This window comes from Schistocerca gregaria, chromosome 8 (assembly GCF_023897955.1).
Source record: "Schistocerca gregaria isolate iqSchGreg1 chromosome 8, iqSchGreg1.2, whole genome shotgun sequence".
Lineage (NCBI taxonomy): Eukaryota > Metazoa > Arthropoda > Insecta > Orthoptera > Acrididae > Schistocerca > Schistocerca gregaria.
The window spans coordinates 129,404,441-129,548,619 of NC_064927.1; the positions used below are offsets into that span (position 1 = coordinate 129,404,441).

The 144,179-nt window shown below is 42.5% G+C and overlaps 1 protein-coding gene across 1 annotated transcript; it reads right to left on the reverse strand.

Annotated features, from left to right (window-relative positions):
- Positions 1 to 15,800: 15,800 nt before the first annotated feature.
- LOC126284802 (uncharacterized) lies at positions 15,801 to 93,327 on the reverse strand. Its single transcript, XM_049983965.1, has 5 exons — positions 93,289 to 93,327; positions 71,930 to 72,100; positions 40,081 to 40,270; positions 26,769 to 26,907; positions 15,801 to 19,320 (listed from the first exon to the last, which is right to left on the reverse strand). Exons 1-5 carry the CDS (start codon positions 93,325 to 93,327, stop codon positions 19,188 to 19,190), a joined length of 672 nt encoding a protein of 223 aa, XP_049839922.1. The 3' UTR covers positions 15,801 to 19,187.
- Between the last annotated feature and the right edge of the window lie 50,852 nt (positions 93,328 to 144,179).

Below are 144,179 nucleotides of genomic sequence, written 5' to 3' on the forward strand. Positions count from 1 at the left end.
GCCTGCAGGGACCCAGCTTCACTGGGTATAGCGTGGAACATATGTCCAGGTTTACCGACAAATACCTTAACGGCACCTTCGTCAGAGAAGGAGACCTTCAGAATGGCGGAGATTGAGGATGTGGCAGCCCATCCGCCCTGGGTATAATTGGAGGACACCACTGCCTTGTGGAGAACATTGGTCTTCAAGGCTAAGGGAGTATAACCTGACAGAAAACCCTCACGTGCGTTAGTCCTAGTAAGCAGCTAAGCAAATACACTCCTGGAAATGGAAAAAAGAACACATTGACACTGGTGTGTCAGACCCACCATACTCGCTCCGGACACTGCGAGAGGGCTGTACAAGCAATGATCACACGCACGGCACAGCGGACACACCAGGAACCGCGGTGTTGGCCGTCGAATGGCGCTAGCTGCGCAGCATTTGTGCACCGCCGCCGTCAGTGTCAGCCAGTTTGCCGTGGCATACGGAGCTCCATTGCAGTCTTTAACACTGGTAGCACGCCGCGACAGCGTGGACGTGAACCGTATGTGCAGTTGACGGACTTTGAGCGAGGGCGTATAGTGGGCATGCGGGAGGCCAGGTGGACGTACCGCCGAATTGCTCAACACGTGGGGCGTGAGGTCTCCACAGTACATCGATGTTGTCGCCAGTGGTCGGCGGAAGGTGCACGTGCCCGTCGACCTGGGACCGGACCGCAGCGACGCACCGATGCACGCCAAGACCGTAGGATCCTACGCAGTGCCGTAGGGGACCGCACCGCCACTTCCCAGCAAATTAGGGACACTGTTGCTCCTGGGGTATCGGCGAGGACCATTCGCAAACGTCTCCATGAAGCTGGGCTACCGTCCCCCACACCGTTAGGCCGTCTTCCGCTCACGCCCCAACATCGTGCAGCACGCCTCCAGTGGTGTCGCGGCAGGCGTGAATGGAGGGACGAATGGAGACGTGACGTGTTCAGCGATGAGAGTCGTTTCTGCCTTGGTGCCAATGATGGTCGTATGCGTGTTTGGCGCCATGCAGGTGAGCGACACAATCAGGACTGCATACGACCGAGGCACACAGGGCCAACACCCTGCATCATGGTGTGGGGAGCGATCTTCTACACTGGCCGTACACCTCTGGTGATCGTCGAGGGCACACTGAATAGTGCACGGTACATCCAAACCATCATCGAACCCATCGTTCTACCATTCCTAGACCGGCAAGGGAACTTGTTGTTCCAACAGGACAATGGACGTCCGCATGTATCCCGTGTCACCCAACGTGCTCTAGAAGGTGTAAGTCAACTATCCTAGCCAGCAAGATCTCCGGATCTGTCCCCCATTGAGCATGTTTGGGACTGGATGAAGCGTCATCTCACGCGGTCTGCACGTCCAGCACGAACGCTAGTCCAACTGAGGCGCCAGGTGGAAATGGCATGGCAAGCCGTTCCAGAGGACTACATCCAGCATCTCTACGATCGTCTCCATGGGAGAATAGCAGCCTGCATTGCTGCGAAAGGTGGATATACACTGTACTAGTGCCGACATTGTGCGTGCTCTGTTGCCTGTGTCTATGTGCCTGTGGTTCTGTCAGTGTGATCATGTGATGCATCTGACCCCAGGAATGGGTCAATAAAGTTTCCCCTTCCTGGTACAATGAATTCACGGTGTTCTTATTTCAATTTCCAGGAGTGTATATACTGCTTTCAAACCTAAACCAAGCCTCGGATGGAAGAATGAATTAAACACATGAAAATTCTTCTAGTACAGCTCGAAGCAATGACGGACAAATGCCTGATGCTCAGCGAAGATACCAGAAGGCACAAAATCTTCACAAAAAGGAAAGACTAAAAATTGGTACACTCAGTATATTCAATCTCACCAACAATTGTGGAGAACTAATAGATCTTATGGACATGCGAAACCTCAGGAGACAAAGTGGAAAACCTATAGAGACAAATCACTGAGAAATAGATATGTGCTATGCTGGAGTGGTGACAACAGTGAATACAAAAATGCAGTTTGCTTCATCCTCCAATAAGATATAGACATACAGGCAATATGTGAGTGACAGGATCATCCAGGTGAGACTAAGGTTGGTAATACGCAGCATACTGTTTTGCAAGTAATGCTCTACAAACAGGATGCAACATGGCGGTAAAAGAGCATTTCCTTAGTAAACAGAGAATAACACCATCTTCATGGCTCTGAGCACTATGGGACTTAACAGCTATGGTCATCAGTCCCATCGTCATGGGTGACCTGAATCCTAAAGTTGGTAAATAAAAACTAGGATGTGAAAACATCATCCGTCCTCATGGTTATGGGAATAGAAACATGGAAAAAGAGATTTCTCTGAGCGAAACGACTTGATAATGCAGAAAACGTGGTATCAGGAGAGAGACAGTCATAAAATAACGAGTTGCAGCTGGGGTGATTAGCTCAAGACTGTGATACAATTATGAAAGGTTATTTTTTCACAACTAGGAACATAAACAGATGCTGGGAGACAACCGAGGTGACCCAACAACAATAATATATTGTATTTCTTCAGTGTCTGTCACCCGCTTTTAGTATTTGCCCACTGACGGTGATTCACCAACAGCTGTCGAAAGGTTTTTCTCTTTTCCTTTCTTTATTTTACGCAGTAACACCATTCCTCCGGAAAAGCCCAGGAATATACTTTTTAAAATGTAAAAGCGGTACTGTCTTTTGCCAGTGTCCAGCCATTCTGAATACCAATGGAATTCTGCAGAAGAGGAATATAACGTTGCACAACTCAGAACATTTTATCATCAAGAACTTGAAATTCGATGGCGTCACTGTTTAAGTTTAATCAGCAGTTGGTCGTGTTTGGGCACTATACAAAACGAAAAGAACGCCACACAGAGAGCAAGTTAACTAAGCAATATGTTATATTTGTTATTTGTGGGTCGCTAGCCATGAAAAAGTTGAACTGCAACTCAGCTCTGAACGTAACAGATTTTGATTTGATCTTTATGATGCACACAACTCACATAAAACCGATCAGGACCAAAGTTGTCTAAAATCTCAATAGAATTTACACGAAATGACGCTAACGCTTTCGGTGTGGAAGCCACCGAGTTATATGGAAGAGTGAATGCAGAAAGCATAAATATATTTTCTTATTTGTGCAGCTAGTGAATTCAAAGCTTACAGAAAAAGAGACTTCAAAACGTGTAACCAGATAGGCAACACAAGTTGCGTGGTAGAACAACTACTTAGCGATATACTTAAAATAAAAGTAGGTTTCACTATGGTAGTTGTGACATATTTTCCCACTCTTGGCGTACAAAATGCCGATTGACAGACAAGTGATTGGGACTGGTTTGGTGTAATGTGCCACGTATTTGTCAAACTCTTCTCGTCAAGCACTGTTGCGGGACGACTCATTCAAATGGATAAACCAAAAAAGTGGAGCCAAAGTACTCGGCTCTCTCACGTTGGTTTGGTGGCGCCGCAGCATCGAGTTATTTGGTATCCACACAGAAAGGCAAACTGTGGTGCCACCGCCAGACACCGCACTTGCTAGGTGGTAGCGTTTAAATCGGCCGTGGTCCGGTAGTATACGTCGGACCCGCGTGTCGCCACTATCAGTGATTGCAAACCGAGCGCCGCCACACGGCAGGTCTAGAGAGACTTCCTAGCACTCGCCCCATTTGTACAGCCGACTTTGCTAGCGGTGGTTCACTTTCTACGCTCTCATTTGCCGAGACGATAGTTAGCATAGCCTTCAGCTACGTCATTTGCTACGACCTAGCAAGGCGCCACTATCAGTTACTATTGATACTGTGAATCATGTACTGTCAAGAGCGATCTTCACCATTAATGGATTAAAGTTAAGTATTCCACCAGCTACGTCCGTTGTTTCTAAATTCTAATTTCCTTGCCCTGTTCCAGACATCACGCCAGCCTGCGTGAGCTAAATCGCGTGCCTTTCGGCCTTCTCTAGTAACACGGTGTTGGCTCTCCTGCCAACCACAACACAAACATGTAGGCTCAGCTGTTCTCTGGGGATGGCTGTGGCAGCACTCTAGGCTCTGTCCTCAGCGAGGACAGGTGCTGACTCCAGTCCACAAAAGCACGGAGCGAGACGTGGCCTCGCTACCATGAAAGTGATAACTACATGGTTTGTATGATGAACGACAACTAGCTCTAAATGTAGAAAAATGTAAGTTGATGTAGATCACTAGGGAAAACAAACGCGTAGTGATAAAATATATTATGAGTAGTGTGCTGCTTGACACAATAACATCTATTACATATCTAGCCGTATCGTTGCAAAGCGATGCCAAATAGAGCGGGTATGTAAGGATTTTAGTACAAAAGGCGAATGGTCGACTTCAGTTTACTGGTACATAAGAAAGTGTTCTTCATCTGTAAAGCAGACTGCACATAGGACGCTGGTATCACCCATTCTTGAGTACTGCTCGAGTGTTTAGGATCCACAGCAGATCGAATTGAAGAAAGACATGAAGCAATTCAAGGGCGGGCTGCTAGGTACGTTACCGATAGTTCGAACAACATCCAGGTGTGATGGGCCTGCTTCGCGGACTCAAATAGGAATCCATCGAGGAATGACGACGTTCCTTTCGAGGAACCTACTGGGAAAGATTTAGAGGACCAGCATTTGAAGCTGACTGCAGACTTGTTCTTCTGCCGCCAACGTACATTTTGCCTAAGGACAAGGAAGATAAGAAAAGAGAGGCACATACAAGGTGGTCAGAAAAAGTCTGAAGAACTTGTAAGGTTTTTGCAGGGTAAGCTGTGCTGAGAAATAACTGTTGAGAAAAAAAAAACCGATACATTGCGGCATTTACGACTTAATTAGCACTTAAAGTTGGAGGAGCAAGCCACTGAGCGAGCAGATTCAAACGGCCCGCCAGAGACGGTGTCGCTAAACGTGTTCTCTTCGTTTGTTTTCCTAAAACCGAACAAGAGAGCTATACAACAGTTAGACTTGGGACGGTATTAAGGGTCAAATCTACGAGAACAGCTACGCTACGAGAACTGCTACGCTACGAGAACAACTACACTATGAGAACAACTACGCTATGAGAACAACGCTTGAATTTGCGAGTGCAATGGTTGCTTTTACTCACTTCAATGCTGATTAGCTCGCAAATTGCGCAGTGTATCGCATTTATTTATTAACAATTATTTCACTTCGCAACCTACCCGACAATATCCTCACAAGCTTTCCAGATTGTTCCTGACCACCATATAGACAGCTGTTTTCCGTCCGCCCTATTTGTGAGTGGAACATGAAAGGAAATAGCTAGGAGCGTTACATGCTGCTGTCCGCCGCATACCGTACAGTAGCTTGCGATGCGTATAGACGAAGAACGTCGTTCTGAAAGAGATTCTCAAAATTTGTGGACATGTTCTCAAGAAATGCACGGTGCCATTCTTGCATGTTTGCCATCATGTTTTTCAACGTTCACTCTGTGAGTGAAACAAGCTTGTGACCATTCAAACGACCCTTACATGTAAACAGGGAACCTCGTTATGGTAACCTGATGAGTCCCGTAGAGTTGAGTAGTGTCCGCAATCTATTTTGTACCCAGACGCCTTTCCTGTGTCTTACCATTGAAACGTAGCCTGCCATTTACGGTAAATCAGTGTGATATGGTGAAGAAAAAATTTGGGCGTCGTAGAAGACAAGAAATTGTTTATTTAAACAAAATAAAAACACTCTCCTTTCACAAAATACATAAGTAACACATTGACACCACATCCTCTTTAAGGCAATACAAAAGTTAAAGAAACAATTCTTAGTTTTATCAGTTTCACCCTTTCACCTATATGGGTGAAATGGCGAATGCCCTTTGGGTGAAGTGGTGAAGTTATTGCCTCTGCTTTTTGCCACATACTTCACACATAGATTCATATTTTGAACAGTCTTCATGCAGCCAATGTTGGCAACTAATACATTTGATCCAATCCACATCCTTTTTAGTGCAACTGTACAGTTCACCGCACCCTACACAACAACACTCTTCATCATCCGCGTTATCATCATCGTCTTGCAATTGGGTATCCAGCGAGGAGTCGGATTCTGTGTCAGTGGTAGACGCTTTTCGTTTCTTAGGCTGCTTCTTTTTGATAATTCCTTTGGTGGTCTCTTTGGTTACGGTTTTTACTTTGGTTACGGTTTCTCCTTTGGTCCTCTTTTTAACATTTGCTCTACTCTTAACTTGACCGTGCTTGTGAAACTCCTCCCGGTTGAGAGTTCCGGATTTCCTTTTAGAATAAATGTAGCCAGTCCATTCCAGCAATTTCCTTTTCTCGGTTAGATTTGTGATGTTGGTTAAATTTCTCAATTAGTTTATATGCCATGGTACGTACTTTTCTCCTTGTGGGTGCAAATCCGAAGTTTTGTAATTTTATGATATGTTTTAACAACTTTTCCTCGCATTCTTGTGTTAGTACAGGCAGTCCACCCAAAGGTTTTTTCGTAAAGCACCCGTTTGCTAATCGTCTCTTCAGCGTTGACCATGGAACGTGAAACTCCTTTGAGGCTTTATTCAGGCTCATTCCATTTTGCACCGCTTTTACGGCATCGTTAAGTTGCTCCTCTGTCCAATCAGCACGGCAGGATCCTTTTTGTCTTTTGTAAAATGTAGGCATCTTTGCATGGAACAATGGCGGTAGTTAGAACATGTAATTTTTTAATCACTGACAAACCAAACTGTACTCGCAAATATATATATATATATATATATATATATATAGCGAAAGGCTATTTATAATTTGTACAGAAACCAGATGGCAGTAGTAAGAGTCGAGGGGCATGAAAGGGAAGCAGTGGTTGGGAAAGGAGTGAGACAGGGTTGTAGCCTCTCCCCGATGTTATTCAATCTGTATATTGAGCAAGCAGTAAAGGAAACAAAAGAAAAATTTGGAGTAGGTATTAAAATTCATGGAGACGAAGTAAAAACTTTGAGGTTCGCCGATGACATTGTAATTCTGTCAGAGACGGCAAAGGACTTGGAAGAGCAGTTGAACGGAATGGACAGTGTCTTGAAAGGAGGATATAAGATGAACATTAACAAAAGCAAAACGAGGATAATGGAATGTAGTCAAATTAAATCGGGTGATGCTGAGGGAATTAGATTAGGAAATGAGACACTTGAAGTAGTAAAGGAGTTTTGCTATTTAGGAAGTAAAATAACTGATGATGGTCGAAGTAGAGAGGATATAAAATGTAGACTGGCAATGGCAAGGAAAGCGTTTCTGAAGAAGAGAAATTTGTTAACATCGAATATAGATTTATGTATCAGGAAGTCGTTTCTGAAAGTATTTGCTTGGAGTGTAGCCATGTATGGAAGTGAAACATGGACGATAACTAGTTTGGACAAGAAGAGAATAGAAGCTTTCGAAATGTGGTGCTACAGAAGAATACTGAAGATAAGGTGGATAGATCACGTAACTAATGAGGAGGTATTGAATAGGATTGGGGAGAAGAGAAGTTTGTGGCACAATTTGACTAGAAGAAGGGATCGGTTGGTAGGACATGTTTTGAGGCATCAAGGGATCACAAATTTAGCATTGGAGGGCAGCGTGGAGGGTAAAAATCGTAGAGGGAGACCGAGAGATGAGTACACTAAGCAGATTCAGAAGGATGTAGGTTGCAGTAGGTACTGGGAGATGAAGCAGCTTGCACAGGATAGAGTAGCATGAGAGCTGCATCAAACCAGTCTCAGGACTGAAGACAACAACAATATATATATATATATATATATATATATATATATATATATATATATATTATAAACTAATTTTTAAATTAACGATTGTATTGAGACGTCGGATAAAACAGAATATAACTCTCGCATGGGATACGAAACGCTAACATTTCATGACTTGTCAAAAACACTTTAAACTTTACACATCAGAAAAGTACTTCACCGTATCACTCCTGCCCGAGTTCACCATTTATCCCATTTGCTATGGGTGAAACGGTGAATAGCACGGCAAGAAGTTCAAAACGATTTCTAGGTTATGTAGTACATAAGCAATATAAGAAGGCAGAATATATAAAAAAATACCCCGCGGACTACGCTACCTGAAGTAACATCTACAAATGCATGTAGCATATAAAAATTATTTAGCATCGAAAACAGTTTTGTACAAAGTACTTACGGTTTTTAAAACGGAGCTGGTTTTCAACACGTGTGCACTGCACAGATTATCACAGGCTGTTGGCATGCAGACATACAGAGACATCTGTTTAACCAGTAAAGTATTAAAGCAATTCACCATTTCACCCAATTCACCATATCTCCCTGACTTACCCTACTTTACACGCAGCTGCACCTCCAAGGACGTTCCACTTCTTACCTTCACAGGTTGCTGCTCCAAAACATTTGTATCGCTTGAGTATTTGTGACTCATTATCGTTGAGTCGGTTCAGGGGTGGATGCCAAGGAATAGATGTCTGCTGAGACGGAGAGGAAAATATTAGAAGCACACGTATGTGAAGTCGTTTACTTAGCTTTCTTCTGCAAGTCCAAATAGTGCTCCACACTAATCGATTACACACCCACGTTCGTCATAAACATTCACAGTAACAAAGAGGCAAACTAGTCGCTTTGCAAAGGCTTCAAATGAACTACCCGATTACTCTGCCTGGTTTCGGTGGTGGCGCTTCTCGCGTGTGCAGCAGAGGGTGTGTCCATGAGCTGGCTGCCGATTGGCGGGGCAGTCACAAGTGTTAGTGCCAACCTCTAGACACAGAATGCCTGGTGTGGTGTCGATACTGTACGAAGCCACAATTACTCCAGTAGTTGAAGGGTAACACGCATTTACATTTAGTGAAGAGTACAACTTGGCATATCTTGACATTAACATCTTACTCTTTATCTTCTTGTAGCTCAGTGATTAAATCAAACGTACTGTCCTTGATTGTGGCATACACTTTACACCATGTGCTTTCAGCGCGTCACTCGTTATCGGTTTTTCATTTCCCACTAAGTGCCTGGGTCTGAAATAAAGATAGTTAATGTTTGTCTTTAGTAATTTTGAGCTGGAGTGCATTTAGAACACACAATAATGTGCTAATATATCATATGCTAGCCAATAACTGTTTGTTTATTTCTTCACAATATTATAGCGGTATATTTTCTCGATGCCCTACTGAAGCTACTTCCGGAAACGACCTAAACGTGTACGTGTTTAATATTGATTTTTTCGAGAATGACACATGTGGTGTCACCGCCAGACACCACACTTGCTAGGTGGTAGCGTTTAAATCGGCCGCGGTCCGGTAGTATACGTCGGACCCGCGTGTCGCCACTATCAGTGATTGCAGACCGAGCGCCGCCGTCTACTGTAGAGAGAGGCTCCCTAGCACTCGCCCAGTTGTACAGCAAACTTTGCTAGCGATGGTTCACTGTCTACGTACGCTCTCATTTGCAGAGACTACAGTTTAGCATAGGCTTCAGCTACGTCATTTGCTACGACCTAGCAAGGTGCCATGTTCAGTTACTATAATCTGAAGATATAATATTGTGACTCATGTACCGTCAAGAGCGACGTTCATCATTAATGGATTAAAGTTAAGTATCGAACTAACTGCGTCCGCTTTCTGAATTCTAATTCCTTCTTATGTTCCAGACCTCACGTCAGTATAGTCCTTCCATCTTCACGACAGCCTGCGTGAGCTAAAACGCGTGCATTTCGGCCCCCTGTAGTAACACGGTGTTGGCTCTTCTGCCAACACAACAACACATATGTCACGTATTTCCTGATATAAATTGTTCACTTTGAACACACTCTAAAATTTTGGTGAATCATACCAGTTTTTAAGTGTAGTATTTCAATCTTAATTTGTTCCAAAGTCCAAACTTTTCATTCATAAATTCCAAAGTTTATTGGATTCTTATAAATAATGCTTTATCAGTAATTCTCACAAAATTAGTTATCACTTTTGTATTATTAATTATCGGTTCTGTTATTCCGAATTACAATGCACAAAAATTATATGTCATTTAGTGTAATTTTGTCACATTGAAAAATGAAGGTATATTACAGTGACGCTATTTGCTGTTATCTGCGATATGTTTTCTTGTTTAAATACATTTTTATTACATTCTGTATAATCATAAAATACACGGTACAGTTTCCATTTAATGAAACAGTCAAAAAAGCAAATAATCAGTTACTGAAAATTGATGAGCGGTTTCTGCCTTTATGCAGGCCGTCTTGAGATCTACTGCAGCGTGTGGCTGAAGTCGGCGTCGCACACTACAGTTGTGTGAGGCCAGGGTCGTTCGTTGCGGTATATCTGCAGATGGCCACAACCGGCCATAATTTTTAAATAAACGATTATTTGCGATCGTGATGGTTTCGCTCAGTCGTAATTTGCAATAGAGTGCTAGTTTTTCTCTAACCACGTTACCTAAATATGGAACAATTATTCTTCTGCTTCAATTGAGATGTTGCACATATTTTTGCTGTAAGTCCCAGCACGTATCATAAGTCGGTGTTTTTCCAGCATACTACTCTGTTGTTCACTGGTCCTAAATGAGAGAATTAAATTTGTTCGTTACTTGGTGATAAGCGTTTTTCATATCTCGATACTAGCTGATACAATGCTGTTGTACAATGCTTACCATGATCTAATATATTTGAGTAAGAAATACGTGTTTTCAACCTTCGCAATGGTATAATGATACATTTTGATTGTTTGTCTTTTTCGGTGATGCTTATATAAATGTTCATCGTGTTGTACATGTACAAAAGTGTTGGGCTTTGAATACTGTTATGAACAGTTATGTCACTTATTAATGACAGTGTGTCTTCTAGCGGCCAGGTGACAAGACACAGCAGTGTTTGTTTTATTCGATATGGGTTGACTTTGCTTAGCCTTTGTCATAAAGACAAATTGTACCATCCTACAATCCCTCAATGTGTAATTTTCTGTAAAATTTCAGATGTGGTGATGGGTAGCTATTTTAGCCGACACTAGTTTGATTACAAATACTTTATGCGATTTTGACTAATAAAGGATTTTATGTATTCGATAAAGTTTAACACTCATAGATCGATTATCTCCAAAGCGACTATGTCAGTAAACAACATGTTGCCAATCTTTGTTCGAGGATGAATTTTTACCGACATGTAACTGTGTATTACTGAAATAATACCATATATAATTTCTTCATGGATAATGATACAATACGTGAAAAGATAAAAAAAAAATGGCTCTGACCACTATGGGACTCAACATCTGAGGTCATCAGTCCCATAGAACTTAGAACTACTTAAACCTAACTAAGGACATCACACACATCCATGCCCGAGGCAGAATTCTAACCTACATTCGAACCTACATTTTTGTCACCACAAACAATGCTTTGAAAATGGTTGCAGGGACAACAGGATGGGGAAAGAAGTGATTTGGGTTAATTAGTATTGAAACTGTCTCCATTTAATCCGAACTGTTTTATTATTTCAAAGGAATACTAAAGTTGACATGCTACGAGCTTACGTTTACTGAATTATTTTTCAATATACAAACACTTATGATAAAAGTCTTCCCTTAAGGTGAATTTAAACATTCTTACAAGATTTACTTAGTCTTACATAGTGCTGATCGAGATGCGGAAACTATAATTATGCCTGTGTTCAAAAACAAGGAAACATATATTTTCTCAAACATCTAGATGTAGATTGGCACTACGTTACTGAACTTAAGCTTCCACAAGTTTCTGGAGAACAAAAACTGTAGGCGGGAACTGAGACCGTTTGTCCTGATGCATGCTTCATAAGTAAATTTTATCTAGATGTCTAACACTGAAAATAAAACATAAAGAAAGCGGTTCAGACAGAAAAGTAGCTGTACAGGAAGAAAATTTTTCGAAAATACGAAACTTAACACGCCAGTTGCGTATTGTGATGTTAATTATAATACTCGGAATAATTTTGTTTTCGTTCTACATGACCTCCACCAGAGTGTAGAAATTTCGAGGTTGATACTGAAAAAGCTACATAATGGCCACGGTGCTGTGTACGAAAGCTGTAGAGAGCGCTAACCGGAGGAAACCTCCACGCTTGAACTTTCTAGCGGCAAGAAACTGAAAGCTCACGGGGCCTTCTATGTTCTAATATTGCGCCCCAGACTTTGGGTGGCGGTCGCAAGGTACCAAATGACTCTCCACAACACATGCGAAAACATTGGTTCGAAGATGCAATCATGTTATCATGTTACCCTTTTTGTCAAAACTTTGCCTTCCCAGAGGCTTGAGATAGCAGTACTGCGTCAAACCATCCCAGACTACCAAATACTCCTACTGTGATGGGCCGAGTTTTGAATTGCTCTCTTTTTCCCATTTTTTTCTCAAGCATATAGGATACATAAAGGGAAGTTGGGCTGTTCGAGGACAGAACACCAATTTACAAATGTATGAAGCCGCTTTTTCCCTCTCCAGAGGCTCTGCGTCGGACTAGCCGAGTACCGAATGGAGATACACACACGCAGCCAGACTGCTAAGATGAACGTCACGCTTAGAGTTCCAACACACCTCTCTGATGTGTCGCTAGACGACTCTCCGCACAGCACAGCGGGCTTTATCCTATCTGTCTCGAAATCACTGATCCAGTTTCAAACCCAGCCAGGTACCGCATAGTGACGTACGTGCATTGAAAAAAAGCTAATAATTACGAGGAGACATCACGCTCACTGGGCGTAAAATATAGCCTTCCTGTATTCCTGAGATGTCGATTGGTACGTACCACCTGCTGCCCAAAGTACGCCCAGACAAAGAACTTTAATCAAGATTAAAACTGGTTGAATTCAATGGCTAACAAAGGTGGAGTAGAGTGCCTGGTGGACCATCAAACCACGGATGTACACATGCAGCCGTGTGAACAAGGCGGTTGTCCTCTTCTAAAACGGTAGTATCCACAGAAATTTATCATGAAGATGTAGAAGGAAGGGCAAAATTTATCACCGTGAACGTTAATATATATTGCGGGCTGGTTAAGATGAGAGGGTGCCTCGTTGAAAGTCAGAGCACGAATGTACGCATGCTGTTAACGTGGCTGTTGTTACCACAGAAATTCATAATGAAGATATACAAGGAAAGGCAAAATTTATCAACGTGAATGTTAAAATATAGCAGGCCACTGTCTGGTTGATCGTCAAGCCACGAGTGTATGTGTGCAGTCCTGAGAACATGACTATTGTCGTCTTGGGTGACGAAAGTGTCCAAAGCAATTATCTTGATGAAGTAGAAGAAACGGCACCATTTATCACCGTGAATATTAAATTGGGCATCTTGGTTCATGTTCAAGATAATCTGGAAGAATGTGCCCAGGCGATCGTACAAAAAGTAGCCCGAAACCCCACGAAACAAAATTCGATCTGAGCCATAGTTGCACGAACTATGGCAGAAATACCTCATCGGAACGACGGTGCACTCGAGCCCACTGCATCATATAAAAAAGGGAAAAATGCTGATTGGTCAGAATACTCTACGCACCTCCAGTCATCTGTTGTCCAGTTTCTGCGTTCTCTGGTCCATTGAAGATTTGCAGTTTTATGTGCTGATTTTACAGTGGTGCTTCGTGAGGTATCCGATTCCGAAGGCCCACTATATCAAGATCTCTTAGTAATAATCGATAGAAAAGTTGTTGAGTTGGACCTGCAATCACTTTAAACAGTCATTCATTTCGAATTTGTAACAGACTAGCTCCTGACAAAACTTGGCATTCGTCCCCAGCTACTGTCGTTTAGGATCTGTATGATGATCGCTCCTCTTACGCCATTTTACATAGCAACGAGTGGTAGACCATTCCTTGTAGACACCTTGGATAGTCAGTTTTAATAAACGAACAAATCTAACAACATAATTCACGGTGTGGTTGTGGAAACGCCTAAGCGTAATAAAGCATGAAGAGCATTTTTCTGCCACTGTGTCACGTCTCCACGTCGACTCGTCTGGTAATGATTCCATACTCCTTTCTGGCGCATGCACTTTTGTCTTAAAGTTAAGGATAAGAAAACACGATAATGAAAAGAGAACTGATGAGCAATCGCCAAACATCACCGTAAATGTTTACCTACGAATCCATCTTGTTCGGTCTGTATAGAAAAGGAGTACTCTGTGCTGTGAATAGCGGTCTAACCGAAAAGTAAACACAAACAGGGCATAAGATTGCTTATGTCTCTGTCTCTTTTGCCGTTCATTGCGAGCAGTGTAGTCTCCTGTTCGAGTTGACAACCTAATGCCACCAAAGCGCCTACTGGACGCTGCTTTGGAGGGTAGGCTACTCCGCCGGCTGGAAGCAGGCCAGACACGACAAAAATCTCACTATTATTCGATATGCCATTGCCACGAAGTATCATTTCGAGGCTTCGGCGACACAGGAGATGTTCGTCGTAGACAAGCACAAGGTCTATCAAGAATAGTCACCCTACAGCAAGACCGGTATCTGGCCGTAACTGCCGATTAAATCTGAGTATACCTATAACACAACTGGATGCAGAGCTCTCAGCAGTCTCAGAAGTTGCTGCTTGCCGACAAATTGTGTGTCGGATGCTCATAACAGCTTTCTGTTTGCCAAACGTCCGGCCGTGTACATTCCGCTCATTCCACGATTGTAACGGGTCGTTGTGAAGTCGGCCACAACAAAATTGGATCATGAATACATGGGTGAATGTGCTCTTTTCACATTAATTCTGCTTCAATTTGCAAAACGATTCTCGTCGACCATTAGTCTGGAGAAAACCTGGTAGCCGATATAATCCCAGGAACATCGTAGAAAGAGCGATGACATCATACTTCTAACTTTTCGTTGTGAAAGAACGTCGAAGTTGCAACTAAGCATTATTGCATTTTGTTTTTCTAGCTTTTATTTCAATTTTAATTTCGTTTACTTGTTTCTGGACACTAATTTTCATGCCACTGACAAATTTATAGAGTCAACTTTAAAAAAAAATTCTGATGTAGTTTCACAATACAATCACGTTGTAACGATTCAACGTTTCGCACATTGTCCTTATTGTTAACCAAAGAGTTTCAATTAACGTTTGCCTACCACCAGATCTTTGCTCTTTTATGCTTTGTGGACAGTACGGCAGGTACTATTTTAAAATGAAAAATCTTGATATTATCTAAGGTCTTGTTCTACGGGGAACACGTTTTTATAGTGTTTCGTTGAGTATTCGTTTGATCATGAACCCAATTTCTCTGCGTGTTCACCTTCCAAACCTATTATTATAATACATCTGGGAAATTTGGTAACAACCTTATCTGATTTACTAAAGATATACATTTTAATTTCTATTTTTTTTTTCTTTTGCCCTTTGCCGCTCTGTGGTCAATGTTACTGCAATCGGTTAATGTCACTGATTGCTTACTCATACGTGAGGGGTAGGGTCGATTACCAACAAAAAGGTCTAATATACTGCCATCATACATACAATGCCGAAACATCTATTCTAAGCTAATTTTGGAGAAATCCTGTACAGGAGTATTTTAATGAATAATAAAGTATTGTTTTCTACTATTACATTTAAGGGCATTGCCATTTCCTCTGGCCAACAATACGTTTTTACAATACGTTTAAAATGCACTGTGATGCAGCATCTAATACAGCCAACTTCTTAAATTTATACACACACTATTAAGTAATCATATCTTAATTAAACGCACGCTTTTCTAGACTCAAAACTTTGTTCCTCAAACGTGAGCAATCCAAATATGGTAGGACGAAAATTAGCCCAAGAAGGTCGGGAATCAGGCAAGGCCAAGTAAAGACTTTCATTAAGATAGGTTCCTTGTGAAATATTGTTACACTCTTATTATTAAGAACCACACGAAATTTTACAGTACAAATTGAAATCATGACAATTTATGGTACTAAAGCTAAAAACCACGGAGACAAAGGAAACAGATATTATGACAGAGAAAACGCGTGAAAAACACCTGAATATCTGTGCAGTGTTAACGAAGTCTCAACAATACTGGTTAAGGACAAATTATATACATAACTACGGCGCTGCTTTATGATCAATACGGTATCGGCTGTGGTGGTAAACTAATGGTGTTTTCGTGATACAGGAAGAACATCTCGACAGAGTTCACCCTACGCTGTCTTGAAAATCTAACCGTTATTTATGGACGTGGTAGGCCATCAACTCTGATTGTTGTTTATGGTCATAGTTTATCATCATTTCTGATCGGTGCTTGTAGGCGTAGCTAGTTATCAACTTTGATCTTTGTTTATGGATGTAGCTTGCCATCGCGAGACTGAAATATGAAGCCCGTCTCTCACCGAACTTTCAGACTCCTTTGCGGCAGTTTTTACTTTATTCGCTACGCCCGAATGAAATATTTCTCCTTCTTGCGATTTAAACGTAGTGGTTATAACGTTTGTTCAGGTCTAGAATATTCTTGTTGAGTGTGTATCTATTTATTCTGACGGACTGTTTTCAGGTACGGGCCTCCTAGGTAGAGGCCGTTATTTTGGGTGGTTGCGGAAGCATTTTAATACAGCGCAATTATGCTCTAGTGATGTAGTTAGTCCAGTTTCGTGAGATAAATTTCTTCTTTACAAAATTTAGCAGTGTTTACCTTAGTCACTACATGATAACCTGTAACTAGTAAAAGGGATCACATTCTATTATCTGTATTTTTTAATTAAACTCTCGCTTGAATCTCAAAGGTGTCAGATCTTGTTTCTCACTGGTTGAATGTGTCCGTTGGCTTTATATAATCTCCACAGATAATCTACGCAACTGGTAGCGAAAATAATGTTAATTTTTTCTTCCTGAAATGCGACGTAGCAGAACATTGGCTTTCAGTAGAATAAAAGCTAGTCTGACATAAAGATATTTCGAAAACAGATTACTGACGTACTGTATGTCTGAACCGCGACGAACACTATCACAAAATTACTTTCTTCAGCCTATAGTCGCCCTTTCATTTTGTTTAACGAGAAGCGTCTTCAGTAGCGAGTAGCATCACCGGGACATTCTATGCTGCACTGTATTCAAGCTCGCTTATCGAAATGTGTCTTATACTATGGTACACCTCCTTCGATAAGAGATCTTGACGACTGCAAGTCAGGGGTAGGCCAGTTGTTAGTATTTGGAAACGAAATAAAAGGGTGCAATTTTCTTCCCTCTTCATATAAGTTCATACTTTTGCCAGTGTTATTTAACTCCCTTGATTTCAAAGCTGTTCCTGACTTAATGACTTAATTTTTCTTGTTGCCTCTGTCTTCAAACTTTATTGTCACCGCTTGATTTCACAGTGAAATGTACGATGACTTCAAAGCATATACTAAGATGGAAAGAAAGATTCTTTATCATTTAGCTACAATATAGCAGGTCAGCAACTGGAAGCAGTTAATTCCATAAATTATCTGGGAATACGTATTAGGAGTGATTTCAAATGGAATGACCATATAAAATTAATAGTCGGTAAAGCAGATGCCAGACAGATTCATTGGTAGAATCCTTAGGAATGCAATCCGAAAACAAAGGAAGTATGTTACAGTTCACTTGTTCGCTCACTGCTTGAATAATGCTCACCGTTGTGGGATCCGTACCAGATAGAGTTGATAGAAGAGATAGAGAAGATTCAGCGGAGAGCAGCGCGCTTCGTTACAGGATCATTTAGCAATCGCGAAAGCCTTAGGGAGATGACAGATAAACTCGAGTGGAAGACTCTGCAAGAGAGGCGCTCAGTAGCTCGGTACGGGCTTTTGTTGAACTTTCGCGAACATACCTTCACCGAAGAGTCAAGCAGTATATTGCTCTCTCATCTCGCGAAGAGACCATGCGGATAAAATCAGAAAGATTAGAGCCCACACAGAGGCTTACCGACAATCTTTCCTTCCACGAACAATACGAGACTGGAATAGAAGGGAAAACCGATAGAGATACTCAAGGTACCCTCCGCCACACACCGTCATGTGGCTTGCAGAGTATGGATGTGGATGTGGATGTAGAAGAGATAAGACTTTAGTACTATTTTCGACTACACAACTACAAATAGACTTTTGTGTTGTTCTCCATATATTAATGCAGTTAAATTACAGCTTTCTTCTTGTCGTTGCATCGACTTTGAATATTAAAGTCACTTTACCGAAACGTCACACTGCGAAACTATTACACCAGAAAATTTCAGCCGTCACTGTACGGAACGGAGAGTAATAGTGGTGGACGTCAACGACTCGTCACGTCATACCAAGGATTCTATACAATAAAATTTTGACGTTGTAGTTGTGTGACGAGACCTTGTGATCGATTACATTTGCTTTCTCCTTTACGATATGACATTGTCTTGTTTATGAAACCCTTGTTTAGGTTCCTATATTTGGTATTTTTGCTGTTTTTTTAATCTCTCTCTGCATTTATTGATAGAGGTTGATCGTATGAGGAACTAACATCTTTTGTAAGAGTGATTCATGGACAAAGAGATACATTCTATTTACGATGTAAAATAGATCGGAAGGACAAGATGTACGTTTCACCAAAGATTTTTTCACAGATATTGTTCTATGATGGATGCACAGTGGTTTCACCACCACCTACTGACAATGATATAGCAACTTTTTAAATAATATAACATAATTACGAAGAATGTAAAGTAAAAATATAAAGTCAAAGCAGATTTATCTGCCCTCTAAATATTGTTTTTTCCATACTTGCAAATATTTTCTGAATCAAACAAAAATTGATGTAAAAGGAACATTACTTAACTTTTATAATATAAGCGTTCTTGAAAACATCTATTATGAATTTTATTTCAGCTCTTGATAACTCCACCTACTACACTTCCAGTTCCTTAAGGCTCAATCCCGATTTCTTACAAGATGAGTGGCTCTTCCTAGCCTCACTACTTTTGTGATTCACTACTACACAGCAGAACGTGATGTTGATACTCTCTATCTCGTTTGAACCAGCTTCTATTTTAAGTAACGTCACCAATTAATGACATGTTATTCCATTGCGTCAGTTGCGAATCAAATTTCGCTAGTCTCGCCGTACTTGAACGAGGTGATAGGAGAGGCTCAGTCTTTTGCCAAAGAATCCCACTGCTGCTACAGAGAGACCAGTTGTTCAATTCGCAGTCCGCGAACACTTGTTACAGGGAGACTGCAGAGTTGGTCGCCACTGGATGCTGTGTGAGGCTAGACTAGGGTGTGCTGGGTGTGTTTGTTGCGTTACTGCGCCGGCATGGGGGCGCCGGGTCGCGCGCGCTTCGCCACTGCCAGCCGGTAGTGCTGAACGTCGCCGCCAGGGCGCACTCCCTTCGCGTCCCTCACCGGCACCGAGTCACCAGAGGCGCCTTCCTTGCTGCAACAGAAGCGAAAAAACCAAAAGTGTATACAAATTTCAAATTAAAATCCACGTATGTGATAAAAATGTATATGCATATGTATGTATTTATGTATATATCTCTGTGTGTATGTTCCACGTCTCTTAAACTACTGGACCGATTTCAACCAAATTCGGTACACATATCACGAACAGTCTGTAGAGAATAACTGTGGGGGTAAGAACCGAGTATCACATACCTGTCAACGGGACGGCCGTGTGGTTTACAAAAATAGTGCAACTGATTAATTGTAAATTCACAGATTGTATTCACGCAGTATTTGAGAAAGAGAGCATTTAGTGGCTTGCATCAGGTTTTACACATAATTTCAAATCAAACAGAAACTTAATCTCTCTGGCAAGTCCCAAGAACGATGAGAGGAGAAAAGTTTAATGCTTGCTATCCTTTTGCTGTTCATGCATAAAAATTGCCGCATCAGATGTAATGTTTCAAATTATTACTTCTTTACTGCTAACTGTAATCATAACACGTTTCTTAGACAAGATTAACGTATATCACAGAATATACTTGCAAAATAGTGCCACTATACGATACATTGTTCAGGAGTCACGACGTCATATAGGCTGAGATATGTGAAAACGAAAGATGAAATTTGTTAGAGGCACATGTGAAATATGTTTGCAAATATGGGTGACAAATTTTAAACAGATGTAAAATAGATGTTAAAAGCACAGTGAGGAGGATGGGAAATGGACAGGGAGAGGGAAGAGGAGGAAACTACAGATAGAGAAAAGAAAAGGAGATGGACAGGAGAGGGTCAGGAGGAGAAGTGTGAGGAGTAGTGGAAATAGATACAGAGAGGGGGAGGGGGAGAAGGATAGGACAGAAGGATGGGGAAGGAAAGATGAACAGTAATGTCAGCGAAAAGAGAAGGACAAAGGGGGAGGGAAGGAGGAAATAGGCTAATGAAGCAAATACATACAAGGGCTAGTCCAAGAATAAGCTCAGTACACGAGGGGCATTGAATAAGTGATGCAATACTTTTTTCTCTGCCGGTTTCTGTTAGAAATGAGGAATTTGTTGTGGAACATAGTGGAATATTCCCACTTTTGCCGCTAAGTTCCGATTAATGGCTGGGCCGTTCATAGCCTTCAAAACGTCCTCGGTAAAGGAGGTTCGTTACAAGAACAGAGCTGTCACTCAGTAAGAGTTTGTCTACGGAGATATGGCAATGAAGAAAAGCACGGTGAGTTGTTCGGGGAGGCGTTTGTCATGATCGCAACAAGGTCACGCAAACCTGTCCGATCTCCTGCACGCCGGCGGGCGGAACATAGCTGTGACTCCCTCAAAGCTGGAACGTGCGGACACTCTCATTCGAAGTGATGGACGGACCACGCTGAGACACCGCGCTGCACAACTGGACGTTTCTGTTAGTAGTGCTGACACACTTGTCCACCAGTTGGGTATGTCCGCTGGGTTCCCCGCCGCGTAACACAACACCACAAAAAACAGCGAAGGACCATCTGGGCAGAATTGCTTGCGTGTTATGAGGGTGATCGAACATTGTCAAACGTGGTGAAACATAGGTTCATCGCTTCGAACCGGAAATATTCATCCTACAGCTCTTGTCTCACATCTTTCGATTTACATCTCTTTACCACAATGAAGGGTGCACTCCACAGGAACCGTATGTGGACGGCGGGGAGGTTATTGATGCATAAAGACGTTGGCTCCCATCCCAGTAGGGGGCTCAATGCCGTGCATTGAACGGGGATAATGTTGAAAATAAGGTTTTGCTACCAAAAGGGTGAGGGATAATGTGGAGTATTATAAACCTGAATAAAACGAACATACTTTTAGAAAAAAAATTGTTGCATTACTTATTGAACGCTCCTTCTATAACTCTGTTGACTTGTCAACCTATTGCCAGGAACAATTAATTTGCGAAGGCTTTAGGTGACATGAGAGATCTTATGTACTGTTCGCAGTAATTACATATCCTCAATCTTTAGTTCATGCATTATGAAATTGTGTTAGCACTGGGTGTGGCTATATCGTTTGGTGTCTGATAAGCACGATACTCATAAAGTTTCAATGAACATCTTAGAGAAAACAAGCTGTGACCATAGCTGAAATTGTATCCTGTGCAGGACGGGCTGGGGTGCGGTACAGTCGCAGAATCCAACCGGGGGTGACGTCGGTCACGCAGGGTGTTGAATAACTGACCCATGGCAACTTTTTGATGGTACTGTGGACTTCAGTGTGTTCCAGTGTGTTAAATTGAGGAAGCAATAAAGAAAACTATGGGAAGGAATGTGAATGAAAATTCCGGGAATAGATATAAAACCCTTGAGGTTTTCGGAACACGCTATAATTCTCTCAGAAGCAGAAAAGGACTTGGAACATCAGTCCAGCGGAATGGACAACGTCTTTAAAAGAAATAGATAAACATCAGTTAACGATGTAGTTATTTCTGATGGAAAAAGATTAGGAAATGAGGCACTAAAGGTGGTCGATGAGTTTTGTTATTTTGGAAGCAAAATAACTAATGGTGACTGAAGTAATGAGAACATAAAATACAGACTATCTATAGCAAGAAAATAATTTCTGGAAAAAAGAAATTCCTTATCGTTGAACAGAAGTGTTAGGTATACTTTTCTGAACGTAACCGTATGAAGCGGAGCCTTATGCAAAAGTAAAACGTGGACAACAAGCAGTTTACACAATACTAGAATATGAGGTTTTCAAATGTTGTGCTAGAGAGGATTGCCTTTTAAGTCAAGTGTAATAGTAATTTTTTCTGTATAAAGATTTACTCAGCGGTTTTATGTTTACAGCATGTAAATTTCGTAAATAAATATTAGTCTCTGGACAGTACCTACAACCGTTTCTGGGGTGTTACCGCCAGACACCACACTTGCCAGGTGGTAGCATTTAAATCGGCTGCCGTCCGGTAGTATACGTCGGACCCGCGTGTCGCCTCTATCAGTGATTGCAGACCGAGCGCCGCCACACGGCAGGTCTACAGAGACTTCCTAGCACTCGCCCAGTTGTACAACCGACTTTGCTAGCCATGGTTCACTGACTTCTACGCTCTCATTTGCCGAGACGATAGCCTTCAGCTACGTTATTTGCTACGACTTAGCAAGGCGCCATGATCAGTTTCTATTGATATTGTGAATCCTGCACCGTCAAGAGCGACGTTTGTCATTAATGGATTAAAGTTAAGTATTCCACCAGCTAGGCCCGTTTTTCTCAATTCTAATTACCTTGTCATGTTCCAGACCTCACGCCAGCCTGCGTGAGCTAAAACGCGTGCATTTTGGCCTCGTTTAGCAATACGGTTGGCCCTTCTGCCAACCACAACAGTTTCACTTTGTGTTTTATCGTTGTTAATACTGTTTAGTGTTATTGCTGTCATTACTGCTTTTATATGTTACGCTCTATCTAGGATGTCGTCTAAAGGGTTACTTACCTTTCTCGGCTTCAAAGTTACTTCTTCTTTCTCTAAAGTCTTTTTTGATTTATTACCCTTCAGTCTGCTTTGAGGTAATCACTCCATTTTATTATTGGATGTGTCACATTTCTTTTATCAGCTGGCGATTTATTTCTTACGATTTTGGCAACCTCATGTTTATCCACCCTGTCTAAGTTTTCGTTCCATTCATGTATACTCTGATTAACAGAGTCACTAATTAACATAGTCTTTTTTAACGCTTTCACTTCTATTTCTAGCTCCGTGTATTCCCTGCAGTCCTCCGCAGAATTTTCATTTCCATGGTTTTGAAAAGTCTTCTAGTTTCGATGATCCAGGTCTTGCTAAACTGAGTGTGTCATTATTTTTCTCACAGTTGTTAAGCATTTATCATCTTTTACTAGACGTTTATTTTTATTTTTGCGAAATGTATCATTTAAACTCCCTGCCACTTTTTTTGACAGATTCTTGTTTTTAAACTCATTTTCGAATTTTATACTGACGGACAATTCACAACCAAGGTGTTCAAGTGTCAATACCTGTTGAATATTTTTTTCATTTACTTCCAATTTCTAATTGGTTCTGCATGTATAGTCATACACTTGATTTTTTGAGTGGATTTGATCATATTTAGATTTTTGTCTGCCACTTTAAATATATGTAAACTTCTCTGCAAATTATCTACACTGTTTGCAGCATAAAGCATGATTTTGTTTCTGTGTCATCCTTTCTATAACGACTGCCAGCAAATACCTTCTACATCAACTCGTCCAAATTGCACAAAAAGTAGCCGGCGCATCTACTAGCACTAACAACTGATATAGAGCTCTTCGACCTGGTATCATTTTGCGCCTGGATGTGTTTGTTGGAATAAATGTTTTTAATTGTTTTTATTGAGCTAGGAGGAATGCGTCGTCTGTAGATGAGGTTTACCACGTATATTTCCTATCGAAAATCTTCTATAAGCCAATAGTCGGAAGTCAATGTCACCCTGAACGTGTGCACACCAGTAACAGGCAGGTAAATGACTGGAGCTGCAATCCTTTATGACAGGTAGAATGACAGACATTGTGGCCGAGGGGTTCTAGGCGATTCAGTCTGGAACCGCGCGACCGCTACTGTCGCAGGTTCGAACCCTGTCTGGGGCATGGACGTGTGTGATATCGTTAGGTTAGTTAGGTTTAAGTAGTTCTAAGTTCTAGGGGACTGATGACCTAAGATGTTAAGTCCCATAGTCCTCAGAGCCATTTTTGCTCGTCACATTGTGTACCGCGATTCGTCACTCCGCACAAAGTTTTTCCACTGTTCAATCGCCCAATATTTATGCGCCTTACACCAATCGATGCATCGTGTGGCATTTACCGGCGTGATGTGTGGCTTATGAGCAACCGCTCGACCATGGAATTCCAGTTTTTTCACCTCCCGCCTAACTGTCATAGTACTTGCAGTGGGTCCTGATATCGTTTGGAAGTCCTGCTTGATGGTCTGGATGGATATCTGCCTATTACACATTACGACCCTCTTCAACTGTCGGCGGTCTCTGTCAGTCGACAGACGTGGTCGGTCTGTACGCTTTTGTGCTGCACGTGTCCCTTCACGTTTCCACTTCGCTATCACATCGGATACAATGCACCTACAGATGTTTAGGAGTGTGGAAAATTCGCATAGAGACACCCAATCACCTGACCACATTCGAAGCCTGTGAGTTCGCGTAGAGCCCCGTTCTTCTCTCTCGCGATGTCTAATGGCTACTGCGGTCGCTGAGATGGAGTACCTGGCAGTAGGTGGACCACAATGCACCTAATATGAAAAACGTATGTTTTTGGGTGTGTCCGGATACCTTTGATCACATAGTTTATTTCCTCAATCCAAGGGTGCCCAACCTTTTAGCTTACCTGGGCCACAGTAGAAGAAGCGGACCACCAATAATATACTTAACAAACACTAATAAGAAACAAAGGAAAAGGCCCAACAAGAGAACAGCATCGTAAGGTGGGGGTTTCCAGTTACAGATTAAAAATATTTACAGGAACGGAATTCTTGGGACGCACTGACACTTACTTTGGACTGCATCCCGTCTCCGGCCATCCTGATTTAGGTTTTCCGTGATTTCCCTAAATCGCTCCAGGCAAATGCCGGGATGGTTCCTTTGAAAGGGCACGGCCGATTTCCGTCCCCATCCTCCCCTCACCCGAGCTTGCACTCCGTCTCTAATGACCTCGTTGTCGACGGGACGTTCAACTCTGCTCTCCTCCTCCTTTGGGCTGCATGCACGGGATGGACATCTGTTTTAACCTCTTTACGAAACCGTGGTGTTGTTTACTTTCCTCTCATGGTTTTTAACTCCTGTTTCTTGAGCTGCTCATTCAAAATTTTCTTTGATTACTCACTGCTTTCTTTGTTTTTTTCTGTTAATCCTTTCTGATGTGGATTCCTTCTATAGTGACTATTTATTGAAGCCTTGCAAGATCTTAACCTCACTTTGTCAAGAAATGTAACTGACACTGAACACAGTAAAGTTTAGTAGTACTCCTGGTTAAATGTTTCTATTAACCTGTACAGATGTGCAATTTGCAAACAGGAAATAAATTCTACCTGCCTCAGCTCACAGGTGGCAAGTCATATGTACAGGGTTATTACAAATGATTGAAGCGATTTCACAGCTCTACAATAACTTTATTATTTGAGATATTTTCACAAGGCTTTGCACACACATAAAAAACTCAAAAATTTTTTTTGGCATTCACAAATGTTCGATATGTGCCCCTTTAGTGATTCGGCAGACATCAAGCCGATAATCATGTTCCTCCCACACTCGGCGCAGCATGTCCCCATCAATGAGTTCGAAAGCGTCGTTGATGCGAGCGCGCAGTTCTGTCACGTTTCTTGGTTGAGGAGGTTTAAACACTGATTCTTCCACATAACCCCACAGAAAGAAATCGCATGGGGTTCAGTCGGGAGAGCGTGGAGGCCATGACATGAATTGCTGATCATGATCTCCACCACGACCGATCCATCAGTTTTCCAATCTCCTGTTTAAGAAATGCCGAACATCATGATGAAAGTGCGGTGGAGCACCATCCTGTTGAAAGATGAAGTCGGCGCTGTCGATATCCAGTTGTGGCATGAGCCAATTTTCCAGCATGTCCAGATACACGTGTCCTGTATGGTTTATTATTTCGCAGAAGAAAAAGGGGCCGTAAACTTTAAACCGTGAGATTGCACAAAACACTTTAACTTTTGGTGAATTGCGAATTTGCTGCACGAATGCGTGAGGATTCTCTACCGCCCAGATTCGCACATTGTCTGTTCACTTCACCATTAAGAAAAAATGTTGCTTCATCACTGAAAACAAGTTTCGCACTGAACGCATCCTCTTCCATAGCTGTTGCAACCGCGCCGAAAATTCAAAGCGTCTGACTTTGTCATAGGGTGTCAGGGCTTGTAGCAATTGAAAACGGTAAGGCTTCTACTTTAGCCTTTTCCGTAAGATTTTCCAAACCATCGGCTGTGGTACTTTTAGCTCCCTGCTTGCTTTACTCGTCGACTTCCGCGGGCTACGTGTGAAACTTGCCCGCACGCGTTCAACCGTTTCTTCGCTCACTGCAGGCCGACCAGTTGATTTCCCCTTACAGAGGCATCCAGAAGCTTTAAACTGCGCATACCGTCACCGAATGGAATTGGCAGTTGGCGGATCTTTGTTGAACTTCGTCCTGAAGTGTCGTTGCACTGTTGTGACTGACTGATGTGAGTGCATTTCAAGCCCGACATACGCTTTCTCGGCTCCTGTCGCCATTTTGTCTCACTGCGCTCTCGAGCGCTCAGGCGGCAGAAACCTTAAGTGCGGCTTCAGCCGAACGAAACTTTGAGTTTTTCTACGTATCTGTAGTGTGTCGTGACCATATGTCAATGAATGGAGCTACAGTGAATTTATGAAATCGCTTGTAATAGCCCTGTATATAGCAACGAATAAATAAATTGGTGAATTACCTGTCGTCGGTGTCTTGGTGCGCGTCCTTGGTGTCAGTCTCCTCCGCGGTGCCGTTTTCAGACTTGAAGAAGTTGGTGCGGAACGCAAAGGGGAAGCTGAAGCTGCTACCGAAGTAGCTGGGGTTCAGTAGCTCGCCTCCTGCAACAACATATGAGTTAATGAGCATTGCTCTCTCACTTAAATATATGGCCGAAAGAGTCAACAAACCCTGTCGTCCAGGACCGCGTGCCACAAAGGGAGCAGATTCACCACGAGATGAGGAGACTCACAGAAGTCTATTGTCTATTGAGCCGTAAGTGCTGTAGTGTGCGAGTTAGAAACGAGAACCAACGTCATAGGGAAACTCAGTAGAAGCCATGTGTAGCCTATGAGACATAGGAGTGTTAAATATGGCGGGCCTAAGATCGGCCGAAACGTTTATGAAAACTATTCTGTAGTAATGCAGAGAATCAAGCCACAGTAATTTTAATCTGCCTCCCTCCATAGATTTTCATGGTGATCCCAATAAAACTTTGATACTGATCACATCTAAAACAGTTTAGGATTTACTGTCAAAGTGAAATTCACAAGATTTGCAGCAAAGACGTGAGTACTGAAATCTGAACGCCTTAGTCGCGGGAGCGGTGGGCAGCCGCGAGCCAGGTGTGAACTCGTAGATAAGTTTTATTTCGCGATGAGATTGTGAATGATCTAACTGTGTGTAATGTATATGCGCCCAAGTGTAACAGTAACTCTAAATACGACCACTTTCGCTATTAGTTTGTTTTCTGAATAAACATTATTTTAACCAAATCGCAACTTTGTGGCCTACATTATTTATGGGTCGTTAATTTAGTTCCCAATATTATTATTTCTGTTATTATATGTTATGTTAACTTCATATTTCGCAAACCTGCCATCAGCCAGACAATTTAACCAAAGGGTTTCAAGTGTGTAATTTACGGTGTGTAATGTGACAAGTGCGGTTCAACCCCTAGACGAGTTTGAGCCAAGACATTTCGACGAAGAGAAGCCGCGTGTGAGCCCGAACATCTCTGGGATGTTAGGTCGCAAACAGAAGACGAGACTGCCAGGCACGCCTCACATCTGCCGTGTGCAATGCAGGGGGGGGGGGGGGGGGGGACGGTGTTCTTCTCGGGTTTACTGTTGCAGCCTGAAATCTACTTGAGAACATGATTCAGCGGTCTGTCCAGAACAATCTTGTTGGTGATTCTGCAAGAAACGTGCGTTTGCTCGATTTCGTTTTCTTTTTTAAATTTGTGTGTAAGATTTACTAGTCCTGTATCTGACGGCTCTTTAATAGTGCAATGTGTGCGTTAATGTGGACACTCAGTTAAAAGTCGTGATAAGGCAAGGACAGCTGTTGTAATCTCAATGAAATCATTTCACTGGAAATAGACCCACGATCTCTACCTAAGAGTTAGTTCTTGGTACGTTCACGTTAATTATGACTCGAAAATACCAAAGAACATGTACAAGCTGACCATGAATAATCATGTAATGTTAGAGACTCACGACGTAATAACTACTTCATTGGTTCATAGGTAAACTGACGGTGTTGCTGTGGGCAGCTCTTTGTCTCCCGTATTAGCTAACCTTTCTACAGACGACGTCAACGATAATGCACTGTAGTGGGAGGTTTTGACACCTAAAGGTTGCTAGAGATATGTAGACGTCACCTCTTTAGTATGGTCACATGCGACAGGAACGCTTCCTTCGTTTCTGGAACACATCTGAGAATTTGGTTGAGCATGGAAGCGGATAAAAATGAAGGCATCCGGTTATTAGATGTCTTGGTTCTCAGAAAATAAGGGTCACAGTGTGTTCGGTAAACCAACGAGTCGCGAGCTGCAATGGCCCATCCCAACGCAGTGACGTATTGCAGATCCTCGTTCACCAGGCTACAGTTATCTCGGAACCAGGAATCTTATCAGCACAGCTTAGCTATCTTCGCTCTTTGTCGGTACAGAAAGGATGCTTTGATAAGAATATTCCAAATGCATTTAAACCTGCACTCGATAAACCTATGCTGGTAGCCTATGTTGGTAGGCAGGCTGTTCAAGAAACATAAAAGAAGATGTCTTCCGCCTGCCAGTGCGATTGCAAATGATTCTGGGTTCTGTTAAAGACACTGTGGGTTTAAGGAGACCAGGTGTACAAAAAATCCGGTGCCAGCGTAATAAAGCATACATTGCCCAGACGTGTCGCACTGATAAAGATAGATGTGTTGAACACAGAAGTCGCATCGGATTTGGTCAGACAGAAAAGTCTGCTCTTGCTGAACATTGTATTCACACGGAATACAGCATGCGCAACAGAGAGATGGAAAGCCTTTAGTCGGTCTACAGGGTGTCTATCCTTAAAGAAGCAGTCAAAACTTAAACTGGATGCTAACACACTACCTGCACCCGCAAGTGCCGCGATCTGCCGCTCGCTTTCCGGGCCCCTCGCATGCGAAAACCGTGGCCGTTTCTTGGTATGAGGCTCTAGATGACGTCCTCTATGGTTCAGCTACGACGTCGTTATAGCACTACTCTTCGGCGCCTGCGCTTTCATAGCAAGCCAGCGCATGTATTGGCGAGCCAATTCAACTGCACGTTAGCAAGCACCTGAAGATAACGAGCAGCTGTCTCTTCGAAGTATTGTGCAGCTTCCACAACATTATCCGACCGTACGCCCGTGAACCACTGTAGCATAAATAAGCATCTATGTATGTCCATCTACGGGTATGAGTGAACCCAGCTGTCATTACACTGAAGCGTCAAAGCAACTACTGTAGTATAGGCATGCGTATTCAGATACAGAGATATGTAAACAGGCAGAATACGGCACTTCGGTCGGCAACGCCTGTATAATACAACAAATGTGTGGCGTTATTAGATCGGTTACTGGTGCTACAATGGAAGCGAGTTTCAACGTGGTGTTATAGACGGCGCGTGAGCGATGGGGCACAGCATCTACGAGGTAGCGTTGAAGTGGGGATCTTCTCTTACGACCATTTCACGACTGTACCGTGAATATCAGGAAATCTGCGACATCGCTGCGGATGGGAAAAGATCCTTCAAGAACGGGACCAACGACGACTGAAGAGAATGGTTCAACTTGACAGAAATCCAACGCTTCCGCAAAATGCTACAGAATTCAATGCCTGGCCGTCAGCGACTTTCAGCGTGCGAACCATTCAACGAAACATCATCGATATGGGCTTTCAGAGCCGAACGCCCACTTGTGTAACGAGTGCACGACACAAAGGATTACGACTCGCCTGGGCCTCGGCAACACCTACATTGACTCTTGATGACTGAAAACATGTTGCCTGGTTGGTAAATTTTATCGAGCGGATGGACGTTTATGGTATGGACACAACTACATGAATATATCGACCTTACGCGTCAGGGAGACCATTGTTCAAGTTGGTGGAGGCTCTGTAATGGAGTGGGGTATGTGCAGTTGGTGTGATATGGAACCTCTGATACTTCTAGATACGACTCTGACAGGTGACTCGTACGTAAGCATCCTGTTCGATCACCTGCATCCATTCATGTCCATTGTGCATTCCGACGGACTTGGGCATTTCCAGCAGGACAATGGGACACGACACACGTCCAGAATTACTACAGAGTGGATCCAGGAACGCTCTTATGAGTTTAAACACTGCCTCTGGCCACTAAACTCCCCAGACATGAACATTATTGGGCATATCTAGGATGCCTTGCAACGTGCTGTTCAGAAGAGATCTTCATCCCCTCGTACTCTTACGGATTTATAGAGCTCTGCAGGATTCATTGTGTCAGTACCCTCCAGTACAACTTCAGACATTAGTCGAGTCCTTGATACGTCGTGTTGCGCATTTCTGCGTATTTCACAGATAACATTTGCGGTACTCTCTCGCGCCTCACTCAGAGAGTCATCTCTCTCGTCGAGAGATGCTGTGATATGCAAATGATTAGCTCTTCAGAGCATTCACACAAGGCTGGCACCGGTGGCGACACCTACAACGTGCTGACATGAAAGTTTCCAACCGATTTCTCATACGGAAACAACAGCTGACCGGCGTTGCCCGGTGAAACGTTGTTGTGATGCCTCGTGTAAGGAGAAGAAATGCGTACCATCACGTTTCGCGTATCGCGATCGCGGTTTTTCTTATCGGGACGTTGCTACTCGCGTTGGACCAGAACCAATGACTGTTAGCAGAATATGAAATCGGTGGGTTCAGGAGGGTAATACGGAACGGCGTGCTGGATCCCAATGGCCCCGTATCACTAGCAGTCGAGATTACAGGCATCTTATCCGCATGGCTGTAACGGGTCGTGCAGCCACGTCTCGGTCCCTGAGTCAACAGATGGGGACGTTTGCAAGACAACAACCATCTGCACGAACAGTTCGACGACGTTTGCAGCAGCATGGACTATCAGCTCGGAGACCATGGCTGCGGTTACCCTTGACGCTGCATCACAGACAGGAGCGCCTGCAATGGTGTACTCAACGACGAACCTGGGTGAACGAATGGCAAAACGTCATTTTTTCGGATGAATCCAGGTTCTATTTACAGAATCATGATGGTCGCATCCGTGTTTGGCGACATCGCGGTGAACGCACATTGTAAGCGTGTATTCGTCGTCGCCATACTGGCGTATCACCCGGCATCATGGTATGGGGTGCCATTGATTACACGTCTCGTCACCTATTGATCACATTGGCGGCACTTTGAACAATGGACGTTACATTTCAGATGTGTTACGACCCATGGCTCTACCCTTCATTCGATCCCTGTGAAACCCTACACGAGCGCATGCATGTTTGCAGGTTCTGTACGGTCCTTTCTGGATACGGAAAATGTTAGAGTGCTACCCTGGCCAGCAGATTCTCCAGATCCCTCACCAATTGTAATCGTCTGCTCAATGGTGGCAGAGCAACTGGCTCGTCATAATACGCCAGTCACTACTCTTGATGAACTGTGGTATCGTGTTGAAGCTGCATTGGAAGCTGTGCCTGTATACGCTATCAAATGGCTCTGAGCACTATGGGTATTAACATCAATTGTCATTAGTCCTATACGCTACCCAAGCTCTGTTTGACTCAATGCTCAGGCGTATCAAGGCCGTTTTACGACCAGAGGTGATTGTTCTGGGTACTGATTTCTCAGGATTTATGCACCCAAACTGCGTGGAAATGTAATCACATGTCAGCTCTAGTATAATTTATTTGTTCAATGAATACTCGTTTATCATCTGCATTTCTTCTTGGTGTACCAATTTTAGTGGCCAGTAGTGTCTTTGATTACGAAACCATGCAATTTACCAATATTTTATCATAATTAACTTCTGTGTCTCATTTATTCAAACTATTACCTGGTGACATTTCGCTTATGTCTCCCTAATAATCCTCTCAGTAGATGGGTGAAGCAAAATAAGGAAATAAAATCGTCCATCACCCAGAATTGTTTGTTGAAACTAGCGGTAAATTTACCTAACTGAAATACCCACATTTTTGTCGAGATAACTCTCGTGTTTTAAAGACCTCTGTGCCATCATTCGCAATGAAAAACAGAAATTCCGCTCTGTGTATGGCGGAAAATGCTCTCGTTCGCATGTTTCCCAACAGTGTTTCTGTCACGCATGAAATAAATAGCAGAAACGCTGGAGAGAAGCAGAAACGCTGGAGAGGAATACTATCACACAGAGTGAATTTTTTGAAAGTGTAACAACTGTCAGATACGAGCACGAAGTATGAAACGTATAACTGAGAACCGTATAGTCAACACGAACATAAAACGAAATAGCAAAAAGGCGATAATTTGCATTCAGCGAAGAAGTGTCTTGTATATGCATTGACACAGTTTAAATAGTGTATTACTATAGGCAGGAGCTATCATACATAGAAATCTGAACTGTAGAGAGAAAATGGACCCAGCTACCCACGAGGCCGGGATTACGGATTCACGGAGGAATGTGGTCGCTGCGTGCATTCCAAACCAATCTGGTGCTCTGTGTACAGAACTCCTGTTGTATGGACACGAACGGTATTGGCGCGGATTAATATTTACAAAGCAGGCACGGAAGGACCGGCCGGCAAACAGAAAATATTTGATTCACTATCGCAGTACATAAAAGAAATTCCTGAGGTTGAGATTCGGGGAAAGAATTCAAAACAAGAGATCATAGGGTTCAAATTAGAAAATGTCATTCAAATTTTGTTTTGTAATAAATGAAATTTTATTCAGCTACTCACAAAGAAACCGAGTTTCTTGAGAGAAGTCGGAGGTAGTTAAAATATCCACACTCATCAGAGCAATCGATTTCACTTTGGGCGATTGTGGTGACCAAGAAGAATGATAGTTTTTCTTCGTTTTCATGAGATATTTCAAGATCTCGCATGGGGATAGTGCTTGTTCCGTTTTACTGAATCTGGGGATGTAAATTCCTTTCCCACCTCATTCCAGATGCGTCTCCTCCCACTGTTGCCATTGGATTCAGTGCAAAATACGATAAGATCTACCAAACCATAACGCACCCACAAAAATAAAAATTCCTCTTGTTGTAGGAATAATTGAATACCAGATAAGACCCGTCAAATCAGAGTTATTACCAGTTACATATCCTTCTACTATTACCTTGGTCTTTCAAAGAAGACTTTCTGATATCTAAAAGAAGTTTAGTTCTCTGGACTATTTTAGTGAATTGCTTGCGACCGTGTAGACCACCCGACGGTCGACATTTGCGGCGTATCCTCGTTTTACGTAACACACTTTCTTAGACGTACATAGGGGGATTCAGCTGCCACTGCAGATGACGTTTTACGCGATCCATAGTGTTATATCTAGCTTTGAGATACCATTTGCAAAGTTTTCACATTCTCTCGCTAGCTAGACGCGAACTCTTAGTCCTACAAAAAAAAATACATAGTACCTTTTTGTCGGAAATTCAATGTAGTTCAGATTTGTATTTGAATAGGTTTTAATGGAGGTTGTTCAAAAAGAAGGTGCAAAAGTGACCTTCAAACGCTCCACCAGCCTCATACTCACCCTCACCAATCAAGGTATATAATATGTTGTTCCTGGAACTCCCTCCTCCACAGCACAAAAATTTCCAACCAGATGAACAATATTCGACATTTTTTGGTCTCTATTAATTAGGCTATTAAGTCACCAGCATAGTAGGCTACTTCATTGACATTACTGGTTTAAACGAGCCTGTGAAGATAATGAAAGAAAAAAGAGTTTTGTAAAGGTTACGCTAAAAGTAATTACGTTGACACTTAAATTCCAAAATTAACTCCAGTAGTTTGGTAATAGGGAGGTCTGACGAATACAATGATGTAATTGTTTATTTTATGCTGCGCAAATTCACAAGGTAAAATTTATACAATCGTCAAAATTCTTAAGGCGTCGACTAAGCCAGTGGCTTAATAATGCTATTCAACGGAGACCAAAAAGGGTCGACTGTAGGAAATAATTCATACAGTCACAAATATTTGTAAGTTGTAGGAGAAAGCATTATGAACATCACAGTAGAAAAGCTGACCTGTGAGAGCTGAGTGTGGAGGTGAGGGTGAGTTTGAAGATAACTTTTGTAAATACACTCCTGGAAATTGAAATAAGAACACCGTGAATTCATTGTCCCAGGAAGGGGAAACTTGATTGACACATTCCTGGGGTCAGATACATCACATGATCACAATGACAGAACCACAGGCACATCGACACAGGCAACAGAGCATGCACAATGTCGGCACTAGTACAGTGTATATCCACCTTTCGCAGCAATGCAGGCTGCTATTCTCCCATGGAGACGATCGTAGAGATCCTGGATGTAGTCCTGTGGAACGGCTTGCCATGCCATTTCCACCTGGCGCCTCAGTTGGACCAGCGTTCGTGCTGGACGTGCAGACCGCGTGAGACGACGCTTCACCCAGTCCCAAACATGCTCAATGGGGGACAGATCCGGAGATCTTGCTGGCCAGGGTAGTTGACTTACACCTTCTAGAGCACGTTGGGTAGCATGGGATACATGCGGACGTGCATTGTCCTGTTGGAACAGCAAGTTCCCTTGCCGGTCTAGGAATGGTAGAACGATGGGTTCGATGACGGTTTGGATGTACCGTGCACTATTCAGTGTCCCCTCGACGATCACCAGAGGTGTACGGCCAGTGTAGGAGATCGCTCCCCACACCATGATGCCGGGTGTTGGCCCTGTGTGCCTCGGTCGTATGCAGTCCTGATTGTGGCGCTCTCCTGCACGGCGCCAAAGACGCATACGACCATAATTGACACCAAGGCAGAAGCGACTCTCATCGCTGAAGACGACACGTCTCCATTCGTCCCTCCATTCACGCCTGTCGGGACACCACTGGAGGCGGGCTGCACGATGTTGGGGCGTCAGCGGAAGACGGCCTAACGGTGTGCGGGACTGTAGCCCAACTTCATGGAGACGGTTGCGAATGGTCCTCGCCGATACCCCAGGAGCAACAGTGTCCCTAATTTGCTGGGAAGTGGCGGTGCTGTCCCCTACGGCACTGCGTAGGATACTACGGTCTTGGTGTGCATCCGTGCGTCGCTGCGGTCCGGTCCCAGGTCGACGGGCACGTGCACCTTCCGCCGACCACTGGCGACAACATCGATGTACTGTGGAGACCTCACGCCCCACGTGTTGAGCAATTCGGCGGTACGTCCACCCGGCCTCCCGCATGCCCACTATACGCCCTCGCTCAAAGTCCGTCAACTGCACATACGGTTCACGTCCACGCTGTCGCGGCATGCTACCAGTGTTAAAGACTGCGATGGAGCTCCGTATGCCACGGCAAACTGGCTGACACTGACGGCGGCGGTGCACAAATGCTGCGCAGCTAGCGCCATTCGACGGCCAACACCGCGGTTCCCGGTGTGTCCGCTGTGCCGTGCGTGTGATCATTGCTTGTACAGCCCTCTCGCAGTGTCCGGAGCAAGTATGGTGGGTCTGACACACCGGTGTCAATGCGTTCTTTTTTCCATTTCCAGGAGTGTATTTCTTGGATAACTCAGAAACTGTGACATCTATCGAACACTGCATTAATTTCCTACAAAAAATGCCCTGTTTATTTTTCCTGTACAACTAATAATTTGCGAGTAGCGAGGGAGAGAATGTGAAAATCACGCACATGGTTTTTGAAGGCCTGATATAACATTGTGGGTTGGATGAAACGTCATCGATAGAGGCAGCTGAGTCATCCTAAATTTCCTCTGTTGTCGATATAATTGTTACCACTTTCAGGTATACGGTTCATGTAACGATGAAAGAGTATTCAGTTAACACCCTTGCACAACATAATTATGTAACAACTTATCACCATTATACTGTTTGGTACATGTGTCTTAGTATGAAACATAGCCTTAAACTGAGAAGGAAATACATGAGAACTTGTATTGGGAGCTCAACATGTTGTGGTACTGAACCACGGACTGTGGGAAAAGCGAAACAGAAGAGAATCGAAGCCTTTGAGATGTGCTGCTACAAAAGAACGTTGAAAATTAGGTAGACTGATAATGTAAGCAATGAGGAGGTTCTCCAGAGACTCGGAGAAGAAAGGAACATATGGGAAACTCTGACAAGAAGAAGAGACCGGATAGTAGGGCATGTGTTAAGGCATCAGGGAATAACTTTCATGATACGAGAGGGTAATAAATGTAAAGGAGGTCGGAAATTGGAATACATTGAACAAATAATTGAGGACAGAGGTTGCTGGTGCTACTCTGAGATGATGAGATCGGCATAGGAGAGGTACGTTTCTGACGGCACCTTTTCGACATATACTTGTATAAGACTATAATCACATGTAAAGGAATAGGTTAAATACATGAAAAATAAGGTGATCATACCGTTTGTTAAACACAGTAGCTCGTTTTGATTGCAGTAACTGGTATTCCACCCTATTAACTTCTCGCAGGTGAAAATTACTATACCATGACCGTCTAATCTATGTAGCATACAGCAGTATTTTATTATATTTCGGTGCCCTGTTAGAATAAATGTCACACAGTTTTATTACAAGACTTTGTTCTTAACACCATAAATGACTGATAATAAGAGTGTGGTATACACAATCCTACTGTAAATATCTCTTAATTCAATTATAACGACGTTGCCAACATTGTATGACGACAATTAACGTGTATAAATTTAAAAAATATATATTATTGTGTTAGCGTTTTTGCCCATGACTAAGAGCAACTGCAATTTCACGTACAGTTTGACTTGACCATGTGAGAGTTAATCTTATCTCACGACTGTTAGAGCTGTAATAACCAGTGACGCAGAGTACTTCTGTAATGTATTTTGAAATGAAAGAAAAAAACAACATATATATCTAAACCGGAGATCACCCCTGGATCCAAACGCAAATTTATTTAAAATTTCAAATGTTAGTGAATTTCAATGAGAAGATATTTTACTCTGATATGTGCTGCACCGACGACGCGATTTTGGCGAGAGTGAGGAGGGCTAGCGAGGAAGGATGGAGGGCAGCCGGCTAACAGCTGAGGCCGTTCCTTATGATGAGCACGAGATTTGGTTTCGAATCTCAGTATTCAAAAGTTGTTAACGACATATTGTTGCGTTATTGGTTCAGCGTTAGTGAATGGATACGTCATATCATTTTCACATGGATTTCAGTATATGCTGTGACTAATCCTGGCACTGCGCATGACTTACGTGAAACCACTCGGTAAATTACAAATCTTAGTTCCTAGGCAGGAAAATAATTTTAAAAGCATTAAAAAAGGCAGAAGAGTTGTAGTTCGTATTTACTATCGTAATATTCAGTCCTTGGACTGGTTTGATGTACTCTTGTTCATACTGTGCAAATATTTCTATACCAGCATAACTACTGCAACCTATGCACTTTTGTACCTGTTTATTGTAGTCAAGCGTCAGCCCCCCCCCCCCCCCCATACAACTTTTACATCCCACTCGATAACCTACTACATGATTTTATTGTGCCCCTGGAGATGTCCTAAAAACTTACCCCTTCTTAGGTTGCGTCATAATGCTCCATTCTCTCCAATTGCATGCATTCGCCTCCACCCCATTGTTATCAGATGTGCCCACGTAACATTCACTACTCTTCAGTATCATATTTCAAAAGCTTCTAAACTCTTTTTGGACTCACAGCGTTCTCGCCGTCATCAAACTACTCATTGACGTTCAAAGATGTTGTCTTAGCCAATTCCTTCTTTTCCTCAAGTTACGCTGTAATGCTGTTTTCTCTCCAATTGGTTGTAGTACCTCCTCATGGGCTACCAGATCTACCAATCTGATCTTCAGTGTACTTCGGCAACAGAACGCTTAAAAACCTACATTTTCTTTTCGTCTGCACATCCTACAGTCCGCGCTTCACTTCCATACAATGCGGCCTAACATTAAATTGATAAATGATATGAATTGAGCGTTGGCCGAGACGCCCCTACCCGTGTAAGTATGGCCGCCAATTGCAAGTCTTATTTCATTCGACGCCACATGAGGCGACTTGCGCGCCGGTGATGAGGATGAAGTGATGACGTGTACAACGCAACACAGCGGAGAAAATCTCCAACCCAGCCGGGAATCGAACCCGGACCAGCTTGCACGGGAGGCGAGCACATTTCCACCCACCTAAGCAGGCGGACATTAAATTGATATGCATGATCGTAAAACCTAAGAAATGCAAGTGACAGGGAAATATATGTCTCATTAATATAGCTTATAAAGCAAGCTAAAAAAAATAAACAAACGCTTGAATGTAAATCACATCGACTGGGTCACTGGAAACAGACTATAGGCAGTAATGGAGAAGGGAGGATATCCCATACATTTTAGGTAGGTAATCAGAAGTATGTATGAAACATCAAAACAATCGAAAAATAGGCACTTCAAAAACGGATAAGGTACCAAAAAATCATGGTGTCAACACGGATGTAGCAAGTCACAGACACTTTTTAAATGTATACTGAAGACCGCCTAAGAAACTGAGAGACGGAAGTACTAGAAAGTATAAAGCTGAAAAGCAGCTACTTCTAAATGCTATTGCAGTATGCAGATGATGTACTACAAAACATAGGAGTAGATTTACAACACTCTGCATACAATTTATATGATTCTATAAGAACAAAAACTATGGCTCACTAAGGAATGTTTCCAGGTCAGTTCAAGATTGTTACCGAAAACAAGGTACTTGAGCAACTTTACAATTTCAGTTATTTAGGCAGTGACATAAGGCTGGTCACAGAAAAATACACAGGGGAAAAACCAATAAATTTCAACATACATGTTAAACTATAAACAAAACTTTAAAAAGCCACAAAACTGTAACTGTATAAAACAATGGCATCAGTACCAGTACGGCTTTACGGCTGTAAAACCAGGATCGGGAGAAAGAGAGATGACAATAATACAGTATCAGCAGAAATGAGATTTTCTAGAACCACCAGATGTTGCTCAAGGAAGGTCAACGTAAAAATGTTATTTGGGCAAAATTTGGAATTTGTGATTTAAATCAGAAGAATGAGAAACACAGTAAAGAATGTTGAAAACATCTCACTTGGATGCATGAAGACAGATTTCAAGTCGTTGTAAACAATTATGTATTATATCTCAGCCCGAGGCGACGTAGGAAACCGTGAAGGAGATGGAATTAATTATGTGAAGTCAGGCACGACGCTTAATCCTTGAAGCGCAGAAGCAGCAAAAGAAGCGGTAGTAAATTTTTATCCCTTTCGGAAAAAAGTTTTACTTAGTGTTGCCGTGTTACATTTTACTCCTCTTGCTACCATTAATTATTTTTCTACCCAAATTGCGGTACTTTCCAATTACTACAAAGTTTTACATGTGTGAGTTTACAATCTCAACGTAATATCAGAATACTAAAACCATTTCGTCCACCGTAGACTGTCAAATTTTTTTTTAAATATATCAAGCAATCAACATTGTCTGTATAAAAAAGTCTTGACAGCCTGTTGTGGAAATCTAGGATGGTTTTAGCAGTCTTCAGTAACTTTTAGAGTCATATTCTCTAGTCAAGTACTATAACATCATCTGAAATGCTTCGAATACTCTGTGTTTTGCTTTAAAGCAATCCGTGCCATTTAATTGATCTTTTAAGTTCTTTTGACAAGGCAGGCAGAATTACTTTGTCGTCTGGTAACCTGAACTTCTCTTACCAAGCCTTTTCTGTGTTTCCTTTACTTCTATTTTTAAATACATCTAAAACAAAGCTTCTTCACACAGAATAGCAAAACGTGTAAGACATCACCAGAGACTACTCAGACAGCATCATCTTCTTCCCAGTCTGAACGTCACGCACCTGTTCCGTCGACGCCACTGTTGGTGCCGCTGACGAAGTCGACGAGGGGCCGGATGATCTTGGCGATGAGGGGATGCTCCAGCAGCTTCTGGGCCAAGGCCAGCTTAGTGCCCGTCAGTGTGTCGCTAACCCCGGACACTCCGAGACTGGCCTCCGGCAGTGGGGCCGTCTGCACCAGCCGAGGTTCCACCTGCTGACACGTATGTTTGTATTTATTTTCTTGCCATTGCCGAAGGTATAGGTGACAGTGGATGCTTGAAATCTTAGGAAAATATTGTATACGGGAAAACGAGTAAGACACAATATGGTGAAGAATCAAGACGGGTAGATAAAAGCAGAAGATCAAACTTCGTAGGCCAGTGATGAAATCTTTCTTCTACGATATGTTACCCCTACATCGAATAAGCATTTCATATTTGAAGTGAGGACAATCCATCATCATTTCTAACAATTTGAATACCTTGCATAGGGCTATTTACTTTACATTTTGGAAGAGTTACAAATGATAAACTCATCAAAAACAGATCCTGAATCCACCCTCAGTGGACTTCGACTATCCGAATGACAGACAAGTAAATGATTTCTGACTACTACATGCAGTGTAGAATTTTTAGAGGTGTTAATATTCATCGAAACAAGAAAAATAAACCCAACAGACATGGGTCCGGAAATGTATACTTTCTGAGATAAGTCCAATAAAGATGTTACAGGAAGTGTTCAACATGATGTCCATTCTGCTCCCGTGTCAGATGTTCGCACACATTGTAACGAAAGTGTGCTGGTGCGCCATCATGCATGAACCATATTTGTATTCGTTGCTTCAGTGGCACAGCCTCCAGCAACGTAGTCAATACATTAATGAGAGAGTCCAGATAACGTGGCACAGTTAACCCTTTGTGGTAGCACGTAAGCCGCTATTACTCTATAGCCAAGGACGCCTGTTCATACGTTGATAGAGAATCAGTGTTTTTCTCATATTTTCTGAATTGCTTGGGGATTTACATCTGCCCATACGTGCAGGTTATGGAAATTCACGATACCAACTCTTGTGAACCCTGATCGCCGATAAATAACATCTTGATTGTGAACAGTGGATCTGTGGCACACTTCTGCGACAGGTCTTGACAGAACTGCTGTGGATGAAATGCGTATACCAACTGCTCAAGATGTACTACCCCCCCCCCTCCCCCCCAACCTTCCTGTACCACAGATAAGACAGTGAGACACGACTTCTGTTGCTGTTAATCGTGGCACACTGGTCCACAGAATTTTCTTCCACCGAACGTAGCACTTTCTCCTCCACGTCAGGCGTGCAGACTGTTCGGAGCCATCCACTGTCAGTCTTGCGAGGTGCAATGGTATCTGTGTCCCTCAGACGCTGGAAAAATCTTCCGAACAGCTTATTAGGTGGAGCTCTACCCTGTGGATATTTTCCTCGCGAGCTAGGTCCATTCGCTAACAAGTGGTAGAATATAGAAAATGTAAATGTACTACACCGTTTGTACTTACAAACAGCAAAATGACAACAAACACATAAGTGAATCCGCCTTTGGAAGAAAGTAAAACACCCATACGTGCCCATGGCTGACAGTAATGTGCGGTACGGCTCTCAAACACGACGAAATCTAACATAGCCTACAACACGACTCGAACCACACAACTGAGTGCAGACCACCTAACGGTAGACAGTCCTGTGAGTAAGACATTATACCCTGCCGACACATCTGAAGGAATCGCAATGCAACGACTGTGCTGATCTCCGCAACCTAGCGTAGCGCAAGCATTCCTATAAACAGTAGTTTATCTCGGGAAGTATGCGATTCCGGGCTCCTTTATTGATCTTATTTTTCTTCTTTCGATGAGTATTGCCACTTCTCAAAGAAACAGACATCAGACAACATTCTTGATCCAGCAGCCGTGATGAATTAAGACAAAAGGAATTACAGCCATTGGAATATCCGAAACAACAGACACTACATATAAATTAAAGCGAGACAGCGAGTGATTTCTTCAGTGCAGATACACAGCTCTACCTCTTACGGGAATCGGCCAAATATCGCGTGTAATGGGGACAGTGGGCACATGAATAGTTTATAAATTATGTTGAGAATCTGGGTGCTGCAGTTGCATTGACCACTGGGTCAGGACGGCTCAATAGTTTTCGACCAGAGGGTTAGCTGTCCCCAGTAATAACAATTTAGAAAAGGGTGACCTAGGTTCGGATCCCGGTCTGTCACCAATTTCGAACTTTCTCTATTGATTTCAATCAATTCCCATCTGCAATCAATGTCTGTAATTACATTCTGTTTTTGTAATCTTGACTACTTTTGTTTTTGCATATGTGTTAATAATTAGGAATTTCTATAATTTTTGTAGCATTTATTCTTTTTATACCCGTTGTTCATTTATTTGTGACAGCCCAAACTAATAAAGTACATAGTTGATTCCCATATATCTTTTTCTGTGTCAATGTTTTATTGTACCGATGTTCCGTACCTTCCTTGCTGGCAGGTACCTTAACCTTGATTAAATCGGTACTCTACCGTGTGACTGTCGAGGTTACAACATGGCATAGCCAGGCTTATAATTTTCTCGTACATGTGCGATAGGGCGGCATTTCCATGTATTAATCCAGCGCTGTCAACGTGGCCTGTTGTGGGCTGGGCCGCTTCGCCCACGACCTCTCGGTGCTGCTTGCGTAAGCACCATTTACTTTTGGGAGTCCTTAGAAAGGGTTTTCAATTACACTTGGGGATCAATTTATTTCCAGCATTCGTTTATAATTCGTTATATTTCTTTTTTTTTATAGGTTACATCTTGCATGTAGGCACTGTCAATTTTTTCGACGGTTGTTTTTTTACGTATTATCAGCATGAGGACAGGGCACATCTGTGTTCACTGAGGGACGCCTTCCATCTCCAAAAATATTCGTGGCCTTCCTTTTGTTATTTATTGTGTAATAAAAACGTTTTGTCATGTAGTTTACCCTAAACTGATCAGCAAAATGTTTATCTGCGTCCTGTTTAGCTCAACGGCTTGGCGCATGTGGATGTTACTTTACGGTCACGGAACAACTTTTGAACCAACGGCGCATCAACTAATCCTCTCACGCAGGTGATCATTCAAATAAAGTATGCTTCAACAACGGGATAAAAGTTTAGGATAAAAGATTACCAATGACGAAATTCACTGACGACAATGTTATGCTTCGAAATCTGCGGAAGAATTGAAACTTACTGGCAGGTTAAAAATGTGTTCCAGACCGAGACTTAGTCTTTGAACCAGTCGTGAGCAATATTCTTACCAACGTAGCTACCGAATCACAGTCCCCCTTTTCTGGCACTCAGTTGTGATATACCCAAAACGTTTAAAAACATAAGCTCCGCTGCGGAGTGAAAGATTTTGTTTGAGGAACAATTATTGGACGAGTTGAATCACACGAACAATATAATAAGTGTACTGAGCACAAAATATGGACTGAGAGTAAGTCACAGAAAGACAGAAGTAATGAGGAACAGCTGAAATGAGAGTAGAAAGAAACCGAACTTTCACATAGGAGGGTTAGCAGCAGCGACGTTAATGAAATCTACAACTCTGGAAGCAAAATCCTGGATGAATATTTCGTCAAGTGACCGCTTTATGAGGACTGCGAGTTCTGATAAATGCAAATAAAACAATTTCTGTGTCGGTCATTTTTTTATTTTACCTCGTTTTATCTTCAAGTGGAGATTTGTTTATTTACTTGGTAGATGTTGCCTTTGGTCTCCGACTGCTCATCACCAACAACAGCCATCTGACTCTCCACCTGAAGATGATGGTATGAACCATAGAAATGCGTGGTGGCCAAATAGACAAGTGACTGATGCAGAAACTGTTTATTTGAAAATATGGGATGAGACGAAGCAAATTATTGAAATTACGTTGGTTGAAAAAGTTAGTAACAACCTTGACCGGTTTCAGCGGCTATGTAGTCGTCAGTAGCTTTCTACAGAGTAACGTGTCACAATAATCAAGAAACTTTGATTGAATACGTTTGCGAATATTAGATCACGTGTTCCATAGACATTGTTAGTTTCAGGAGGACATAATGAGTAGCACTGACAAAGAGGGCTTTCCTAGCCAGAAGAAGTCTGCTTGTATCATAACAATTTGAAAATATTTTTGAGAATGTACGTTCTGAGTACAGCACTGCAGTGAAGTGAATCACGGACTGCACAGAAACACGATACGAAGAAAATCGAAGTATCTGCAACGTGTTAACAGGGACGCTGAAAATCAAGTGGGCTGATATCTAATGAGGGATCCGCCCGGATAGCCGAGATTCAGGAGACGAGTCTGCTCCTGATCGAATACGCCTCGCGAGTTAACGATGATTGCTTGTCAGCCGGCCAACTTGAGTCGTTGTCCCACATCCAGCTAGGCCAATACCGCCACAGATAAAAGCTACGCAAACTTCCAGCTAGGCGAATACTGCCCCAGATAAAAGCTACGCAAACATCTCGAAAACTTCCTCACACTTGAGCATAGATTTACTCTAGACGCAGGCAGACGGGCACACACATTCTAGGGTGGGGGGGGGGGGGGGGGGGGGGAGCGAGGCGGGTGGGCGGATTGGCGTGGCGTCAGGGAGGGCATCCGACTATAAAGTCACTGTGCCAAAAGTCATGCAACTACGCTGAACCCTTAGATGGAACGGGAAAAGGCAATAGACACGAAGATGTGAAATGAGGAGGTTGTCTGCAGATGGCGAGAAACGGAGTATATAGAAACACTGACCAGGAGAAGGGACAAAATGAGACGACGTTTCAAAGCAGTAGATGGCAATTGGGTGTAGGTACTACTCACATGAAGAGAAACAGGGAAGGAATTCTTGGTTGACCACAAATCTACATTGGGAAGACGTATGATCAAAGTGATATATACAAAAAAGAAGTAATAATTCCTACTGTCTGTGGAGAAGCTACTCAGACATTCTACATACTTTGGAACAATCTCCTTATGAAGTTACACAGCGTTGGAAGAAGGTTCATTTCAAACCATGACATCTCAGCAAGTTCTTCTTGGACGTCAGGTGTGTGGGACGTTTCATATACCTAGTGTTTCTAGCAATACGAGTTGTGCTATATCGACAGGTAGTGGCGTCAACGCTCCTGAAGCGACGGATACAGCGTGGCTGGTAGTACTGTCTGGCGGATCACGAGACTGGTGACGCCAATTTGCAAATATATTTGTATCAGCCGGTGCTCGGATAATTTTTATGTACTGGCGATACCGGTTTCAGTTTTTCACTCAGTATCCCTTAATGTTTATTGACTGATGGTTGCCCCAGCGCATGGTAAGAGTGGAAATTTTCACAAGATTCCCACTGGACGTCTCTCAAAGACGTGGGACGCATCTCTCGCTACCGAGCTCTCTTAACCCCGGTGCGCTGAGCCCTGACGTCCCTTCTACGTCAGACAGTCAACAACCTCCCTACGTCTGCTATTGTCACTATTATGGACATGGCTTCGACTTCGATTCCGTCCTGTATTATAACGAGGCTGCGTTGTGTTTTGTGTATTGTGCTTTTAGAATAAACTGCACCGTGAATAACACACATTGCACTAGCTTTATTGTGAGGGACTACCACCTGTGCACCATTAGCATAAAACCGGAGTCAGAGAGTGAAGTATTGTCGCCAGGTACGTGTGCACGACAGAAGAAAACCTTCAAATGCTTCGAACATACAAGACTGCGCAAACGCAGCCGTACACGAATTAGTTTGTAAGTGTATAACCGAGAGTTGTACCCAAAATCCAGATTATGAAGTTGGCGACAACGATGAAACATCGCTGACACCATGTTTGTTTCCTTTACAATACGTAATTTGGGGCATATACGTATACAGTCTTCCAATAACCACTTTCTATCTCTAATAAATTTACTAATACACGCAATACACAGCCTTACAAAAAAGTATATTGAGTCAAATTTTCCAAGAACTTGGCACTATGAGGCCACTTATCGTATGACGTTGCACCCCCTGTGACCTAGATGAACGCACTGATGAAACTGAGAAGGATGTCAAAAGCCGTCCTATCCCCTTCTCAGGCAAGCTGACACACGGCTATTGTAACACGTCCTGGGTATCCTGGACACTGGAACTGGGAGAGACCTAAAGTCAGAGCTGGTCCCACACATATCATAGCGGGGATGGAACTGGTGATACTGCTGTTCACGCTAGTATCTGAAAATCAAGCATGCAGCTGATAGAGGCACGTATGATGCGCACATGTGTGGACGAGGTAGCATATGAGAACACAGGATGTCCGTGACATATCGATGTGCCGTCAGAGTTCCCTATCAGTGATGATGTAATATCAGGACTAACAACGCTGTGCCTTTCCAAAATAGTGTAGTGTGATACCTGTCCGCAATTCGTCACAATCTCGCCGACGATATTCATCCACTGTAGTGCAGAACCGTTGTCCATGACAGAACACAATGCAACGCCATTCGTCAGCAGCCTTTGATTCCCGGTCATGGCACAACTCCAAAACAACTGAATGTGCTGAGGTTTTAATGACAGTGAAAGGTCTCTATTGGATTCCTTTCATACTAATTTCTTAAATCTGTTGCCTTTTACGGCATAAATTCCTCTTCTGAATTTACTGTGGTGTTTCTATCTGGGAGGAGTCTGAGCAGTGGAACGTGTTACTTTTACACATAAACAAGAACGATCTGTCACACTACTACACTTTAAAGCACAGTTTATAGATAATTCATATATGTAATTCATGTCACACAGTCTCATACGCAACCTACATCTACATCTACATCTACATGACTACTCTGCAATTCACATTTAAGCGCTTGGCAGAGGGTTCATCGAACCACAATCATACTATCTCTCTACTATTCCACTCCCGAACAGCGAGCGGGAAAAACGAACACCTAAACCTTTCTGTTCGAGCTCTGATTTCTCTTATTTTATTTTGATGATCATTCCTACCTATGTAGGTTGGGGTCAACAAAATATTTTCGCATTCGGAAGAGAAAGTTGGTGACTGAAATTTCGTAAAAAGGTCTCGCCGCGACGAAAAACGTCTATGCTGTAATGACTTCCATCCCAACTCGTGTATCATATCTGCCACACTCTCTCCCCTATGACGTGATAATACAAAACGAGCTGCCCTTTTCTGCACCCTTTCGATTTCCTCCGTCAATCCCACCTGGTAAGGATCCCACACCGCGCAGCAATATTCTAACAGAGGCCGAATGAGTGTAGTGTAAGCTGTCTCTTTAGTGGACTTGTTGCATCTTCTAAGTGTCCTGCCAATGAAACGCAACCTTTGGCTCGCCTTCCCGACAATATTATCTATGTGGTCCTTCCAACTGAAGTTGTTCGTAATTTTAACACCCAGGTACTTAGTTGAATTGACAGCCTTGAGAATTGTACTATTTATCGAGTAATCGAATTCCAACGGATTTCTTTTGGAACTCATGTGGATCATCTCACACTTTTCGTTATTTAGGGTCAACTGCTACCTGACACACCATACAGCAATCTTTTCTAAATCGCTTTGCAACTGATACTGGTCTTCGGATGACCTTACTAGACGGTAAATTACAGTATCATCTGCGAACAGTCTAAGAGAACTGCTCAGATTGTCACCCAGGTCATTTATATAGATCAGGAACAGTAGAGTTCCCAGGACGCTTCCCTGGGGAACACCTGATATCACTTCAGTTTTACTCGATGATTTGCCGTCTATTACTACGAACTGCGACCTTCCTGACAGGAAATCACGAATCCAGTCGCACAACTGAGACGATACCCCATAGGCCCGCAGCTTGATTAGAAGTCGCTTATGAGGAACGGTGTCAAAAGCTTTCCGGAAATCTAGAAATACGGAATCAACTTGAGATCCCCTGTCGATAGCGGCCATTACTTCGTGCGAATGAAGAGCTAGCTGCGTTGCACAAGAGCGATGTTTTCTGAAGGCATGCTGATTACGTGTCAATAGATCGTTCCATTCGAGGTGATTCATAATGTTTGAATACAGTATATGCTCCAAAACCCTACTGCAAACCGACGTCAATGATATAGGTCTGTAGTTAAATGGATTACTCCTAGTACCCTTTTTGAACACTGGTGCGACCTGCGCAATTTTCCAATCTGTAGGTACAGATCTATCGGTGAGCGAGCGGTTGTATATGAGTGCTAAGTAGGGAGCTATAGCATCAGCGTAATCTGAAAGGAACCTAATCGGTATACAATCTGGACCTGAAGACTTGCCCGTATCAAGCGATTTGAGTTGCTTCGCAACCCCTAAGGTATCTACTTCTAAGAAACTCATGTTAGCAGATGTTCGTGTTTCAAATTCTGGAATATTCCATTCGTCTTCCCTGGTGAAGGAATTTCGGAAAACTGCGTTCAATAACTCCGCTTTAGCGGCACAGTCGTCGATAACAGTACCATCGGCACTGCGCAGCGAAGGTATTGACTGCGTCTTGCCGCTAGTGTACTTTACATACGACCAGAATTTCTTCGGATTTTCTACCAAATTTCGAGACAATGTTTCGTTGTGGAACCTATTAAAGGCATCTCGCATCGAAGTACGTGTCAAATTTCGCGCGTCTGTAAATTTTAGCCCATCTTCGGGATTTCGCGTTCTTCTGAATTTCGCATGCTTTTTCCGTTGCCTCTGCAACAGCGTTCGGACCTTTTTTGTGTACCACGGGGGATCCGTTCCATCTCTTACCAATTTATGAGGTATGAATATCTCAATTGCTGTTGCTACTATATCTTTGAATTTGAGCCACATCTCGTCTACATTCGCATAGTCAGTTCGGAAGGAATGGAAATTGTCTTTTAGGAAGGCTTCTAGTGGCACTTTATCCGCTTTTTTAAATAAAATTATTTTGCGTTTGTTTCTGATGGATTTGGAAGAAATGGTATTGAGCCTAGCTACAATGACCTTGTGATCACTAATCCGTGTATCAGTCATGATGCTCTCTATCAGCTTTGGATTGTTTGTGGCTAAGAGGTCAAGTGTGTTTTCGCAACCATTTACAATTCGCGTGGGTTCGTGGACTAACTGCTCGAAATAATTTTCGGAGAAAGCATTTAGGACATTCTCGGAAGACGTTTTCTGCCTACCACCGGTCTTGAACAAGTATTTTTGCCAACATACCGAGGGTAGGTTGAAGTCCCCACCAACTATAACCGTATGAGTGGGGTATTTATTTGTTACGAGACTCAAACTTTCTCTGAACAGTTCCGCAACTGTATCATCGGAGTCTGGGGGTCGGTAGCAGGAGCCAATTATTATCTTAATTCGGCTGTTAAGTATAACCTACATCCGCTTTCTTTTATATACAATATATGATAAGATACTGTCATCCCCCTTCCCTTCTGTGTGAAAGAATGAATGAGCAAATATATTTCTACTTGCATGTTGGATGGTAGCAGACAAGCCTGTCTGCTAGAGAACAGTAGGACCAACGTCGGAACAGGTAGCTACGCTTTCTAAAAGCAAAGAGGTTTCTATCCTTAGTATTTTCCTGTCCGTCCCTTGTCATGTTGGTATAGGAAGCTGTCTCTCTGGTCACTTCCGTTTTGTATACGGAAGCACCCTTGGTAGGAGCCCAGGTCAGTCTGTCTGTGGCGAGAGTCTGAAGTGGGAAGATCTCCGGCTAAGTGCGTGTCTGCTAAGTCCGTAGGACAATGGATTTCTGAAATTCAGCCTAACTGAAAATTTAATCGCCTTTATTTCAGGTTCAGCTCTAAAATATCTAATGTTATCTTAAATTGCAACGCAGTGTAATTAGAGTGTGAAGTTCAGAATATATTCCGGTCGTTGCTTTGTCACTACTTTGTGAGTAAAGTGGAACCACGTGTTGATCAGTAACTCTAACTAACATCACCAATCTTAAATGTCTTGACAATATTTTTCAATATAGCAACTTTTCTTTATGTTCAACCCAAGTGGGGTGAACTTTGTGAGACCAGTACCACGTGCTTATACAGTTGTTTGACCCATCAGGTTAATAGTAAGACGATAGTAACCAGTTCAAGGTTTGTCTTTGGAAATTGCTTTTCGATCTAATTTATTTTAATTATCAGAATTATTGTGGAGTTACACTCTTTGTGTAAGCTTAGTTGACCGCGTGAAGCATATGGTGTAATCATCAAAGTAGCCCTCAGCTATTCTTTTCGGGAATATTTCACAGAGAGTTAGTATGAATTTAGTATACCAGTGTGTGGTAATTACATGACGGACAGGATTGCGCTACGAACGTAACTTCTTTGGGTAAAAATTGAATCGGTTGGTTGTGGTTAATTTCCTCTTGCATATGTTTCAACATTCTTCGTGTATTATTTTATGAATTCAGTGTTGTATTCAGTCTCCCAATCTTGGCTCAATATTTGATGTGTTCCGTAAGATTACAATCTCACATTTTCACTATATATATAATCACCGGTTGTCGTATGTCTATTAAAATATTATAATTAATGTTAGTCTGGTTGAGAATTTGGTAAGCTAGACTGGATACCTGGTGAAACAGTTGCGCAGTAATGCTAGGTTAACTAACCCCAGACAGCTCACAGCTTTTAACCCGCTTTTATTGTCTATAAGCACCGCTTTCACATCAAATTAATGCAACAACACGACAACAGTCCACACCTGGGATGATAATTCCCTTGTCCGACTGTTTCTAGTCTCTGAGAAATGATGTGGGACAGCGCAGAATGTTGCTGTGAGTCCATTACTTGTCCTTGGATTGCGATGTGCTGGGCGCACCATATAACGCTCCTCCCTCGTGGTCGTTCAGACATGCTCGACAACTAGTATACCTCCCCACAATGAGGCCCATTACGAGCTCCGGAACGTGCTGATAACGGCGTCTAGCACGAGTACGTGGCATCCACGTGTTCTTCAGAGCCCTCATTCAACATCTGACGCTATTCATGCTCTTTATGTTACATACCTGGCGTGGCAACAGCACTAAACGTGAAAAACAATAATACACTCTACTGGTGGTTCTACGTGTCACAAGGAACTGCATGTTTTACATATCCGCCTATGGTGTGTACATCCGACCATGTCTTCTGGGTGCCTCACTGTTTTTATCCGAAGATTTAATTTCTATAGCCTCTCTGAGTCCCAGGATTCTGACTGTGGCTCAAAATTCGTTTCTGATCAAAGTCTTGTGCTTATCGAAGAGGCTGTGTTCAGGAACAGTAATTTTTTCGTAGATTCCTGTTCATTCCTGTACTTAATGTACTGCTGATCTTAGGTATGGCTCTAGTAAACTATTAGACTGTCCCAGGTAGCCGTTTCCACATTCACATCGACTACTGTGTAAACAGGGACTCTGAGGGTATGACTGTTCCTCACAAGAATAAACATCTCTTTTGGAATGAAATTTCCACTCTGGAGCTGAGTGTGCGCTGATATGAAATTTCCTGGCAAAATAAAACTGTGTATCGGTACTTTTGCCTTACGCGATCAAGCGCTCTACCGACTGAGCTACCCAAGCACGACTCACGACTCTTCCCCATAGCATCAAAGTTTTCATAGCAGAGTGAAAATTTCATTCTGAGAACTTACCGTAGGCTGTGGCTTAGCCATTCTTTCTTCCAGGAATGCTAGTTCTGCAAGATTCACAGAAGAGCTACTGTGAAGTTTGGAAGATAGTAGACGAGGTATTGTCAGAATCTAAGCTGGGAGGACGGGTCGTGAGTCGTACTTGGGTACTTCAGTTGATAGAGCACTTGATCCCTAAAGGCAAAGGTATAGAGCTCGAGTCTCGGTCTGGCAAACAGTTCTAATCTCTAAGGAAGTATCAAACATCCCTTTGATTTTATTAAGCAAGTAAAATGCTGTTTTCACCTTCTGTCCAATTGTGATTCGTCCACTTTTGTTTACGTTGGCCCACGCAGTGGAAGGATGTTTTATGCTGGCAGTGTTGTGTTGGAAAAGTTTAAGTTCAAATGGCTCTGAGCACTATGGGACTTAACTTCTGAGGTCATCAGTCCCCTAGACTTAGAACTACTTAAACCTAACTAACCTAAGGAGATAACACACATCCATGCCCGAGGCAGGATTCGAATCTGCGACCGTAGCAGCCTCGCCGTTCCGGACTAATGTGACTAGAACCGCTCGGCCACAGCATGGATTAAGTTTACACTATCAAGAGAAGGCCGACGTAACTTCAGTTGCCCGACAGCTATTTTGACTGAACAAATAGACTGTATGGCTTATTTCGGTACCGAGTTCGTCCTTTTTGTATGTTATTTGCTCTGTGTATAAGAATGGGATGATGGAAACAAGGTTGAGATACAGATCTGGGTGAGACGGTTTTCGATACACGGAGTAGCGAAACCGACCTCCTACTTCCCACACAAATATCTAAGAAAGTTACCTATCCTTCCTTCACCATTTCCGTAGTAAATTTTATATTACGTTGTATACTGTTCATATGCTCACTACAGTGCTTCAATATTTATTGTGCTATGCGGATGAATCAAAAAGGTAAAATTAATATAACGATAAAAACAGGACGGGGGCAGAGGAACACCGTTTATGGCACAATTCAAAATTCTCCAGAAATAAATTGGCCACCGCCGATGAAAACAGGTTATCTCATGCCTATTCGATATGTGATTTCATAATATTTAACACGAATCAAAAGGTTAGAGGTGGTGGAAATAATCTGACATCTGAAGAGAAATGGCTGGTGAGCAAATGAAACGTATCTTTTAAATCAGCCGGCCGGGGTGGCCGAGCGGTTATAGACTCTACAGTCTGGAACCACGTTACCACTACGATCGCAGGTTCGAGTCCTGCCTCGGGCATGGACGTGTGTGATGTCCTTAAGTTAATTAGGTTTAAGTATTTCTAAGTTCTAGGGGACTGATGACCTCAGAAGTCCCATAGGGCTCAGACCCACTTGAACCATTTCTACATCAATCTCGGAATAAATTACCGTAGTTAATAGACAAGAAGGTGACCTACTGTTAATAGAAAATTCCTAGCAATTGCTTACTTTTACATCGGTGAAGTGCTGTGCACCATTTTCTGAATCTTCAGGCATGACTAGCAGCTTTGCCTAAGGGATGGCAGCTGGATTTTATGCAGTGGTATGCTGTAGCACAGGTTAGCGCAGGAGAAGAATTCGTGGCGGGTCGCATCAAACCAGTCAAAGAGTGAAGGCAATAAATAAATAAATAAATAAATAAATAAAAATATGCTGTAGTTGTGTCAGTATATGGAGAGAATTTGGGTGTACCTGCAACCTGAATGAGTGCTACAGGAAGGAATTACATCGACTGAAATCAGGTGATCTCAGAACCCAGGAGATTTTCCTGCCTTTGTTGATGTATAGTGACGTCACAGGTTAGCATGTTCCACATCTTAGTACACACTCTACAACGCACAGCACGGTGCATGGTGGAGGGTATTTTGTAGGACTACTAGTCATTTCCTCTCTTATTCCACTGGCAAATACGGTGAGGGAAAATGATTGACAAAAAGTCTCTATTCATCGTATGTTATCATTACGGTCTCCACTCGAAATACGTATTGGTTGCAGTAGAATTGTTCTGCAATAGGCCTCAAATATCTATTTTCTAAATTAGAGCAATAGCGCATTGCGAAAAGAGCGTCGTCTTCCCTCCAGGGATACACATGTTAGTTCACGAAGCATCTCCTTGATACTGATCGAACCCACCGGTTAAAAATCTAGCAGCCCGTCTCTGAACTGTTTTGATGTCTTCCATTAATCCCATCTGATGAACCTTCATACTCGAAATCAAGAACTGATCTCACTAGAGTCCTATACGGTGTCTCCTTGATGGATGGCTACGCTTTCCGAAAATTGTCTCAATAAAACGAGGTCGAGCGCTTGCCTTCACTAGTTACAACATGACTTGTTCATTCCATTTTTTATGTCTCTGTAAAGTTATTCCCAGATATTTACTCGAAGTGACTGTGTCAGCTACAGTCGAATGTTACAAGACTGTTTGTCTTACTCCATTAACTTACAGTTTTGTACGTTTAGAACTAGCTGCCATTCATGACATCAATTAGAAATTTTCGTGTCATCTTTTATATTCCGACTGTCACACAATACTTTACCGTACACCATAGCCTCGTCAGAAAATAGCCGTAACTTTCTGCTCGCCCTGCCCGTCATGTCATTTGTATATAGAGCGAAGAAGGGTGGTCCTATCACCATTACCTGCAGCACACATGCATTTCCCCTTGCTTCTGATGAACACCCGTCGCCAAGAGAAAAATCCTGTTATTTAAAAGATACTCAAGCCACCCACATATATTCAGTCCTACTCGTTATGCTCGGACCTGCGTCGCAAATCTGCAGTGGGGTACGCTTTTCTGAAATCTGTGAATATGGAATCTGCCTTTTCACCTCCATCCGTAGTTATTAGGGTACCCGGTGAGGAAAGGGTAAGCTGAGTTTCACACGAGGGAAGACTTCTAAATTCGTACTGATTTGTGGGCAGAAGATTTTGTGTCTCAAGGAGATTTATTACATTCGAAATCAGAATTTTTTCAAGAAGTATGCAGCAAACCGATGTTTAGGATATTGTTCTGTGACTATGCGGGTCAGTTTTTTACCGTCCTTATATGCAGTCGATTGGGACTTCACGCTGGGCGAGGGATGAGTGATAATTGCAGGCAAACTAAGGTGCCAGCTCCGCAGGGTACTCTGTGTAAGGCTGAAGTGGGATTCCAGCTGATGCTAGTGACGGGGTCTACTGCCGGTGGCTCACGCTCGGCTGCACTAGTTATGCTACCAGCAACACAATATCGTATGATGTGTTACCTACCAGTCAGGCGCAACAAACACCTGTGAATACAATTTTGTGTGACAATTCAACAAGAGAGCTTTCTCAGCAAATGGGATACGACACAATTTGAGGTTAATTTAGTGTAAAATTATTCTATGTGATGTCTCTTTGTTCTCAAAGAACGGACTTACGCAAATTTCAAAATAATAGGCCAACATATTAAAACAGTAGGCTAGGCCATTTCAATGCAACTACCGCCCCATGGCGATTAAGAGGAAAAATAGCGCCGCCACATGACGGGATAAATGAATGTGCGTGCATTCCCATGTCGAGAAACAATTTGTAGCGTCTGGATCAGTGTTAAGTCAGCTCTACTTGTTGACACTTGTTCTCACTGCTAGTCTTTATTACAACTCTCTTTCATTTCGGGATGAGCCACATCAATGACACGTAATTTGTAAAATGATCAAGTTCTAGTCCGCTTTTACCCCTTTGACGAAATTTAAAACTTAATTGTCTAGTTTTAGTTCCGTAATTACTTCTGCTTGTGTGCCTGTCTTTATAAAAATATTACTTCCCATAATTCATCAATTATTTCTATTACCACTAACGTTAAGTGCTAAAATTAGTAAGAAAAGAGTCCTGCAGGATATGTTGCGAGAAACCAAAACTGAATACGAAGACAAAAAAGACGTTAATTTTTGCATGAAGAGGGAAAATAATTATGTGACAAACATACCTGATAATTTCGTATGTTATGTAATAAACAAACCAGCTTGAATGGAAACTAACAGACGAAAATATTAACAAGGAAGTCTTCAGCATCTATATCATTAACAACCTTTTATCAATTTAGATCAGACCGTGCCGTGTAATTACATGCTATACCTATACGCACCGAATCCTTAGCAACAGAACAATATTTTTGTGGAGCCACCATCGGAAAAGATTTCAGGCTACAGAAAAAGAGCCATAAGAATAATATAAAAATTTGTCATCAGCTTTATTGTAAAGATTTGCTTAAACAGCTGAGGACTGTAACCACAGCATATCAGTACGTCTACAACTTGGTTACGAACATTCGGACTAACATCAATAATTATTACCCAATAACAACCATGAAACAGAAGCCAGATAAAGAAAAACATATGTTAACTTTTAAAGCACGGCTATGTACGAATGAAATAGCTCTTTAAGCACGTCTGCAATAAGGCTACACGTTAACTATCATTATTTTAATTATACCTCTTTGAAGATTAAAACTGTGGCCAAAAGCGATTCGAAACCAGAAGTTTTACCTTTTACGGGAAAATGATTTACCGACTGAGGTATTCTGTGGTGATGGGCTAGTTTCATTCACGTTTTTATTTCCGACAGTTCATCTCCCCTACTGTCCAAACTGCACACAAATTCTTCTGCGTATATGGAAATGAGATCAGCTATAAAAGCAACATAAAAATTGGTTACTAAGATATAGACGACGATAAGTAATTCTTCTAACACTGAAGCAAAATAACACATCGAGGCTACCAAAATCAGATTACCAATGGCAAGGAGGCACCTCTGGGTAAGAAAAGTCTGCTAGTGCTGTAAGCGGGCTGTTCAGGTTTTTACGTTGGTAACGCCATCGCACTATATGGAAATCATTGACTGTGCTGCCTGCAGTCTGAGGCTTGTCGGCATTGTTGCAATATTTGCTATTGTAGAGTTGCGCAGTTGGATGTGAACAGCGCGTAGCGTTGCGCAGTTGGAGGTGAGCCGCCAGCAGCGGTGGATGTGGGGAGAGAAATGGCAGAATTTTGAGAACGGATGATCTGGACGTGTGTCTATCAGAGACAGTAAATTTGTAAGCCTGAATTTCATGAAGTGATACATATATTATGACTTTTGAACACTATTAAGGTAAATACATTGTCTGTCCTCTATCAAAATCCCTCATTTGCCAACTATGCCTATCAGTAGTTAGTGCTTTAAGTAGTTAGAATGTTTTATTTAGCTGCGAGTAGTGGCGCTCGCTGTATTGCAGTAGTTTGCGTAACGAGGATTTTTGTGAGGTAAGTGATTTGTAAAAGGTATAGGTTGTCAGTCAGGGCCATTCTTTTGTAGGGATTGTTTAAAGTCAGATTGCGTTGCGCTAAAAATATTGTGTGTCAGTTTAGTGTTGATTAGAATAAGTAAAGAGAGAAATGTCTGAGTACGTTCAATTCTGCTCAGCTGTTTGAAAATGAAATAATGTAAGAGGTTTATCAGCACAGTCATTCATAAATTTTTCTAAGCGGACATCTCAGTAACTGAGGAAGAAAGTTCTGGGAACGTAGGTTAGCAGGACAGCGTTTTATGATAATGAATCACGGACTACGGGAAACCCCGGAAAGAAAAGAATCGAAGGGTTTGAGATGTGGTGCTGCAGAAAAATGTTGAAAAGTAGGTGGACTGAGAAGGATGGACTGAAAAGGAACGAGGTAGTTTTCCGCAGAATCGGTGAAGTAAAATATGGACAACACTGACGAGAAGAGGGGCCTAGGTAATAGTATGTATGTTAAGAGGTCAGGGAATAACTTCCATGACACTAGAGGGAGCCATTGAGGGCGAAGCTGTGTGAAAAGACGGAGTTTAGAATGGAGCCAACAGATGATTGGCGACGTAGAGCGTAAGTGATACTCTGAGGTGAAGAGGACGGCACAAGAGAGGAATTCGTGGCGGACAGCATCTAACAATCAGAAGACTGATGACTCCCCTTCCTTCACAAAAAGAAAGAAAAAAATGACCCAGTATTTGTAGAAGAAATTTGTTGTAGAGTTGGTGAATAATTTGTGGATGAACTTATAAATCCCAAAGGCAAGTTCGAAGCGTTGAGTTGTATAAGCACTAAAGTGACCTGGTGTAACAACACAGAAGACCGACTGCAGGCAAACAACTTTATCACTTTTTTATAATGCCTTGTTGATTCTTTCGTGTGTTATTTTTTGGAAGAAACGGCAGATGTCCAGCCATCTTGTTTAAAGTTTCACGTGCCAGGGTTGACCAGTGAACCACAGCCGTCGGGTCGGCTTTTACTGAAACGCCGGAACCAGCGCACGCTGCGCGCGTTCCGCTGTTCTGCTCAATAATGCAGGGACCTCCGCTCTGGCGGCGCATGGCGCCCGCCGAGAGTCGTTAGTGGGGAGCGAGCGGCTCTCTGCTGCAGCTGGCGGTCTGCCTGTAGCGAGGGGAGCTGACTGAAATTCCCTACTTACTCATTAGCTCGTTTGCGTGAGTCACGTGAGAGATTACCGTCCTTCACTCATCTCACCTGATTCGTACTACTACTACTTCTTCTTCCTCCTCTTCTTCAATATATTTCAGTCCTCTACTGGATATAGGCCACTTCCATATTTTTCCATTGTCTTCGATTTTTAGCTACCTCATACCACTGTGTTCTAGCGCCCAGCGTCATACCATCAAACCATCTCTCGTTTTCAATGCCTCTCTTGTGAACATATGATCTGTAAAACAATTAGAGAGATCCACCTGCTTAGATCTTTTCGAGCTACTGTCCGACTCACCGCCTCTTCAGGCTTTCAGTTCTCTCAAGAATGTTTTTTACCTTGTTATTTTTCTTCTGTCCTCTATTAAATCCTGAGGCTGACTCCTATCATATACAGCTCCAAATCTCTTTGTGTGCGCTTTAGTTTACGAGCACTTAGAATCATCGTTACCAGGTCGTAGGTTTTGACTGGTAGTATGCACGTATTACAGACTTCAGCCTTCCGGTCACTTGGGACATCATTGTTGCTCGGTATAAATCTTTTTGGTAAGCTACCCACGTCACTCCTTTTCTGCGATGAATTTCTGCATTCTAATTGTTTTTCCCTAGCTTGTGGTCTAGCTTGTTTAGTTTGGTTACCAAATATCATTGGTTGGTTGTCTGGGTTTAGTATTAATGTTCTATTGATCTTCATTTCCAAACCCATATTTTCAGAGGAAAGTTTTAGGCCTTGGAAAATACTCTATCTTCCTTAGAAATCTTCACTTATGACCACAATATTGCCAGCAAAGAGCAGGTGGTCCAGTTATGAGTCACTGATTTTTATTCCTTTCTTATTCAAGTCTAGTGATTTGAATACATCTTGTAATGCAAGGGAGCACGGTTCCAGAGAGATTGTGTCACCTCAAGAGCTTTATATAGGTTGGAACAGATACAGCAAAGTGCAACACGATTAAAGGAAAGCTCCTAATTATCATGCACTGCGACGTGTAAGTTTGAAATTTGTCTTCAATGTGACTACAGCCTTCCTTTATAATGGTGCAGGAGTGTAGTGGCCTACAACGTCACCCTCGAGTTCGGCGACGCTTGAAAGAGCAAGGCGCCGAGAAGTGCGAAAACAAAGGCCAGAGTTCAGAAATCCACATGAGTTTTATGGTTGGATAATGACTTCACATTCGCACCAAATTTGGCCAAAATCTTGCCCTACGTCACCACACGATTAAAAAGTCTTTACACATGCTCTTATTCACATTTCAGCCTTTCTATTGACGCTTCTGCGATGAAGGTAAGGACTGTAACGCACAGTGTATACGAACAGGCAATGCTGATATAATGGATGGAGGAGACCTTTCCACCAACAAGATCCCTTAGGAAAATCAGGGAAACTAAGGCGAAATGGCTGCAGGAAAAATGTGAAGACATAGAAACAGAAATGATTGTCGGAAGGACAGACAAAGCATACAGGAAAGCCAAATGCAAGGGTGATAACATTAAGAGTGCAATAGGAATGCGACTGTTAATTGCAGACGAGAGAGTGGATAGGTGGAAAGAATACATTGAAAGCCTCTATGATCTGGAAGATTTGTTTGATGTGATGGAAGAAGGAATAGGATTCATTTTAGAAAAGATAGCAAATACGGTATTAGAATAAAAATATAAGAGAGCTTTGGAGATCAAATAAGACAGAAGGAATAGATAACATCTATCAGAATTTTTGCATCTGTGGGGGAAGTACTATTCACATTGATGTGTAGAGTGTATGAGTCAGGTGACATACCATCTGAATTTCGGAAAAATATCATCCACACTATTTTGAAGACTTCAAGAGCTGACAAGTGCGAGAACTATCGCAAAATCAGCTAAACGGCTCATGAATGGAAGTTGCTAACAAGAATAATATACAGAAGGATAGAAAAGAAAATAGACGATATGCTAAATAATGATCAGTTTGGCGTTAGTAAATGTAAAGGCACGAGAGAGGCAATTCTGACTTTGCGCTTTAAGGTGTCCGGATTTTACAGACCTTACATGATCTTGATCCATAACAACAGTATGAGATCCTAAAAAAATAATTATTATATTCGATCTCATTTACCGAAAACTAAGAAAGCAATACCTACCAATATATGGACAGGAGAATGAAAAAACAAGTTAAAGTGAAACACATTTTGGAAACGAACCGAGAAGTTGGTTAATGGCATCGGAAAACCCCACTTAGCAAGTGAACGGCGAGCTTGAGGGCAGAAAGGGATATGGCCAGAACACTACATTATTCATTTTAACGTAAATACAACAGGGACTGAGGGTAAGTGGTTGGACGGCTTTAACAGGGCTAGGCTGCAATGAAAATCACCTCTAGTGAGGCGGTGATTGGCTGAAGCCATACTGGATGACGTAAACACAAGGTGCGGAGATCCCCATCATATAAAACCATTTTGACAACGAATATTTCTAGATATCTCTCATCTCACAGCAGATCGCACAAGTGTGTAGAAAATAGCAAGAGTGTTGAGAGCTTTGCTTTCTGCAGGGACGACATAGTCCAGTGAAACTGTCAGAAAAAAATGGCCTGTACCTTTCAAAAGGTGGGGTGGAAGATTAAATTTTTTTAATTCGTTTATATTGTTGGAAAGGTTAGGAATTAAGTTTTACCAACAAAATTTCTCTTGGGAAAACTTTCTGCAGTCAAAAAACTTGGAAAATTTCGGACTTTTTCAGTTTTTTTCAAAATATCTGTTTCATTTGCTCCTATCACTTTGACGTCTATTTTCGTTTTTAAAGAGCACAAAATTCTCTACAAATTTGATTCTTACCATTTTTTTCTACTCCCAGTATCTAAGGCGCTAGAGGGTGTAAAAAAATACCAATTTTTCAAATTTCGAGCAAAGTGGCAAATTACCTAATTTTTGAACACTGTTATTTCAGTTTCTATTTGTGCGTTATAAACATATTACTCATCATGTTATTCATTGGAATTTACCATCTCACTCTGCTGCAGGGCCAGGACAAACTACATCATATTCAGTAACTACGAACACATTCACGTCGGATTGCGTGAAGTTTATTTGTGTTACAATATGTAATACGATTGCATGAAGGTGTCGTACATTTTCTATAGTTGATTGACGTTAATGGTCAGTTATAAGAAAAAGTATGTAGGAATTGTTCATTAGCGGGCATAAGGGTATTTATCCTTTGGCTGGCGGAAGGCGATTATCTCTGGTGATTGTTCACAGCGCGCTGATAGCTATTAGCACACAACAATAAGGGTCCTACAGTATGGACTCACTTCCATTCAGTATATGTTGTGGTGCTGAAAATGAGTATATCTGACATGAACTTGTGTTTCATTTGTGAAAAAATTGTGGTGAGTGATGGACGCAATGTGACTGAGCACACTTTTCGATTATAGTGCTAAACGCAGGGAGTCTGCTCACACTCGTTTTTTGAAAACGCTCAGTGAAGTGATGGTGCATGAAGCACGCTACAAGAAGTAAATTAATGAGAGAATGATAACAGCTAGCCTTCGACATCCTCAGGAACCAACAGGCTTGCTACGTTGGTCGCAGGAAATAGGTCAGTTCAATTTCAAAGAGAAATGCTTCTTATGAGCAAAAGGGAAATCTGATGACTTTTTAACCAAGCAGTTAAGATTGCCATATGCCAAACGAAATTTTCTTTACAAAGTAATGAAATTGGAAGTGCAGTCGACAGTATTAGAACTGGCTAAACGACGTGGTGATGAATTTGGTCAACAAGTGATGGAGCGGATTCAAAATTATTTGGTTGCTGCAGATGGATGGTACCACACATTTTGCTACAGAAAGTTCTTTCACCGTGTTTCAGCTACTGGACAGAAACGAGGTTACCGACCTGCAACACAGGTAGATGAAGACATGGAGGCTATATTTGCGTATCTGGAAGCTAATACGGAAGAATGTCAGTTTTCTATGGACTATCTGTTAGAGCAAATATCCACATCACCTCGTCCAGATCTTCGAACGGTCAAGGCTCGCCTTTTCCAGAATTATGGTGACTATGTGGTGATAGCTGAAACATCTTCAAAGCCAGCTGTCCTATGTTTCAAGAATGTTGGGCACCAACTACTCAGTGAAAATTGGTACACCAAAAGATATTCAGATCCTCAACAAGAAAGACTACGAATCGTCAAAGCAGCTTCAAATACCATATTAGACGATATAAGATCAGTAGTGTACGATGTAAAACAGTACCCTCCCCCTGATAATTTTTTATGTGGTGTAGAGTCTGTCCTACCAGAAGCTGTAAGATTGCTCTTTGAAACTATAGTTTTGAAACACAAGCGGTCTCCCAGAAAATGGGGCAAAATATGTGTTTCTCTTGCTCATGCACTCATAAGAGCTGCGAGGCCACGTTCATTTATTTCATCACTTTGGACTGCTACTAGTGCATACTTTTACAAGAAGTTTGGCTCGAAACATCTCATCTAGGTTTTGTCTTCCCTTGCCTTTGCAGTGTCTTATACGGAAGCTGCCCTATTGGAAGTGTCTTCAGTCCTTCAGCTTGACAACGAAAGACAACGAACTGACGCATTTTGTCAATTTGTGTTTGATAATGCAGTTTTCAATGTAAACACCATAGAGGGAACTGGTACTTTTCATGCAATGGGAGGTATAATGTGTGTTACTCCTCATGATGCATTGCTTCCTCAGAAAAATATTAAAAAGTTGAATCATCGTCCCTCAGCTCAACTTGTTAGTGAAGCCGGAAAAAATTACATACAGACATTACACAGAACACAAGTTGGAGGGCTGAAGTCTATAAAAATTGAAGATTTGGACATAATTGCTCCTGCAAAAGTGAGATCATCATCTCAACTGCGGAAATTACGTGGTTCTATTGTAAATGGTCTCAGAATGCAGTTGTTTCACGATGGAATGGTTACATGGAACGCTTGACGGCAGGCAAAGAATATGAACGTTCTAAAATATGTGTATTCCATGTCTTAATTCATCACCAACCCATTATGACACCATATATACTGCTCTGATGATAGCTAGAAATGGATGTAAAAGACTTAATCAGACTACATTTGATCAGTCTTTGCATCGGGAGGAAAGGGATATTGTGGAGATTGACCTTCCTGAATTTCATAATGTGGAGGTCCGACTTGGGGGTTTCCATTTCCTTATGTCGTTCAAGGGATGTATCGATATGATCATGGGTGGAAGTGGATTAAAGGACTTATTTCTTGTAATATTCGCTGAAAACAGTGTTGAAACGATTTTATCAGGACATACATATTCCAGGGCTGTGCGAGGGCATTTATTGTGTCAGCTTGCTTTGGCCTGTCAAGTGTGGGATCACATTGAGCCAACAGAAGATGAACGTGGGACATTGAATGACTTGTCTTCTCCTTGTGATGTGTCAGAACTGTCAGTTGGACAGTGTAGCAGTACTCTCAGGGAACAAGTCATAAGAAAATTTGTAACTGCCCTGAAAACGATTGAAAGTAAGGGACCCACAGCAAAATAATGGGTTCAGTACTACAAGATGGTCACTCTCATGAAACAATTTATTGAAGCAGATCGATCAGGTAATTGGAAACTTCATCTTGAAAGCGTGCGAAAAATGCTTCCCCACTTCCATTCAGCTGGACATTTTATGTACTCTAAAAGTGGCCACCTCTACTTACAGGATATGTTGAGACTCGAGGTAAAAATGGATTTATCAGAATATGAGAAGTTCACAACGAAAGGACATTTTACAATACGGCGATCAGAAAAGTATTTGTCAGGGGTTTCTTCTGACATGACTATAGAACAAACATTGATGAGGACCATGAAGAGTTCTGGAGGACTTACTTCTGGCCGAGGAATTACGGATAGTGTATTAACCAGGTGGACATTGGGTATGATTCACATGCAAAACATTTGTGAAGAAATTGAGTCGCACTGCGAAGTGAGCGCAGTAACATCAGAAGAGCATGTAGGTGCAAGAAGTTGTCGCATCGAACGAGACGGCATAGACTTGATTAAGCTGCCTGATTGGTTTTCAGTGTACCCTCCCATCCCTGAAAGTGATTATATGATGTCTATCAGAAGTGGTGTTGTCGGAACGGAGGATGTTAATTGTCATATGTGTCACGAAGAGTGGGAAAAGGCATGAAAAGAATAGTTGGTGACAATTTCCATGATGTAAAGTTCCGTAGAAAAGATAAAGTTGTGATTCTCCTTTCTGTGTTCAATTCTGTAAAAGCTGGGAGCACTAAAATTACTCCTGTTAATCCTTTAACTCTTTTCCAAAGGATTTGTTTAATGAAACAAAGTGAAGAAGAATTAAAAGCCTTTCTGATATATGAACTTGCTCCTTAGCCAATGTCCCTATTCTCAGAAAAAGGCATGCGAAAAGGAACAAAATCTTCATTCTAAAATGCCTTCGTTCCAGTGGAAGATGTGAAGTCAGGTGGAAGGAGTAGATTTTTGGTCATTGATGGAGGGTACATTATCCACAAAGTGACTTGGTCTCGAAATGTTTTCTTCAAGTCAACAGCCCAAAGCTATGTTTCTTACCTGCAAATTCATTTTGGATCTCAATTTGCTATTGTATTTGATGGGTATCCATGTGATGGAGACAAATATAGCACAAAGGGTGCTGAGAGGACTCGTAGGTCCAAAAATCATTCTTCAGTTGACGTTGTGGTTGAATCAGAGATGGTGAACCAAGTCCCTTAGGAAAAGTTCTTGTACAACGTAAGGGACAAGATGCGTTTGATCACACTTCTTATAAAGGAATTTCTGGGGTGTAATATTGAAGTGCACCAGGCACAAGAAGATGCTGACGTTAAGATTGTAACATCTGCCATTTCAAGAACCAAAGATTTTGGAAGTGTTGTCATTGTAGGAGATATGTTGACCTGCTTGTGCTCATGACCGGTTTGGGGCAAGGCATTGAAAACTTATTTTTCTTAAAGCCAGGAAGAGGAAATGAAGAAGCCAAGTGGTTTTCCTCTGCATCTTACAAGTTTGACAGTGAATATATTCTGTTCACTCACGGCTTTAGCGGATGTGATACAACATCCGCTTTTTTTTGGCCAAGGAAAAATTAAGTGCTGCAATATTGTTGCGAGAAATGAACACCTAACCTCAGCGCTTTGCACGTTCAATAAACCACATGCTACCCGTGAATAAATAATAACAGCAGGAGAACAGGTTACTATCGCATTGTACAGTGGGGGTGTCAGCAGTTCCCACACACTAGACCATTTGCGGTACCAGCTATTCGCCAAGTCTGCCACAAAAAGCAAACTAAATCTTGCACTGTTGCCACCTACACAAGATGCCGCACATCATCCGTTGCGGACTTACCAACATGTCCAAAGTTGGATGGGAAACTGGAAGCCTCCTGAGAAATGGGGCTGGAATCACAGTGACGATGGTCCAATACCCGTTATAATGAGCCAAGATCCAGCACCTGAAGCACTCCTTCACATTGTTTCATGCTCATGCAAGCTGAACTGTGGCGGAGCATGTTCCTGCAGAAAAGCGGGTTTGAAATGTTTTTCAATTTGCAAGAAATGTATTGGGGTAAACTGTGAAAACGCGGCAAAATTTTTATATGAAGACAGTGAAGAAGATGTTATGGAGGATGTTGAGGAAACCGCTGACGAAATCAACGAACTTGCTGAGGCTGACTCGCTGTTTAAAGGAGAGGTCAATCTGGGATCAACTCTATGTACAGACCCTGAATCCGTAACTCGGATTTCTGGTGACACTGAGGATCCTGACCCATCAAAATGTTGGAAGTGATGCTCATATCTGTCTCAAGTGCGCTAAAGTACGATATTACAAGTATTAAACACCCAGAACTGTCAAAATTTTTTAGTAACTGGCAATGCATTTTAATTGTTATAAAGCTACTTATTTTTAATGTCAACTGTGTAGCTTATATACACAAGAATAATTACCTACCTAATTAGGTTGCCTATTGTAGCTAATAATAGTTCAGTTTCCTGAGACAATATATTTTGTGTGTGTGTGTGTTCCTATGGCTCTTAATGATATATTTTTATATTTATAGTTCTACAAATACCAGGGCTGACGTGGACCATAGTAAATTTCAGGTAGTGATGTCAGAATCACAATAGTTGGGTGCCCAGCAATCCTCATGTTGCATACAAAGAAACTGAATACCTGAAAGTGAGGTGGTAAATTCCAACATATAACATGATGTATAATGTATTTATACTACACAAACAGAATCTGAAGAAATAGTGTTCAAAAATAAGGTATGATGCCACTATGCTCAGAATTTGAAAAATTGGTATTTTTTGAGGCGCTGTAACGCCTTAGATATCGGTAGTAGAAAAAATGGCAAGAATGAAATTTATAGAGAACTTTGTGCTCTTTAAAAAAGAAAATAGACGTTAAAGCGATAGGAGCAAAAAACTGAGATATTTTGAAAAAACTGAAAAAAGGAGGAAATTTTTCTAGTTTTTTGACTGCAGAAAGTTTTCCCAGGCGAAATTTTGTTGGCAAAACTCGGCTTTCTAATCTTTCCAACTATATGAACGAGTTGAAAGAATAAACTCTTCTACCTCACGCTTTGCAAGGTATATCTGCTATTTGACTGGTCTAATACGCTTCGCGTTTCGTGGTGACAAATAGCAAAGGTGCAGTAAATTATTCCTGCGGGAATTTTTGCAGGTAAACAAAATTGTACACATTTCTCCTACCCTTAGCAAGTGTGCAATAGCCATTATTTCACATAGGGAAAAATTAACGTTCTATCGAATGTTGGAAAGTTGAGACTCAGTGAATTCAGTCAAGGCCATAGTAGGGAATTAGCATTTCAGATCCAGCACGGAGACGTTGCAGATGCCGCTTGATAAAGTACCTGTGCACATTAGGTCACAGTAAATGTTGAGCCGAGATTTTGCTGACTCCAACTTAAGTATGCTTCGACCTTTGAAAATCAAAAGCTAGGATACTAACCTACCCTCGTATTGAGTACATAAGAGTTTTTTCATTGGCTCCAAAAGTAAATTTATTCTCTACCAACTCAGTCCATTGACCAGCTACGACACCATAGATGTAAATGAGCTAATGAAGATTTTAATCAATCCTTCAAGTGATAAAAATTTTTTCATGTGTAGAGATAAGGATTTTAATAATCGTCTGCTCGAATGTCCAAGAGTTAAATATTTTATGTCGAGTATCAAAAGTAATTGAACATGATTGTTGTGTATCACTTGACCCCTGAAAACACAGTTGATAAATTATGTGTGAAGAAAGAAGGGAATAACTATGTTGTATAGATAGATTCCAAACATTCATTAATGCAGTCTAGTTACGTGACAGCATCATTTGTAATGAATTTTGTAACTATCCGCACCTGATATTAGCTGCCTTGTCTGTTTAACACCCTGGGCTTGAGAAGCCAGTTCAGATGGTTTGTCAATTTGCATACTATGTTTGCACACATTAGTCCACTTGTTGTGCAGATACAAAGTGTGGACGATCTCACAGTGGTTGATAATGGAAGGAAGACTAAAGAAAAATCAACACCCGTTCATAGAAGTTCTCGCTTAATAAACAGCGTTCGACATTGTAAAATGGTTCAAGATTTTCGAAATTCTGAGAAAAATTGTCAGACAGGTAATATACAACATGTGTAAGAGCCAAGAGGGAATAATTAGAGTGGACGATTAAAAACGAAGTGCTCGGATTAAGAAGGCTGTAAGACAGGGATGTATTCTTTCTCCCCTAATGTTCAATCTGTTCATCGAAGAAGTACTGATGGAAAAAAAGGATGGTTCAAGAGTAGAATTAAAATTCAAGTGAAAGGACATTGTTATCCTGAGTGGAATGAGCAATATAATGAGTACAGAATATGGTTTGAGAGTAAATCGAAGGAAGACGAAAGTAATGAGAAGTAGCAGAAATGAAAACAGCGAGAAACTTAACAACAGGGTTGATGGTAATGAAATACTTGAAATTAAGGAATTCTGCTACCTAGGCAGTAAAATAACAAATGATGGATGGAGCAATGAGCACATCAAAAGCACTCTAGCAAAGATGAAAAAGGCATTCCTGGCCAAGAGAAGTCTACTAGTATCAAACAAAGTCCTTAATGTGAGAAACAAATTTCTGAGAATTTGTAAATAATTGATTTCAGTTATGTCGTCCTTTTGAAATTTTATTGGCAGATCTAGATTTTAGCTAGAAACTAGCCATTCTCAATGCACTGTCATTTTTGATCAATGCATGTATGCGTGTTGGTCGGGCTTCATCCACAGTTCATTAAGTATTCAATGAACTTTTATCTGAAATATATTATTTACAAGTCAATATAACAGTCGATACATGCAACAGCCTTCTGAATGGGAGGTAACCTGATGATTTCTGATTGGATTGGATTGTTTGGGGGAAGAGACCAAGCAGCGAGGTCATCGGGCTCATCGGATTAGGGGAGGATGGGGAAGGAAGTCGGCCGTGCCCTTTCAAAGGAACCATCCCAGCATTTGCCTGTAGCGATTTAGGGAAATCACGGAAAACCTAAATCAGCAAGGCCGGACGCGGGATTGAACCGTCGTCCTCCCGAATGCGAGTCCAGTGATGATTTCTGAGAATGTAGGTCTTTAGTACAGCATTTTATGGTAGTGAAACGTGGGCTGTGGGAAAAGAGGAACAGAAGAGGATCAAAGTATTTGAGATGTTCTGCTACAGGCGAATGTTGAAATTTAGGTTGACTGATAAGGTAAGGAAACAGGAGGTTGTGTGCAGAACAGAGAGGAAAGGAACATGTGGAAAACACTGACAAGCAGAAGGAACAGGTACAGCAATATCGCAAACTTAATTCTCCGATGCTATCCATCGGCTGCCAAGAAAGGATAAAAGCAAGCTGGTCCTGTTTAGAAGCATTTGGTAATAATGTCGCCATAACTCACGTTTCCGCATTTACCGCACGTACGTCCGAAAGACACGATACCACGATAATCTTTTGCCCACATGTCGGTCCTTATATACCCGCATGAAAGTCGCGTTATGTTGCTTGTACGCTGCAGTAATCACCTCAAACACAAACGTTTTGATCACCTATACGTTTTTATGTTATGTATGTGTGTGTGTGTGTGTGTGTGTGTGTGTGTGTGTGTGTGTGTGTGTGTGTGCTCGCGCGCGCGCAGTATCAGTGAAGTAGAGGTAAAGACGAGTATTCAGGCGAATGGATGGTAAATGGACCAAGGAATTACCATGCTTTATCGCAATTAAAAAAATTATATCGATGCTAAGGTTTGAAGAAATATGAAAATTACATTTAAAACATGTAAGACTAACTTCTTTTCTTTTGTCTCCTACACTTCCTGGGTCAGACAAGAAGCTGTTCTCTCATGAAAAATGGTCTGTCCATCTCTTCTTAAGTCTTCCAACATCTGCTGTTCCTGCCGGCTTACAAACTAAGGCTGGTCTGGGAAGTCGTTCACTGTCCAATGTGTTCGTAAGAGGTGTTGCGGTATTTGGTTAATATGCTTTCAACTGGCTATACTTTTGGTTCTTGTTGCACTGTTTTGTTTTTTATGTGATCTGTTATTGAGTAGTCTTCTGTTCTTTCTAGGAATATCATTCCTTCAAAAAAATGGCTCTGAGCACTATGGGATTTAACATCTATGGTCATCAGCCCCTAGAACTCAGAACTACTTAAACCTAACTAACCTAAGAACATCACACAACACCCAGCTATCACGAGGCAGAGAAAATCCCTGACCCCGCCGGGAACCGAACCCGGGAACCCGGGCGTGGGAAGCGAGAACGCTACCGCACGACCACGAGATGCGGGCTCCAAACTTCAGGTGGACCACCCTGTATATTTCCAAATTTACCTTTTTTACGTCAGTATCTTTATTACTGTGCACGACTAATGCGAATGAATATTGCTGGAAGTAGTAACGTATGGAAAATCCAGTAACACACGGAGAATACGGGAGGTGAATTCATTTTAGCATTGGGTGACGAATGACCACTGCTGATGACGGTATGATGGCACCTTTGGATCATGTATGTCAATCGGACACCGTTTATTCGGAGAGTCAAAAGTTCTGCCTCATGGTGATTCTGTCACCAGCCTATGAATTGCAAAATAAAATGCAAATTCACAGAGACAACAAGGAAACCGGCCTCGGTCGTGTTACACCTCCCCTTTTGCCTCTGCTGTATTTTGTGTATGATTTTGATGTGTGAGGGCGCAATTCTACGTAATCATATCATTAGATTCGCTTACGTCCGCAGAAATTAATAAATCTTTGGTAATATTGTCTTTAAAAGGTCGCTATGATCGCCAGTCGTGCGAAATGAAGAAAGAATTCCGTATTTCAACATAAGAGATTCGACATCTTGCTGTCTGGATTTGGTGGCATGTGCAGTGTTTGTGTCTAAACTACGACCAAACAAGCCTATGGAGGCTCAGCGGTACCGACTGACCACCGTCTCATCCTCAGCCGATAGGTGTTACTAGATACGAATGTGGAGGGTCAGCACACCTCTATCTCTGCAGTTTGTCAGTTTTCGTGGCCGCAGCTGCTACTTGCGTCAAGTAGCTTCTTAATTTGACAGTGTTTGCGTACTATTATTAAATGTATGGCACACGTTTCTCTATCTTCACAACAATCTCTGATCTCGCTGTTTAAGTTCAGTGTCCGATGGTGAATTTTTGTAAGCAATTTGAGTTGCAGCTTCCAGAGATCAGTCGCATTATTTCCGGACAGCAGATGGGATCACTGTAAAGCAATTTTTTGAATACGTAAGCTTTTTGCTTTCAAATTAACAGAACGGCTCGGTAAGCAATAGTGACGATTAATTTGAGACAATGGACACATATTCAAGACGGGAATTAAATATCCATCGGGGCCTACAGATTTTTGCTCCTCGTTAGCAATACATCACCACAGGCGAAAGCTGGGAAAGTTTCTACAAAGGAACAGCAGACTTTCCCTGACCCACCCTTCTTCAGTTGGCTAGATTGTTGCTAATAACCTCAACATCGACGGAACTTAAGCCATTATTCCTGATATTCTTGACAACCAGGTCAGCTATGGTCTAGAACCTATTTCAAAGACCTGTAATGTCTTTGCAGAAGTGAGGATACTCCAGCCTGCTGTAAACAAACTTTTCACAACAACACTCGCTTTACAGCTGAAGAATGTGTTTATTTTTTTGCCATGACGGAATAAATATAAATGTGAAGCCTATCATCTGTTTTTATGAAGTCGTTTCTCGCTTGTTTGGCTCGTCGTCTGACTTGGAGAAGTCGGTTCGTTGCTGCAAACTGCAGGGTGAAAATGAAGTTCCGCCAGGACGGGTAGGAGCTATTGCGGGCTGACATAAACGTGGACCCTTACTAGTTTAGTGTGTGTGTATGCACAGTTTTGAAGAAAGTAATATACAGTATTTCACAGTTCGTTTAAGAAGGTCGCTACACTACTGCCGTCGGCTGTGACAGAACGGTTCTAGGCGTTTCAGTCCGGAGCCGCGCTGCTGCTACGGCCGCAGGTTCGAATCCTGCCTCAGGCGTGGATGTGTGTGATGTCCTTAGGTTAGTCAGGTTTAAGTAGTTCGACATCTAGGGTCCCATAGTGCTTAGAGCCATTTCAACCATTTTATTGAGCTAGAGTACTGTCACGCACGGAACCTGTGCTTCCTGGTGTAATTTGGAGCAGTGTGATGTTCAAACGTTACACATGTATTATCTTTAAAAGAATCAAAGGCTTCTTCAGGGGGGGGGGGGGGGGGAATTACGAGACAGCCAAGCTGAGAGAGATGATGACGCACCTTCCCGTCCGTCGGCGATTGGTTGGCCGCGATCCCTGGGGTGAGACGCCACCTGCTTATCGTCAGGCCGCGTGCCGGTGCCGCCGTCGATGTCGGGGTTGTTGATGCCACAGTCGTCGCTGCTGCAGCATCCGCTGTGGTAGAGCCCCTGCTCCCCACGAGCGCCGCTACCTGCGATAAGACGCTGTGTCTGAGTCTCAAGCTTAGAGATCATACGAAGACTTTACACGCTCTCTAACGGAACAGTTACTGTGCAAAGACACCGGAAAATCGTGACGCTACAGAACAGAGAGGCTGTGCTACCGGTTTGTTTCTTTCAGCGTTTTCATTATTTGTTGCAGAAGTGCTTTCATGAGTTTCAAAAGACTGTGAGAGAAGGTTGCGCTAGTCAGGTACATCACGAGTCAAAATTCAAGCTGCGAATGCGTGCTCAGCAGTGATATGTGACCTCATAATATGCTTATCGGCATAATTGCATAAGAATGTCCTGTGTGCTGGGATCTGATGAGCAACTGATTTTAGCTAAATTCGAATATACGTGTATTTTTAACACAATCTGGAACTGAACGAGAAAGGGTAATGAATTTAGCCGAGGTCTATTCAGAATAGCCAAATATAGAACCGTCGCACTCATATACTGTATATTGTTGCATCACTACACTACGAAGAATGTGCTGGGAACCATTTATCAAAATCAAAGGGAAAAAGGAAAAATGCTTCTAATATCATTATTCTCACTAACAAGTAGAAGAACCGATAACCTTCTGATTATGGATGAGTGCTTCCTGTTCTGAGCTATTTAGACACCAGGGGTAATCTCTTCGTTGCGCACAGCGTGCACGCATCACTCCATAGCAGCAAGCTGGAAGTGATGTTCTGCTAGCAGAAAGAGAATAGCATTAAGGGAAACGAACTGATAGATGTTTTGAGTAAGAAAATCACTCGCAAAGGCGAAATTAGGTATTGCTACTGATTTTGTATGGCTTTAGCCAGTGAAGTCTGGAAACAAGAGTGGTAGGATTCATAAACGAGTGGAGGAAGACTTCACGCATAGTTATACCATGTACTACCGGTGCATCACTGGTATGACAACTGCCAATGGGAGAATCAGAACGGATATCACACATATGGACATCAATTACGTTTCCAGAAGCATGTGTATCGCACTGTTTACGGCTCTGGTGCGTCGTGTGATAAAGAACACACCTTTCTGTGGCTGCATCTATTTGCGCGATTCTACGAATTTTCTGTTACAGCTGATGTGTTCGAAGCCGAATTTAATAAACGTACTATCAGAGAACAATTGCAATGTATACAGTCTCTTATGCAGACTTTTAGTCAACAAATAAATTCGTCCAAAATGAAATTTTCACTCTGCAGCTGAGTGTGTACTGACATGAAAGTGTCTGCCTGACCGAGACTCGAACTCGGGACCTTTGCCTTTCGAGGGTAAGTGCTCTACCGACATTTTTTTTATAACAGGAACAGATATCCTGACCACACTTTTTTTTCTTTTTTAAGCATTTACTTGGAATGTCCTGGCAGATTAAAACAGTGCGTGCCGGACTGAAACCCGAAATGGGATCCGACTCAGCTACCAAAGCGTTGCCTCCAGCAGACAGTTTTAATCTGTTAGGAAGCTTAGTATCAGCGCACCCTCCGCTGCAGAGTGAAAATTTCATTCTGGGAACATATTACGGAGATATGGCGTAGCCACAGCCTCATGACTGAGCGATGTCTCCGTAATATCTTCCAGCAGTGCTAGCCTTGCAAGTTTCGCAAGAGAGCGTCAGTGAAGCTTGGAAGGGAGGAAACGAAGTGCTGGTGGAATTACAGTTGTGAGGAAGGGTGTTCGGTCGTGCTTCGGTAACTGAGCCGGTAGAACACTTGTCTGTGAAAGGTAGAGTTCCCGATTTCGAATCTCAGTAAGCCACCCACAGTTTTAATCTGCCAGGAAGTTCCAAGTAAATTATTATTTAATATTAAAAAAAATGTATAATATTCTGTGAAATTGTCAACACGCAAATTGTTTATTTGTTGACATTGTGTTGTTCGTCATCAGTATAATACCGTCGCCTGTGAGAGATGGTCTCTGAGACAGTTGAAACATACAGACGTCAATGAGAATCCCGCTACTGTGGAACACCAGTGCATTGACCATAGTGCCGTGTGGCTTGCTCCGTTTTCATGGATACTGAACAACGATTTCCTGTACGAGTTTCGAAGGGTCTCGATAAAGTTAGTACTCTTAAGCAGGAAGCTGGGATAAGAATCTAGTCCATGCACTTCATAGGCTGATAATTACCGAGTGAAAATTAATGGAGGTGGAATGATGTGTCTCTGAGTATTATAATACAATTATTTCCTATTGTGAACATATGGAATGAATAAAGAATTCGCAGGAGACCTTCTGTGAAGCTTGGAAAGTAGGAGACGAGGTACTGGCGGAAGTAAAGATGTGAGGAAGGGGCATGAGTCGTGTTTGGGTAGCTCAGTTGGTAGAGCAGTTGCCCGCGAAAGGTAAAGGTCCCGAGTTCGAGTCTCGGTGCGGCACACAGTTCTAATCTGCCAGGAAGCTTCAGTTCCAAAATTATTTATTAATATGGACCGGTATGATACCATCTGAGAAAATGTCGTCATCGTGTCCTCCAGTAAGACATTCTGATTGCAATGTATATTTGAATTAAACAATGTGGTCACATCAGAAGAGACAGCGACATACGTTATAACTTGTGACAGTGACTTAATTAAAACTAGTGTCACACCATTGATATTAGCGAACAAGATGATTATCCTTTTGACGTCGTTGTAATTACGTTAATAGATGTCCTATTGGTTCACCAAAAATGTACAGCTGAAAATAATTGTTGTGCCATGTTTCGTTGGATTTATTTGGTTTCCTGTTTCTGTGGAACAAAAATATTATTTATTATATGTGGTCATGATGTTGTTACTTTGTACGACATGTAACGTACTTTTATTTTTGATCATGACGACTTGATCGTTTGAATATCGTATGAGACAGATTTTAGGCGTTGGCACCTGCTGAACTGCTGCAAGACCAAAATGGCTCTACACCTATAACTGCTCAATAGAGGGGTATAGGTAAATTCTGTCATTAGTAATTCTACAGTCTTCCGTCCGACAACATTCTAATGCCAATAGAGAGATATAAATAAACGTTATCAACAGCAACTGTACAGTCTTTGTGGAAAAACAGTGTAATTAAAAGGTTACTGTTGTAATCCGGGCTCCATCTGTTTGGAAAGATACATGACGCCTCCTTATTAGAATATTGAGGCCCAGTGATTCAATGGTCGCCACCCCTTTAGCTTTCTTTTTCTGCAAGAAGGGAATCGCATTTTGTTTGTGCAGAAGAGTAGTAACCCTCAAGAATTTCAAAAGTTACAGTCACCAGATACTAGTGCTGTACAAAAGAAGGAATATGCAAAATTCTCGTTATTTCGAGGCGACTTTTTACTCTGTGAAAGTAACAAGTCGATTATAATCTGGCCCGTCGACACTGGTATTCAACGCCGGTGGTACCAGTGATGGAGGAATTTCTGCAGTTATACTTCAGTAACTGGATGGCATCAGCTTGCTTATGCCGGGTTGCTGCGGAGTATCTGTTAAGCAACATGGCGTGTGCTTATTGCGATAATTGGCACGTGGTGACACAGGCGGTTGATGCGGGCTGTAGTTTCAGAGCGGTCTCGGGTATGCGGGTGCTTCGCAGAGTTGCCTAACTGGCGTGTCGGAGTGGAGATGCCTTTCATTCCACGAACCGAGAGTATTACATTTCTACACTTGCATCTGCACTGCCCGGGTCAACTTCAGAATGTGGCAGAGGATACACCGAACAAGAAACAGTTCCCCCTGATCACTAGTGTACATGGGAAGAAAGAATGTCGGTATTTCTCTGTAAATCTAGATTATTCTCTTTCTTTCTCCGTTTTCATTGACCATATAAGGTGAGGTAGTTAAGGCATGCCAACCAAAATATATACAGAACAAGAAAAAATATTTAGGCGTAGATTTTGTTAAGTCACAGCGGACAAAGTGGCGTATTTTCTGACATACAAAAGTAATTTTTAGCGTGTATGGTACTCACTACTTTTGTAACTTTATATATTAGAAATAGCTTTTTCTGACTAATGTGATAACAACGCCGCCATCTGTACCAAACGTAAGGAAACTACTAAAGAAGGTGTGGTTCGTGTGTTTACCCGTACATTTGAAGCCCGTAAGTTTGCGCTCTGCTAATGTAGCGATCAGACAAATTCCTCGTAAAACTGTTCAGAGCTCTACAATGGTTCAAATGGCTTTGAGCACTATGCGACTTAACTTCTGAGGTCATCAGTCGCTTAGAATTTAGAATTACTTAAACCTAACTAACCTAAGGACATCACACACATCCATGCCCGAGGCACGATTCGAACCTGCGACCGTAGCGGTCGCTCGGTTCCAGACTGTAGCGCCTAGAACCGCACGGCCACTCCGGCCGGCGCTCTACAATGTATTCGATGTTCGAAAAACTGAATAGGGCTTTCTTGCGTTGCGAATATTGCCGGACAATTATATACGAAAGGTATGCTGATGGAGCCAGCCGGAGTGGCCGAGCGGTTCTATAGTCTTTAACCGCGCGATCACTACGGTCGCAGGGTCGAATCCTGCCTCGGGCATGGATGTGTGTGATGTCCTTAGGTTAGTTGGGTTTAAGTAGTTCTAAGTTCTAGGGGACTGACGACCTCAGAAGTTGAGTCCCATAGTGATCAGAGCCATTCGAACCATTCTTATACTGATGGCCACAGGTCCACACGACCCATCTTTGCAAATATTATTAAAAATATTAATAAACTGGCAGTGTAAGGAATAGAATACTCCAGCGAAAAAGAAGAGCAGCTGTAGAAATACATGCAAATAATAGATAAGCAGCAGTAATACATGACACTGAAACAGCATATGGGACCAGCCAAAGTTGTGATCTGCAGTTTCTACATTCCAACAAATTTTTTCTTTTTGAAATTTCACCACATCAACAGCTTTATGGAAATGATTTTCAACTGGGTTACAGTTCCTGAAATTCTGTTTACGAAAACCAAAAATGTGGCGATCCTACGAAAGATTTTGTTTCAGGAATGAACAATCGTTTACAAATCATCGGAGCTTTAATCTTCGCAATCTGCACAACTGTTCATGTAAAAACTCATGCTGTCTGACGTAAGTGGGTGAATAACGACCTTGGTCTCATAACGCGTGGTGTAAGCTTATCAGGTATCGTGGCATTGGCTCCTGTTTTGTTAGCGAGACCCTAAATAACAAGAAACATATGCTGTTATTAACAGACATTCTGCAGCAGTTATGTAAAGATATTACACTTGCAAGAGTTAATTAATGTGGTATGAACATCCTACGCAGACAGAACATTTGAAGATTGGACGTTTAGGAACCACAGAATGGGCACCAATTTTCCCAAACTGCTTTCGACTCACACTATGATCAAATGTATCGTGACACCTATTACTCCGACATTAATGTGCGTATGTTCAACATCAACCCAGTTCGAATTCTGCTGGGGACACCGTCAATGAGGTTTCTAAAGTTCTGTGGAGAATGACAGATCACCGTTTCTCGATAGCCGAAACCAGAGAATGCCGAGGTGTTATACGCTGGGGTCTCGAGTGAAGTGGCTGTTTTCACTCATCCCAAAGATGTTCCTTGGTTTCAAGCTGGGTCCCTCGGCAGACCAGGAATTCTACTGACCAAATTATTCAGGTATATCAATGTCCACAAGCCATTGCCTTACAGATGTTGCTTCATCACAAGGTTAAGCTGATACAGACAATAATAATCTCCGAACTGCACCTCTACTGCACGCAGTACAAAATTTGTTACAGTGTGTTTGTCTCCTCCTGCAATTGGAGTTTTCTTCAGCACAGTAAGGGTCCGTAACCTGAATATGAAAAACACTCACTCTTTGTAACAACTCCAAATCTGTATTTCAGTGTTGACAATATACATGATGGAAGTTAACATTTCCAAGCATTTACCAAATGCAGGCTCTTCCATCGGATTGCTGCGTTATGCATCACTCCAAAACATCGACACTCTTTACACCATTTCAAGCCCCACTATGTGTGACTTACGAGGACTGCTAGACGACTGTACTCGTTTTTTTAACTCCCCGAGCACAGTTATTGTGCTAGCTGGATTTGCTGGTAACATTTTGAAACTCACGAGTGAGTCCTTCCGGCGATTTTTTACAACCATCCTCGTAGTGCTCGACGATCCTTGTCCATAGATAGATGAGGTCTGTCTCATGTTAGTTTAGCTGTGGTAATCATCAAAAATTGACTCGGGCAGTTTTAGAAGTCTCGGAATGTCCCTGATGGACTTTCTTTCCAGATGACATTTAATGCAATAATAAGTCCACGTTCAAAATCACTGAACACTTCTGGCTGGCCCATTCTGTTACTGCTTCTCTGCTGACAACACAATATCTTCGTCTCCTTTGTACAGCGCTGAATTTCGCATAACATAGTGTCCGGATATTTTTGATCGGACGGTGTATATCTGCGCAGGAAAAGAGGTCAAAAAGAAAATAACGAAGGCTCCCGAAGTTACGAAACGCCATATAACACACGTGTGCACAGTAAAATATTCGTACGAAATTCAGCAAGTAGTATAGTCAGTCAGGTGTTATAGCTTGTATCACTGCTCATAGTCACCAATTTGAGCACTTTATACGACATTCACCACGAACCATACATGAGCGACATGCTTGCTTACATTTGATGTAGTACGCAGACATTTGTAGGACCTCTTTTCCAGAGGGAGAGACAGTGTTACACAACAAGATTCTAAGATTCCTTGTTATAATTTAACGAAATCACACATATCGTATGCCGAAGTCCTCCTGAAGTAGCTTTCCAATGTCACAAAAAATATACAGCACCTTAAAATAAAGTATATGTCTTACATCGACGGCTATAAATCTTAAAGATTACTTGCGTACGTCAGACGACAAAGAAAGACAGAGACAAGAAACACAGTATCAGGTAATAGTCCTAAATACCCAATGTTTCTTTAATCTCAGTCCATTAGGGTAGATAAACTGTGTAATCAAAAGTACCCGGACATCTGTCTAGCCGGCCGTTGTGGCCGAGCGGTTCTAGGCGCTTCAGTCCGGAACCGCGCTTATGCTACGGTCGCAGGTTCGAATCCTGCCTCGGGCATGAATGTGTGTGATGTCCTTAGGTTGCTTAGGCTTAAGTGGTTCTAAGTCGAGGGAATGATGACCTCAGATGTTAAGTCCCATAGAGCTTGGAGCCATTTGAACCATTTGAACACCTGGCTGAAAATGACTTGCTAGTTCGTAGCGCCCTCCATCGGTAATGCTGGAAATCAATATGGTATTTGCCCACCCTTAGCCATGACAGCTCCCCCTCTCGCATGAATACGTTCATTCAGGGGCTGGATGGCTTTTGGGGAATGGGGAATGGCAGACCATTCTTAACGTAGTGCTGCACTGAGGAGAGGTATCGAAGCAGGTTACAGTACGCTTGTTCGGCCACTGCTTGAATACTGCTCAACACTGTGGGATCTGTACCAGACAGGGTTGACAGAAGAGATAGAGAAGATCCAACGGAGAGCAGCGCCCTTCGTTACAGGATCATTTAGTAATCGCGAAAGCGTTGCGAAGATGATAGATATACTCCAGTGAAAGACCTTGCGGGAGTGACACTCAGTAGCTCGGTACGGGCTTTTGTTGAAGTTTCGAGAACATACATTCACCGAGTAATCAAGCGGTATATTGCTCCCTCCTACGTATATCTCGCGAAGAGACCATGAGAATAAAATCAGAGAGATTAGAACCCACACGGAAGCATACCGACGATCCTTCTGTCCACGAACAATACGAGCCTGGAATAGAAGGGTACCCTCCGCCACACACCGTCAGGTGGCTTGCGGAGTATGGATGTAGATGTAGATGTAGAAGTCGGTCGGTGAGGTCTGGCACGAAGTCGGTGTTCCAAACCTTCCCAAAGGTGATCTATGGGATTCAGGGCAGGACCCTGTGCAGGCCAGTCCATTACAGGGATGTTATTGTCGTATAACCACTCCCCCACAGGCCGTGCATAATGAACAGGTGCTCTATCGTGTTGAAAGATAAGATCGCCATCTTCGAATTGCTCTTCAACACTAGGAAGCAAGAAGGTGCCTAAAATACCAATGTAGGCCTGTGGTGTGACACTGTCACGCAAAACAACAAGGGGTGCAAGCCCCTCTATGAAAAACACGACCACACCGTAATACCACCGACTCCGAATTTTACTGTTGGCTACACACGCTGGCAGATGACGTTCAGCGAGCATTCGCCATACCCACACCCTGTCATCGGATCGCCACATTGTGTACCATGATTTGTCACTCCACACAAGGTTTTTACACTGTTCAATCGTCCAATTATCTACGCTCGTTAAACCAAGCAAGGCGTCGTTTGGCATTTACCGACATGATGTGTGGCTTATGACCAGCGACCTGACCATGAAATCCAAGTTTACTCACGTCCCACCTAACTGTTATAGTACTTGCAGTCGATCGTGATGCAGTTTAGAATTCCTGTATGACGGTCGGAATAGATGTTTGCCTATTATACATCACGACCCTCTTAAACTTTCGGCGGTCTCTGCCAGTCAACAGAGGAAAATCAATGCAATCTAAACACAAGATGTACCACGAGTCGATACACGGCTCAATGACGTTTCCCGTTATTTTACAGAACACATGGTACAATAATTGACGTGTTGTTGGAAGACCCTCAAGTTGTCTCTGCTTAGAAATATGAGCTTCGATTGAAAGTCAATACGGGGTCTCACTACTCTATTGCAGATATATGCCATCGTATGACGATGGTGGTATTCTCCCGTGTCACTGATCTTTGTTGAAACTCACATTCAGAATATGTGATAGCCTAATATTTTCTTGCGCGTTACAAAAGACCCCCATAATGCTTTTCCCACTTTCTGACGTCAGAAAATTAGCAGACTCCACGTTAACGTTCGATTACACCGTCCGAGTTCCGCCGGCTTCTCGCCTACTTTACACCATGTGGTATCGAGTACGGGGTACAGTGACGCAGTGTGGAATTCAGCGTGGAATCGTCCCTGTGTGGGGTGCATCGCAATGAACAGAAGGCTACTGCAGATCGGGAAACTCTTCGCTGCAAGTTCCTGGGGCATATTTCACAGACGACTTTCTCGAATTTTATCTACGCACCTGGATTATTTGGAATCCGATGTGTCTTAATTTTTTGAAACACGAGTAGTTTCTAATCGTTGAGCATGCATTCTATTTTAATGTTTCTGGCTACGCTTTGGAGAGTGTTAGAAGGCCTCAAAGTGTGTTATATATAACTGTTCATGTGTTGAGGGTGACTTGTACTTGTTTACTTAATTTTAAGGACAGACATCAATTTTTGGGTCTGATATCACATGAAATTCTCTTTGTCTCCAGGACAGTAATACACCCGACTCACCACGAAGAAGCTATGCAAATTGGTCCCAAATTGAGGTTTATACAGGTATCGTCAGAAAACGCAAATTTGTAAACTTCAGCGTCCGACGGATGAATGCGTGGCTCTGAAACACAGCTACCAAGTATAGTAAACAACGGGCAAGTCGATACTAGCACATCAAATTTTTGCGAATTTCATTCCATGTAATATCTACATCTACATTTACATCTACATTTATACTCCGCAAGCCACCCAACGGTGTGTGGCGGAGGGCACTTTACGTGCCACTGTCATTACCTCCCTTTTCTGTTCCAGTCGCGTATGGTTCGCGGGAAAAACGACTGGCTGAAAGCATCCGTGCGCGCTCGAATCTCTCTAATTTTACGCATTCGTGACCTCCTCGGGAGGTATAAGTAGGGGGAAGCAATATATTCGATACCTCATCCAGAAACGTACCCTCTCGAAACCTGGCGAGCAAGCTACACCGCGATACAGAGCGCCTCTCTTGCAGAGTCTGCCACTTGAGTTTGCTAAACATCTCCGTAACGCTATCACGGTTACCAAATAACCCTGTAACGAAACGCTCCGCTCTTCTTTGGATCTTCTCTATCTCCTCTGTCAACCCGATCTGGAACGGATCCCACACTGATGAACAATACTCAAGTATAGGTCGAACGAGTGTTTTGTAAGCCTCCTCCTTTGTTGATGGACTACATTTTCTAAGGACTCTCTCAATGAATCTCAACCTGGAAACCGCCTTACCAACAATTAATTTTATATGATCATTCCACTTCAAATCGTTCCGCACGCATACTCCCAGATATTTTACAGAACTGCTACCAGTGTTTGTTCCGCAATCATATAATCATACAATAAAGGATCCTTCTTTCTATGTATTCGCAATACATTACATTTGTCTATCTGCTGCAGATCTTCCTGCATTTCGCTACAATTTTCTAATGCTGCTACGTCTCTGTATACTGCAGCATCATCCGCGAAAAGCCGCATGGAACTTCCAACGCTACCTACTAGGTCATTTATATATATTGTGAAACGCAAGGATCCCGTAACACTCCCCTGTAGCACGCCAGAGCTTACTTTAACGTCTGTAGACGTCTCTCCATTGATAACAACATGCTGTGTTCTGTTTGCTAAAAACTCTTCAATCCAGCCACACAGCTGGTCTGATATTCCGTAGGCTCTTACTTGGTTTATCAGGCCACAGTGCGGTACTGTATCGAACGCCTTCCGGAAGTCAAGGAAAATAGCATCTATCTGGGAGCCTGTATCTAATATTTTCTGGGTCTCATGAACAAATAAATCGCGTTGGGTCTCACACTATCGCTGTTTCCGGAATCCATGTTGGTTCCTACAGAGTAGATTCTTGGTTTCCAAAAACGACATGATACGTGAGCAAAAAACATGTTCTAAAATTCTACAACAGATCGACGTCAAAGATATAGGTCTATAGTTTTGCGCATCTGCCCGACTACCCTTCTTAAAGACTGGGACTACCTGTGCTCTTTTCCAATCATTTGGAACCTTCCGTTCCTCTAGAGACTTGCAGTACACGGCTGTTAGAAGCGGGGCAAGTTCTTTCGCGTACTCTGTGTAGAATCGAATTGGTATCCCGTCTGGTCCAGTGGACTTGCCTCTGTTGAGTGATTCCAGTCGCAGACTGGCGCGTGAACAGTGTATACGCAGTTGTCACCATTTAGGAGAGGACATGTAGCCGGGCTCAAAGAGGCCGCTTGGAGTAGCGGCGAGTAGTTCGAGATATGAACACGAGCAATGCCAGTATCCAGCGACGTTGGCGGAATGGGTGAACCATGGCCGGTCACAGCGTCAAAACCGAACCCGTCCATGCAGAGAGCCGTCAGGACGAGAGGATCAAGCAGAGTGGCACTCACAGCCCCGGATTCATCAGTATCATCGATCCGACAAGCAACTGGCGTTTCAAAGACAAGAAAGGCCATTAATAGGCGACTCATGAAAATGCAGCTGAGTTCGTGGCTCCCCTTCCGCCGACTACCTTTGGCTACAGTAAACTAAGAGGCCGTTTGCTGCGCTGTCGGGAACATCATTAGGCCTGTACTCTCATACAGTGAAGTAGAATTGTCTTCGGTAAAGAGTCTCAGGGACACCAACGTGACTGTCGCTCGTCAAAAGGCCCGACAACCCGGAGTGATGCTCTGGGCTGCTATTTCCTTCCATAGCAGCACCCCTTGGGTTGTCTTACAGCGCAATGGTACGTGGAAGATACTATACGCCCCGTTTTGTTGCCCTTCTTTGTAAGGCATTCTGGTCCTATATTTCGGCAAGATAGTTCCCGCCTGAGATAGTTCCTATTGCCTTTCTTCGTATTTGCTAAACCCTACCTTCTCCAGTAAAGTCACCTGATCTCTCCCCGGTTAGAACGAATGGAACGTTATGGGCAGGGCCCTCCAACTATCTCGAGGTTTCGACGATCTAATGCGCTAAATGGACAGAATTGTTTGCAAAAGGGGCGTAGGCCTAACGCGCTATTGACTTGCTTAATTTGTGGAGCTGCTCCTCTTTAATCGATAGTGCAGTCGTTATAAAATTCTAATAATTTGTTTGTTTGTATATGTACATCACAAATTCCTCCCAATTTCAAAAATTGATTAGTAGCCCTCGTTCTTTTCTCTTTTTTTGGCTTGGAATGTATTAGTGTATCATGATTTCCATTTCCAGTTTTGTGCAGAATACTGCTTAGCTTGTAATTACTTTCAGCACTAATTTCATTTACATCATTTTCATGGATAGTTTTTATGTAATGTCTCTGCTCTCATGGCGTTGCAGAAAAGTGGGCGATTAGCGCGACTTGCTTGTGTAATTATAAGCCACAAGGTCACCTTCCAGCAGCCGACATCGATTGGCGTGTTGAGTCAGCGGGCTTACTACAGAGAAACAGGTTATAATACTTTTAAACGATTAACATTTTTACTTTATCTGTTAATTTTAGAATTTTTAAAGAAATGTGGTTGTGCCTCTCATTTTTTAACCTCTGTTAAATTTACTAGAAAATTTTATTTGTAAATCATACAAAGTTTCCTTTGTTAAGAGCTCTGGGAATAAAAGATAATTAGTGACACTATCTGGCCTAGCTCTCCTGCTCTCTGCTCCATGAATTACTAGCATTTCACTTTTGTTGTATGAAGGTGACATTAACCCTACTTGGTTTACGCCGGTGCGCTGATATGAAAATCTTTTGCATATCTAAGAATGTAGTTTTCATGCCAATCAGACATTTGTCTCACTCCGTCTTGGAGGTTTTGCAATTTTAACGGCCGTCATGAAAATATTGCCACAGGAGATGGAGTATTACCCCAAACAGTCGAAATCTTGAGTGATTTGACATTACAATGCCTAATTTTGTGACGAACAGTAGTGTTTAGGCACCTGATCAGAAAGGCTATAGAAAGGAATTCTGGCATCTGTGTGCTTGTGCAATGTACAGCCAAGTTCACAGCGTCCAGCGGCGCAGTGGATGGATCTCGGGAGGAGCAAAGTGCAAGGAAGGAGCCAGAGAGGCGATTTACATTTTATTGGCGCAGCGGCGACGCGGGGAAAGGACGGTCTTTGATGCCTCTACCTCAGAGCGGGAGTCCACTCACCAGGTACGGCGTGAAAGCTATCCAAAGCGGCTGCACGCCGTACCACGTGAAGAGAGACAAGTTGTGGATTCTGACTTGCAACCCGCGCAACCGCTAATAACGTCCTAGGCAAAGTCACTGCACTGACTGTCGAGATACTACAAGGGTATTAGTGATTTTACCTTCCAGTAGCGCTGGCAGTAGTAACACTTTCAAACGTTAGGAAAACTTCCGAAAAAATTTACATCTCTATTTTTGGCTCTGAAATATTGTGTAATACACTACGGGCCATTAAAATTGCTACATCAAGAAGATGATAAACGGGTATTCATTGGTCAAATATATTATACTAGAACTGACATGTGATTACATTTTGACGGAATTTGGGTGCATAGACTCCGAGAAATCAGTACCCAGAACAACCACCTCCTCCTCTGCCTCGTGATGACTAGGTGTTGTGTGATGTCCTTAGGTTAGTTAGGTTTAAGTAGTTCTAAGTTCTAGGGGACTGATGACCATAGATGTTCAGTCCCATAGTGCTCAGAGCCATTTGAACCAACCACCTCTGGCCGTAATAATGGCCTTCATACGCCTGGGCATTGAGTAAAACAGAGCTTGGATGGCGTGTACAGTTACAGCTGCTCATGCAGCTTCAACACGATACCATAGTTCATCAAGAGTAGTGACTGGCGTATCGTGACGAGCCAGTTGCTCGGCCACCATTGACCAGAAGTTTTCATTTGGTGAGAGATCCGGGAAATGTGCTGACCAGGGCAGCAGTCGTACATTTTCTGTATCTAGAAATCCCGTATAGGACCTGCAACATGCGGTCGTGCATTATCGTGCTGAAATGTAGGGTTTCGTAGGGATCGAATGAAGGGTAGAGCCACGGGTCGAAACACGTCTAAAATGTAATGTCGACTGTTCAAAGTGCCGTCAATGCGAACAACAGGTGACCGTGACATGTAACCAATGGCAACCCATACCATCGCGTCGGGTGGTACGCCGGTATGGCGATGACGAATACAAGCTTCCAATGTGCGTTGGCCACGATGACGCCAAACACGGATGCGACCAACATGATGCTGTAAACAGAACCTGGATCCATCCGAAAAAATGACGTTTTGCCATTCGTGCACCCAGGTTCGTAGTTGAGTACACAATCGCAGGCGCTCCTCTCTGTGATGCAGTGTCAAGGGTAATCGCAGCCATTGTCTCTGAGCTGACAGTCCATTCTGCTGCAAACGTCGTCGAACTGTTCGTGCAGATGGTTGTTGTCTTGAAAACGTCCCCATCTGTTGACTCTGGGATCGAGACATGGCTGCACGATCTGTTACAGCCATGCGGATAAGATGCCCGTCGACTGGTAGTGATACGAGACGATTGGGATCCAGCACGTCGTTCCATATTACCCTCCTGAACCCACCGATTCAAAATCCTGCTAACAGACATTGGATCTCGACCAACGCTAGCAGGAATGTCGCGATACAATAAACCGCAATCGCGATAGGCTACAATCCAACCATTATCAAATTGGGAAACGTGATTTTTTTCTCCTTACTCGAGGCATCACAACAACGTTTCACCAGGCAACGTCGGGCAACTGCTGTTTGTGTATGAGAAATCGGTTGGAAACGTTCCTCATGTCAGCACGTTGTAGGTGTCGCCAGTGGCGCCAACCTTGTCTGAATGCTCTGAAAAGATAATCATTTGCATATCTCAGCATCTACTTCCTGTCGGTTAAATTTCGCGTCTGTAGCACTTCATCTTCGTGGTGTAGCAATTTTAATGCCTGGTAGTGTACTTCCCGAAAGGAAATTCTTGCAATATTTACAACTAGCATGTGTACCCCCACATGAAGCATGGACCTTGCCGTTGGTGGGGAGGCTTGCGTGCCTCAGCGATACAGAGGGCCGTACCGTAGGTGCAACCACAACGGAGGGGTATCTGTTGAGAGGCCAGACAAACGTGTGGTTCCTGAACAGGGGCAGCAGACTTTTCAGTAGTTGCAGGGGCAACCGTCTCGATGATTGACTGATCTGGCCTTGTAACATTAACCAAAACGGCATTGCTGTGCTGGTACTGCGGACGGCTGCAAGCAAGGGGAAACTACAGCCGTAATTTTTCCCGAGGGTATGCAGCCTTACTGTCTTGGGTCTTGGGTAAAATATTCCGGAGGTAAAATAGTCCCCCATTCGGATCTCCGGGTGGGGACTACTCAAGAGGACGTCGTTATCAGGAGAAAGAAAACTGGCGTTCTACGGATCGGAGCGTGAGATGTCAGATCCCTTAATCGGGCAGGTAGGTTAGAAAATGTAAAAAGAGAATGGATAGGTTAAAGTTAGATATAGTTTGAATTAGTGAAGTTCGGTGGCAGGAGGAACAAGACTTCTGGTCAGGTGACTACAGGGTTATAGACACAAAATCAAATAGGGGTAATGAAGGAGTAGGTTTAATAATGAATAGGAAAATTGGAATGCGGGTAAGCTACTCCCAACAGCATAGTGAATGCATTATTGTGGCTAAGATAGATACGAAGCTCACACTTACTACAGTAGTACAAGTTTATATGCCAACTAGCTCTGCAGATGACGAAGAAATTGAAGAAATGTATGATGAAATAAAAGAAATTATTTAGATAGTGAAGGGAGACGGCAATTTAATAGTCATGGGTGACTGGAATTCATCAGTAGGAAAAGGGAGAGAAGGAAACATAGTAGGTGAGTATGGATTTCGGGGAAGAAATGAAAGAGGAAGCCGTCTGGTAGAATTTTCCACAGAGGATAACTTAATCATAGCTAATACTTGGTTCAAGGATCATGAAAGAAGGTTGTATACATGGAAGAATCCTGGAGATACTAAAAGGTATCAGATAGATTACATAATGGTAAGCCAGAGATTTAGGCGTCAGGTTTTAAATTGTAAGACATTTCCAGGGGCAGATGTGGACTCTGACCACAATCTATTGGTTATGAACTGTAGATTACAACTGAAGAAACTACAAAAAGGTGCTAAATCAAGGTGATGGGACCTGCATAGACTGAAAGAACCAGAGGTTGTAGAGTGTTTCAGGGAGACCATAAAGGAACAATTGACAGGAATGGGGGAAAGAAATACAGTAGAAGAAGAATGGCTAGCTTTGAGGGATGAAGTAGTGAAGGCAGCAGACGATGAAGTAGGTAAAAAGACGAGGGCTGCTAGAAATCCTTGGGTAACAGAAGAAATATTGAATTTAATTGATGAAAGGAGAAAATATAAAAACGTAGTAAACGAAGCAGGCAAAAAGGAATATAAACGACTCAAAAATGAGATCGACAGGAAGTGCAAAATGGCTAAGCAGGAACGGCTAGAGGACAAATTTAAGGATGTAGAGGCTTATCTGACTAGGGGTAAGATAGATACTGCCTACAGGAAAATTAAAGAGACCTTTGGAGAGAAGAGAACCACTTGTATCAATATCAAGAGCTCAGACAGAAACCCAGATCTAAGCAAACAAGGGAAGGCGGAAAGATGGAAGGAGTATATAGAGGGTTTATACATGGGTGATGTACTTGAGAACAATATTATGGAAATGGAAGAGGATGTACATGAAGACGAAATGGGAGATAAGATACTGCGTGAAGAGTTTGACCGGGCACTGAAAGACCTGAGTCGAAACAAGGCCCCGGGAGTACACAACATTCCATTAGAACTACTGGCGGCCTTGGGAGAGCCAGTCATGACTGGTGAGTAAGATGTATGAGACAGGCGAAATACCCTCAGACTTCAGGAAGAATATAATAATTCCAATCCCAAAGGAAGCATGTGTCGAAAGATGTGAAAATTACCTAACTATCAGTTTAATAAGTCACAGCTGCAAAATACTAACGCGAATTCTTTACAAACGAATGGAAAAACTAATAGAAGCTGACCTCGGGGAAGATCAGTTTGGATTCCGTAGAAATGTTGTAACACATGAGGCAATACTAATCTTACGACTTATCTCAGAAGAAAGATTAAGAAAAGGCAAACCTACGTTTCTAGCATTTGTAGACTTAGAGAAAGCTTTTGACAATGTTAACTGGAATACTCTTTCAAATTCTGAAGGTTACAGGGGTAAAATACAGGGAGCGTAAGGCTATTTACAATTTGTACAGAAACCAGATGGCAGTTGTAAGAGTCGAGGGGCATGAAAGGGAAGCAGTGGTTGGGAAGGGAGTGAGACAGGGTTGTAGCCTCTCCCCGGTGTTATTCAATCTGTATGTTGAAAAAGGAGTACCGGAAACAAAAGAAAAAATCGGAGTAGGTATTAAAATTCATGGAGAAGAAATAAAAACTTTGAGGTTCGCCGATGACATTGTAATTGTGTCAGAGACAGCAAAGGGCTTGGAAGAGCAGTTGAACGGAATGGACAGTGTCTTGAAAGGAGGATATAAGATAAACATCAACAAAAGGAAAACGAGGATAATGGAGTGCAGTCAAATTAAATCGGGTGATGCTGAGGGTATTAGATTAGGAAATGAGACACTTAAAGTAGTAAAGTAGTTTTGCTATTTAGGGAGTAAAATAACTGATGATGGTCGAAGTAGAAAGGATATAAAATGTAGACTGGCAATGGTAAGGAAATCTCTTCTGAAGAAGAGAAATTTGTTAACATCGAGTATAGATTTAGGTGTCAAGAAGTCGTTTCTGAAAGTATTTGTATGGAGTGTAGCCTTGTATGGAAGTGAAACATGGGCGATAACTAGTTTGGACAAGAAGAGAATAGAAGCTTTCGAAATGCTGAAGATTAGATGGGTAGATAACATAACTAATGAGGAGGTATTGATTAGAATTGGGGAGAAGAGGAGTTTGTGGCTCAACTTGACAAAAAGAAGGGACCGGTTGGTAGGATATGTTCTGAGGCATCAAGGGATCACAAATTTAGCATTGGAGGGCAGCGTGGAGGGTAAAATCGTAGAGGGAGACCAAGAGATGAATACACTAAGCAGATTCAGAAGGATGTAGGTTGCAGTAAGTACTGCGAGATGAAAAAGCTTGCACAGGATAGAGTAGCATGGAGAGCTGCATGAAACCAGTCTCAGGACTGAAGACCACAACAACAACAACATGTGTACAAGTTTACGTGTATTGTGCTGTTTGTTTCCGTGTACATTTCTTATTTCCTGAAAGGTAACAAGGAGGATGAGCCTGATTATTAGGAAGTCATGATGAAGCTTTTGTTTACTCTACTTGTCCATAGGGTGGCTCTGTTGTAGCCGGCCATGGTGACCGAGCGGTTCTAGGCGCTTCAGCGACAACAGATCCATTCACTGCACAGTGCTATTCAGAGACGTACAGTACAATAAGATGGAGCTGTACTGATATGATTTCGCAGAACTCACTGACATGCACCCTGTGTGTGGGGAAATGCGTTGCAATGCTCTCGGTGCTGAAAAGCTGTACAGGGAACTATTTCCTAATAGGAATCCTGCGTCCCGACGAATGTTTATTTCAGTAGGCACGTCCGCAACCATGTCAGTGCTGTGACCTTAGTCCCCTTCATTATTTCCCTTGTGGATATCCAAAGTCACTTGTTTATAAGATGTCAGTGGATATTTATCAGGGTGCGTCAGGAACGTGTTCGCCGATGTCATGCTTGCACTGAGATTAATGGCCGCCAGTTTCAGCACATTTTGTAAGGTAGAGTACGAACGGTACATATATTGTGCCGTTGATAGTATTTGCAGTTGACTCTAAATAACGTAAATAAAAATGTACAAAGTACTGTGATTATATTCCTATTTTCTCACTAAGCTGACTGCCCCGGCAGCAGGTTCCGTACCTCAAATTGTTCTGTGGCGTATCTTCTATGTCTTCTGAACCTTTTGCACGCTCTTACGGAAACAGCCTGTAGAGCTACAAGAAGAATTACACTCGAATACAGTCTCATTTTTCAGTTCTAGAAACTGCTCCCGTAAACGATGTCTTAATCTCAGTTTCCATTCAATTCTGCTCGCTAAAACGTCTTCTCATGTTTTTGCGAATTTTTACAACATATTATCCCAGAAAGATACTCTTTAAAAGTGAAATCATCTACTCACACAATAAATCGGCTCACATATGCGGACGATGGCAAAGAGAATTTCGAGCTCATGATATGTTCTTTCAGAAATATTGCAAGGAAAGCAGTGTTACAAATTAACGAGGAGAAAATGAGCGCATGGTCGTACGTAGCTATGGCACCCCCCCCCCCCCCCCCTGTCAGTAGATGAATTCACTTTTAAAAGAGTATCTTTCTGGTATAAATCGCAAAAAAACACGAGAAGACATTTTAGCAAGCGGAATGGAATGGAAACTGAGATTGAGACACAGGAAAATGTATATTTCGGTTTACGGGACGTGTTGTGCAATAGAACAGTTTCGAGACTGTACTCGAGTGTAATTCTTCTAGTAGCTATACAGGCTCTGTCCGTAAGACCGTGCAAAAAGTTAAAAAGACATGGAAGATAGATGCTTCAGTGAACAATCTGAGGTAGGGAACCTGTCGCCGGAGAAGCCAGCTTAGTGATATTATAAGAATAATATCATATTAATTTGTACATTTTTAAGTGGTTCATATGGCTCTGAGCACTATGGGACTTAACATCTGTGGTAATTACTCCCCTAGAACTTAGAACGAATTAAACCTAACTGACCTAAGGACATCCCATACATCCATGCCCGAGGCAGGATTCGAACCTGCGACCGTAGCAGTCTCGCGGTTCCGGACTGAGCGCCTGAACCGCTAGACCACCGCGGTCGGCGTACTTTTTTATTTACATTATTTACAGTCAACTGCAAATACCATCAACGACACAATGTACGTACCATTTGTACTCTACCTTACAAAATGTGCTGAAACTGACGGTCATTAACCACAATGCAAGCATGACGTCGGCGAACAAGTTCCTGACGCACTCTGACAAATATCCCTGGTGTGTTTCAAAGCACATCAAAAGCAGTTACAATTCTGGCAATTATTTCTTCTCTGCATCGACTGAAGTCTTATAAACAAGTGACTTTCGAATACCCATAGGAAATAATGAAGGGGACTAAGGTCACAGCACTGAGATGGATGCGAACATGCACGCGGGAATGTGACGGATGATTGCTGTTAGGTAAAATTTCCTGGGCAGCCTTTCAGGAGCGAGAGCGAGAGAATTGCAACGTAATTCTCCACACACAACGTACATGTCAGTGAGTTCTGCGAAATTCTACCAGTACTGCTCCGAACGTCTCTGAATAGCACTGAGTAGTGACTGGGTCTGACGTTGATTCATAGCACGTTTGTCATGCGACAATGTAAATGATACAACAGAGCTACCTTATGGACAAGTAGAGTAACAAAAGGCTCATCCTTCTTGTTTCCTCGAACGCAATAAATATTGTACACCGAAATAAACAGCAGAGTACACGTAAACGTGTACACACATTAGTTGTAATTAATCTGGAAAACTGTAACCTTAGACAAAGCTGTAGATAAGTCTACTCTCATATCTCCTCAAGCTGGCTTCTCTGACCTCAGGTTCTCTATCTCAAATAGTTCTGTCGAGTATTTTCTATGACTGTTAAAATTTTGCACTCCCTTACGCAAACATCCTGTATCTGCGTCTGAAACACTGACATTAAGAAAAAGAGACGAACAAAAACCATAAACCTTTCAGAGAAACATATTAAGGAAAATATTCGTGTCAAAGATGACACACAGTTATCAGAGACGGTATTAAACAACCAAGAACTACTGACCCGTACTCAGATGCTGATATTGGGAGAAGTATGGAGGAGACTGATGTAGGCAGGACACCTAATTACGGTGGACAAGGACAGATTACTGCGAGCAGCATTTTATCTGTGGAGGGAAGAGAGGGCTGAGGAAGGCCACGGACAAAATGAAATTGTAATACCAACAGGGATATGGAGATGTTGGGCCTGAGAGCAGGATAATGGAGCACGAAACCCAGGAACAGAAATGACTGGTCTCCCTGGTCAAAGGAATAATTAAGGAAAAGAGGAAGTATAGTGTACAACGTAGGCAGAAGAACATTCTTTTATGTCACAACTGCAATGTTTAACTAGGAACCTGTAGTAGCTTAAAACGAAAGCTGGTAAGGTATTGTGCGGGGCTGTGTGCAGGCTGAAAACATAGTGATGTAGAGTTTGTGTTGTGTGCTGTGCGGTGCACGACAGGGTTGAGTCGCGATACGGCTGTGGCGCCGTGTACGTACCACTAGTAGAGACAGCGAAGTGAGTGCTCTGGAGTGCATGGTTGGACTGCTGGAGGCGGCGGGTTGGCATCGGCTTTTGTACGGCGCCGCCCCCAGCGTGCTAGTCCTATGGGGGCGGAAGCAGCCGCCCCCGCCTGATTACGTAACGCTTTCACTGGTAACGAGCCGCGAGCAGAGGGTTCCGCCTGTGATAAACGCTGTCTCGTTTGCTTTCTCTGGTCTCCATTATAACAATCCGTGCGTAAGCGGGAGCCACTCTGATAAGGCTTTGCTGCTCACTGAAAATCAGTACCACCAGTGTTGTACAGAGGCTGTGTCCTGTGGCTGAGCAATGCTGCTTTGTAAACTGAACCCACACTGACATTGCTCAATTTCATTTACATCTGTCACATTGAAGTGTCATTCTGTGAGGGTACAAGGAAGCAGACGCGCTCTTCTTATAATAATTTATTACAACGATCGCTCAAATATGGAATAAAAATATTCGCACTACCAGTTTCGGCGAATAACTGCCATCTCCAGATGTACGTAAAGCTAGGAATACCAAGGCATTTTCTATTTTTCTCTAACGCATATTACCAAGGGGGGAGGTTGCTTTATACGCATCCTAAGGAAGTTATTTAAAGATACCAAATTAGTTATTTCTTCTCCAGTTATATTAACAACATATTCTTTAAAAACGGTAATGATGTTGAAATCTTCACGTTTCCTCTATATCTCTGTTGTTACGCAACCTTCCCTTTTACAATAACCTATGAAACTTTCCCTTAGGATTTCTATCTCTTGCTTAATGATAACAAATGAAATCTTCCCTTGAAATTAATTCTCTTTCTCAATCTTCGCATACAAATTTAAGTGCTGCTTATTAAAAGTTATTTTCTGACTAATTCGTTCAAACATAGAATGTGTCGTCGTCGTGGCCCTCAGTCGTTACCTGCAATAACCCAAAAGTGTTCCTTACTTTTTTTAATGTTACTGGATCGCCATCTGACTGCTATATCGAACTGCGATATGAATATACTGTTTTACTATATTAGCTGCTGGTGGTCTGTCATAATAAGTGGCTGCATTTATTACCAAAGCTGACGTTATTCTTTAATAACAAAGCTGACGTTATTCTTTAGTAACAAAGCTGGCGTTATTTTTTAATAGCAAAGCTGACGTTATTTTTTAATAGCAAAGCTGACGTTATTATTTAATTAATTTGACTGAAGTTACGTAATTCATAGTTAAACATTTTCTTGACAAGAACAAAATTTTTACAAAGTTTTACGTTGATGGTTTTTGAGATATATTATAATCAGTAAAGCAATATTGCTGGCAAAAAGTAACTATATTCCGAATGAAATGATTCTACAAACGTTCAAATGGGACTAAGTTTTTACAATAATCTTACAACTAGCAATGCGCAAACATACCTTCAGTAATCTTGAGTTTCTCGAAACATTTATTCAATAATATTAGTTCCTCTTATGATAATAGTTAGCTGATGTCTCTGTACATCCGTTTATAATCTCTTGTAAATCATAGCTAGTGGCTGGGAGGTACACCGCTCCTCTCAACCTCTCGCTTCAGACCTGCCACCGACTCGCTTCACATCTCGCTTACTACTGACTTCCTACGAACGCTAAAGTGCGGTCTCTCCTGCCAACTATGCTTTCTGGTGCAGACAGTCCCTGCTACCATTACAAAAATGTTTCAGTGCGCGGTCTTTCCCACTCTTTTCTTAAAATATATCCATACGGTGTCTCTCCCGCCCTTTTTAAAATTATATCAATATGCGGTCCCTCTTGCCAACAGTACTTCGGTGCAGACATTCCCTGCTACCACAATTATTTGCAACATGACCAATATTAATTATTCCTATTAATAAAATGTTTCATAATTTTTCGTTTGACAATAGACAATAGAAATATACATGTCTTACAATGTTTAAGCAATGTCTAGTACCTGAAAATACCTTTTAGCACACTCTTAGCAGTAACAAGACACTTAATAATGTATACTACCGACTTTATGAAACGAACAAAAATGATTTCAGAAATGCAAATTCTGAACATTGTTGTTTAATTTTACTCTCAATATAATTTTAGAGAGATACTGATGTGCTAAGAATTTGGATATATTCAATTCGAGATTGACTGCGGAAAGTGACACTTTCTACAGAGAGTTTATATTTTTGGTTAAGTTTAACTGAAATATTTAAAATATTTACGAAATCTAGTTCAAAAAAATCATTTAAAAAATAAATACTTTTTTCAAAGCGTAAAGTAACTGATTACATAATAATATTTTCGGAAGATGAGCGTAAAGAACCCTCCCTCTTGCTTGGTATTGCGAAGCTTAAACCACATAAAACTTCATACTGATAAAGAAATATACCTAAGCACTTTGAACATCATAGACATTTAACAGTTGTGTGAATGTACATGACATCGTCACATGACAAAGGCTGTTCTACACGATGCATGATATGTTTCACACTCATTCGAATTTCGAGATAGAAACAGCCTGAATTGCAACATTCGATCTTATTTAATTGATGACTGCTTTCGAGTTATCTGAACCAATTTTCAAATGATCCAGAGAGAAAAAACAGTATTTTCCGAAAGAGCACAGAAACCATGTCAAAGTTTTAGATATAAGTCGGACAAAGTCAAGGTTAATCATGAATAGCGACAAATCAAACCTACATGTCAATTATAAACTTGATCAGTGACGGAACTAACATATATGTTTGTTCTGTCACTGTTCATGTTTAAACTAGTCTTTGGTAAACGTATACGTATTGTCTTGACATGCTTTATATGCTATTTCGGAAAATATTGCTTTATCTCTTTGGATGATCTGAAAATGGGATCAGGTAATGCAAAAGAAGTCATCAGTAAAATAAATGATTAATGAAAATTTGGCTGTTTGTATACCGAACTGATTAACACAAGTTGCTGTTCTGCAATTAATCTGGATATCCTTTCAGTCATACATTAAGTGACTTTATGATGTTCAAATCGCGTCACTTCATTTCTTTATCTGTATGACTCACTTTGTGAATCAAACACACCCGAAGATGGCGAATATTTGCCGAAACCGATAATGTGAATTTTTTTTATATATATTTGAGAGATCATCGACGTAACAAATTATTATACAGAAATTACAAAGGTCTCACATTTCCAGTTGGCAACACGTCAATTAGACGCTTCTTCCTTTCACTCCGTCAAATTCTTATCACATGTTTTTAAACTTGCGAGATTCGATGAGAAATCGTAATTCCCATACGTAATGGAAGCGTTAGCATCAGTTACTGAGCTTCTCGTACCCAGTGGACTCACGAGGGCGCACTTCACTCTGATGTTGTTACCGTAATTACTGTACAAGCAAACTTGATGCTGTTCAGGTCGTAGAAACAGCATATTGTAAGACCATATAGTACCCATTAAACAGTGGTTTACACAAAGATGTGCCATACTGAAATTAGTACGGACATTTTCATTATTTACTTGTTTTTGCATTTATCAGATCCTTTACGTCGTTATTTAAAAAGGGCAATATTTTATACAGTGTTTGTAAAGTTTACATCAAGTAAGCTGTTACATTATTTCAACCAATTTACAGTTCACAACACTTTTAAACATTTGAAATATTGTTATAATACTAGGAAATGACAAAAACAACCAACCAAGAATTAAAAATCAAACTTGATACCAAAAAAAACTACCCTATGAATATAAAAGGAAGTAAGATAAAGCTAGCCTACAGATTCTCGCCACCAGCCCTTTGGTTGCGTACGCATACCGAAAAACACTTCAGGTCTGCCCAGACGACAGCTGGAGCCTACTCCCGCTGCTAGTAGCAGAGAGTACTCCTGTTGTTAGCACAAACCATGTCTAATGCCACTGTTTTCTTCCAGAACATCAGTAATAATGGGAACTACAGTATGAAAATAACTGAGTCAGTTGGCTGTAGGAAAAGAATCGACTCATTCAGTTTTAGTTTACTTACTGGTAGTTTTATTCATTCATGCTTTTGAGTGAAACCAGTCGGTGGGAGAAACTGAACGAAAACAGTCAACGCAGTCTGGCGCATTTACTGCTCGGAAACATTCGATCGTCTTGCAACTGTACGATCATTATCTTGCCTGTAATCTGTTATCGCCTGTCATTGTTAATGCCGTTTTGTTATTTGATTTTTATGGAATTCCAATAAGTTGCTTTTAGTTCAGTTTTTCGTCCATGTTTATGACAGGCGTTTTCCTAATGGTGAACTTTGATTATGTATTGGAATACTGGAATTAGACGAGCGGTCTAAGGCGCTGCAGTCATGGAGTGTGCGGCTGATCCCGGCGGAGGTTCCTCCCTCGGGCTTGGATGTGTGTGTTTGTCCTTGGGATAATTTAGGTTAAGTAGTGTGTAAGCTTAGGGACTGATGACCTCAGCAGTTATGTCCCATGAGATTTCACACACATTTGAACATTTTTTAGAATACTGGAAATAACAGTGGTGTGGCAATGGAAGAAATCAAATGAGTGGATAGAAAGTGGTCCTCGACATAAATTCAATGCAATCTATAATATCTACAAGGATTATTCATATTACGAAGTTATTTTAATTAAAGAAATTCAAAGAAAGATAACGAATGATGACAAATATTTCTCGCAAACAGTTACTTCCGGTAAGTGACAGTATATGCTTAAATAGGAAGTGATAAACCGCAAAACGATTAGAAGCAATTGAATCTTACATGATTTCTGTTCACGTCACCTCAACATCTATGTAAACAGAATCAGAATGGGTACAAACCAGCGGGAAGAGAGAGACAGGGGTCCAATAAATTTAAATAAGAAAGCAAGTGTTTCTTTATTCAGATATAAATTTATAATCTAGAAACAATTATTAACCTTTTAAAACCAACCAAAAATTCATATTTAATGCCAAAAGTGCGAAAAATTTCTATTTAAGTAAATAATTACATTTTTAGTGCTTCAGTTTCAGATATACAATCACCCCTCCTTGAAAGAAGATAGTTTATTTGGTACTAAACATTGTGACAACTCTAATCATGGTTCATGCATAGCTGAAAGGGATGAAAAAACATGTGAATAAAATCACTCAAATCTGAAGACTGAGTCAATCATTAATGCAACTGCCGCTGTTGTCATAGACTTGTCAGTCGGTTGTTTCACATTAAGTGAAATCACTCAAATACGGAGAATACACGAAAACATTAATATACAATACTATTTGGAAAAAAGTGGAACACCAAGACCGAGAGATGTGATCACAGTGAAATTTATTCCAGCGATTAGGGACACGACACTACACAAATGATTGGCATTGCAGTTCTGTATAAGCACTGTGACTGTGCAAATTCAGTATGTTGTAGCGCCTCAGCATACTGCAACCAGAACTGTTAGGCGTCGTGGATGGAATCAAAGAACTGAATATGCTCCTGGGAAATACTCTGTCACTCGGTCTGTTGGGGCGTCCACTCACTCCAGGGAAGCAGAGGTGTCTGTCATTCTTCAAACAATGCTTGCACATTCCTATCCACATGCGGCGGGGCGTTATCCTGCTGAAATATGGCATGTGGAAAGACTCGTAGGAGGGGCAGTGGCTCAGGCATTAAAACCTGGTGTAGCGCTAGTTGTTCAGATTGCTCTCGAAATGTAAGAGATGAGATTGCGTGTTATAGGCAAAGGCGCCCAAAAGCGTTGGTGGATTCTGGTCGATGGAAGGCGACGCAATGGAATGCGTGCCACCAGTTCAGCCTGCATAAGATAGGGTAGAATCGTCGACACAGACGTGGCCACCCGTTGCAGTGCTCCAACATCGCGCGAACACCGTGAATGAAGCTGTTCTGTTCGTTACGGCGAAGCGCAAAAGATGGCCGTCATCTCGCACTGTGGCGAGCAGGACCCAGTCGGCCTTGCGTACGGCCCTTTTCTCTCTATTGCTTCGACATACGCCTCACTGTTGAAGCACCGTGCGCTGCACGAGCCGGTATGGCACGGAACGACAGATCCGCATCCCGGAGACCAATTACTCCGCCCCATTCGAGCGCTCTCACATGCCGATATTCGCACCCTGTGATGTCGTCGAGGCAAAGTAGCACTTGCTCCACTTTTCCACTTCGTAAAACGGCTCCGCATCGACTGGGCGTTGCGTGACGCTGACCTGTCCAGTCCACAAAAGAGGGCGTCGCTGAGCCTATCCACAAACCATCTGTCTTCCATTTAAATCACTTATTATGGTTCCGCTGTTATATAAGTACTTTTGTCGTGGCGTGTTTCAGACCATTGCTTCTGAGTGTTTCACGTTTTATAAACAGCAGTGTAGCCGGCAAAGCTGAACGAAAGAACAATCAACTGGGGAGTGGCTTATTATAATTAGAGCGTGCTTCTGTAGCAAATTATGATTCTAAATTTCGCACTTTCTACATTACATTTAGAGGATTATCTCAGCAAGTAAATTCAGTACAATTTCTTAAAAACAATAAATTTTACATCACTGTCTAGCATTTATGTAAACATTAAGCTACATCCTTTATGCTGCCTGTGGCAGTGGACTACACATCTCCTAGGAGATGTTACTTTTATTTCGGTGACCCAGGCAAAGGCGACATTTTACTGCGATCAGTTGAGTCTTTCGGTGTTGGTGTAGGTAGCGCTTTACCATTTCTCCTGTCAGTCGCGTTGCAAAAACACTTTCACTCTCACTGACATTTATGCTGTGAGTGTTACGCCCTCGAAGCGAACTGTGTGGATTTCTCTACCATCTACAGTTGTATTCAGTTTGTAGAAGGTGACGTCTACTGCGCTACTCACAACTTCATCCAACTCTAGGTCTTTAACCATTAATTATAGTTGGCATTGTAGCACACTCTCTAACACTGGAACACAACACTGGACAAATAATCATTCCACATTCCCATACCCCTTCCATTAGCCTTTTGATTTCGAATGCTCAGTTTCCGAGTGGGTGAAGCATGAAGTAGCCTCAGACTTTATCGAATGTTTGGAAAAATTTTGTTGCAACGTCGACAGTTATCAGATGAGTTAGTCGCTTTTCCAGTCATCTAATCATCAGTTTCTTAGCCCAACTGTATTACGAACTCAGCTTGTTAGTAAGATCTGGATATCGTTAGAAACACTGGACTATTACCTGAATAGGTCAATGCGACAATAAACCCGAAAACGACGTTGTTGTAGGGATGGTTCACATCGACAGGATACAGATGAACTGCCGTAAATTGTCTACCATCTGTAGCAGAGGTGCAACCATACCAAAATGACTCGTTGGCCTCAACTGTTGTACTGATTTATTCTGCGGTCGGCCAGTGTTTAATGCTACAAGGAACGTAAAATCATGTTTTGAAATGGAACTTGAAGCCTTTGTGGAGCTCAGATGGGCATGAGACAAATTTTAAATAAAGTCAGTCGCTATCTGATGTTGAAATAATCCTGAATCAACCGTAGGAGCAATAAATAAACTAAAACTATCAGTTGTATTAAAGACGATGACACAGAAAATGGACTAAAAAGTTATGGTAGGGATATGACACCATTTTAGGGAACACAGACTAGCGATACAGGGTGTTACAAAAAGGTACGGCCAAACTTTCAGGAAACGTTCCTCACACACAAATAAAGAAGAAATGTTATGTGTACATGTGACCGGAAACGCTTAATTTCCATGTCAGAGCTCATTTTAGTTTCGTCAGTATGTACTGTATTTCCTCTATTCACCGCCAGTTGGCCCAATTGACGAGAATCCGCATGCAATTGTGCAGTCACGTCATCAACACAGATTTTCTGTGAAGGTTTGGGCAGGCATTGTTGCTGATGTCTTGATTGGGCCCCATGTTTATCCACCTACGCTCAAAGGAGCACGTTATCATGATTTCATACGGGATACTCTACCTGTGCTGCTAGAACATGTGCCTTTACAAGTTCGACACAACACGTGGTTCACACACGATGGAGCTCGTGCACATTTCAGTCCATGTGTTCGTACGCTTCTCAACAACAGATTCGGTGACCGATGGATTGGTAGAGGCGGACCAATTCCATGGCCTCCACGCTCTCCTCCTCTCAACCCTCTTGACTTTCATTTATGGGGGCATTTGAAAGCTCTTGTCTACGCAATCCCGGTACCAAATGTAGTGACTCTTCACGCTCGTATTGTGGACGGCTGTGATACAATACGACATTCTCCAGGGCTGCATCGGCGCATCAGGGATTCCATGCGACGGAGGGTGGATGCATGTATCCTCGCTAACGGAGAACATTTTGAACATTTCCTGGAACAAAGTCTTTGAAGTCACGCTGGTACGTTCTGTTGCTGTGTGTTTCCATTCCATGATCAGTGTGATTTGATAAGAGAAGTAATAAAATGAGCTCTAACATGGAAAGTAAGCGTTTCCGGACACTTGTCCAGGTAACATATTTTCTTTCTTTGGGTGTGAGGAATGTTTCCTGTAAGTTTGGACGTACGTTTTTGTAACATCCTCTATACACCATGCAGTAACATTATTGTGACCACCGTCAATGTTCCAGGCCAAAGTGCACTAACCACTGACAAAGCGTAGGTAGAAGCAGTAGCAATGGAGGGTATATAAAGCGTGTGTAAGTGGTGGAGGAGGGGGAGGGGGGAGGAGTGGTGGCGGAGGACGCTGAAACCTGTGCAGCCATTGCCGTGCAGTGGAAACGGAACGATTTATCTGACGTCCCGGAGGGTATGATCATTCGTTTTTGGGCTAAAGGTGGAAGGATTTTCGAAGAGTGCAGCCGTGATTAAAATATGACAAACTGGCACTATCCAAAACCGGTTCTACGGCAACTGTGATGCACCACGGGCCATAGATGAACAGTGGTGAACAACGCGTGCGGAGATTTGTGTGGGCGACTACATGTGCATCTGTCGGGCAACTATCCGCCACGATGAATCAATGGGATACCAAGAGAGTTTCTTCAAAGATCATTTAGTAAACATTGCTATTTCTGGGCCTCGCTGAAGGCATCCGCGCTGATTAGTGTTCATGGGCATCTAAGGCTGGAATTTGCACGTAAATACCGCAACTGGGCGTCCACTGAGTGACGACAGGTGGTCTTTTCAGATGAATCACGTTTTACGCTACTTCGGACACATAAGTATCAAAGTAACAATGTGAAACATTCTTGGGAAGGGTCCAGTCAAAAGGAGGAGAGTTATGGTCTGAGGAATACTTTGGTGGCATTCTCTGGATTACCTCGACATTCTGGAACGCACAACAGATCAGTAGAACCACGCATCTATCGTCGGGGACTATCCCTCCCCCCCCCCCCTTGTCTTACCTCGGCGCGATGGCATTTACCACCAGGACAATGAATGCAATGTATCACATAGGTCGCAGCGTACGTGCGTAGCTGGAAGAGCACCAGGATGAGAGTATCGTACTCCTGTGGCCACAAAACTCGCCGAATTTCCACCCAGTCGAGAATCTGTGGTTCACATCCATCTGGCTGTTCTTCGCACCTTGGATGATCAATCGAAATAAGCAGCGCACTGGGAGTGGGCATGGCTCCACATTACTGCCGACATCTTCTAGAACCTCACTGACACCCTTCGTGCACATCCCGCAGCGTTCCGCGCTGCAAAAGGAGGTTATTGGGCTTTCGATAGCTGGCAGGAGAGTGTAGCTCCATTGCCGTTATCTTACAAATTGTTCCACACAAAGTATCCTCCAGGAGCAGGAGTGACAATTAACAAAATTTTAAAATTACTGACGAAACGCGAAAGATAGTATTATCATAAATTGCAGTTATTAAAAATTGACGTGTTTCAGAACCAGCGAAAATATGTGAAAAAGTAACGCTAAAATGTAACGAACAATGCTACTGACAAAATTTAACTGAAATTACAAACCAAGAACTGACGTCATAGCAGCCATACCATAAAGTCACTGGCTGAAGCTGGTGGATAGCGCCACAAATTCCTCTTCATCAGTCGGAGAATCGCCAGCCCTCGGAACCATATGTCTTTATCAATTATATCTTTTCCCGACTAGACGATCGCTGTTCGTTGCATTTTATCTGTTTCTATCTAGTTCAACCAAGTAAGAGTCTAACAGTGATGATCAATACTTAAGAAACAGTCGAAGATGTTATTAGCAAATTCTTTCATTTTGTGATGAAATGTGTTTTCATAGTATTGATAAAATAAACGTCATGCTGTTATAAGCATTTTCTACAGTTTGTGTTACTGTGTCGCTCGTATGGTTTACGGTGGATACTATTTCTAGTAATTTGTCGCCAAGAGTGTAATCGAACAGTAACATATTTTTTGCTCTGCCTTTACGAAATATGCTACATTTCTAACGACTCCTCTAGTACGTCAGTTCGGTATGAAGCTGACGGCTCCATTGCTTTATCCTCGCGACAGCCACCTACAGGGTTTGCATTATAAATCTCGGTTCACACTAGTTTGTTATTGTGTCTGATCTCCTTCACTACTCTCCCCAATGCTCCTCCGGTTATTACTTGTTGACTGCTTCCCTTTTCGTGAGGTTGGATTCTGGAAGTACGAACGCTGGGCGTGTCTCCGTTTGCTGATCTATCTGACGTTACTATAAGTACTTTTCATATGGGTTTATTTTTATTGGCTATCCTTAATTAATTTTCTAATATACAGATTACGAGTATTCTTTCCTTTCTGAGTAGAACTATCTGAAGATACTGCTTGAATGCAGCGAAACTGGTCGTGAGTATATCGACAATTAACAGTCCTATGTCAATTTACTATAAATTTATTTACGTTCAGGGTCAAGTGCCAGCTGCTACATGAATCATTGATTTGATGCAGGTTCCCGTAACTTGCTACAGTCTTGTGGTATCGCTACATTTCTATAGGTATCAGCATCGTCTGCAAAAAAAAAAAAAAAAGCCTCAAGGAACTACCGATGTCATTCACTTGATCATGTACACCATCTTACCAAACGTATTCGGGCACCTATTAGTGTGCATTAAGAAGCAGAGAGTACACACGTCGCCTATATGAGACCTGAGGACACTTTCAAAAAGTGTGATTCTTCAGTGTCCCCGGCGTATTTCTTGGGCGAAGAGTCATGCGTATACAGCTGGTTCATAGTGTCCAACCTACACAATACTTCGGCGATCACACATTTCGCCATCGTCAGGTGCGATGACGAACTGAATTACTGGGGAGGAGCGACCGCCTTATATCCCTCCCCCCACGAGCCGTTCCTTCCATGGACCGCGGAGGGAACGGGCCCATGGAGGGAGGATATATAAGGTGGCCACCCACCCTCACGACTTCAGTTCGACAGCGCGGCTGACAATGGTGAGGTGTCTGACTGCTGAAATATTGAGACCGTTGGACACTAAGAAACCGGCAGTGTACCCATGGACTCTTCCATCACTTTCAAAAAGTTTTCTGTGGAAGAATAGATATCCATTCTTCCTCAAGAACTGAAACCAGAGATGGTAGTGATGTCGGATGGTGGGATATCGGGCGACGTCGACTCTCTAACTCATATCCACCATGTTCCTTTGTGCTCGGGTAGGGACACTGTGCAGATCAGTCCATTTCAGGAATGTTATTCTCCACAAGCTATTGATTCACAGATGATGCTTTATGACACGGTGCAATGTTATGCTGATTCCTAAAATCACTGTCTCCGAATTGTTCACTACTGTACACAATGGTGTAAAATGTGTACATTTACGTATCTAACGGTTTCTTAAGAGCAATAACCACGAAGAACACCCCCACACCGTGACTCCACCTACTCTGTATTGCGGTTGGCACTACACGTGATGGCAGCACTCATCAAATCCAAACCCCTCCATCGGACTACCACAAGGTACAGCGTGGTTCATCACTCCAAATAAATTCTTCTCCGTCATCCAGCGTTCAGTGGCGTAGCACTGTACACCATTCAAAGTGTCGCAGTGTGTGGCTTATGAGGACTTCCTCGGCCACTGTAACCCACTGTGTGTAACTTTCTACGTACAGTACTGTGCTAGCTGGATTGGTGCTAGCACATTGGAACTCAAGAGTGGTTGATTCCGATGATTTCGTGCGATCCTTTGCAACAACCTGCACAATGCTCGACGGTCTTTGTCCATCAGTAAGTGAGAACTACCTGATATGGATTTAATTGTGATTGCTACTTCGCGTTAGTACTTCACAATCATATCGCCACCAGTCGAATTGGGTAGCCTTAGAGGGGTCGAAACTTCCATGATGGATTTGTTCGTCAAGTGGCATCTACGAGGGCGTCCTGAAAAGTAAATTCTCCGTATTTTTTATGTGAAATCTCTTAGCGTTTTTAAAATGAAACGAGTTTACTAGTATTCTACAGGGTGAGTCACTAACTATCGCCACCAAGAATAACTCCGTATGTATGATAGGAGCTGAAAAGTTTGTGGGACAAAAGTTGCATGAGACAACGGGGGGAATAATATGACGTTGGTTTTTTGTTGCTTTGTGGGGTCGCTTCAGAGATATGAAAGTCAACTTTGTTTATTTCTTATCATGGATGCAGTGGTATTCCTTATCACATCGGCACTTACCCAAGTATATACTCTGACAATTCTCTCTCGCATATCTACAGGTGTGGTTGGAACGTCTTCATAAATAATGTCTTTTAAGAATCCCCACAAGAAAAAATCCAGAGGCGTGAAGCCTGCTGAACGTGCCCGCCAAGACCCATCTCCTCCGTGTCCAATCCGACGATTTGGGAATTGCCTCTGCAAATTCATTTCTAGCTACCAGCGAAAAAACTGCCGGACACCCCTCGTGTTGATGCCACATTCTGTTCCTTGTTCCTAAGCAGACCTAATGCTTCTTGTTGGAGTGTGGTGTACTTCCTACCAGTAAGATTTCCTTCGATGAAATAGGGACCCGTAATTCTGTTCTCCAGAATCCCACACCACACACTCACCACCACGGTTTTTTGTTTCTCGCCGTGACTCATCAGCAGAAGCAGCATTCTCCTGAAGATGGCAACCAGTTGAATCGCAGAAATATCTAATCGAGTTGATTTTAGGATCCGGCAGCAAATCCGAGGCTTACTACGCCGGGGAAGCCTACAAAGTGACACCGAATATGGATATTTATAGCCGAAACCAAGAAATGCAAAGTAATGGAACTGTGACTGACTGCTGTGTGTCGCTCCTTCCTGTCGGAGACGTTACTTTGCAGCACGCCCTCGTACTGACTTGTATCACTAAGATGTCGTGGTCAACCCGTTCCGCTGCTGGTGCTTCTCTATTCACAATACTCCCCTTCTCTTTTTATATTGGTGAGTCCGCATTTCGTCTCATTTAGTGCTTGTAAAGATCAATGGGCCTTTTTCAGTTCCTTCGGGTACACCTGAAATTACTTTTAAAACTGTTGATTTTCTCTCATTTATAATTCTATACGGATATAAATCGTGAATCCGGTAAGCTCGTATGTTGTTCTGTAATCGACAGTGCTGGGCGGCACCGAATCACTTCCTGTAATAGAGGAACAACGATCTGACCTCGATATGATAGCGAAAATACATGTTGAATGTCGGTGGTAGGCATAAAACGAAGTGTTTATATTAATCAAAATATACTTTACCTCTCAGCAACAAGTAATCTTGAGCAATTAGGGTCCACCATGTCGGATACAGGGTGAGTGACCACAAGGGCTTTGTAGCAAGATTGAATAGTGTAAATCCAAACACACGAAAAATAACATATGTTTTCTTTAAAAATGGTAGAAATACATTTGACATCCTCCAAAGTGACAGTCTCCATTCCTGAACTGACTATTTAGGATAGTCCAAACGTGGTCTGAATTCAAATGAATAATAACGACAGTATTTGCGAGAATTGGACCTAGAACTAATGGGAGACGGTACTGAATCCACGTAATACACCAAAGAGATCAGAACAGCGCGAAAAGCATGCTAAATAAAAGAAAGCAAAGTCGGCCGGGTTTGCGTAGTTTTACACAAGTTCGATATGCTTTCGAGAATTTCCAGAACGAGACTCTGCCTCTAAACCTGGCCGAAAACGCAGAGGTTCTGATCGTATGTAAAGTACACCAGCGGCACGACGCAGTCAATACCTTCATTGTCCACTAAAAATGGTGGTGTTATTGATGATAGTGCCACTAAAGCAGAGTTACTGAACACGGCTTTCCGAAATTCCATTACAAAAGAAGACGTAGTAGCTATTCCAGAGCTCGAAGAAAGAGCAACTGCGAAGTAGGTATCGTAGGTGTAGCGAGACAGCTTAAATCTCTTTATGAAGCGAAGGCCTCCGGTGCAGATAGTATACCAGTTAGATTCCTTTCAGAATCTGCTGATACAATAGCCCCTGTCTGACCAATCAATCCAAAAGCTCGTTCGTTGGAAGAGCCGTGCCTAAAGACCGGAAAGAGGCACAAGTCACACTAATACTCAAGGAAGTAGCATTTGATTTCCGTAATGTTCCAGTAATAGCTGTTTTCCCATTGGCTGAAGACCATCCCCAACAAAAATACATCGTGCTTAACCTCTACAGACACGATTTGATGCCGAGTGTGGTAGCGGTAATGTCTAAGGCGCCTTGTCACGGTCCGAGCAGCTCCCCCCGTCAGAGGTTTGAGTCATCCTTCATGTATGCGTGTGTGTGGGTTGTCCTTAGAGGAAGTTAGATTAAGTTACATTAAGTAGTACGTAAGCTTATGGACCGATGACCTCAGCAGTTAGGTCCCGTACGATCTTACCACAAACTTCTGAAATTTTCCATAACTTGATTGAAGTTGACCACTTCCCGGACTAAACTAATGTACTACAACAATATTTAAAGATGGAAATGTTATAAATATTCTGTCACTCTCAGATCACTTACGATAAATGTAAGTAATAGTTCATAAATAAACAAGCCAGAATTCATCCGCAAATGTGCTCACGATAAATGGCAACTGATTGTCCCTAATGTTGTTTAAACAATTATTTATGCCCTCTCAACCTAATTGTCGTTTGATTTTATGTTCAATTGTGATTGGCCATTTTTAAATCACCAAATTTCTTTAATAACAGTTGCAGTCAACATTTAAAAGTAGTTACTGGAAAGGTGGCATACTGTTCATTTAGTAATTACACAAGTGTGACAAAATGTGTGGTATTCATGCCGTTTTCATTTTCTGAGTAAATGTGCAGAGTACGATGTTCTAAACAACATTTTTATCAGGAAACGGACAAATCAATCGCTAAATTACAGATAAGTAGCTTTCAGGGATGATGTATATAGGGCAATGCCATCAACTGATATATCGTATGCTGAAATCTCATGAAGCGATTAAAAAAAGGTGATATCTTCGTACATCCATAGTTGAAATGGAGGGCCATGGGACGGACGTCAGCTGGTATAAATTTATACTAAAAATGAAGAAATTCCTCCAGCTGCATTTAAGGTGTCGATTTTATTTTGGCAACTAGTTTCAACGATGTAACAACGTCATCTTCAGGCCCAACACTTGTTGACGTCAACTGCGGGCGGCTCATACTAGAAGTCGGTGGTGAGATATGGACGTTCTCCTTCTGGAAGGGGGGTAGTAACTCCCACCTCCCACACGGAGAACATCCATATCTCACCACTGACTTCTAGTATGAGCCGCACGCAGTTGACGTCAACAAGTGTTGCGTCTGAAGATGACGTTGTTACAACGTTGAAACTAGTTGCCAAAATAAAATCGACTCCTTAAATACAACTGGAGGAATTTCTTCATTTTTAGTATAAAAGTTGATAGTTCAGAATTTATTCGCTGTTCGTCTGTAGTTTTAAATATATTGAAATATTGTTGTGTTATTGGACTTGCCTCATTTTTCTGAGATCGCAGATGTATTCGGATTTGTATTAATATTTGATGTGACCTATCGTCTAAACTCAAAAGTGTAAGTAGCCATCTCTAAAAGCTCGCCGTTGTTGCTAGCACAGCCGGTACTTTCAAGAGACCAACGCGTAGTCTAAATTCCCAGTGATGGGATTTACCTTTTTCTGGTGACGGTGCCAAGCAGTCTTTGTATTTGGACTCTTCTGTAACGGTGACATAGCAGGAAGCTAGAACTGCCGCGCCACACCCTAAGACGTGGTTCCATTAGCGTTGACCGTTACAACAAACTCATCTTACCTCGTACTAATACTGGGTGGACAATTATATCTCCTAAATACGCATAACGTTACATGAGGTGCTGTAGAGCTCGTTGATGAGTAAAGTGAACAAGATTTCTGTTTGCGGAATCAATGACGATTTTTTTAAAGAACCCGTTGTACCAGATCACTGATGTGATGCTTGATTCCGTTGCGCAGAGCAGAGATGCCGAGTGTAGACGACACACATCTACATCCATACTACGCAAGTCACCTGACGGTGTGTGTTGGAGGGTACTTTGAGTACCTCTATCGGTTTTCCATTCTATTCCAGTCTCGTATTGTTCGTGGAAAGAAAGATTGTCGATATGCCTCTGTGTGGGCTCTAATCTCTCTGATTTTATCCTCACGGTCTCTTCGCGAGATATACGTAGGAGGGAGCAATATACCGCTTGATTACTCGGTGAATGTATGTTCTCGAAACTTCAACAAAAGCCCGTATCGAGCTACTTAGTGTCACTCCCGCAAGGTCTTTCACTGGAGTTTATCTATCATCTTCGCAACGCTTTCGCGATTACTAAATGATCCTGTAACGAAGCGCGTTGCTCTCCGTTGGATCTTCTCTATCTCTTCTATCTACCCTATCTGGTACGGATCCCACACTGGCGAGCAAGTGTACTGTAACTTACTTCCTTTGTTTTCGGATTGCATTTCCTTAGGATTCTTTCAATGAATCTGTCTGGTATCTGCTTTACCGACGATCAACTTTATATGATCATTCCATTTTAAATCACTCCTGATGCGTACTGCCAGGTATTTTATGGAATCAACTGCTCCCACTTACTGACCTGCTATACTGTAGCTAAATGACAAAGGATCTTTCTTTCTATGCATTCGCAGCACATTACACTTGTCTACATTCATATACAATTTCCATTCCCTGCACCATTCGTCAATTCGTTGCAGATCCTCCTGCATTTCAGTACAATTTTCTATTGTTACAACTTCTCGATATACCACAGCATCGTCCGAAAAAAGCCTCAGTGAACTTTCAATGTTATCCACCAGGTCATTTATGTAGAGGGTGGCGCACGAAACGTGTTACCATTTTGTTTTTGAATATAAACTTTATTGTCAATACAATCTGAAAGGAACATATACTACAATGAAGAGACGTAAATGGACATTTGTTCTAACTCAGCACATGCTCAATATGTCCACCATTTCGTTTCCTAACTTCCTTCAAATGAACACTGAAGAATAAGACTTCTGAGCTCCATTAAATCACGTGGACGTTTGGGAAAAATTTTTCCCTTTAGGTACCCCCAAAGAAAAAAAGTCAAATGGATTGAGGTGTGGACTATACGGGGCCAATTTTGTCCGTCATTGAAGCGACCTGGAAACCTGAGTGAACTGATCAGCATGTCGAAATGCTCGTGCAAAAACTCCAACACAGTGTTTGCAGTATTTGGCCTTGCTCCATCTTGCATGAACCACAGCGTTTTGAAGGGCAAAGCAGTAGCAAGAAGCCGTGGAATGAAGCTATTGCGAAGCATGCTCAAATAACGCTCGCTGTTCACAGTTTCTTCAAAGAAAAAGGGTCCAGTAAGTCTGTGACTGGAAATTGCTGCCCACGCTGTAATCCTCGGAGCATCATGTTGTCGTTCATGAAGCACTTGTGGGTTTTCAGTGGCGCAAAAGCGTACATTTTGTTTGTTAACCACACCGTCTAAATAAAAATGTTCCTCGTCTGAAAAACAAACGTTGGTGAGAGTGTCTTCCCTATCCTCCACCCACAGAGCAAACAGTAGTCTCTGCTACTTGTGTTCTTCAGTGAGCTTGTGTGCACAGGTCATCCTGTATGGGTACATATGGAAGTTACTTTTAAGAATACGTTGAACGGAGCGTCTGGATATTCCCAGTTGCACTGCTGCCTTTCTACACGATTTTCCGGGACTTCTATGTACAGCAACTCGTACCGCTTCATTATTCTCCGGCGAACAAACAGGCTTAGTCCGAGGTCGCTTCGCTTCCAATACTGTTCCTTCCTGTACAGATTTATCGTACAACCTGTGGGTGGTCGTCATCCAAGGGACCCGTCGTGTGTTAAACTGTTGTCGAAAACGCCTCTGAGTCACAACAAGGCTTTTCGTTTCAAGAAAAAGTAACATAATTGCCGATCGTTGCTGTGTCGTCAGGCTTCCATTGTCAGCCATTGCTGCTTACGAGCCTCCTAGTGGCAGTATCGTGAATTACACGTCATTTCGTAACTCATTTGTTTTTGCAAGCTTTTCTGGTACTGCTGTAGAGATCCCAGCGGGATTGTGAAAGAAACAATTGGTGACACATTTCGTGCGGCACCCTGTATATTGTAAATAGCAACGGTCCTAAGACACTCCCCTGCGGCACACCTGAAATCACTTTTACTTCGGAAGACTTAGACTTCTCTCCATTGAGAATGACATGCTGCGTTCTGTTATCTAGGAACTCTTCAATCCGATCACACAATTGGTCTGATAGTCCATACGCTCTTACTTTGTTCATTAAGCGACTGTGGGGAACTGTATCAAAGCCAAGAAAGACTGCATCTACCTGGGAACCCGTGTCTATGGCCCTCTGAGTCTCGTGGATGAAATAGCGTGAGCTGTGTTTCAAACGATCGTCTTTTTCGAAACGCATGCTGCTTCCTACAGAGTGGATTTCTAGTCTCCAGAGGTGGCGGTCCGTATGTAGAATTTTTTTGTTTCTTAAACATAAGCCGATATTGTTACCTTGGAGAGGACATGGCCGATAAGCTTCTCCAAATCCGAGATTATCGTCTCTAATGACCTTATCGTCGATCGGATGTTAACTGAGATATTCTTTATAAATACGTAGACTTCCGTGACCTGTGCCGTCTCTTTTTGTTTCTCCATTTTGTGGGAGTATATAAATCGGAAACACCACACAGATGACCCTTGCAAAGGAATGTAGGAACTTGACATTATGTTGGAAACGACGTGCTCTTTCCTCAGTTACAACATCGCAACATATTTTGTCACTAAGATGCACTTTAATAGTAGTGGTTCTTGTTCACATAAAACAAAAGAAAATAAATGTAAGAAAGAGTGAAACATATTGACTGAGGGAACTTTTGTGCTGTACCTTGCGTGAAACTGGTAGTTTCAGTTTTAGTATCTTATAGCTCTCTTGTGGCACAGTGAAGTCACTGCAGATGGAATACCATTCTATTCCTTTCCCTTCAGCGCGTATTCACTGTTGTCAGTTTCGCATGCTGGATATCTTTCTCTTCAGATACCTTGCTAGAACATGTAAATCAACAGGGTGGTCCTGAATTTTGTGGATCTCAATTCATAAGTGGAAATCAAATTTTGAAATTGGCGTCGTGTAATATCAATAGCAATCATTACATCTATAGGAAAAGGAAAAGAAAAATATCTTTCTTCAATACTGTGTAGATGATGTTCCTTGTACCACCCGCCAACATGAAAGAAAGTGGATGAAATCATTGCGGTTCTTGCAAGTTGCGTCTTGCTGGGAGGTATTATGCGAGTGCTCCAGAAATCAGGTACAGGGCACATTAAATTTAAGTGAAAGCTAATTTGACAACTTTTCAAATCCTGTATTGATAGACGTTCGCCTTTATAGAACATAGTTGTTTCATTTTAGTTTTTTGCACCGGTTATATTCCATCGCAATTGCCTCATCTTCGGAGAGTGTTTTTTGTTTGAAATTTTTCTCGAGAAATGTTGGTGAAACAAACTTACATAAAACCAATGTTGGCTCTCTAGTCTCTCTCGAACATAATACGTGTTCAATACACGCCGCAACAGACAGCAATACATCGAACAGTTGCGGCCGAAGGAGAAGTGAGCAGGCAGGCGCTGCTGAATACATTCGTCTCCGCAACTGTACCGCCGCCACCTGTGGGTCTTCTCTTGCCGTTCCGTGACGGCGACGACGGCGACGCAGGGTTGGAGCCGCAGTGTGCGGAGAACGGGCACATCGGCCGCCTGCCTGCCTGCCTTCAGTCCGTCCGTCTCAGCTGCCGGGCTCCTCCAAAGGTGCGTGGCTCGCCGCTTCCACATCAGACACAAAGGGCAACGCCTTCTCCGTATTGCCCTTTGTCTCTCGTCATATTCACCAAGTCGTCGTAGTTGTTGCAGTTCATTCCACGGATAACGCTTCGTAATACGGACATTCTGGACCTGCTTTTGTTTTTTCTCCTCAGCATGTTTTCTTCCGAGATTACGCCAGTACTGTAGTTTGGCTTCTGTGTGTCATGTTAAACAATGTGCTTTGCTCCGCAACTTATTTTAGCATACATGCAGACTGAAATGACGAATGAAAATTTTCACCAGGACCGGGATTTGAAACCGGTACAGTGCTCACCAAGCAGATGCACACTGGCACAGTGGCTTTGCACAACTGCACGGACAACCCTAGCACGCCTCCCTTCTCAGTTCAAATTCCCATTGTTGGCCCTTCTCTCAATTTTTCATTGCACTTTATTTCAGCCCAGGATGATTTTCTACATCTACATTTACATCTACATTTATACTCCGCAAGCCATCCAACCGTGTGTGGCGGACACTTTACGAGCAACTGTCATTACCTCCCTTTCCTGTTCCAGTCGCGTATGGTTCGCGGGAAGAACGACTGCCGGAAAGACTCCGTGTGCGCTCGAATCTCTCTAATTTATCATTCTTGATCTCCTCGGAAGGTATAAGTAGGGAGCAGCAAAATATTCGACACCTCATCCAGAAACGCACCCTCTCGAAACCTGGACAGCAAGCTACATTGCGATGCAGAGTCTGCCACTTTAGTTTGCTAAACATCTCCATCACGCTATCACGTTTACGAAATAACCCTGTGACTAAACGCGCCGCTCTTCTTTGGATCTTCCCTATCTCCTCTGTCAACCTGACCTGGTAAGGATCCCACACTGATGAGCAATACTAGCGTATAGGTCGAACCAGTGTTTTGTAAGCCACCTCCTTTGTTGATGGACTACATTTTCTAAAGACTCTCTCAATGAATCTCAACATGAAACCCCCCTTACCAACAATTAATTTCCACTTCAAATCATTCCGCACGCATACTCTGCTACCAGTGTTTGTTCCGCTATCATATAATCATACAACAAAGGATCCTTTTTTCTATGTATTCGCAATACATTACATTTGTCTATGTTAAGTGTCAGTTGCCACTCCCTGCACTAAGTGCTAAGTGGCTCTTCTTCTCATCGACATCCATTCTTCTACTCTATTTCCTCAGAGTCCATCCTTCACAACCATTCCTTACAAGGGACGTTCCGGAGATAAGTTTCGTCATCGTTTTTGAAAGAAAAGATGTTACTCCAATGGACACAAACAAGCGCATTATGAATCCACTCCCGTTGCTGGTGCAGCGACGGAAGGGTCGTCAAAACAAAAAAAAAATGGTTCAAATGGCTCTGAGCACTATGGGACTTAAGTTCTATGGCCATCAGTTCCCTAGAACTTAGACCACAACACCCAGTCATCACGAGGCAGAGAAAATCCCTGACCCCACCGGGAATCGAACCCGGGAACCCGGGCGTGGGAAGCGAGAACGCTACCACACGGCCACGAGCTGGGGACGAAGGATTGCCACCGGAAGACGAATGACGCATGTGCAGAGCGCCGAAGAAGAGAGAATAGCAGCTGACGGGCGTGCCCGACATTATTCGAGTACACATCATGTTGGCAGTCGGCCACCAATGGAAGTGCGTGCTGTTATCCGGTATGAATAACCGTGTGGGGCTAGTGTGTCCGTCACCCATGAACGCCTACAGACCGTGTATAATGAGGAGGTCGTATCTCGTCAAACAGTTGGTCACTGGTGTTGCATGTTAAGAGAAGGAGGGCGGAGTGTGGAGGGTGAAGGCTAAGTGCGCCATCCACATCCAATGCAGAGTGTGGAGCAGGCTGTGCTACAATTCCTTGAATCATAGAGCATCGAGTTTTACTAGAGTGGTATCTTCAAACTGATTGCGCATTACGACAGATGTATCACTATGGTGTTGAAGTGCCTGTATTCTTCGAAATTACGATGCAAAATTCGTCTGGACATGCTACGAGCACAGGTTGTACACTCATGGTTGACAATATACGGAAGTTTTTGTCTGGTAGTGAGTCATGCACGAATAACCAAACGCTAAGTTGACCGCTCGTGATATCCGGCAAATTCGGGTTCGAGTCTCAGCACATCACAAATTTTCATTGTCGTCATTCCATTCTAGAGCTGATGGCTGTCCCTATTTGCAACTGCGAATACATTTTATATAAGTGTCTCATGTTGGTACCGACGATAGTCGTAAAATAGTGCAAGGTTCCAGGGTGTATTTGCTTTTGGCAAATCCCTCCGTGTGAAAAATACTGACCGAAACTTATTCGGAACGTCCCTTGTCAAATGCCCAAATACTTCGATGAAAAGAGTCCGTTTGTACCTCCTGAGGAGAACGGTGACTTGTTCGGGATTAGATTGCAAAAGTCAATTTATTATGTTATTCATGGCTGAAATGTCCAACAAACTGTAGTATATGTTTTTCGGTCATCATTTACAATTTTTTAGCTCGCATAATAAAAATATATCTCTATCTGACGACTGATAATACAATTTTTGATAATACAATGTGCCTAGGTGTCGTCACTGTATTTAAAGATCTGATAACGACTGAGACGCCGAAACTAGTAATCAGTTTAATAAAATATCATGTGACCAGGATATTGACTTCTTTAATGTATCCCCAAATAAAGGCATTTCTTTTCTCTTTAGTAAGATGAATGTTAATAAATCGTTCTTACTTTTGAAAGCTTGTTTTGTCATTACAATTCTTCTTTGAATATACATTAAACTTCTGGTGTACTTCGCAATTAGATAGGTTCTTTTACTTTTATTATTGTTCTATTTCCTGTCTATTCAACATCTGTATCACGGTTATTTTAGTCTTATTGGTGCTTATTTTCAGTTTTTGATTGCCCAATTTATCTGAAATAATTTTTAACATTTCTTAATGACCTTTTGAGAATCGGCTATGACTAATACATGAAATGGAATTCATTGTATTTGTAAGCAGTACAGTATTTACGTTCAGTGCGTGCAAGCTGCGCCTTGTTTTGATGATGAAGGAATGTGAGTACGCTTTTCTACCAATTGATCTAATGGGAATTGAGAGCACAGAAACGTACACACATTATATCACCCTCTTTTAAGTTCGCCATGGTTCTTTTGATGTTAATGGATTGATTATTCGTCCACTGCTATTTTCACAATGACAATCGACGTGTAACTTTGATAATACTATAAGACATAATTTAAAAGTTAACAGCTAACCAGAGGCTAATCGGTTATAGGTCTAGTTGAATCCAAAATAACCTGAAAATATTTATGCACATTTCATCACGGGTCCCTGCACAGCTGAGTACATTAAATACACACTTTATTTCCGCTGACATACGTTCCAAAAATTGAATTATCAAAGGAGACTTTGAGCTCAGGAAGATAAAGAGTTAGCGTATTCCATCCTGCACTTGGAAAAATAATTTTACAGTGATGCACATCACACTGAGAAAGTATATTGCGGAATGAGAGAGACACTTTACTTTTTTTTTTTTAGAATTTTCAGTAGTTCTGTCAAATTTTAACCAACCTCTTCCTTGTTTCTCAAGCACTCCTTCACTTATTTAAACAGCTATATGATAACAACACTCCTACGCATGATGCTTCTAGTTATGTCAACTCCAAGGGAAATTTGCGGAATAATAGTATTTCTTGATAGAAATACTTTTTGGAGTTATTTATTTAATCATTTTGGTGTGATTAGGTTTGCTTCTTGACTCCAGATAATGTAATAATTACAATATTTTTCTTAATAGGACATATATTCTGATAGTTCAGTTATAATCTCCAACTCGAGATCATACCACCGGTGATTTTCTCTTTGCTAGTATTTTTGTGTGCTTATTCCATTACAAGTTTAAGATTCTCCCTAAATTTATTTTATCCAAACGAAAGGAATTATCATTTACATGTCATAATACAGTATTCCTTTCACTCTTCAAACTAAAATTTGTGCTGTTTATTTTGTTTACAGTCAATATCAGTTTATTCCGTTTTGACAAATTGTGAACAGCTTCGAAGATTTAACTTGATTTCTCTGACAGTTCTGGAATTTTACCAACATTTGCAATGTTGCTGTCACGCACAAACAGAATTTTTTCTCACTCTTCCCATTGTCTTGATTATCATTTATGTATAGCGAGAACAACTGGCTCTACCCATGTAGCATATGAAGAGCGCGAGTCGGTCTCCAGATTTTGGAAACTACTGGATATCGTAGAGAAGATCAGATCCTTCGAGAAAGGGTCTTAAAATTTTGAACTATGAATACTTTATAGGAATCTGCCGCAAACAATGATGAATACGACAGGATGGTTGTTCCAGGTATAGACTGTGCTGACTTTCCTGTCGATAGGTCTGTTCTTCGCAATCTTCCACTCAAGGGATTGTTCAAGTGACAGTGGGTACTTGATAGTCAAAAGTCATACTAGTTCCCTTTCAGGATTAGTATAGAGACTGGAAAAGTACACTCGTCATGTTTTAGCGACTGCTCTTCAAAGCAATGAGCCACCCACAGGTGCCTGGGCATTACTACTGGTAGGCTTATAAATGACGCTGCTAACATATGGCCATAATTCCTCTCGTTAATGTTCTACAAATTAACTCTAGTCATTGAGAACTCTGCACATTGTTCATCCGCCAGTCAAGAGAGATTCGACTAACGTAAAACCTGCTGTTGTTGTGTAACCCATATCCTCTTGAACCTATTTACTTTTGTCAAACTTTTCTTTTCTTCTTCAGTTTTTATCCACTCAACTCCATCCGTTACAAAACTGACGATTCCTAGATGCCGCAGAATGTGTCCTATCAATCTGCGTCATCTTTCGGTCAAATTAAGCCATAAATTTCTTTACGAAGTGAGGCTGTTTCGAGCTGCGGAGAGTTATGGCTTTCCTACCGTATCAGATTATAAATTTATAATACATGTATTGTCTAAGCGCGTATTGAGTAAGCGCCTATGTTTCGTTGCTGCAATAAAAAGATCCGATGATGGCTGCAAAACCAAAACCTATAACTAATTTTATTATTTTATTATGACTTTCTTCCCAATAATATACACTGTCATTTCAAACAAACACATTCAGAACAGATTTTCACTACTTCAATTTATATTCGATATTAACCATTTTTTTTCAGAAAACTTTTCCTCAGTAACACGCGATCTAGTGTTACACCATATAGGTTTCGGCGATTGTCATTTATTTTACTTCGTAAATAGGAAAACTCATCTACTAGTATCTGTGTCTCATTTCCTAATGTAATTCCGTAGGCATTATCTGATTTCATTCAATTACATTCCATTACCTTTTTTTTACTTTCGTTTTTCTCATATTAACACATCTTTTCAAAATACCGACCAATCCGTTCAGCTAACGTTCCAAGTCTTTTGTCGCCTGTAACTGAATTACAATGTCATCGGCAAACCTTAAAGTTATATTTAACTTCTTCTGAACTTCGATCCTCTTTCCAATTTTCTCCTGTCTCCTGTACTGCATTCTCAGCGTGTATATGGAAAAATATTGAGGATAGGTTGCAAACCAGACTCACTCCCTTCTCAACAACTGATTACCGTCCATTTCGCCTAGCTTTTATATCTGCAGTCTGGTCTCTGCACATGTTGTGAATGAACTTTTGCATTTTGTATTATATCGCTGTGCCTTCAGGCAAAGACAGTGTTCTGCTCAACAATATAAAAAAATCTCAAAATCGTCACATACTATAAGCACAGGTTTGTCTTTGGGCATCCTATCACATAGGATAAGTAATAGGGTCTTCGTTGTCAGTACTTGCAGCAATGACACTTTGAACAGATTATCTACTGGTGTACCGTATACCCTGGAATTTGATTGTTACGCTTTTCTAAAAGTCTCGACAGTTTCATATACATATTCTCGGAAATGGTTCAGAGCAAATGTAGTCTTCAGATGACGTGTTTCGATTGGGTCTTTCTTCACTCTGTCAGATTCTTTTCGCAGTGAAACATCTGCCATCCCATGTTCTATAATGTTTTTATCCTTTTTATGGCGTCTCTATACGGAGTGGGCCATAGGACTGCGCCGTCCTTCTAAAACAAATACTATTGAATAAACAGAAATTTGAAGTCATACAGTATGAAGCCGGGAGGGGGAAAACTGCGAAGATATGATGGCCATTTTGGAAGCCATCATCTTGGATGCAACTTGTAATTTTCAATGTAAAGGGGGATCGTTTGATGCATCGAAAACGTAATTACACGAGAAGAACAATGGTGTCTTTCTTTTGAGTATAGCTTTGTTTATTCTTCAGTTCCGTCGCATTTTTCACAGGACAAGGCAATTGCCGGTGATGGCACATAGAGGGTACAATATGTGCTCCATATGTTATTCAGCATATTGTGCGATGGTTGTCATTCACTTAATCCATACATATATGAACTTTAACCAATCTGTGTACCGGAATGCTAGCGAAAGAGTCAAAATCCGATCACTGGTTTGAGACAAGTTTCTGATTTTCAACCCATAAACACTTTCCTTCCCGTTTTTCAGCAGATAGACATCTGTGGGACGTGGTCTCCGCACCTTCGGATATCTAAGATCTATCGCCGGGGAAAGCCGGTACCGATGTATGTCCAGACAGCTATCCCATGATGAAGTGGGTTACATCAGCTCCAGAAGAAAATTGAAAATGTCTCCTCCTCAGACACCAGCAACCGCAACACATCTTCGTCTAAAGCTGAAGATGATGGGCCGTGTACCCCGAATAAAGAAGGTCGTAAAAACAGTCGTTGGTTTTCAGAATTAATTTTTCACTCTGCAGTGGACTGTGTGCTGTTGTGAAACTTACTGGCAGATTAACACTGTGTGTCGGGCAGCAAGTGGAACCCGTGAGTTTTACCTTTCACAGACAAGTGCTGTACCAAATGAGCTACTAAAGGCGGACTTACAGGACATCCTCACAGCTTTACTTTCGCCAGTACCTTATCTACTACCTCAAAACTTCATAGAAATTCACTTGTGTAGCCTTCAGGACACACACTCCTGGAAAAAAAAAGAGAGAGAGAGAGAGAGAGAGAGAGAGAGAGAGAGAGAGAGAGAGAGATCAACTATATGGAGACATGGCACACAGTTTTAATCTGCCATGAAGTTTTATACTTTTGTCACACAGTTTTAACCTGCCATGAAGTTTATATTTTGCCTAAATTGTCATCACTTGTAAAAGGCTGACCATAGAGCCCTGCGACACACGATGAGTACTGCATTCTAAACTCTGAGCGATGCCACAACAGCAGTTGATGTTGCTTAATCTGTAGGCGTTTTGGTGGTCTACGTTTCAAATTATCTATGACAGAGCTTTTGCATAAAATTTCGCGAATAGTTTCATATTGTGAATAACGAATGGCCTGCATGGATTATACTGGTTGAAATTTTCTGTGATGATATGGCTGATGCTCTCTCCAGTCATCAAGACAATCTCAGTGCCTTCGGCTTGTGTTAACGCCATCAACTTTCACACCACTTGTAAGGAGGAAACATCAGTCGTAACTCGAGAATTACTCTTCTTATGTGAAAGGAGCCGTTCTTTACCTCGTGTATGCTCAATCTGTTTTAATATTTGAATATTGTTTTAATATTTAAATATCATGAGTTGCATTCAAGTTGGCGATTTCCGAAACGGCCACCATCTTGGTAACATAGCCTCACAGCTGTCCACCCCTCCCTTTCTCCTGCCTCTTGCTATCTGACTTCATATTTCATTTTATCCAATTGTTTTCCATCGCATTTCTATCTGAAAGATTGACACTGATGGAGCTATGCTTCTTTTCTCAAGGTTTCCCTGATTTTTCTGTTGGTCACATCTTTTTTCCCATAGCCATGCACTGTTCCACTGTCTTGTAGCCATTTCTACTTCGCCATTTTGTACTTCCTGCGAGTTTCACTTGTAGACTTCTTTATTCCCGTTTGCTTACTTTATGTGTTACATCTTTACATTTACCCCTTCCAGCTATCCAATTAAGTTTCATATGTGTTATCCAATGTTTTCTATTGTGTCTCGTTTGTAGCCTGTTTAATTTCCTGTTTTCTTCTCTGTGTCATCTCTCGAAGTTCCCATTCTTCTTTAATGGTGTTCCTTTCCCCATTTCATCAATATTTCACCAATGCTTCCTTTCAAACTCTCAACACACACTACTTCTTTCAATTTAACTGTGTCCCAACTCCTTAAATTTCTTTTTGGTAATTTCTTCGTTTTAGTCCCCATTTCACAACCAATACAATATACTGCTCGTCCATATTTGATTCTTTAACTGTTTTTCATTTTAAAATATGGTTTCTGAATCTGTCTTTCCATTTTATAATCTACCTGAAAAATTCCAGTATCTCCAGGTCTGTTCTACGTATATATCCTCATTCCACGTTTCTTAAATGAATGATTAAATTGTAACATTCGCAAATTTGTACCAGTTGGCTTGCCCTTTTATTCTTCTCCTCCTGTCCACGTTCTTCGATTATTTTCCTACTATTGATTTCCAGCCTCCCATCATAATTAACTCCTAGTCTCTCATAACACTATGATATTTTTATTTCACGCACTTTCCCAAATTTCATTTTCTGCGGAGTTTGTAAGCAATTAAATTTACGCGAGTGTAGTGTAGTGGGAGTTGGCGTTGTGTCTACCTCGGCTGCGATCTTGCATTCATCACAATGTTAACAGTAGCTAATCTTCATACTGAATATTATATTTGCGACTGAATTACTCATATCTGATTTTGTGTTGATAACCCTGTTGTGTTCTGCCTAGAAGTCCCAACCAAACAACATCTGATGTGTTTTTGCTGATGATACATTCAATTGAGTAGTCTCTGTCCAAGAAATCCGAACGGGGGAATATTTCAGCTACGGAATATTGAACCCTACAGAATGTCATCATAATTATAAAGTATAGCTGCATGTTCTCGGGAAATATAGCAGCTGCAGTTTCCTCTTGCTTTCAGCTACTTGCAATACCAACAAAGCAAATTCACTGTGATTAACGTTAAAACGCTAGAATAGTCAATTTTCCAGACTGCGGTCTCTGGAACGTCTGAAAAGACTGCTGATAGTCTTAAGGAATATGTTAGTTTTGCCTCTCAAGAGGTAGTCGCTCGATAAGAATGCACCAAAGCTTCGGCTACCTGTCTCTCTCACCCACACAACCCAAACCATAAGCAATATTCATGGTTTGCCAGGGGACAACCTAAGTTTTTCTTTTCTTTTTTAAAGAAAGCTTTTGCCTACAGTGTGTTACCTCTACCATCTTTAATTATTCTACTGCATCACTTTTTGTCTAGAGAGTTTGATCGACAGATCCCTTGAGCTACGTTTCCTCTAGACGTTCATTATTTGAGTTAAGATATCCTACCAATTATCGGGGAAGCCTTACCTATTTTATCGAAAATGAACACCTTTGGGCTTATTTTTTTGGCTATTTGTACGCTGGCGACAAATATTGCTACGATGCTACAACTTGAAAGTGGTCCACACTTTTGATGAAAGTGGTTGTTGATTTCGCCTTATAACAAGGGGTGTGGGTAGCTGAGTGCTAACTATGAACAAATACTGCAATAAACATTATTTATTCAGCCCTAAGTGCCAAGCCATCGAACGTTGCATGAAATTTTAATCGATTACTAACCCTACTCTCTACCATGAAGAGAAAACTGAGCAACGGAATTCTATTTATTGAACTCTAGAACGCCCAACACGAATCACACACTTTGCTACATTATTAAGTAATTTCCTCTCACAGGGTACAGGAGGCTAAAAATTACATGTTATGGGGACATGTGCTGGAGTGCACTTCGAGGATGACTACAACGAAGTAGTTAGCTGCATTATTAATCTTTATTACACAAATGGGGCGTACTCCTGAGATCACATTTACATGAGTCGTACATAAACATATTAAAACTATTGTTTCACACGTGTAAACAATACTGCGGTACCGATCATTTATCAGTAAAAGGACGAGTGGGAAAAGAGAGTAAAAAATAGACGCTCACTTAATCACACACAAAGAACTGAATGCTAACTTCAGGACTTTGGACAACTAATTGAACCACCAAAGCGAGCTCTTGAGTCAGAGCAAAAACAACCATGGCAGTTGACTCGGAAAACGTTGGATGAATTGTTTCGTAACCAAGCACCGAATTCTGTTCCATCTGAATTGTGAGGTTTCCACACTGTTCCTAACGAAGGATTTACTTAGTTACGGAGAATACTGATTCGAAATCAACTCAATTCTCACCTAAAAATTACTTGTTACTTGATTTTGGTGCAGCGATTGCTTGCCGCGACTGCTCTCCTCCACCTCACGGTGATTTCTGTTTAAAATTTATTTTCGCGTTTGCATACAGAGAGCGAAAAAATCTGGCTAATCACCAAACTGCTGCTTTTTTTGAGAGAGCAGGCGTTTCCTTCAGTCAGCATACAGAAGAGGAAACGCTCGTTTCCCTCGGCGTGAAATTTTCCATTCCGTTAAACGGCTGAAATTTTGCAGACGGCGTCGCAACGCCCTGATACGAAACGCTCAGCAACGCGGCTCCACGCCTAGAGACACGCGGCCGCGTGAATGTGGCGATCATTCATATTTGGACACGTGGTAGAAGGTACACATTGTACTGGCTGTGAATTGTAATTAAGGTGAGAATCAAGGCGCATAAATTCCTGCCTGGCACGAAAAATATGAGCACGAAAAACAGTAGCAAATTCGGACAGAGAAAAGATACTCTACCGAGCGTTATAAGCGAAAACCACCAAAATTTTGTGGGAGAGGGAATGAGTGTCGTGTTTCAGACTGCGATGGAACGACAAATGCCAGTCTCTCCCCGCATTCATAGCCAACGTCGCTGACTTCTGTGCGATGGTATTCGATTCGGAGGTAGCCGTTTCGAATCCTGTTGATGAGGAAATGTTCACAGCCAGAATTTGGCTGGTAAGTGCAGATGAGATACAACCATCAGACATTTTGTCAATATCAAAATCTCTCCGCAATGTCGAAAGAAATGAGGCCGTAGGACTCTGTTGATGGTGATCCATGAAATGGAGGTGTTGGACTCGACAGTTCCCTGGGTGCTACTGGACAGGAGTTCGTGCTGTTCGCGCACCGAGTCTTGTCGTCGCACTGCTCCCATCACAAACGAAACACAATATCACACTGTATTCGCACTTATTTAAGTCACTTACGCTAAACAGATACACGTAAACCACAACTCTCAAACTTAAAAAAAGAAAAATTACATTGTACGCAAAGAGTAAAAGTTCTACATCTACAAGACTAAAACTAACCCTAGTGATCTCCCAACCAATATTGCTATAACATGCTCTCTCTCTTTTTCATCCCACTCCATATGTGAATATCTTCAAGAGACAGTATACGACCTAAAAATTTACTTTCCAGATAGGCCTGAAAGAAAAACATTTACGACTTCTCCCATATATTTTCGTAGATGTAACATGTGGTTGTTAAAATACCCATGTGTTACGGCACCTATTTATTTAATCGTATGGCAGGGTCCCCCATCGGGGAGGCCGTTCGCAGGGTGCCGGTCTTTCAATTTGACGCCACTTCGGCGACCTGCAGTCGATGAGAATGATAGAATGATGATGATGACAGCACCACTCCCTGCCCTTGCACGGAGAAAATTTACTGACGCAGCCGAGAATCGAACCCGGGCCCAGAGCATTGACAGTCCGTCACGCTAACCATTCAGCTACCGGGGGATGGCATGACTACATCGCATATGTGATAGTTTTTCGAGGCGATCAGGCACATCTACGAACGAAACTAGCAATCTGTAGGAAGATCCAACTACATATATTTTACCGTTTTTAAAAGTTTTGGTCTAAACTATTTCCCAGCCTAGCTTCATGTGTAGTTTTATGAAAACACACCTTTACCTGTAGCTCGCTATTCGCTTCAACACTAAAGCCTGCCTGAAACATATTGCTATCGATCTGTGATGTACGTCGTCCTTCACTTCTGAGTTTCTGAAACGTTTCAAACTCTGGTATATTGGATATTACTGATACAATTGACGGAAGTATTTCTTGAGGTTGGTTGAGACCTCTGCTACTACTTTTATCCTCTTAGGTGAATAAGCCATGAAATAACAGCTCTATGTACAGAGAGTCTGCTATTCTGGTAGATATCCAGAGCAGTTTAGGAATAATCTTCAGCTGTCAGTCCTGTGGTGGAGTTCTAAGAAGCTAAAAGTGCTCGCAGTATCGATGAAGTCTCTAGCTCCGTTCGGATTAGCTCGGTGAATGCTCCGTGATCACTGCTGCAGGCTGCGAGCATCGTTGAATCTCCACGAGTAGAGGTCGACATTTCAGCCTTCTATGCCAGTCGTCAAAACGACCAAGTACGACCTCCGAGAGAAAATTATAGACATACGCAAACGCGATGCGGGTCACAAATTGCAGCTGGCGGTACTCTGTGTCCTTAATTTCTTCTCTAATGGCTGCTTCAACAGCTTCAATATATTTCACGATTTTCCTCACAGCGAATTAGTTGCCATCCCTTACCATCACTGCCCGAAAGAGTGCCGTTGGTCGCTGTATAGTCAGCAGATCCATACTCTTCTGCACTAGTGCAATAGTTACTGAATCATGTCTATATCACATATTTTTGGCGCAAACAATCCTGACGGAGGAACATTCGCAACTGAGCATTACACCGGAGGTTGAAAATACCGTTAAAGTTGTAAAGTTCTTTTATTTTACACGCGACCGGTTTCGGGCTCTTACACGCCCATCTTTAGGTGCCGTAACTTGGTGCCGTGCAACTAACTGCTCAGCACTCGTTGGTGGCACATCACGTCTGGCGCTCGTCCACCACGGCGCTCGGGATCACGGCAGCAAGTTACGGCACCTGAAGGTGAGCGTGTAAGAGCCTGAAACCGGTCGTGTGTCAAATAAAAGAACCTTACAACTGTGATACTAGTTCTGATTCCTTGCTTTCGTGTGCTGCTTTGTCAACGTTACCTTGTAGAGCTCTTTACTGAATGATGCAGTCCTATTTCTTGTAGCTATACATTTCAGGAAATTCACGAACTATTGGTTTGTTTTTCATTGAAATAATGTTACCAACCCCTTTTCTTGTCTTTCATCCAGATAAAAGCTGTCTGATAAACGCTTGATCACGTCAACGACCTCATGACGAATAAAAATTATTCATTGTTGTGATATCTAAGCAAAAAAACCAAAATGCATCATCAGAAGACAATAAAAACAGTTCATGGAAACACACATGACACAGAAATGTAAAGGCATGCGTTCAGTTGCAACTTAATTGCTAAGATAAGAATATCTGTTCCCGCTGTCTACAAAGGCAAACCAGTCCCACTGATTCAAGCGTATTTTGTCACTGAATATGCATAGTGGGACAAAAGTCACTGCACATCGTAACCATTGAATACAAAACAGAAATTCTTAAAAAAAACTCAATACTTTATTGATAGTACTGGATTATTAAGTGTAACATTCACTCCCGAATTTTTAGGATTCTGGATAACAGCTTGTAAAACTGAGCTTAGTTTCATCACTTATTGATAGGCTGCTTGACTTGTGGTAACTCACTGCAGATCAACTTTTCTTGATATATTTCCTCAAATTGTAGACATCTTTCCTTGTAGGGGGAAAGTGTTGAAATTATAATTCCACTCATTTATTATTAAATTATAATCACCTTTGTACCACGTTTTTAAAGCAAAAACTCTTTCTCCGTTGGAAAACATCTCCGTATCAGGTTAGATTCAACAATGAACGATTTCAGAGACCTCTGATTTAATAGCACTGCTCTCTCTCGTGTTTATATTAATAATTATCTAGAAAGTATAGTATTCGTATCTTTAGCTATCACAGACAAACAAGATTACATGTTCACAATGGGTTAAGATAAGTAGTGACATTAAGCCCAGTCCGTACAAACAAAAGAGTACACATGGAGCCAATAATGCAATAAAGATAATAAATTACTTCACTGACCTTATCTCTTACAAAACCTCAAGTAAATTAGAGGGAACGGATTTTACAAAACGTAGCCGATACTTCAATGTAACAAAAAATGTATAAAACCACGAAGACGTGCCTCAAGTGTCATAAACCGGGGCCCTTTTGGTTTTAACAAAGTGTAGAAATCGTTTTACTAACAAAGGTTTCACCTCATGTACTTCAAACTGACGGTATTTACGTAATCACCTACGTTTTTATTTATGCCGACCATCCTTAGAACTCCTGAGTCATATTCTGCAGCTGTCCAGCAACTAAGTCAGTCGTTCGCTGCACTCTTCTCCCCCGCGTCGCTTCCAAAACGTTTCCCGTCAATGAAATCTTCGAGTTTCATGAAGACACAAATAAGAAATGATTTGAAGAGTGAATGATCTAAATTTTCCGTACAAATGGACACAGTAAGCCTCTTGTTGCAGCAAAGTTCGATTAAGTAATACGTTTAGTTTAAACGAGAAACGTTAAATAATTGTTTTTAAGAGTTTCAGCTGTCTAATGGTTGAGATATTAACTATTGATTTTTGTTGTGTTAAAACTACCTAGTTGAGGGTCTGGTCAAAACAAAACTGTCACATGAGGAAAACCGACATTCAAAACAAGTATCCTGTCCCTGTGTTGGTATGCAACACTCCCAACGCCACCGCGCGGCCAGCTGACTGCATCCGGGCGAATCTGACGAAACCATTCCACGACTGTTCTGAGCAACTTGCGCAAACAGAAAGGACGGTAAAACAAAGCTCAAACATACTTTTGGCGACGATATCTCTGCAGGCATTTAAAAGGTATCGTACTGGTATTCATTTTAAGTCATTTAACGGTAAACGTAAACAAACGTACGATACTGCAGTGTCTCTATTATTTTAGATTACGATGCAATGTTCATTTGGTTTCCAAGTAAAATGCGGGAATATACATAGCGGATGTTCGAACGCAGGTTGTAAACACATGGTTGACGGCATATGGGAGCTAGAGCTCGGCCCTGAGTCGCACTCGGACACACTAATGCTAAGGCGGCCGCTCGCGATAAGCGGGAAATTTCTGTTCGAGTACCGGTCCGGCACAAATTTTCAATCATCATTCCATTAAACACCCAATGTCATGCCATATTCGCAACTGCGAATACATTACATGTAACAAATACGAGGCAGTAGACCGCTTCATTCTCACCATCAACAGAATAAGCCCTGCTAGCGGTATACTATGCCTTCCGCATCGCTGGTAACTACTTTGAAGGGTAGTAACAGGGGCAAACCTATAACTCTTTTTCATCGGTTGTGAATAAATAGTTGCCACTATTTAAGTTCCAAACCTCGTATAATTCAGGATTACCGGACGGAGATCTGAACCATCCTTCCACCGAATGTGAGTACAGTGCCTGAATCACTGATTGAAGTCTGGTATCTTGCTACTGCTTCTGTGTACTAACGAAGAAACAGTTGTTACATTCGTGTTTTAACGATGTTTCATTTAGCATCTGGTATGTATTCCTGAGTCTTGAAAATGGCTATATAGCTGAACTTGGGCAGTAGTGAATGCGTCCTAACCGTAGCTGTGACACCCAAAGTGGCTGACGTTAAAATAAAGCAAGGAAAAGAAAGAAAGCGTTAAAGAAGACGAGAGTTTGATTTGCCGTCTGAAATTCGATAGCTGGCTATTGTGGCCGGGCGGTTCTAGGTGCTTCAGTCTGGAATCGTGCGACCGCTACGGTCGCAGGTTCAATCCTGCCTCGGCCATGGATGTGTGTGATGTCATCAGGTTAGTTAGGTTTAAGTCGTTGTAAGCTCTAGGGGACTGATGATGTCAGATGTTAAGTCCCATAGTGCTCAGAGCCATTTAAACCATTTGAAATTCGATAGCCGCAAAAATGGTAACTAGAAACGTAAATTGCAAGAACTTGTTACGTCTCCTGCGGAATATGGCTCCAGATGTCTACGCACAGGTTAAACATTTATCAGGTGGTGATTTGTGGGCACGGACTGGGGCCCGATAGTGTCGGGGGTGTGTTCCATCGAGTTCTGGGTGGCCAAAACATCAACATGAATTCGCTTTCGTGGTCCTCAAACCACTTTAGAACGATTCTTGCCTTGTGACACGCATAGTTATTTCGCTGGGAGATGCCATTACCTTTGGGGAACGTATCAAGCACAAAGGCAGGTAATAACGTAATCTCCGAGCGAGGTGGCGCAATGTTTAGCACACTTGGGTCGCGTCTGGCCATCCTAATTTAGGTTTTCCGAGATTTCCTAAATCACTTGTGGCAAATTGTGGGATGGTCGACTTCCTTTCCCATCCTTCCATAACCCGCTGGGACCGATGACCTAGATGTCCTCTCCCCAACATCAGCCAACCAACAACCAAGTAACGTAGTCCTCAGTTGCAACGACGCCTTTGCTGTTTTCACAGGTCCATTGAGAGTTCACGTGAATGTCCCATATAGCTTAGCAAGTCTAGATGACGGCGTATCCGGTAACACCGCACACCTGATGTAAAGAAAATCGTTATTTATCCGACAAGACTTGACGCACAATTTCTGTCTTATTCCGTGTCCATCAAAATAACAGTCTGGCCTACTTCAAAGCCGCTTATGTGAACGGATTGCCTTATTTGCGGTCTCTGTTCCTCTGTTACCTGCCGAGTGACCGCAATGAAACCACAGAGACTCAGTCTCGCAGTGGGCAGTGCTCATCAAATAATCAAGCCTGTCAATAGGAAATTTGTCCTGTAGCCTTTATTTATTATAGGAGGGGCGTTCAGTACGTAATGTAACACAAGTTTCGTGCGATTTCGGAGGAATAGATACGAAATTTGTTATAGGACGTCGTTCAATATTCCCACTTCAGCCCTTATAGTTTGATCAAGTTCCCGCAGGGGGCACGGGTATACGTAGCCTTCAGAATGGCTCTTATGTGTTCCAGGCAGAGAGCTGTGACTTTCTTTTCGCGGAAAACCAGAGCATCACAAATCACCATAGGCGCTTGCAGAGACCTGGAAATCATCAAAAGCACGGTGAGTCGCTGGACGAGACGTCTGATATCATCGCAACAAGATAGCATTAATCTCTCCGATTTACCACGTGCCGGTCGGCCGCACACAGCTGTGACCCTTGCAGCGTTGGCACGTGTTGACACTTCCATACGAGGTTACCGACGGATCGCAGTCAAACACCTAGCTGCTCAACTGAACGTGTCTGTTTGTACTCTTGATCTGCTCTTTCAGCTGCTGAGAATTCTTCCAGGTTGTATGGCCGTGGTCCATGGAACTCTTATATCCCTGACGTTTCGTACAAAGCTACATTGGACATCTTCGGAGGTGCTCCTGGTTGGGCTGTGTCTTGCCGAGTGGTACCTTGTGGGTATACAGACATGCCAATAAGGTAGCGTAAGGCCGTAGCATTGAACGGAGATTAAGTTGAAAAATAGTGTTTCATAGCCGGAAGAGTGGGGAACAACAGCGTGTATTGGAGTTCTGAACAAAGCTTTCATAAAAAAATGTGCTGTTTTACTTACTGAACGTCCCTAAGAGATACATGGTTTTAATTGCCATTACATCAGCAACAGTGACGCGAAGGTTGCGTTATGTTGCACCCTATCCTGTTCCGTACTTTCCACATATCCCTTTCGTCGCCAGTTGTGAGAGTCTTATCATTTATTATCAATTCACCTAGTTTCCAGCATCCTCCTGTTACATAACAATCAACCACTATGATATTCTTTCTTAGACGTTTTTCCTAGAGCCTATGTTTCGCTTCCGTGCATTGCTGTACTCCAGGCAATGCAGAGTGATGAAATTTCGGGAATACATTTGTTTCGGTAACATATTTAAGTGATTAACGCTGCAAGATAACAGGTTAATGTAAGCGTGAGAAAGACACTGAAATATGAAAATTTGGTGCATTAATAACCGGTATGACCAGCAGAATGTTGAATGCAAGCATGCAAACATATATGAATGATGTCGTATGGGTGTCGGATGTCTGTTGTGGAATGAAGTTACTCGCTTGTTGCACTTAGTCGGCCAATACAGGGACAGTTAATACTGGTTGTGGATAACACTGGAATTGTCATTCGCTGACGTCCCGTCCTGGCTCGCTTGGAGACCTGGTGATCGGCATTTTGCAGAGCATGTTGGGTTTCAACAGCGATATACAGGGTGTTACAAAAAGGTACGGCCAAGCTTTCAGTAAACATTCCTCACACACAAATAAAGTAAAGATGTTATGTGGACATGTCTCCGGAAACGCTTAATTTCCATGTTAGAGCTCATTTTAGTTTCGTCAGTATGTACTGTACTTCCTCGATTCACCGCCAGTTGGCCCAATTGGAGGAAGGTAATGTTGACTTCGGTGCTTGTGTAGACATGCGACTCATTGCTCTACAGTACTAGCATCAAGGAGATCAATTCGTGATGTTTTGATTGGGCCCCATGTTCTTCCACCTGCGTTCAATGGGGCACGTTATCATGATTTCATACGGGATACTCTATCTGTGCTGCTAGAACATATGCTTTTACAAGTACGACACAACATGTGGTTCATGCACGATGGAGCCCCTGCACATTTCAGTCGAAGTGTTCGCACGCTTCTCAACACAGGTTCGGTGACCGATGGATTGGCAGAGGCGGACAAATTTCATGGCCTCCACGCTCTTCTGACCTCAGCCCCCTTGACTTTCATTTATGGGGGCACTTGAAAGCTCTTGTCTACGCAACCCCGGTACCAAATGTAGAGACTCTTCGTGTTCGTATTGAGGACGGCTGTGATACAATACGCCATTCAGGGCTGCATCAGCGATTCCATACGTCGGTGGGTGGTAGCATGTGTCCTCGCTAACAGAGGACATTTTGAACATTTCCTGTCACAAAGTGTTTGAGGTCACGCTGGTACGTTCTGTTGCTGTGTGTTTACATTTTATGATTAATGTGATTTGAAGAGAAGTAATAAAATGAGCTCTAACATGGAAATTAAGCGTTCCGGACACATGTCCACATAACATATTTTCTTTCTTTGTGTGTGAGGAATGTTTCCTGAAAGTTTGGCCGTACCTTTTTGTAACACCCTGTATGGGTCAGATTTGTCGTGCTGGAAAGCACCCTCTGGTCCGCTGTTCATGAAAGTCAGCACGATCAGGGCGCATGGGATAGCCACGAGAGTGCTCCTCCTGTCATATGAATCGCACTCCAGACCATAACTCCAGATTTAGGCCGCAGATAGGTTGGTTGCAAGCGTTCACCTGGTCTCATTCTAAGGAACACACGGCCATCACCGGCACCGAGGTAGAGCCAGCTTTCAGCAGAAAACACAGCAGACTTACAATCAGCCCTCCAATGAGCTCTCGCTTCATACAACAGAAGTAGGAAATGGCGGTGGTTTGGTGTCTGTGGAACCACACTACAGGCCGTCTGGCTCGGTGGTGCCACGTGGCCGTCAACCACCCGGTCTTCTTGCGAACATGCTTTCCCGTGACCACCTCAGATAGCAATCATGCACAGTGGCCACATTGCGAAGTCCTTCTGCAGTGTCACGGAAGGGACATCCAGCACCTCGTAGCCCCATTGCATGAACTCGTTCAAACTCACTGAGCTGTTGATAATGGCATCTTCTTCGTCACCTTCACTAACATCAGCTCAGTGCATCCAGTCTCGAAGGTAGCTAGTGCTCATGACGGTTGCAGTGTGTATTCAAAGCAAACCTGATTTGCTTCCTCATAGCAGCACTGCAAGTGCCACTATGCTCCTATCGTGGAATCTTAGCAGATGTCATCTCTCAGATGTGGAAACACGCCTACCAACTTTCATTTACCTCGTTGTAACTCACCACTGGTTTTCTTACTATTCATTGAGTGGCAGCCTATGGAGGGTTACTCACTTTCAGTAGCAGGAGCTTCTTTTGGTTATTATTACTTCTTTTGTTTCAGCCTGCTATGATGGCATATCCTGTCCACATTCACACTTATGTTTCTTTGGTGACGTAACCTTCTCTGAACAGTTTTGCCAACTATTTGAAATAGATTTAGGTCCATCTAAATTTTAGGAACAATTCCTTCACTGATTGAAGTTATTAAGGTCGCAACGGATAACACTATGGTATTGTATGGGGCAGTGAGAGAGAGCTATGTGCTGTTAGCTAAACTTGAGCCAAGCCCTTTAGGTTTTTAGGAGCATAATCATCAGTACTACAAATGTGACACTATTTTCAGATGAACTGAAAATAAATTAACGATCACGGGAATGGCTTCAAATGATAAAATATTTCTTTTGACTAGTATTTCGCATGTTAACAGTCATCTTTTTTGTATTTAATAGACGGACAAAACATTCCTCGTACATTTATATAAGATCCTGTGGCTTTCTCATACGAGAACAACAAGCCACGTTGTCCTTAGTCTGTAAAGTCCTGTGGGGTGGGAGAATCTGGGGAGCACGTGGTCACTGATAGGTTTGTAACATAGACATTCACATGCAGTAATTCACACGGCGAACAAAATGTCGATAGCATTTATTAGTGGGAAGAACTGTATGCACATCGTGTCTGGTATCGAGCAGGATTTTGTTGGCTTCATATCTTTGCGTGAAGCGCTTGGAATAAAATCGATTCATCTTGGCGAAAATACGCTCGGTACAATTTTATTGATAATTTAAAATGTCCCGAACAAATAAAATAATATGGCAGACAATACCTTTTAAGCTTTGGGCTACGGTTTGAATCTATAGACTGCGTGGTCACACCAAACGGAAATCACACTATTATAATACTGATTAAATGAACCAAAAATTGTAACCAGAACCTAAATGGTAATTCAAAAAGTTGCTAGGAGAAGAAATTGTTGACATTAACAAAATATACACTCCTGGAAATGGAAAAAAGAACACATTGACACCGGTGTGTCAGACCCACCATACTTCCTCCGGACACTGCGAGAGGGCTGTACAAGCAATGATCACACGCACGGCACAGCGGACACACCAGGAACCGCGGTGTTGGCCGTCGAATGGCGCTAGCTGCGCAGCATTTGTGCACCGCCGCCGTCAGTGTCAGCCAGTCTGCCGTGGCATACGGAGCTCCATCGCAGTCTTTAACACTGGTAGCATGCCGCGACAGCGTGGACGTGAACCGTATGTGCAGTTGACGGACTTTGAGCGAGGGCGTATTGTGGGCATGCGGGAGGCCGGGTGGACGTACCGCCGAATTGCTCAACACGTGTGGCGTGAGGTCTCCACAGTACATCGATGTTGTCGCCAGTGGTCGGCGGAAGGTGCACGTGCCCGTCGACCTGGGACCGGACCGCAGCGACGCACGGATGCACGCCAAGACCGTAGGATCCTACGCAGTGCCGTAGGGGACCGCACCGCCACTTCTCAGCAAAATAAGGGACACTGTTGCTCCTGGGGTATAGGCGAGGACCATTCGCAACCGTCTCCATGAAGCTGGGCTACGGTCCCGCACACCGTTAGTCCGTCTTCCGCTCACGCCCCAACATCGTGCAGCCCGCCTCCAGTGGTGTCGCGACAGGCGTGAATGGAGGGACGAATGGAGACGTGTCGTCTTCAGCGATGAGAGTCGCTTCTGCCTTGGTGCCAATGATGGTCGTATGCGTGTAGGGCGCCGTGCAGGTGAGCGCCACAATCAGGACTGCATACGACCGAGGCACACAGGGCCAACACCCGGCACCATGGTGTGGGGAGCGATCTCCTACACTGGCCGACACCTCTGGTGATGGTCGAGGGGACACTGAATAGTGCACGGTACATCCAAACCGTAATCGAACCCATCGTTCTACCATTCCTAGACCGGCAAGGGAACTTGCGGTTCCAACAGGACAATGCACGTCCGCATGTATCCCGTGCCACCCAACGTGCTCTAGAAGGTGTATGTCAACTACCCTGGCCAGCAAGATCTCCGGATCTGTCCCCCATTGAGCATGTTTGGGACTGGATGAAGCGTCGTCTTTGCGGTCTGCACGTCCAGCACGAACGCTGGTCCAACTGAGGCGCCAGGTGGAAATGGCATGGCAAGCCGTTCCACAGGACTACATCCAGCATCTCTACGATCGTCTCCATGGGAGAATAGCAGCCTGCATTGCTGCGAAAGGTGGATATACACTGTACTAGTGCCGACATTGTGCATGCTCTGTTGCCTGTGTCTATGTGCCTGTGGTTCTGTCAGTGTGATAATGTGATGTATCTGACCCCAGGAATGTGTCAATAAAGTTTCCCCTTCCTGGGACAATGAATTCACGGTGTTCTTATTTCAATTTCCGGGAGTGTATTTTTGTCCCTTGTTCGACACAGATGTTCTGAGGGAACGTCTGGGGTCGCTTACCTGTCTTTAGAACAACTCCCCCTGTCACCGTCGTGCGGATCTCTCTCCGAACCTCCCAATGTGGTGGGGGAGGCCCATGACCAACCTCTGCTGGGAAAACGTTTTACTTTACTCATCTTTGGCCAAGCCCTCCTGTTCCTGTTCTCTGCCTTCAAACGACAATGTTTAGGTTGGGAAAAGATTAAGAAACTCACCACTTCTCTGGTTCCCTTGCTATTGCACTCAAATCATTCACCCTTGACCACACACTTTCAGGAAGAGTGAAAAATGGAAACCAGGACACAGGACGTGCACATAAAAATGAAAGAAATGTGTAGACCCATACTGCTTCTACAGGCATGCGGTTGTTGGGGGTGAGATTAATTAGTTACATCACTCACTTTTTTAATCATGTAACGACAGCTTTTGTGATGTTACACTGAACAACTCCTAAATTGGTGTTGTGACTATTTATGTCTGTGTATTTTAATTCTTAATGGTCGCCTTACCCTGCAGCCGATTCCTGTGCTTGCTGAAAATCATGTGGGATTCTTTAATTCCATAATTGTTCATATATTAGTAATTTGCTTACATCTCTAAATTATTTCGTGCGTACGATTATATATGAGGGCATTATAGCAGTGGTGTACGACCAACTTCTGGGACATACAGACGTGAGCGACTCAGTTGTGTAGGTCATGCATTTTCCCACGCCGTCTCTGGGATTAAGGTCTTGTTAAAACCAGGTGCTGCTTCTAGAGGGCAAATTTTGTGACAGAAGCCTTGGGATAGCGATATACATTTATACAGAAGATTGTAGTACCATTTACACAATTTGTAATTGGGCAGTGCATTGGCGGAGTTGTCATTTATACTCAGCCGATACGTGTGATAAAGTTTCCGGCAAGATTCTGGCCGCCAGACCGGAAGCAACCGACTTCAAACTTGGAATGGTAGTTGGAGCTAGAGGTACGGAACATTCCATTACGAAAATCGTTTGGGAATTGAATATTGCCATATCCACAGTGCCAACATTGTACCGAAAATACCACATGTGGGGCATTACCTCTCACTGCGGACAACACAGTGGCCGACGGCCTTCACTTTAAGACCGAGACCAACGGCGTTTACGTAGAGTTGTCTGTGGTAACAGACAATCCACATTGAGTGAAATGACTGCAGAAATCAGTGTGGGACGCACGAATAACGTATCCGGTAGGACAGTGCTGAGAAATCTGGCAGGCGACCGACACGAGCACCTCTTCTGTGCTCGTGACCATAGCAATTGGACGCGATTGGACACCTGGTCAGATGAGTCCCGATTTCAGTTGGTAATAACTGATGGCAGGTTTTGGGTGTGACGCACACCCCACGAACCCATGGATCCCAGTTGTCAGCAAGGCACTGTTCAAACTGGTGGTGAATACGGAATGTTTTGAATGCATTTACATGGAATGGACTGAGGTCTCTGTTATGTCCGCTTATTTGGAGACCATTCATGTACTTCGCGTTCTCCACAACGATGGTATGTTTATGGATGACAATGCGCCATGTCACCAGACCACAATTGTTTGCAGTTGTTTTGAAGAAGATTGTGGGCACCTAAAGCGAATGATTTGGCACCAGTTCACCCGCCATGAATCCCATAGAACATTTGTGGAACGTAATCGAGTGGACAGTTCGTGAACAAAATCCTGCTCCGCCAGTAATTTCTCATTTATGGACGAATTTAGAAGCAGCATGGATCGATATTTCTGCAGGATAAATGATTTTTTTAAGTCACCAGTCTTCAGACAGGTCTGCTTTGATGCGGCCCGCCACGAACTCCTCTCCTGTGCGTTCTTCCTAATATAAGAGTAGCACTTGCAACTTACATCCTCGATTATTTGCTGAATGTACTCCAAACTCATTCTTCCTCTTCAGCTTTTGCCGTCTACAGCTCCCTGTATTTCCATGGAAGTCATTTCCTGACGTCTTAACAGATGTCCTATCACTCTGTCCCTTCTACCTGTCAGTTTTTTCCACATATTCCTTTCCGATTCTGTGAGGAACAACCTCCTTAACTTATCAATCCAACTAATCTGTCGCACCACATCTCATATTCTTAGATTATCTTCTGTTTCCGGTTTTCCCACAGTCCATGTTTCGCTACCATACAATCCTGCGCTCCAAAAGTACATTCTCAAAAATTTCTTCCTCAAACTAAGGCGAATGTTTGGTGCTACTAGACTTGTCTTCACCAGGAATGCCTTTTTTGCCATTGCTAGTCTCCTTTTGATGTCCTCCTTGCTCTGTCCGTCATTGGTTATTTTACTGTCTACGTCGCAGGATTCCTTAATTTCATCAATTAAGATGTGAAGTTTCTCGCCGATCCTCATTACTTTCGTCTGTCTTCAATTTATCATGAAGCCATATTCTGTACTCACTAGACTGTTCATTCCTCCAGCAGATCACGTAATTCACCTTCATATCTTCACTTTCACTCAGGGTAGCAACGTCATCAGCGAATTGTATCGTTGATGTCCTTTCACCTTAAATTATGATTCCACTCCTGAACATTTGTTTTAGTTCCATCATCGCTTCTTCGATGTACAGATTGAACACTAGGGGCGAGAGACTACATCCTTCTCGTACACACTTTTTAATGTGAGCACTTCGTTCTTCGTCTTCCACTCTTATTATTCTCGTTTGACTCTAGTACATATCCAGCTTATCCCTATTTTTCTCAGAATTCCGAACATATTTCACAATTTCACATTGTCGAAATCTATCTTCAGGTCGACAAATCCTATGAACTTTTCTTGACTTTTCTTCACTCTTGCTTCCATTATCAATAGCAACGTCAGAATTGCTTCTCCTATGAATCTATATAAACATCAAGAAGAAATAGTTAGCTCAGTGGGCATTACAGTTGAAGAGTGATGTACACCTCTAAAAGGTCAATCGCGGAGGTTGGAAAGAAAATCATAGGTACGAAGAAGCTAACTGTGGAGGAACCATCAGTAACAGGAGAAATACTTCAGTTGATCGATTAACGATGCAGCTACAAAACTGTTCACAGATATTCTGGAATACAGAACTACAATTTGCTGAGGAATGAAATGAATAGGAGGTGCATGAAAAATGTGAAGAAATTAGAAAAGATATGATTATCGGAAGGACTGACTTAGCACAATGGAAAGTTAAAACAACCTGCGGTGACATTAAAAAGCAAGGGTGAGGACATCAAGAGTGTGCATGCAATTACAGTGTCAAATGCAGAGGAGAGGGTGTATAGCTGGAAAGAGTATACTGAAACCATCTATGAGGCTGAACATTGGTCTGATGTCATAGAACTTTAAGCGTGTCTCGCTCGTTATTCCTTAGTACTTCCGTATTCCACTTCTGTGCGTATTGATTCTTCCTGTCTAACCTCTTTAACTGACTATTAGATCTCATGCTCCCTTTACGTACTGTTTTCCCTTTTAATGTCCTCATATACTTTCTCTATCTCTTCATCTTAAGCTTGCGACGTTGGCACATACACCTGAACTATCACTATCACTATCGGTGTTGGTTTGCTGTCGATTCTGATAAGGAAAATCCTGTCACTGAACTCTTCACGGCAACACACTCTCTGCCCTACCTTCTTATTGCGAATCCTATTTCCATTAACCAATTTTCTGCTGCTGTTGGTATTACCTTACACTCACCTGACGAGAGAAATCCTTGCCTTCTTTCCGTTTCGCTTCACTGACTCCTACTATATCTTGTGTGGAACTTTGCATTACCGTTTTCATATTTTCTAGCTTCCCTACCACGTTCAAGTTGAAACGTACCCATAGAAAAATAATAAATAACTGTGCTTAATCTGACACACAATATTTTTAGCGCATCGCAATCTGACTTTCAATAATCCCTACAAAAGAATGGCCCTGACTAACATTAACCTGTACGTTTCACAAATCACTTACCTCACAAAAATCTTCGTTACTTGAACTACTGCAATACAGCGAGCGCCACTACTGCCAGCTAAATAAAAGATTCTAACTACTGAAAGCACTAACTACTGATAGGCATAGTTAGCAAATGAGAGATTTTGATAGAGAACAAACAATGTATTTACGTTAATAGTGTTCAAAAGTCATAATATATATAGCATTCATGACATCCAATCTTACAAATTTACTGTCTCTGATAGACACGTCCAGATCATCCGCCCTCAAAACTCCGCCATTTCCCTCCCCACATCCACCACTGCTGGCGGCTCACCGCCAACTGCGCAACGCTACGCGCTGTTAACAGCCAACTGCCCAACACTACAATAACAATGTTCCAACAATGCAAATCAGCGACAGACTGCACACAGCACAGTCAGTGATTTTCATACAGAGTGCTACTTGGCGTTACCAACATAAAAACCTACTTACAAAGTTTCTGATGTTCCACGCCCCGAGTCGTAGAACGAAATCCTTCCGTTGGTTTTTCAATTTTTTTTTCTCATGCTAACCTGGCGGCCGCTGTGGCCGAACGGTTGTAGGCGCTTCAGCGCGGAACCGCGCTGCTGCTGCTACGGTCGCAGGTTCGAATGCTGCCTCGGGCATGGATGTGTGTGATGTCCTTAGGTTAGTTAGGTTTACGTAGTTGTAGGTCCAGGGGAATGATGACTTCAGATGTTAAGTCCAACAGTGTTTAGAGCCATTTGACACATCTCATGGTTACCTCCCCATTGGCAGTACATTCCTGTAATCCACGTGGGGGACAATTCCCAAATCTTTTGCCAATGGAAAGATGACCATGACACTTATTCAATTACATGCCACATGTACTATGGATACACGTTATGTATTTTTTAATGCAGTGATTTCAGTTACTTTCTGCATCCTCATGTCGTTGATGATTGCTGCTATCTCAGACTGTAGGGGCAGCTACACACCCCAAGGAGAAGAGAGGGCCATAAACCTCTATCCGCACCTTCACCCTCTTTGATAAGGCCGAGGGTGGATTGAGGTTGACTTCTTATGCCAGATGTCTTTGGCCGCCAACGTCAAATGTTAATCAGAATGTAATCGGTGGCGTGTTTTGAAACCGGGACCGAGGACTTGTTGCTTAATAATCAAAGACGCTATCCGTAGACCTGAGAAAAAGGACGCCTCACATATTATTATTAGAAGTACAATGACGATTGTTACAAGAGAGTTATTGGAATGTAATGCAAAGAAGACAGCAGGTGCGCGATTGCAATCCGCGCGTCATAAGTGTGAGACTGATTTTTCCAAGGTAGGCGAGCCAGTAAATAAGTTCCTTAGATTTTATGGCACACAGACACACACACTATGCTTAGCATTTCCCCTAATCTACTGCCAGTAAATTATGTGCTTGATCCTCGAAATTGGCCACAGTGAACTCATTTCCCCTATTTGACTTAGGACTTTGTTGTGAGACTGATAGCCAGTAAATAGATTGAAATCAACATTTGACGATTGTTTCAGGCTGGCGACGCTGAGGGCCGCTTTGCGCCGCTTGTGGCACACGGACGAGGAGCGCTCAGCACCGGGCACTGGGGCTGGTTCTGCAGCGGACACAGGAGTACGTGACCATGAGGGGCAGGGCGGAGGCATCGGCGGTAGCGGTGGAGCTGTCCCAGCAGCGAATGTCGGTGGTATTGGCCTCACAGTCCATTTGCCACGGAGCTCCACCTTGGCACCTGAGAACTCCACACCCACACAGTGTGTCGAAGGAGGTACATGGAGCAGTTTCGAAGACTGGACCAGAGGCCTGGCCAGTCTCACCTGGAAGTACCTCCACCATCAAGTTAGGGGAAAAAAGAATGAAACAGACTGTGCGTGCAAGTCCTGCTCAAATAGCTTTCATGGCGACGGCTCCACGGATAACGTGTACAGAAGTCCTGATGAAGAGGCCAAATGCAGCTCTGCCGATGTGTGTGATAACGAATGCGGCATCAACGCCGACTACTCCGAACCATACGAGATCTGGCCCAATAAGCAGCAAGACAGCATACACACCATGCTGCGAGGGGAAGCCAGAGCACCGAGCAGCAAAGAAGATAACACCTTGGAACCGGGAGACACGAAGCACATAGTGAGGCGCTGGAAAGACCACTTTGGGAGTCCCAGCAGCAGCGGCCAGAGCGATGACTCTGGCAGCGGCACCAGCAGCGACGCCAGTTATAGTTCGAGGAGGGACAATGCGGCTCGTCGGCGTAGCGACTGGCAGCTCTCCTACTGGAGCAGCGACGAGGTCGCGGAGCCCAGTGCCAGGCCGTTCCGAGAGCGCTTCGGGAGTGTCTGCATGTGGGGAGCTCGAGGGCACCGCTGGCCACAGTGCGTCGTCAGCAGGAGGGCGAACATGCGAGCACGCGGCACCAACAGGAGGCGCAGCACGCCAAATAACGCGACGGGTATGTACAGTGGACGGGTTGTAGAGAAGTCGGGTTGCCGTGGAGCGGAGACTGTTAGTGATGATGTCCTACAGAACTACGACCGCACCACCAATGCCGCTACAGTAGAAAGTACGACAGTCAGTCACAAAGATTTTCCGGAAGAAAGCGACGCCGAGCAGAGATTGTTGCAAAATGAGTATGGTGAGAGATGTCCGAAAGATATTGCCAACAGACAGCAACGTGCACGACTCAGAGTTCTTGAACAGAACGGACAGGCTATGTTGGCGTGGATTCGGCGTCGGTCGTCGTTCCGACGTGACAGCGCCCAAGACGACCCGTCCCGCTCAGCCAAAGGTAGGTGCGAAGGTCTTCCTTTTCGTTCAACTAGGCGCTTGACACCATCCCACCATTGGTTCTTGATAAGCACGCGAGGGTGTGACGTTGGTTGTGGGCACATCGTTCTTTAAGGGTTAAGCAAAGCAAATGTGACAGCAAGAAAACAGTCGTTGTTATTACCACAACCTCATGTCTGAAACACTTACTCTGGACTGAATAATGTGACATGAAACAGAATAAAGAGTAGCAGTCACATGTTAAGCATGTAGTGGGAAGTTGTAGTGAGAAGGAAAGTATAGATTGTGAGTGCAAGAGCACCGGTGGCAGCAGATATACCAGTCATACTTCATACATATAAAATGAATGTATATATGTATGAATATATGCATGCATATTCCACATTTCCTCTAATGCCACCGCACCGATTTCAGCGAAACGTGATACGCACATCATTTACTGTCTGGAAAAATCAAATGGGTGGACTTGAAAAAGCAGTTTAGCCTACAACGCGTGAATACCCATATTCTAGTCATCTGATGTTTGACAATGAGAGCACTTAGTGAACTGCAACAGACTTTAAACATCGTTTCAAAAGTTTAAGAAATTTTTTCTCGCTGGCGACCACCACACAATGACGAGAGGAGGAAAATTAATCTGTTACTACAATTTCGCTCTTCATGCAGCAAAATTGTCGCGAAAGAATGGAGTCTGAATTTACTTCTTCTTTACTACTAACTGTATCCGCCACACATTTGGCAAAGAGTATTCACATATACCACTGAATGTGCCAGCAAAATTACATCATTGTAAGATGCATAGTTCAGGCATATGACGCTATAAACACAGAGATTCGTGGAAAAGTGACCCATTATGCAAGACGTTTACATTTATTACTTCTTACCCACTAACTCTATTCGGAACAAATTACGCACACTGTTTCCACATATATCCCTCAATTTTCCTACAGAAATACAGAGTTCAGGAGAAAGACATCACAAATACTGAAATACGTGGAAGCCAGCCGCATCGACCATGATATTTTCATTTATTACTTCTTTACTATTGACTCTTCTTACAACACATTTCAGAAATAGCACCTGTGTACACCACTGAATACAGCTAAAATATTTTATCATCGTGCTGCATATACAACTACACTCCAGGAAATTGAAATAAGAACACCGTGAATTCATTGTCCCAGGAAGGGGAAATTTATTGACACATTCCTGGGGTCAGATATATCACATGATCACACTGACAGAACCACAAGCACATAGACACAGGCAACAAAGCATGCACAATGTCGGCACTAGTACAGTGTATATCCACCTTTCGCAGCAATGCAGGCTGCTATTCTCCCATGGAGACGATCGTAGATATGCTGGATGTAGTCCTGTGGAACGGCTTGCCATGCCATTTCCTCCTGGCGCCTCAGTTGCACCAGCGTTCATGCTGGACGTGCACACCGCGTGAGACGACGCTTCATCCAGTCCCAAACATGCTCAATGGGGGACAGATCCGGAGATCTTGCTGGTCAGTGTAGTTGGCTTACACCTTCTAGAGCACGTTGGGTGGCACGGGATACATGCGGACGTGCATTGTCCT

Bases quoted from the DNA above. Each gene is read 5' to 3' on its own strand.
- LOC126284802 (XM_049983965.1), bottom strand. From the start codon at position 93,327: ATGCACTCCAGAGCACTCACTTCGCTGTCTCTACTAGTG. The intron at 72,101-93,288 runs GTACGTACACGG...GTCTTATCGCAG, and splicing joins CTTCGCTGTCTCTACTAGTG to GTAGCGGCGCTCGTGGGGAG. The intron at 40,271-71,929 runs GTGCGTCATCAT...ACGTGTCAGCAG, and splicing joins AATCGCCGACGGACGGGAAG to GTGGAACCTCGGCTGGTGCA.